The 144,179-nt window shown below is 39.8% G+C and overlaps 1 protein-coding gene across 2 annotated transcripts; it reads right to left on the bottom strand.

Moving 5' to 3' along the window:
- Nucleotides 1-7,764: 7,764 nt before the first annotated feature.
- Nucleotides 7,765-57,187, bottom strand: A1cf (APOBEC1 complementation factor). Of its 2 annotated transcripts, none has more exons than XM_059247364.1 (11): nucleotides 57,089-57,187; nucleotides 42,139-42,273; nucleotides 39,795-39,925; nucleotides 33,463-33,701; nucleotides 27,640-27,804; nucleotides 22,438-22,535; nucleotides 18,074-18,347; nucleotides 15,783-15,964; nucleotides 12,547-12,683; nucleotides 11,698-11,849; nucleotides 7,765-9,165 (listed from the first exon to the last, which is right to left on the bottom strand). In XM_059247364.1, the coding sequence occupies exons 1-11, from the start codon at nucleotides 57,185-57,187 to the stop codon at nucleotides 9,014-9,016; spliced, it is 1,764 nt and encodes a 587-aa protein (XP_059103347.1). In that variant the 3' UTR covers nucleotides 7,765-9,013. The 2 variants fall into 2 exon arrangements, with proteins under 2 accessions (XP_059103347.1, XP_059103340.1); XM_059247357.1 differs by having other exon boundaries at nucleotides 15,783-15,988.
- Between the last annotated feature and the right edge of the window lie 86,992 nt (nucleotides 57,188-144,179).

Raw genomic sequence — 144,179 nt, forward strand, 5'->3', positions numbered from 1 at the left:
TCACTCACTGCCTTTGTAGAAATCTTCACACTGACTCTAGCCACATTGCCTGCTGTAATTTTCTGTCCTATCCATGTAGGAGATGAGCTGTGGCCAGTTAACTCAAACCAGGAGTCTCGGAGCCTGAGTTCTACATGTTCTTAGAGAAAAGAGTCCTACTTGGCGTTATGTATAGAGTGTGGTGGAATATTATTTTAAGGTGTGTTATATTTGTTTATGCTGTGGAACATTTGTTTAATGATGCAAAGATGTGTTACATTCTTTTATGTTGCATTTGTTTAACTCTGTGAAGCTGTATTACTTTGCCTGTCTAAAACACTTGATGATCTAATAAAGAGCTGAATGGCCAATAGCATGGCAGGAGAAAGAATAGTTGGGCCTGGCAGGCAAAGAGAATAAATAGAAGGAGGAGCAAGGATAAGGAGAGGAGGACACAAGGGGCTAGTCAACTAGCCACACAGTCAGTCATGGAGTAAGAGTGAAAATAAGATACACAGAAGTTAAGGAAAGGTAAAAACCAAGAGGCAAAATGTAGACGGGATAATTTAAGTTAAGGAAAACTGGCAAGAAACAAGCCAACTAAGGCCGGGCATTTATAAGTAAGAATATGCCTCTGTGTGTGATTTATTTGAGATCTGGGTGGTGGGCCCCCAAAAGACCAAAGATCAAAGAGGCAAAAATCCAGAAAGAGTAAGAAAGCCAACAACAGTAGAGATTTGTAATAGTTGTGACATTTATTAATTTGGTGCATTTCATATCAGGTAATGTGGTGAGTACACAATCCCAGTCAACCCATGGTAGCTCTATGAGGGAAATATATAATTTATCCTGACTGACAAGGAAACAGAAGTGAGGACCTAAGAAAATGGTGATTGGCAGAACAAATTCAATTCTGACTGGTCCCAATGCTATCTCGTGCACTCAATGGGGCAGCATGAGAAGAAAAGGGCCAACTTGGAGCTCTGCTGAGCCTTGAGTGTTGAAGTGGCAGGTTTCAGTACACAAACCCAAAAGAAAAAAAACAACAACATTTTTTTAATAGTTTTTTTTTTTTTTTTTTGTCTGATCTCCCATCTGTGAGGACGGATGAAAAGAAAAATCTCCAGGAGTTACACTGTCATTCTAGAGAGGATCTAGAATGGTTCCTACTGTGAAGTGCTCAGAAAATTGGATTGTTTTCACTAGTTCCATGTCTTTTCTGTTTCCCTCCATTCTTCCTTCTCTTTCTTTTCTCTCTTTCTACACCCCTGCCCTTCCTTCAATCCACTTGGTCTCTCTCCCCAGCTCCCCTTCTCTCTCCCTTCCTCCCCACCCCTCACCACTTCTCTTCACTCATCTCCTCTGTTCTTGAACATCCGCTTTATCAGGTGGAGATAGTTCCTTGGTTTTCATCTTCTTGGAGGCAGGCTTTGTCCTCCCACGGATATTATCACAGGTCTTTGTTGAAAAACCGAGTTGGTTTCTCTGAGTTTTTAAAATGGCTTCCAGGACGCTCACATGATCGATACGGTACATTTGAGTCAACTGTAATGTTATCACTTTCACTGCTGTATTACTTACCTGTGACTGTGACTCTCAGGGGACAAACACGTTTGAATGCGTTGCCATTTTACAACATGTGTTGGTTGTACCAGTTTATGGGCTCATAACAAAATTTTCAGAAAATGCAGCTTCTAATGACATTTGTAATTTCATTTCCTGTGGGGCAAGAGACAGGCACAGCTTGCTCTGTCCTCAGCTTCAGAGACACTCATCGGTTGTACTCACCACTTTAGCACGGCCTGCGGTCCTTTCAAGGCTCAGCTAAGGGTGCTGTGCCCAAGTTCTGTGACATGGTTGGTGGAGGGACTCAGCTTTCCGGGTTCCTGGCTTCAGACTGCTATTAGTTCCTAGCCATGCAATACTTCCCTCTGTGCAGTATAACATGGCAGCTTTCTTCCATACAGAGAGTAAGCAAGAAGTGCTAGCAAGATGGAAATTATGACCCTCTGTAACCCAAGTTTGGTAGTGATACATGGTTATGTTTGCCACATTTTACTGTTAAAGTTAAGCTCCCAGGTCCAGGCTCTACTCAGTAGGAGATTTTGTGCTTTTATGAATGTCACTGCAACCCTCCCTGCTACAGTCACCTGCTCAGTAGGTGACAATACTTTAAGAAACTCCCAAAGTAGCAAGTTCCCTTTAGCTGATGAAAGCAGGATGAAGGGGAATCAGGAGCCACAAGTTTCTACCCACGTGTCCAGTCCTCTGCCTGAGGGTATCACAGTTACCACTTTGTTTGATTTTCATGAACTTCTTGTGGCATATTTGTGGCAGAAGGCAATTTTCCTTCAATATTCATGTTCTAGTCTTAGTAACATGATTATTTTTGCCACCTTAAGATTGTATTTCCCAATCCCTCTTGTAGCAGCGATTGGGAAATACATGCTAAAGTTCTGACCAATTCAGTCTAGACCTCAGTGTCATGTAGTAGCTTCCAATAACTCTCCCTAACAGGATACTGGGAAGTGGCTTTCCCTCCTCTTTATACCTCCTTCATCCTTCTATTTGGAATATAAATCCTGGACTGTGATGTTGAAACCATGCAAGTTAAATTAGAAGGACTAGATGTTCAAATGTGGTGTGAGCCCAGCATCCTTTTGCCTCTTGTCAATTTGGGGCTTATTTAAATGAGTGCTGTTAGGTATCCAGGTATCAGCAGGCTTGGAAGTCACTGAGGATGGGCCTCTTCATAGTCAACAGCTTATAAAAGCAAAAATGAAAATGTAGGACTCTGTTTACTGGTCAAAAGAATGGACTATAATAGGGCTGGAGAGGTAGCCGTTTAAGCCTTAAGAGTGTGTGGAGTTCTTTCAGAGAACTTAGAGTCAAACTCAGTTCCCAGCACCCACTTGGGGTAGCTTACACAACCACCTATAACTCTAGTTTCAGGGGCTCTGACACTGTTTCCTGGTATCTGAGATCACTCATGTGCATGCTCCCTCCCCCCACATACACACAGTTAAAAATAAATGAATATATATATATATATATATATATATATATATATATATATATATATATATTGAGAATGGAATATGAGAATATGAGTATTTTTCTCTGTCCTTGGATAGAGACATGACATTCTGAATTGCCCAAAAGATCACTGGTAGATAAACATCTAAAACTCTGATTACTATTTAGCAGAAGGCTTTTGGTACAAAACAAGTCATACCTCTGGCCATTGCTCACTTCCACCCCTTGTGAGTATTTAACTTTATTCTGTAATAAATTCTTCCTATATTCTACTCATGCTTTGGGTATCTCACTGAATTCTTTTGGTGTAGGCTGCAGAGCTGGATCATTAAAGAGAGTCCAGAGCAAGCTCCCCATGCTATTGTTAGTTGAACTTACTTTCATTGCCAACCATGCCTAGTGTTTCTTAGTTCAGAATGTAGTGTCTGGAAGTGGGATGCTAGATGTAGAAAAAACCAAGATATGTGTTCTTATCTTAACACAGGGTTGGCAAGCTTGTAGGCCAGATAAATGTAGAGAATGTGAAACAGAAACTGGTCAAGCAGTTTAGAGCAAGGAACCAAGAAGCATGGTTCCATTCTTGTCCTTGGCTAGAAGCTGAAAATGTCCTTGGTTCTGCCCTGGAGTTCCAGAAGGGAGCTCTGGTTTCTTACCTCTCATTTCCTAAGTGAGAAGCCCTGCCTGGGAACTATGTTCACAGGCCCATGACTGTACTCCGGTCCTGATGCTCATTCATTCTGGTGAATAGCTTTGAAACTGGATCTCTGAAGTTTCACGGTTAAAATGAGTTATGTATATTCCCCCAATTTTAGCCAGATTCTTAGGTGATGTTACGGTCTCAGGTCTTGAGGGGGTAGAAAGCCAGACAGGCATTCTGGAGCTTGAAAGCTATTAGGAAAAGACACTTCTTGAGGTCAACTTTGGCTTAGAACTCCTTTTCCCCTGTAACACTAGAAAAGGAAGCCCCTCTTTAGGATTTAAATTACCATATGGATCTGGGTTTGGTAGGGGCCCAATAAGGCAAAACTACTTCAGTCTGGTCAACAGAATTCAGATTCTAGCTCTGGCCCAGGGGAGATTGACATTCTCGGCTACTCAAAGTGTTCCATAGTGTTGTCTCCTCCTTTTAAAGAGATAATCTAGTTGGGGTTGTTAACCACATGACCAGGAGCCCACCCCTAGGAAAACTGGTTCATCTGAAGACATGCTAAGGGGGGTGGGGTGGGGTGGGGACTAATTATCCTCTGTATGAGATAATGCACTTATCCTTCCTGAAGCCTTCTCCTGGTGCAGACACTTGGAGTGCTTCCGTGAGGGTGAACTATGGAGCCTGTCCGGTTTTCTGAGACCTAACTTGGCAAAGTGTAACTTCTCTCTTTCTCTTTTCTCTCAGATACTGCCCCAAATCCTAAGCACACTTTCCCTGGCACTCCGGGTTTTCTCAGTCTTCCTCTGAGGCCCCCTCTCCTGTCATGTGGCGGCACACCGACCTCCAAAGATGACGCGCCCGTGTTCTTGAACCAACTCAGAAGCCGTGACTTTTGCTCTTCTTTCCCTCCATCTTCCTTCTCCCGGCATTCGCTGAGATTTACAGCTTCCCTGTCCTGTTGCTTTCTCTAAAACTCTAACCGTTGTCCCCGAGCCTCCTTCCGAGTAAGTCCACTTCTAGACTCTTTCATTCAGGAGACTAAAAGCTTCAATTTCCTCAGTAACAACAGGAAAACATTTTAGGCTTTGCTGTTCCTGTATGATCATACAGCCACAAATTCTTGCTTTTTATTTTTTTCCCTAAACAGCTTTTTTTTTTCTTCTTTTTAAAAAAAGAAAAAAAAAAAAGAAGAGGAAAAGAAAACATTCTTCACTAAGCCCTTTACAAACGGGAACCATTTTTAGCTCAGGGATCAACAAATAGGATTTGTTCCCAGAGGACAATTTCCTGATGAATTTTTCCTTTTCACTAAGGATTAGCAGATGGCCCCAGGCAAACGTTGACTTCTGTGCACACTAACCTGCCTGAGGTCTCTTTCTCTCTATTTTGGTTTCTGGGTATTTCTTTCACTTTCTTGGTTGACTGAAAAAGGACATAGACTCTCAGAGGTCACACCGTGAGGTAATGACATACACGTGGAGAGCTGAGAGCTAACCAAGAACACATGGTAACTACGAGCCGTTTATATTCGGGTGCGTCCTGAAAAAATGGAAGTTTAGTTTTCAGGAAAGAAAAACATTAGCAAGCCATGTTGATAATTTCTAAAACTTTATTATGGAACTGAAAAACTCAATTAAAGTCATATCACCATCCTGAAACCCCACAAATTGCATCATTTCTCATTTCATTTGATTTATGATTCTAAGGTGACCAGTATATTTGTATTTTCCAAAGCAATGATCATTTTCCCAATAAGAGAATAATACAATTTTACTATATTACTTGGATCATTTAGCTCTATAAAACATTGTACTCAAAGTACAAAAATAAGTGCTATATGCACATTCTTTAATACTGTTTTTTTTTGTTATATTTCTTTTGGTACTCTAGATAAATCCATATAAATAACAAGAAAATGAAAAGAAGCAAGAGATTTTTAACACCTGGAAACTGGAAGTACAGTTTGCTTAAAGCTTCCTTCTCATTAAAAGATAAGAGATAATAATATCTGACTATATTGCAGCCACAAAAATTAGTTTAAAGAAAGAGATTTCTGCATGAGAATGGCACTAAAAATACCAGTGATTAAATATTTAACCCAAGTTAATGATGACCGATTTAAATAGACATGTTTGCAGTTTGAGCTCCCAAATACGTCCTAGGAATTATAGTGGAAAACATATTTTAAAATTGTGTATCAGCAAAAGGTATGAAGACCGCACTACAAATCATTTACTGCCAAAACATGGAGATATGGCTTGTTAAATAAAGTTTTGAATGTTATAAACACAAGCATACTTAGAAAACAGAAATGCTTAATGACCCAAATGTTTTCAAGTAAATAAGCCTGGTGCCGACTGATCAGCACCTTAGATCACTGTGCACGTTTCTTACAGCCAGAGTTAAAAGTTTTCCAGAAACTAAACCTTTGTCTTCTACCTTTGTGTAGTTCTTGATATTTTTCTGGGGAGAAATACTTGAAAACTCACTTAACTAAAAAAAAAAAAAAAAAAAAAAAAAAAAAAAAAAAAAAAAATCATCGCTCATGTTGGGTAGGAGTGCCGGAAACATAAAGGTTCAGGGTAGAATTGGTTTATTTTGGAGATTCTGATTCAAGCGTAAAGCTACCAGCGGACCCAGTCATGTTCAGTTTGGAAAGTGTACAGCGTGCCTGGCCTGGATTCTGTGCCCACTGCAGAGAGGAGGAGAAACACGCGTGTTTGCATTCCTTGTTTCTGGAGAAAGGGTGGGTGCATAGTAACAAAGACACATTCGGTCGTGAATGAAGAGGTGGGCCAATCAGTACAGCCTGTAAAATTCTCACCATTAGTAAAAGCGATGAACGGAGGGCGAGAATTTCATGAAACGGAACATAGCCAGTAGACGCTATTTTCCATTAAAAAGTGATGAAAGCCTTCTATAGAAGAAGGGGGGAGAGTTTGGGTGAGGAAGCTGGAGAGAGACAGGAAGAGTGACGTTAAACGCAAAGGAAATTGTGTTTGGGAACATTCGGGAAACAGAAGGGAAAAGGCAAAATGGAGACATTTACACGAGACATTCTTTCTAGTTTGAGGTGTAACTAGCTTAATTGAAGGAAAGGGAACCAGCAAAAGCTCCGAGACTCTTCTGGTGCTCTGGGAATCTTGGGAGAGTAAGCAAACATTCCCAAGAGCATCTTTTATCTTGTTCCCCGTCCAGTCTGGCCTAGATGGTCCTGGTTCCGTTCCGCCAAAGGAAGGTGGGACTCAGTTCCACAGCCCAGGGAGAGTGAGAGGAAAATGGGGCTCAGACAAGCTGGTGAGAGGGACCCCAGAGGGAGGGTGGCTCTCAGAGGACTTGGCAGAAAGGTGATACATTCCTTCAGTTCACTGTGGTCCTGTACCAATCAGCGGCTGAGCCAGTTAATTCCAGCTGAACCTGAACTCAGAAGAACAGGAAGTCACAGTCTAAAGACTACAAAACCAAACCAAGAGAGCAACCTCAAAGCCTAAGTGGGGGAGGGTGTTGCCCTAGGGAGATATCTGAGATTAAGAGGGAGGCACTGTTGGACTGGAGAGATGGCTCAGTGGCTAAGAGCACTGACTGCTTCTTGAGAAGACCAAGGTTCAATTCCCAGCACCCACATGGCAACTCATAACTGTCTGTAACTCCAAGATCTCACTCCCTCACACAGACATACGAGCCGGCAAAACACACCGATGCACATAAAATAAAAGTGAATTATTTAATTCAGTCTCCAAAACGATTGACATTTCCCTGGATTTGATTGGAATCCGGCCTGATTTTAGATTCTAGAATTCCATGAAGGAGTTGACAATATTTTCTGTACCTTTGTGTTTGTTTGCCCTTGAGTTCTACAGACTTTCACAAGGGCCACTTTTTCTTCTTTTTTAAAAGGGGAATTCTAGTGCTATGTCTCCTAAATCAACAATAAAACGAGAGTAGTGATTGTATTCAGTGCTGGATTTTGACTTTCTGTTTTGAATACACATAATCTGTATCAAAGTGTCACATCCTTATAACCTCCATTTCTGGCTATAGAACTCCCCCTCCCCCCCACTATCAGGTGTTCTGAATACTCAGGAACATTTTGGCAAGTAACACTTTTACTGAACTCTGAAGAGATGGTCTCTAAGCAAGCACGATGGGTATCTTTCCTGGAATAGTTTCACTATAAAAGGATTCAGTCATGGTAAGGGCTCCTACACACACTGAAAGAAGATCAGAAGAAGAGAAGGACAATGATTCTTGGTCGATTTAATATGAACTGGGTAGAGAATTCAAAGCTAACCTAAACTTAATATAACTGTTTGGAGCTGGTTGTGGCATTGTGTATCAACAATCCCAGCACAGGGGTGCCAGAGAAAGGAGAACCACAAGTTTGAGGCCAGCCTGGACTACAGAGTGAGAAAAACAAAACACGTTCACTTTTGTCTTTGAAAGGACTTTTTGGCCAATTTTTGATTATGACAGTATGATAGTATGACTGATTTACTTTACCAGTGTTTGAGTTCAGCAAAATGAGTCTGAGATGAAAGCAAACAGTATGGACAAGTCAGGATTTCCAGACAAGAAAACGTCATTTTTCACTCCAATACTCAGTGCTGGCATGGTTTCTGTGATCCGGGCGGCCTTGGGCAGGGTAGGAATTTTGAAGAAAAACAGTGGCTTAAGGTGTTGAATAAATACAGGGCTTAGATCTGTCTCAAGCGTATTTGAAACACATCGTATTGATGTCTAGGAAGTCCCCAGAGGTTGCAGGAACAGGAAGATGCTCATCTCTGACAGATTGAGGGGAGAGACTTTTCACACCAAAAATGATAATGGAACCTTCAACATTTCAGACAGTTTTCACAAGCTCAGGTCTGGGATTATCCTACATTGTAGACGATGGTGAATACCTCTTATGAAGCCTCCTGCTTTTTTATGGTCTCTTTTGATTTTGTGAGTGGTGAAGCAGCTGTGAGCCAGTAACTGAGACAGGGGGTTTACTGTCTGTGCCTTGCTATTGACTGCCTAGCTCTGCCTGGCCCCAGCTCCTGGTACGAAGAGAGCTTACACCAATTTGTTAGGGTTTTATCACTTTCCCAAGACACTCAGGATCCTTGGAAGAACAACTTTTGCTGTCAGTGGTTCTTCAGATTTCTTTTAAGCTAAAGGCTCCTTAACATTTGCTTTTGTTGAAGAATACTATTCACTTTTCATGAGTAATACAATGAGTAAGTCACATAGTCTCAGGAAAGGCCTTGCCTTGGGGAAGGAATGGCTTACGATCACGAGAGATCTAGTTAGAGGTTTGTATCTTCTACTGAGCATTCTGTGAGTCTTATTCTTAGAAGAAAAGGATTTTCAGAAGGCTCCATATGCATCTCCTCGGGTAGTCACTGCAAAAGTAGGGTAGACCTCATAGGTTGTATATGCCGCTAAATCTTGTCCAAGCGTCACTGCTTGCTTGAGCTGGGCTGCAGACACAGGGGCAGTGGCACTGGGGACAGCATATCCTGGAGGAGGAGGAGGAGGCAGAGAATATTTCATGAAAAGAATTCAGATTTTTCCCCTTTTGGGTACATTGTTTTAGCAATATGAAGAATTAGCATGTTGCTTGAAACAAATGATATGTCTGATGAAAGTGTGCTCTGAGCAGACGCAGTATATGGACCCAGTTGTGTAGAATAGCATTGGTGGTTTTTGTTTGTTTTTTTTGGGGGTTTGGTTTTGCTTTTTTAGGTTTTTGACCTTAAAAGGGGTCTTTTTTTTTGTAGCCCTTGCTAGCTGTCCTGGAACTCTCATGTCGACCAGGCTGGGTCTGGAGCACATAGAGATCCTCCTGCCTCTGCCTCTTGAGTGCTGGGATTAAAGGCAAACACCAGCTGGAATAAAATTGGAAGATTGAAGATGACATTCTCCAGAGGGAATCAACTTCCCTGTGTCAGGCTTACTTCACATCAGCAAATAGAGATGTCGGAGAGAGGATCCAAAAAACAGAAAGGTGCCATATGTTGCTGGCTAGCACTACAGAACTTGCCCAGGGATGTATATACAGGAATGTAGACGTGAGGCAAGCTGTTGAGGTGTTAGCAGGGCATAGTAATGGTGGGGTCTATGGGTCTGGTTCTGCTGAACACTACACTGGCCGAAAAACCTAAAATATTAAAAATGTCAGGGCATGGTGGTTCATGCCTTTAATCCCAATATGCCGGGGAAGTAGGGACAATGGCAGGAGAATCTCGGTGAGTTTGAGGTCAGCCTGGTCTGCCACAGGGACTTCCAGACAGCCAGGGCTACAGAGAGAGACCCTGTTTCAAATAAATAAACCAATAAATAAACTGCTTTCACACAAGATGAATAACTAGAGACAGAGTATTCTAGTAGAGGAGATGCTGTACTGTTTTTAGAGTGGCTTAATTATCACCTTAAAAACAAGTAATTTTTAAAAAAAGATTTTTTTTGTCAAAAAATGCAATCTGGTTTATTTTTATCTATTACAAATGCAAAAAAGATCCCTCATCACATGAACCCTGAGAATTACACTTTCGGTTTTCTCTAGAAAAGTAACACGAATTACACTATAAAAAGTCTTTGAAATTGGCACAAAACGCTGTTGTAACGATATAACACCAGTTTTAAAAGTTCAGTAACTAATAGATTGTATGGATACATGGAGAACTGTAAAGGCTATCTCATTTGACTAATGAAAAAGATACCTTTTCTTTCTGGTTTTTGGATGAAAGCTAAGCATGCTTTCCCTGGCACTCTGGACTTTCTCACTCTTTTTCTGAAGAAGTACCACACAATTCCTTTGCTGTGTGGCTATTTGTGGCTTACTTTCCTTCATCCCCATTTCCCTCCTGAAAGCTGCCGAGATTTACAGCTTGCTTACCTGTTGTCTGTCTATCTATCTGTCTGTCTGTCTATCTATCTATCTATCTATCTATCTATCTATCTATCTATCTATCTATGTATCTAAACCTCTAATGTAACTGTCCTCAAGCTTTCCTTTGAACCCATTTCTAAATTCTTATATTAAACAGACTAAGAACCTTAAAGGGAATCTCAATTTCTTTGGTAACACTAGGTTCAGTGAAAGACTCTGTCTCAAGGGACGAGATAGAGGGGTTGGAGAGATGGCTCCGTGGTTGGATGCATACTGCACGCACGCGGGTCAGACTTTGATTTGCAGCACTCATGTTGGGTGCCCAAGTGCCTGCAACCCCAGCTTCAGTGGCTCTAACACTCTGGCCTCTTCAGGAACCTGAACTCATGGACACACACACACACACACACACACACACACACACACACACACATAAAAGTAAATCTTTATTTAAAAAAAAAAAAAGAAGTGGAATGTGATAGAGGAAAGCAGCTGACCCTGACTTCTGGCCTCCATACACACTTGCATGCAAACAAACATATATATATACACACACACACACATTACATATATAAACAAACACATATATATTATACATACACGCACACATTTGCATGCACATACAGGCATACAGACACAAACAAAACACAAAAAGTAGAAACAAACTCCAAACAGCTACTAAAGGTTTGCTGATAGTGGCCAACTTGCTTAATTTTAGAAGTCCCAGGATTCTATATCTGTAATATAAAGGGATTATGTTCTCACACAACTGCAAAGTGCCATGGGGTGTCACTGGGGGAACATAAAGCTTTCTGAGCACTTTAGTGAGTACCCAGCTCATAGCAAGAGCTCAGTTAAATACCAATTAATACTAGTACCAAAGTCTCTTAATAAGAGGGAAAAAAACAAAGACAAAAACAAAAAACCACTCCAAATTGACCGGGACTCAGGGGTGTTGGCTCATTCAAGGTCACCCAGCTGCTTAAAGCAGAGGCAGGTGGGAACCAGCTTTGGCTGCTCTGGCTCAGTTTCCCTATCTCTTTTCTGTGGACACATGGTGCAAGTCAGAATTAGTGTAGGTGAGGTTCCTACCAAGGAGGGATCCCCACTCATTCCGTAGCCTGCAGTGTCTGCCACAACTGATGCCCCTGCCCAGTACCTGGGAACACAGTGGCGGGTGTGACTGTGCCCGCTGCAGACCCAGTGTCACCTCCTTCTGTGGGGATGCCGAGGGTCTGTAGAGTGTGCTCTGCAGCGTACGTCTTCGCTTCATCCACATAGGCGCTTAGCTTCGGAGGTGTGAAAGGCTGGCTGGAAAACACAGTCAGCCATTGTTATTTTTATTATTACAGGTAATTATTCAGAAACCTGAGTACCTAGTCAAGTGAAAAACCAAGGCAATTTTAACTTTTAAAGATGATTGCATGTTGAGAGTCTATGTTGCTTTCCCCCTCTGTTTGCCATAAAAAGCTTCTACACATACACATACACGGGGATATTTGTGAATTGATCTAGCCCCTTGGTAGCCGATGATATTCCTGGGGAACATATGTAATTTTTACTATACAACTCTTCTAAGGTATGTGTGCTCCCTAAAATATATAAATGCAGCCTGGAGGTGAAATCCACTAACAGATCAGATCTTTGATATAAAATTGAAAAGGTGGCTCAGAAGGTTGTGTAGTAAACGGCCACGTCACGAGGGTCACTTGTGTGGACCCAAATGCGTCAGGAAGGAACTGTTAGAGCTCTTTGTTCCCCTTTGGTCTCTCGCTAGCCCCCGTGTCCCCTCAAGTCAGTTACTCACTCTATGAAACTTTGGGGCTTTTAGATGCCATCTAACAGCTGGCGCATACATCCCAGCTCAGCATTTTGCTATTTCATTTAATTACAAAGGAGCAGGTAGCAGACTTGAGTATGCTATTTGAGTGATGATCGAATACACTTAACACACAGACTAATCTTATTCTAAAATGTCTATTACTAGGAGCTGGAAGAGGGTACGCACATTGCGGGATTCTGGCTGGCCAACGCTGGGATAGTTACTTTGTATAGGAATAACTGTCTTTGGTCCTGTCCAATGGCAGAATGCAGCTGGTACACTGGCTGTCCCCAGTTATTTTTCTGACAGATTTCTTCTAGTATCTGCAAGAGTTAAAAAAAAAATGATTTCTTCCCCAAATGTCACATTTGCATCACTTCCCTAGCTCTTAGGCTCTGAGTTCTGAACTTCAGTTTCAATTAATAGAAGAGAAAAAATGCCACGTGACTTAACGACTCATAAAATTTAAGTTGAACTCAATCTGAACTCCACTTAAACTGCGAATGTCTATTATAGTTTATAAAATTATTTTCACACCATTCACTCCAATAGTTTTAGTTTAGGCCATTACACACACACACACACATACACACACACGTGCACACACACATGTGCACACACACATGTGCACACACACATGTGCACACACACATCACACATAACACACATTCACTATAAGCTTAATAATTCTTCATAATGTTTTGTGTACTTATTCCAGTTTTTAGGAAATTAGTGCTGTAGCACTGTGTAGGTGGATTTGCATATTATCTCCCCCCAACTGCCCCGCCCAGACCTTGTTCACAGTATCTTAGGAAAGTTGACCAGAGGAGATATTTTTACTTTGTGCCATCTGTCATAGGGTTTTTAACCTCATTTTTGGAAAGTTTTGAAAATGTTGTTTTCTTGATTTATTTTATTCATTTTTACTTTATACATATGAGTGTTTTGCTTGCATGTATATGCTTCACATGCATGGTACCCTCAGAGGCCAAAATATCTGGAACTGGAGTTACAAACAGCTGTGAGCCACTATATGGGTGTCAGGAACCAGACTTGTGTCCTCCACAAGAGCAGCAAGTGTTCTTAACCACTGAGTCGTCCTTTCATTCCTTGGGTCAGAATTTATTAATAAACACTAATAGGTATTCACAGTGGTGATTTCTTTAAAAAAATTTACTTGGCAATGTGCTCCTTTAAGCTACTTATGACAATCTGTTTTTATTATCCATCTGCATGTTTATTTACTGCTGTAATCACCCCAAACTGAATCTTTTCTCAAAAGATTCATGTTTTCTTTACCCTAAGGCCAGTTTTGGTGATGCTGAGGTTCTGATCCTCTGTTCACAAGCAGAGTCAGTATCTGTGTCTCACAGGACAAGAATGGTGCAACAGAACACTGCCCCCTGGCTCTCCGGAGCCCCTTAGCCTCTTAACATTGTTCTCATGTTAACCCAGCCGCTCTCTGTCATGACATTTTCCAGTTTATTAATTTGAAGATTGTGTTGATTTTTTTCCCATTATAAAAAAGCACTTGATGGATTTATTATCCATCTTCTATTGTTTATAAGGTGTGAGTGTGTTCTGAGGTTCCTGAGCAATAGTCACTTAGCTTTTGATAATAGACCACCTGTCTACTCATTTATGCCCATTGAGCAAATATATGAGCAGAGTGGCTTCTGCAGCTGCTGGCTGGGCAGGGCAGTTCTTGAACCCTATCTACTGATTGGAGATTCCTACTTCTGGGAGATATGGGGGTTAGTTTCCAGCCACAGTGGCTGGGGTGGTATGGTCTTTGATTTTTCAACTATAGCTGTAAAAATTCAAAGACAAATTAGACAAATTAGTTAAATACCTCTCATTATGGCCAACTTCTTACCTGCATTTAATGTATAAGCAGAGAGTTTTGCTCAGAATGACTATTTTCATCACGATACCTGGTTTCATTGTGATTATCTGTTTATGTGTCAGTATTATCCCACTGGGTTGCCATATGATTTATGATTACAAGGATTTTTATTATATTCATTTCTGCATCCCCAGTGTCTAGCACACATGGCACACCAGAGAAGCCCAATAAATATTATTTTTTATACAAATGGTTCTTGTTTACCACTGCAATGGACATTCTTCTGTTTATTTTTTTCTTAATGCCTGGGTAGAGTCTGAAGAAGCATTACTTAAAGGTACATGAAAGAAAAATATTGTCAATACCCCCTCTTTCATTCTCAGGTTGAGCTCTTAGATGTCATCTTTCCCCCTTGCTCACACTACTGAGACTATTTCTCTTAAGTTGTAGTTCTACCTTCCTCTTGAGGGCAGGGACATTTCCCTCAGGGTCCACAGACTCTAACTCTAGACATTCAGCAAAAGTGGCTTCAGAGGGAGTAGCACATGGTGCATACTAATGGGATAACCTGGGCTTACCAGGGATTGAGTCTGTTTTGCTTTAATATTCAAACATGGCATTTTGCTTTAATTTTCAAAAATTGGAACAACCTTTATAACTTTTGGTTTCCACTACTACTAAATGAAACACAGACGACTAAATGAAAGCAAATAGCAGTTACCATCATGACACTGCCCAATAAAAAGCATTGTAGAAGGTTTTATATAACTCATGGCATTTTATAGTTAAAGGTTTATCTAGATTCCATGGTGGAATGTCCTCTTTCTTTTTAGATTATAATACAATGATAGCATTTCTCCCTTCCCTTTCTTCCCTCCAAAGCCTTCCACATGCCCCTCCCTACTCTCCTTAAAATTCATGGCCTTTTTTTCCCCATTAATTGTTATTACATGTATATATGTACATATACATATATATTCCTAAATAACCTGTTCTGTCTGTATGATGTTACTTGTATGCATGTTTTCAGGGCTGACTGGCACTAGAAAACCAATTAGTGTTTTCTTCCCTGGGAAAGGCTACCTTTCTTGCTCCCAGTTTTACTCAGTTGCCTATAGTTCTTTGTGGAGGTTGTGGTCCAGGGGACTTTTCCCCATCCACTTTGGCATGTCCATTGTTGTTGTGGTTCTTTTAATGCCGTGTTCCCAAGAAAAGACCTAAACAGTCTACATAGTGTTCCCAGCTATGACTCCTCATCTCGTCTCTTTGGTGGCTGACCAACCTGCTTCACTAAGCGTTTGTTCTAAGCTGGGGTCTTCACTTCATTGTACTTTCATTGAAGATTTTAGTTGACCCTCTTTTTCAGTTTTCTCTGTTTGTTTGTTTTGCATTTTGGTGAATTGTGATGAAACAAAACAAAGGTCCTTTTAGTGCCAGAGTGGCATCCAGTCTCAGCAGCCCTCCTGATACATTAGGCTGAGTGTCACAGAACAGTAGCCCAAGTAAGCATCAGTGCAAATCATTTGGACGATGGTCCCTGGCCCAACTTAACCACCTCTGGAGTGATATTACCTACCTGAGGAGCAAGTTTAATTCCTTGTGGTTTTAAAGAGACAGGATTCATCGGGGTGAGTTCCATCCCAGGTAGAAGGTCATAGAGTTTGTCTTCCCGCTTGTCTCCTTTGACCTGGTAGCCGCGACCCAGGCCTGTGTATGCCAAATACCCACGGCCGCCCAGTCCTCTCACTCCCGCAGCCCCTACAGGGACATTCATGTAAATTTCTAGGAATGTAAGAAGGCATTAAACCGAATCAAACCACCAGAAAATCACCCTGAATCTTACTGTAATAGAAAAGTTAGCCCAAGTCACATTGATTATTGCCATGAGGATGGACAGATAACCAAAGATTCTCATGTAATGAAACTCAACATCAGGTAAAGCCCACTGTAGAATCTTAAAGCTCCTTGGGAAGAAAACAGTCCCTTCCAGGAGATTGATAAGTACACAAGCCATTTAAAATTTCACCAGAGAGAAAAGTATTTTAATTACCTTTTTGTCAATATTTTCTGGAGATTCACTAAGGTTCAGTATGAACTTATTAAAACATCCCAACATAATATGACCACCTGAATTATAGTTAGTCTGGTACAGAGACCATTACAGTGAATGTTGCTCCGCCAGTAAGCCAGAAGGAATTTGATTATCACAGCCCCAGAGCATCATCAGAAAAACATGTAGAAGGCATTTTTGTCTTTTTTAAGTTCACCATTCTCTCTGCTATGCGTTATCGATGTGGGGTTTACATTTCCATTGAGTTTCATACATAGATTCCTTTTGATTTTTGTTTTGCCATATTGCTACATTGATTTCCTATTGTTGACATAAAGGAATAAACTATTAAGTTGATCACTCTTTGCCCATAAATATTATTCATTGATTAGTTTTTTGTTAATGCTATGTATTATTTTCCCTTGGAATGGAGTTGGCTTTTTTTCCACATCACAACTGGTTGATAACATGTAAGATATATGGATTAATTAATGATGTATTATACATATGCATAATGTTTCAATGGCATAGCTTGTTATAATACATAGAAAGTATTTTGAATAAAACCTTGATCATTACTTTTACATTGCAAATTTGGTAGGGGTGATTGTATTGTGAATGTAGACTTTTAAGTCCATCAAAGAGGCCTTAAATTTCTCAATTCATTTTTCCCCGAAAAAGAATGCAACGCAGTAAGGTAATTGTTTCCACAGTAATCTGGATGGGCCTCTTCTAAGTTGCCCAAGAGTGGATTTCAGTACATCATTTATTCCTATTTTCCAGATTGCTGTCATATAGGGAAAAACAGGATTAGGATCCAGAGAGTGTTAGCCACAATGAAGAAAAACTGCAGTGGAGAATACCATATGGCAGAGGCAAACTAGCTACATTTATATATACATACATCTGTATGCACATTCATACATATACACGTATATAAATTTACTGAGCGCAGAAACCTACTCAAACAGAGAATCTGTGTAGGATTCAATCATGAAATACTTCCTGTCTGACAGTGAGATTGAGTTTGGTTTCTATTTTGAATTTATTTAGTTTCCTATATACTAAAGAAACATTAATTTCTTTAATAGTTTGGCTTTTTCAATGTTATCACACACACACAGCCAGATGTGGTGCACACCTGCCATTATAGTTCTCAGGAGGCAGAGGCAGACATTGTGAGTTCAAGACCAGCCTGAAACATATGGTAAGCCCTTGTCACCAACATATAGACAAACAAATGGAATAATAAAGGTATAACACACATATCTGGAAGAGTGTTCAGATGAGAGCGTCTCATATATATAACCATACAGATGTTAGTTAGTGATTGGCATACAAAGGTGGTGTCTATCAAGTACATATGTGCCTTCAAGTGATTTTGCTATTTGTGGTAGTTTCCATTGGACCATGCTTCTCTCCCTTAAAAGTTCTGTAATCAGTCTAATCAGGTACATATTAGTGCTAGATGGTAGTTTAATAGAGAGGAAGAAGCAATGGGTATGGTGCTAGGTTGTATTCTCGGTATATTTTATGGGTCCATGCAAGGATCTAATTTGTATACTAGGCTCATTCGCACCAATTTCTGACAAGTATTTTTCAATAACCAGTTGTAATGTGGAAAAAATAGATTCCTAAAAAAAAAGAGAGATAATGATATATTTGATTTTTCACAAAGTTTTCTAGTCTTTTTCTCCCAGTGAATCCATCCAATCTGTCTAAGGCTCCAGAACTATAGTTTATAGTTCATTTGAACCACAGTTTATCATCATTTGAAATTGAAGAGTTAAGGTAAATCTGGCACTAAATAGTGTTACCTCTGATAGAAGGGGCCCGGATGAGGGTCCTGTTGCTGAGATGAGCTTTGGGAGCTGGGAAATGAAGACTTGGAATGGCCGCGTAGGCTTGGGGGGTATAGAAGACAGGAGCTCCAAGGTAGGTTGTGGTGGGGTCATAAACATGGCCCAGAGGGTAGGTGTATTCTCCTTGCAGCATGGTGTTCCTGCCACCTGTGCCCCGGGTGTACCTAACATAACTGTCCTTGTCCACTGGCTTGGCCAAGGTCACTTCAATTGGGGAACCATCCAGCACCTGTTTCAGAGAGCAAGGAACAGGCAAACTGAGAAACAGTTCTGACTACTCAGTATCATGGCACATGCCTGCTAGCCATTTGCTGTATTTTCACTGACTTGCAATTCTTCATGTTTTTGTCTCTTAATTAGGTTCATGCTTCTGTATAAGTTGACTGTTCTCTGAGTGGTTTTGTTGGTAATTGCACAAGATGCCAACAGGTTTAACAATGCTATGTTGACTATTGAATTTATAATATAGAGACACTCAATGAGATATAAAATTATTAAATATTTTCTATTATGTGTGATATATGTGTTTAAAATTACATAGTTACGGAAGTATAAGAAGTTCAAGATCTTTATGGGTGGAAAACAAATTACACAGCACAATAAAATGAAGGTGATGGAAACCATTAAAGGTATCTTATCACTTATCAACACCATAGTGATGAAGTCCTGTCAGGCCTTTCTGAATGGCTCGTTAGAGCAGCTCCATAATAGGTGAGTATTTCCTAGGGAGGGAGAGGAGCCTAGGTAGATCCTAAACTAGGTTGAGACTAAACTGTTGCATTGTCCTTCTAAAGCAAATGTTTGCCTTGTTAATGAACAGGGGTGGCAGGAGTTGGGGTATAGGTGAGAGGAAGACCAAGAACTCTCAGGTCAGGTACAAATTAAAACATGCCCTTAGGAATTACTGCAGTAGCCAGGCAGATGGCATACACTTTTAATCCCAGCACCAGGGAGGCAGACAGGAGGATCTCTGTGAGTTTGAGGCTAGGCTGATCTATAGAGTGAGTTCTTTGACAGCCAGAACTATGTAGAGATGCTCTCTCTGTCTCACAAAACCAAAATAAATAAACAAATAAATAATTAAAAAAGAAATAAAAAAGGAAAGAATTTTTGCAGTGCCTGGGGGAAAAGCCTGGGTATGGAGGTCAGAGAGCAATTCTCTTTGTCCACTGTGTGAGTCTTGGGGATTGAAATCAGACCACCAGATTTGATACAAACACCTTTACCCTCTGAGCCATCTTGCTCGTCACCCTGTGCCATTTCACTGGTTTCCTTGAATTATAAATATGGTTAATACCTTACAATAGACATTCAAAGTCTCACTTTGTCTAATAAACATGAATACTCATAGGTATACTAAGAAGCCTGGGGATTTTTTTATGTTATGCTTAAACAGTAGTTATTAGTATTTACTAGTAATATTTATTAAATGCATAATTAGCTACCTATTTGTAAGCGTTGTTATAGAAATGTCTAGGTACAAATAATAACAAAATTTCCTTGTTGGATAAAATGTGTTATTGGCTTGAGCTATTTTTGAAAGAAAGCAGTACATTCAAGGTTATTGATAAGTACACAAGCGATTTAAAGTTTTGTTATGGGAAAAAGAATTTTAATTACTCATTTGTTAATGTTTTTTCTGTAGATTCACTAAGGTTCAGTATGTGCTTATTAAAACACCAAAACAATATGACTGTTTGAATTACAGTTAGTCTTGGCATAGAGACTGTTACAGCGAATGCTGCTCTTTCTGCCAGTAAGTAAGAAAAGAATTTGACTATCCTATCCCATGCCTTCCCCACCATGATGGTCTGTCTCTTAAACTTTGAAGCCAGAATAAAGCTTCCCTTCCTTAAAAAGAAAAGAGAACAACAACAAAAAATGGTAATAGCTTGAACAGTTTTCCAGTGGAATTATTCTGATATATTACTTAGCATTGAGTTTTGTGGGAGGCCATCTCCCACCTTTTACAGGGTTCGTATGAGGAGGAGAGAGGCATAAGGAATTTGTAGACAGAAAGATAGTGGAGATGAGACAGACAGAAACACAGGATAGCTTTGGGAGGACCTGGGTCAAAATCCACTAGCCACTTCTGTCTCTTCAAAAGGGCTTTTTGTAACAATGACAAGGGGCGGGGCAAAAGACCTCCCCCTTGCTAGATCAAAGCATATTTCACAGCCAAGTGCAGACCCTTCCAAACACCTGGTAACCACATACATAGTCAAGCCATCCCCTTATGCAGCCCTGCTGGGTATCGCAAGCTCAGACCTCACTAGGAAACCTTTGTGAACTCCCACAGGGTTTACTATTGTTGGGCCTTCTTAGTAGACACTATGTACATTTAGGCATGTTTACTAAAAGAAAGCTAGCTTACAAATTGATTTTGAAGTAGTAACATTTTAATGATACCAACACGATAATCAATGAAAAATAATGTTTTGGTCATAGGTACATTTAAATATGAATTGATTTTACTTTATAGTCTTTATAGTCCCCCCCCCCTTTTTTAATACTTCAGAGTTGCCACTTTTTTCCCTAGAAGACTTATGATGATGATGGTACCTGAGGCTGTACACACCCCGGGCTTCCCTGTGTCTCAGTCTATGCTAGGAAGCCTTTTTCTTGTCCTTCTGATCAAATCTCCATCAATGTCCAACCTGCACTCTGCTCTGGAGATTACTCCATATAAGGTCCTCTTCAGGGTTCCTGGGGCCCCTGCATTGTCATTGGATTGGCCGACAAGGAACTCTGGGTATGAGGATAGGGAATGAGACAATAGTAAATTTGGGGTGTGTTTTCCTGGCGACTTCCCTGACAGGTCATCTTGGGCCCACTGTATTCATTGACCAAAGGCATTTCAGATAAAGCCTCAGGATGGTATGATTCCAGATCAATGTCCCTTTCAAAGAGACCTGCTGTCTGCAGCTCTGTCTCACTTCAGTATTTTACTAGACTCTCAACTCTTTGACAAACATCTTTCCTTTGATTAGTTTGCATCCTGGACACTACTAGCAGATCGGTGGCCCATAGACAGTTTTAGTGCTTATTGGATTGATGTAAATACTACATGGGTCTCTATAGACAAATGAACACACAAAGAATGGAGAAGTTGATTTTCCCCTGACCCCACTCTTGATAAGGAGAAGGATTCTAATCCTCCATGTTGGGAAGAACAAATGCTGAGAGCAGAACGATATTTTTTTTTTTGACCAATGGTCATAAATTACTAAATTATAAAGTGGGATAAGTAGAGATAATTGGGACTTGGGGGATATGGTGGTTTGAATGAGAATGCCCCCATAAGCTCATATGCTTTCATGTTTAGTCTCAGTTGATGAACTATTTGGAAAGATTAGGAGGTATAACCTTGTTGGAGGAGGTATGTCACTGGGAGTGGCTTTGGGGTTTTAAAAGCCCACACCAGGCCCAGTGTCTCTCTCTGCCTGATGCCTGCAGATTTGGATGTAAAGCTCTCAGCTACTTCACTAGGACCATACCTGTCTATCTGCTGCATGTTCCCTGCCATGATGATAATGGACACAGTTCTGAAACTATAAACAAGACCCCATGCTGTGGGATATCTTTCTGTACACTGTGAATATGTGTTGCTCTCATTGGTTGATAAATAAAGCTGTTTGGATAATGGTGAGGCAGAATAAAGTTAGGCCATACATTCAAACTGAAGACAGAAATGAAGAAGGGTAGAGTCAGGGGAGTTGCAGTGAGCCGTGGCCAGGAGAAGCAAGATGTGAGAGAACAGGTAATATCACAAAGCCATGTGGCAATGCATAGATTAATAGAAATGGGCTGAATTAAATTATAAGAGCTAGCTAGCAAGAAGCCTGAGCCATAGACCACACAGTTCATAATTAATATAAGTCTCTGTGTGTTTACTTTATAAGCAGCTGCGAGACCGTGGGTGTGAGAGATTTGATTCGTCCAGAGAAACCTCTGTCTACAACTCCAATTAAATGCTTTCTTTTATAAGAGTTGACTTGGTCATGGTGCTTCCTCACAGCAATAAAACACTAACAAGATTGGGGGAAATATCTTGAAAAACTTCAACCCCTTCTTCCTAAGAAAACTGAGGGTTAGTGGCTTGTCCAAGTCAGAAAAAAAATGAGTTAGGATTTACTACATAGCTACCTCTTTGTTCTCTGCATCTTTTTCTGTTATTTCTCTTTTGCGCATCCCCAAAAGACTGCTGTTGGTGATGGGCAAAGCTGGGATAAGACGGACTTCTGAGATTACTCTTTGGTATAACACGTCCATAACATGCTTGGATGGAGCCTGTATATTTTTCTTTTCTCTTATATTACCTTGCCATTTAAAGCTTTCATAGCTTCAACTGCATCTTCTCGGTTACTGAAATGCACAAAAGCATAGTCTCGGATCTTCTTCACCCGCTCCACAGCACCTGTAGATATAGTGCCAGCATCACCATCAGCAAACTTGAAACAGTGATGTGATTAGCTTCCAAGTGTGGAAGCACCTTGTGAGACTCCTTTGTGTGTCAAGGTCTGAAATTCTGTGTAGTCAACATGAGCTTTTGCTTGCCACAAAAATATTTATAATCTTATTCATTAGAAATAGTTATGAATTATGTTTTCCAATTCCTAGATTATCAGACATCAAAGGGTAAGAATAGCAACTTTTTGAAATACAAAAAAGATAATAATATTCTATAAAGGTAAAGTATTATTAAGTTGACTTGAACCCAGTTATTGGTTGTCTTATACACATATATTCAACTTATTTACTTCAAAATACAGTTCAAAGCAAGGTATAGGAGTAAGAAAATGCAAGGGGAGCTAGAGCAAGGTGATGTGCTTCTGAACGGGGAGCTACTTCATGCATGCAGAGGAGGCAGGTGTATCCACTGGCTGCTGAAGTCTTCCCCAGACTCTGCTGTGGAGAAGAAACATTGTTGCTCAATAATTCATGGGAGTGAGAGAAGGTAGAGTTTCCCAGCCTATCCCCATTGGTCAAATTTCACCCCAGGAGTATAACCCCTGCCTCCAAGTCTGGGTTAGTGTGGCTAGGTGAAACGCCTGATTCCAAATCCTGTGGTGGAGCATTCATCCAAGTCTGCTGGGAAGAGAGGGAAACTCTAGACATGTGGATGGGCACCCTTGATTAATAGCTTTAAGTAGAAAGAACGTTGCTTCTGGAAAAACATGTGAATTCAAAATAACTTATGTCTGTAGTATGGAAAGGCTGGAAAAATTATCTACTAATTCTAACTTGTTTTTGCATATGTACAAGGATTTTCTATAAGGACACAAGTTATACCACTGTAGGAATAGCAAAATTAAACAAGATCCATTTTCTCAGAAACGATTAAATATGATACATTTATACTAACTCCATTTAAAGAGAGCAGAGTAGGTTTCATGTACTAACATGGAAGGATCAAAACCCTACTGTCTGTTTCTAAAATCTGTAACAGAATAAAATATGAGTATCTGTTCTAAGTACCTCAACTGACATATAAATACACACAAATTCAAGTACACCTGTATCCAGAGATAGCTAAAAAGGTGGAGATCGGACTGCTAAGAATGGTTATTTCAGGAATGGAGAGAAGTGTTGGGGAGAATGTAAATATCTTAAATATTTATTCTACTTTTAATTACATGCATATGTGTGTCTGTGTCTGTGGTTATGTGCACATGAGTGCAGGTACCTGTGGAGGCCAGCAGAGGGGGTCAGATCCCAGGGAGCTCAAGCTAGAAGTAGTTGTGAGTCAGCTGATGTGGATGCTGGGAACTGAATTGGAGTCTTCTGCAAGAGCAATGCCAGCTTTTACCACTGGATCATCTCTCCAGCACCAAGAATGAAAACATTTTAATTGACATAGTTTTATAAATATTAGCCATTTTAATTTAGTTTATTGTGTAAAAACATCCGGAAAGCAGCATACCCTGTTTTCATGTAGAAGGACTACTGTGTACCTTGATGATAATGTGTGAAAAAAAGTAGTTATACCAAGATTCTTGATGCTATCTTTTAATTGTAGCTGATCAACTTTGTTTTCAAAGCAAAATTTCTTTTTAACTGATGATTAAGTGGAAATTATTTTACTACCACTTGAGCACACTGGTTATCGTTCAGCTTACATTAACCTAGGTGTCTTTTAAGTGTCTAGGTTTTCTTCAGTTACCCAGAGTTCTCAGAGTCAATGTAATGTCATACTGTTCTCAGGAAGAAGAGGAAGAGGAAAAAATCCTCTCCCTATCAAAGTTCAGTTCTCTCAGACTCAAGGCCACTAACACATTTAGTGCCAGTACTCTACCTCATGGTTCAATGACTATGAATTGCCATCCATTGGAACAATGGGTGACATGTCATCTAAGGATAAATTTTAAAACATTGCAATAGTTTGATTCTCTCTTCCCTTAACAGTTATCCATCGGCTTCTTGTGACAGTCATTATACAGAGCAAAATAACATGGCTGGACTGAGAAAATTAAATGAAGGTGCGTGAGCCCACAAAGCACAGGGCATATAACCAACTGAGCTTTTATGTCAGTCTGTTTGTCCCTTAGGCTCCATTCCATGGCTTGTCTTGGTAAATGAGAAGTAAGGAGTTAGCCAGAATGGCCTCCATCCTTCCACTCCACTCTGCTCCTCTGATCTATAGTTTTCCTGAGGAGGGAATAATGTTTGCTTTAGCCACAAAAAGTATTGCCTTTGCTTACTTCTTGCCTAGTGCCAAGGATACAAGAGCTAGTCTATCAGTAAGTACACACAGAACCAAACTATTATCAGTATTTCCATGTGCTCCCAGCACTCACATTAATCATGTAGCATTTATGTTGATAATAGATTTGGGTGTTCTGAAATTCTTGCTAATATTCCAGTCATTATGTCTGTCTTGGAGCAATAATATTCAGACACCTCTGCTTACGGAAAGCTTCATTTGTGAACATCTGAGTACAGAAAGTAAATTAGAAGGCCGGGCGGTGGTGGCGCACGCCTTTAATCCCAGCACTCGGGAGGCAGAGGCAGGCAGATCTCTGTGAGTTCGAGGCCAACCTGGTCTCCAAAGCGAGTTCCAGGAAAGGCGCAAAGCTACACAGAGAAACCCTTTTCGAAAAAAAAACAAAACCAAAAGAAGAAAAAAAAAAGAAAGTAAATAAGAAGGTAAGGGTTTGGATAACACAACATGGATTTCTCCTGTCTATGAACTAACCAGACCTAACCATACTTAGAGACCAAACAAGAACTAGCATATTCAGGGTTAGATGGTCTTAGACTAACTTCTGTATGCTAGCAATGGCCATTTGCCTCACTTTAACATACTTCTTCTTAGACTTCTTGCAATCGTTTCCCATGGGTAGTCCATCAGCAAAGAACTAGATCTGTGATCAGAACACAGGAACTAGAAAGACAGACTCAAGGTATAGTCACCCACCCAGTAGTATTAGCTTCACCAGGGAACTGAAGAAATACAGATGTGTAGACCTAAGCCGATGAGGTAGGCAATCTGTGTTCTCAGCAGCCCTCCAGGTGAGTCTGTTACTGCTGACCAGTGTAAGGAGTCAGATCTCATAGAATGAGTATACTTAGAACTACGACAGACACCCTAGATCACATAAGGACAAAATATTGATGGCCCTGGGTTTTTGCGGCAATTGTCATTTGTTTTCCAGAGTATTGATGCAACATTTTTCCCAGGGAAGTCAGGGTTCAAATTATATACACAGTCACATTTTCAGGCTCCTCCAAAAGATCTAAACTTTAAACAGAAAAATTTAATATTTTTCTCTTTCTGCAAATTTTCTAATATAGCCTCAATATACTATATCCTTGCACTGGAGAAGAAATTTGTGGCTTTAATTTTCTTCTCTCCATAGGACAGATATCTGCTAGTTGTTTATATTCCCTTGCAGAAGGTGAAGCAGGATGATCTATACATCATACACATCATTATAGAGCCTGGGGGCTTGTGCTACTGGCCCAATAAGTACTCTGGAAATGAGGGAATGCTTTAGGTTAAAGATAAAGGAGGATAATATAGTAATGCTGGGGGTGGTAGTGGTTGGAAACCTGGGAGGAGGTAGGGGAGGACAGAGGAAGAAGGAGAGAAGGGACAAGCTGACATTCATCATTTTCTTATAGCTTCTAGGGTACCAGTGTCTAGGTATATCTATCATACATGTGCAGACTGGACCAATAACATTCACTATGAAAAGAAACAGTCTTTTGGCAGTTTCTCATTCTAACCTCTTTAAAAACAAAAGCAATATTTTAATTAGATGGGAAAATAAGTATTATTCACTCTGGGAAAAACAAAACATAACCCAGAATGGATGAAACATACATGTATACATACTAGTTCCTGGGCCTACACAACTCCATCAACTTTTGGCATTCGTCTATACGTGACTTCTCTTAAACACGGTTTTTCTCTGCACTCCAAGAGTAGGATGACTTAGCTATCACTTTTCTGCAAATTCCTTCCACACACAGCTCACATCTGTTAATTCCTCCCACGGTGCATGGCATGTTGGAGCTACTGAAGGAGCAGCAGCTGCATGAATGAATGAGTGAATGGAATGAGAACGGGTGTGGAGGTTCATAAAGTTGTTAAATCTGGGGTCTGCCAGCTGCTAGCTGTGTGACCATTTAGCTACTCTGGGCTCTGTTTTTCATGTATAGAAAATAACAGACAGCATAAAGGAACCTCCACGGTAGGGTCATTATGAAGGATAATTGGCATGTGATGTGAATATGCCCACTCTAATTCCAGGGGATTTTTTTTTTTTGTAATTTCTATATTACTTATGGATTCACAGCTGTTGGTTCGTAGCCACACCATGATACACAATGTCAGGAAAGGCAGTGTTCTTGTGGCTGAAGGAAGATAAATGTTTGAGAAATCTTTAAAAGGAAAAAAATGGTACTCCTGTCAATTATCTGCAGAGGAAATTATAAGTTTATCATCCAATTATACACGTAACATCGTATCCACTTACAGTTGGAAACAGACAATCTGAGAGTTTGAAGACTGTCAGAGGCTTAACATGATAGCACCAGAGTCCATGCTTGTCAGAATCCTATAGAACTTGCCAGAAGCCCAAGAATTCTCAGTTGTGAGAAGATGTTTCTATAATAAACACAGGCTGGTGTGACTGAGTATGTTCCCAGACATACTGATGGAAATGACTAGAGATGCTTTGGGTTGTTATCTAGGGTAGATTGCTATTGCTGGCATGCAGTAGGAATGGACCTTGCATTTTGCTCAATACTCTGAAATCTACCAGACTGATTCTTATCACCAAGGATGATTTGTTCCAAACTGTCAGTAGCAAAGAGGTTGGGAAATCTTGAGTTGGTTAGACCTCCAGTAAGAGGCAGGTGTCACTAACATAGTAAATATTTACTTAGTTCTTAGTCTGAGGGTTGGACAGAGGAGCTAATGAAAGGAAGAAGAACTCACAGAGTAATGGGCAATGGCCTCTGGGATGAGTGTTTTTAAAGTGCGTTTTGAAGAAGTAATTGCACATGTGTCCTACCTGGTTTAATACCGTTGAATTCTTTTTCAATCATCTCTTCTGTGGTAGACAGCATAAGGTTCCTTACATACAGGATTTTCACTGAAGACATCGTGTCTTCATCAACTTCAACTTCTGGCTCTGCCCAGTCTACTGCAATAGGATGTCCCCACAGCTGAATTCTTCCTGTTGACAATGATCAGAAGAATAATTAATTATTTAGAAATCACAACGTCATCTCAGTTCATGCTGATGGTCTTGTAAATTGAACTGACCGTTAAGGTCTTAAATGACTAAGACCACTAAAAAAGATTATTATTGATTTTAAGACATTCAAATAATGTAAGAGTTGGATAGAAAAGACTTCTGTGTGACTAGTGGCTTATCGTAATGATTGAATGTAAAGAGAGGTAGGATGTGGTTTGAAATGGAGAAGACGGGAGGAAGTGGTGGGCACATTGGACTCTCAGGACAGCTTTTATAAGGTAAGGGTAGTTTTTAAGGTGAGATAATAAAAGGGGAGAACAGCTAAGAGAGGATTTAGGGCTCAGACACAGAGTCTGACTCCATGAAGCATTAAGAGGTTTCTTGGACAGCATCAGCTGTAGTTGGATTATATTGTCTATTAGCCAGAGACCAGTACTGAGATATGTGAAAATGAGCAAGGGTGGGTGGGACAAAGCATTCCTTGTTCTCTGTCCCTCATACTTGATCCAGTGCTCAGACCAACTGTGTTCCTTCCCCATCCTCTGTCTGAACATGGGCACTTTGGGATCTCATGGAAAACAAATTTATTTTTAAAAATCGTAATTCAGAGAAGACTAAGGGAAAAGTTGATAAGAAATATGTCTCATATTGAAAGAGTAGTCATTATCCAAGTTAGCACACATTCCTGTACTCCTACAGTGCTAACTTACTGGACGTTTCTCGCTGTACTGTGTGTTTCCCATGAGCCTCTCAGTTCTTTCTTATCATGACCTTGTGGAAGGAGGGGATGATACCCAAATTTTATAACTTCAAAGTGGGTCACTTGACAAAGGAATTTCCCTTCATTATTCCTCTGCCCTTTGAGTTTTGCCACCCAGCAACCATATTCCTGGAGGCTCCATGTTGAAGTGGTGGGGGGAGGATGAGAAATCAACTCAATTTCCACATTCTATGGGAAATCTGGGTTGTGTTTTCATTCATTGATTGGAAGCAAGCTGTATCTTGTAGAGAGCACAGAACTTGACAGAACAAAATCAGGTTTCATTAGTGTTGGGAAGGATTTCTTTGTGTAATTATTATACTGGGGAAGCAAATATCCATCCTTTTATTCCTTAATAACCAATCATGATCTTTGACAGAGGTGCCAAGAGCATACAATACAGAAAGCATTGTCTCTTTAATAAAGAGCACTGTGGAGCATCGAGCACAATGGTACTTGTGAGGCTGAGGCAGGAGGAAATCAAGTTTGAGGTTAGGCTGTGCTAAATAACACAATTTAAAAAGCACAGCAAAATTAGTGGGTAAAGTGCATATCCTAGTCCACCTGTAGAAATTAGGCCTTTATTCGAAACCATATAAAAACAGTAAGCTGGGGCTGGAGAAATGACTTAAGAGTTAAGAGCATTTGCTGCTCTTTTAGATGACCCGCTTTCAATTCTCAAAACCTACGGAGTGGCTCTCAGGTGCCTGTTAACTGTGATTCCAGCGGATCCAGCACCCTCTCTGGCCTCCACAGGCACCAGGCACTCACTTAGTACGTAGACATGCATGTAGGCAAGACACTGCCATTCACGTAAAACAAATAAATAAAAACAAATAGAACTAATAACTCAAATGGATAAAAGACCTACATGTAAGACCTGAAACTATAAAACTACTAGAAGAAAACTCAGGATAAGCATTTCTTCACATTGATCTGGGCAATGTTTTTTCTTTTGGCAATGATTCCAAAAGGTGCTGGTAATAAAGTAAACAGAGGTAAACAGAGTCAGATGAAACTAAAAAGATTTGCCTGGCAAAGGAAACAGGATGTGAAGAGATAACCTAAGGAGACTTTTCAGTAGAGGAAAAAAGTCTGAATAAAATGGCAAAATATTAAGTCCAGGTCACTAAGAGGCTATGGATGCTCCTTGTCTGTGAGCCTTTGATTTGGAAGCTTTGGCTACTGGCTAGTGCACTATGGGAAAGCTTCAACATGGAAAAACATCCAATACTTTAATAGATTCAGCAATTTCTAGATTTTACACAATCTTTCTCAACTCAGAAGCTAGCTTCCAAATGTTGAAATTTTCTAGAGGGCTAACCTCAATACTATTTTGTTTTGTATTTAAGAATGTATGCAGGAATTTAGGACCCAGAAATAAACTGACAAAACCATTGGTACCTAATTATTGACAAAGGTGTCAAAAACATGCAGTGGGGAGGGGGGGAGAAAAGAAAGAAAGAAAGGGAGGGAGGGAGGGAGAGGATGTGGTGATATTTTATTTCTGCTGAAATGTGGTGATATTTTATTTGTATGTTAATAAATAAAGTTTGCCTGGAGATCAGAGGTCATAGCGAGCCATAAACAAAAGTCAGGCGGTGGTAGCACACGCCCTTAATCCGATCACATGGCAGGCAGAGTCTTTGTGTGGTCAAGGACACAGCCAAGCATGGTGACACACGCCTTTAATCCTAGTACCAACCATAGAGACCTGGAGGTCTATATAGACAGGCAGTGAAGAAGAAGTGAGGTGGCTGGGCTAAGAGCCATTGAGAAGGCAGAACAGCAAGGCAATAAAGGCACAGGTTAGACAGAGACAGGAAGAAGCTGGTTCACTTGGGAAGCTACAGTGACGTGGTGAGCTAAGGTCAGCTGGCGGCTCTCACTGTTTCTCTGATCTCTATGGCTTTCAACCCTGTATTTGGCTCTGTGTTTCTTATTTCATAAGACTTTAGAAATTTGTCTACCGAAGGAAGGAAGGAAGGAAGGAAGGAAGGAAGGAAGGAAGGAAGGAAGGAAGGAAGGGAGGAAGGAAACCGTTTCAACAAGTAGTGCTGGAGAAACTGGATATCCAGAAGAATAAAATTTGATTCATACCTTTCTCCCTGTACCTCCCCCCCTCCAAAATCAACAAGAAAAATCAACTCAAAGTGAATCAAAAACTTTATTTTGAAACCTGAAACTGCTAGAGGAAAACATAGGAAGTACACCTCAAAATATGGATGCAGGCAAGAACTTTCAGAACAGAGTCTCAGTGGCTCAGGAACTGGCCCCAAGAATCAACAAATGAGATCATAAAAAAATTAAGAATTTTCTGCATGACAAAAGAAACTATCAGCAGAGCAAGCAGGCAGCCCATGGGATGGTAAAATTCGTTACCATCTGAAATACTTCAGAAAGATGGCTAATATTTGGAATTTGTAAAGAAAACTGCAAAAACTAAACACTCCCCAAACTGCATGTCAGCAAATGTGCTAATGAACAGAGGCAGTTCTCAAAAGACAAGAAACAAAACAAAATAAGACAACAAACAGCAAATGGCCATAAATATTTTTAAAAGCATTCAACATCCCCCATACCAGGAAAACATATACTAAAACTGCTTTGAGGTAGCACCAGACTGGATAATATCAAGACATCTGACAGTAAATGCTGGCAAGCGTGTGGGGAAAGAAGAGTCATTATTCACTGCTGATGGGAATACGAACTAGAATAACCATTATGGAAATCAGTATGGAGGTTTCTCAAAAAGTTAAAAAGAGAACTGCCACGTTATCCTGCTACAACACTCCTAGGAGTATACTGAAAGAATTCCGTATTCTACTGGAGATACTGGCGTGTTTGTTGCTGTTCTATTCATGATATTAAGGAACAAGAAACAGCCTAGATATTCATCAACAGATGAATGGACAATGAAAGTATGGTACGGATATGCAATGGAATTTTATTCAGCTATAAAGAAAAATGAAATTAGGGAATTTGGAGAACAATGGATGGATCTTGTGCTGTTTAGTTTTGGTCAACTTGATGGAAACTAGAGATATTCAGGAAGAGGGTGTCTCAATTAAGAAATTGCCTCTATCACGTTGGCTCGTGGGCATGTCTGGGGAGCATTTTCTTGATTGCTAGTTAATAGAGGAGGGCCTAGACCCCTGTGGGTGGGGATGCCACCCCTGGACACGTGGTCCTAGGTTGTATAAAAAAGGAGGCTGGACATGATCCAGCAAGCAGGCCAGTAAATAGTGTTCCTCTGAGATCCCTGTTTCCATTTCTGCCTCTAGGGTCCTGCTTTTGATGGGCTGTGTGAAACCTTTGAGCCAAATGAACCCTTTCCTCCCCTAGTTGGTTTTGGTCAGGATTTTATCACAGCCATAGAGAAGCAACCTGGAAAATCTGGTATTAAATAGGGGGACCCAAACTCAGAAAGATATAAACTGGGTTTTCTCTCACATGCAGACCCTAACTTGGAATGTGTATGCACGTGTCTGTAAATGAGTGTAAATGTGGGTAAAGTTTGAACATCTAAAAGAGAGAGAGAGAGAGAGAGAGAGAGAGAGAGAGAGAGAGAGAGAGAGAGAGAGAGCAAGCAAAAGAAGGTTAAAAAAGTTCTGAGGATGAGTAGGGCAAAATAACATGTGTGATATGAGAGTGGAGAAAGGCTAGGGAGAGGTTATGTAGGGGAACCAGAGGAGGTAAAGAAAAAGAAGATGAAGGGGGAGGGGGATCTAATAAAACACTCTGAAAATGCCACAGTAATATCTAATGCCTGTGTGCTAATTTAAGAAGGAATCTATGCAGGGCTAGGACATAGCTGGATTCTAGAGAGCTCCCTCTGTTAATCAACACTACCTTAAAAAAAAAAAAAAGCACAACCAAGAAAAACTGTATAAGGGCAAACTAAACCCAGACCTTTGTTGCTCAGCCCCCACCTCCAATCTGGTGACTCTCACAGTGACCATGAGGCCACTCTAGATCAGTGGTTCTCAACCTGTGGGTCACGACCCCTTGAGGGTCCCATATCAGATACATTACAATTCATAACAGTAGCAAAATTACAGTTATGATGTAGCAATGAAATAATTGTATGATTGTTGCTCATCACAGCATGAGGAACTGTATTAAAGGGTCACAGCACTAGGAAGGTTGGGAACTGCTGATCCAGATAGTTTCTGCCATTAATATGAATTCATGTCCGCATCTGACTGTGTAAGTTTTAGTGAATATTTTACAGTCAGCTAAGGACCTTTGAATGTTTGCCTGCATTGGTCTGACCCAGACTGTTGTTGGGTTATTAAACTCTGGAATTGATGTGGGTGCCCACATGTGTGGCTGGAGCACCTAGCAGAGGTGTCTGAGAAGAATGCTTATGTTTCTTCTCTCCAATTAGATGGCAGTGATTTAGAAACTGGGAAGCACATTGATAGCATGCCTGTCAGTTGCCCTTGGGATGGTGTACTACAGGCTGATGTGTGTCTACAATGTGATAGGTTGAGCATAGCCCAATTCTAACTAGCCTGTGAGCTTAATCTACATGCAGCTATATCTATGATGAGTTCGTTTAATCTTTTTTACCCTTTTTTATTTTTATTTTCTTCTTTTCTTTTTTTTATTCAACTGTTTTCAGATTTGTTTAATCGTAAGAAGACTCTTCACTGAGGATGCTCTGTAGGATTGCTATTGATCATTGTTCTCCTGATGAACTGATGTGTAACTTTCCAAAGCACATCTGTGAAAACTTTAGGGAACTGAATCAACTATGAGAAAGATGAGCAAGATGAAGAGCTTAAAGGCAGCCTAGCAAGGAAGCTAAACACTGCAGGCAGAGGCCTGCAGTCTGCATGGAGCGCACAGCACCGCTCAGGAGGGATGCTCACCTGGCAGTAGCCTCCTCCTAGCCATGGCGGCTGCACGGTGACTTTCATATTCCACAAAGGCAAATCCCCGGTTTTTGGTTTTATCTGCCGCGCTTGGGTAGACGATGACATCAACAACTCCTTCCGTGACCTTTTTCATCTCCGATAAGATTTCTTCTCTCTTCTTGGTTTTGGGGATTCCTCCCACAAACAGCCTGCAGTTGTCCACACTGGCACAGACCCCTAGGAGACGCCCATTCCTAAGAGGGGAAAAAAAGCAGTTTTCATAGGTAAGAATCCGTGTGTAAGGAGGATGGTGGCAGAGGATGTTTCGATATAGACTGAGCCCACCCCCTTCACCATCCCCCCTCCCCCAGCTCAGTTTCTCTGGTGGTACCAGGGCGTGAAACCAGGGCCTTGCAGTATGTCATAGATTTGGCCACTGATCTATACATTCAGTCCTGACCCCCAATCTAAACAAAATTGAAAAGAGCCAGCAAGATTGTTCAGTGCGTAGAGGTGCCTGTTAATAAGCCTATTGATCTGAGTTCTACCTCTGGACTCACATGGTGGAAGGCTAGAATGAATTCCCATAAGCTGTCCTCTGACCTACACACTCATGGTACACATGCGTACACACAAAGTAAATAAAATAAAAGAAAATGGAAATGGTCTCTCGTCTGTAATACATTTTCTTATGTTAGCTTAGTTGTCCCAGACAAAAGAGCCTGCAAAATGAGCAAAATAAGTGTTATTTCTGTTCTATAGACAATGAACTTGAGATTCCAAGAAATTAAGTGATTTGGTGAAGGTCTTACTGACTCTGAGGGGTGAAACTGGCCCTGGGCCTCTGTTTATTCTACCTTGTGGCATTAGTAAGGTGAAGGGTGCCTTTGCTGGCACAGATAGCAGACAAGCTTTGAGTGTACATAACTGTTGACTTAACAGTGCTCCTCTGGAATAGACCCTAGCAAACAGAAGTGAGGCCCTGGCCATAGGTATGAAGATGATCACCATCAATTAAAATATCCAAACTGTGAATGATCAGTGTGGTGGTATTGTGTTCCCCAAAATATTGTGCACCCTAATAAATTTATCTGGGGTCAAAGAACAGAACAGCCACTAGATACAGAGGTTAGAAAATGGTGGCACTCGCATCTTTAATCCTAGCATTCCAGAGGCAGAAATCCCTCCGGATCTCTGTGAGTTCAAGGCCACATTGGAAACAGCCAGGCATGGTGACACACGCCTTTAATCCCAGAAAGTGATGGCAGAAAACAGAAAGGTATATAAGGTATGAAGATCAGAAACTAGCAGCATTTGGCTGGTTAAGCATTTAGGCTTTTGAGCAACAGTTCAGGTGAGATTCATTCTGGATAAGGACTCAGAGGCATCCAGTCTGAGAAAACAGGATCAGCTGAGGAATTGGCAAGGTGAGGTGGCTGTGGCTTGTTCTGCTTCTCTGATCTTCCAGCGTTCACCCCAATAACTGGCCTCGGCTTTGATTTTATTAATAAGAACTTTTAAGATTCCTGCTACAGAGCAGTGTCTCACAAGACAGAGATGTCCTAAAGCAGCTTTGTTGAGATGATATTTTCTTGTGTCTGGACATTGCCTTGTTGCATACCATAGTATTAGACCTGGCTCTTTTAAAATACTTTCCTGGTTTTATGTGTATGAGTATTTTGTCCACATATATGTACAGTAGAATGTTTTGGATCTCCTGGGACTGGTGTTTCAGACAGTTGTTAACCACCATGTGGGTGCTGGAAACCAAGTCCAGACAGTCAGCAAGAACAGCCAGTGCTTCTAACTGCTGACCACTCGGTGCCAATGAACAATTGTCAGGTCATCCAAAAATGTCTTCTTCTTTCTAAATGTCTTTTAAGAGTGGACATTGTTGCTTCTGGCTGAGAAGCTCTAGTGATGAGTAGACGGACTTTCATACAGAAGGATGATTTGCAGCCACTAACAATAGTAACATAGAAGCATGTTTGGCAATTAAAAAGCACTCTACATCACACTGCTTAGGTTTTACATCACACTGCTCAGGTTTGTTTTTTTTTTTAAATAAAGAATATAAAAATAAATACATGGTGCCATTCTGTTTTTAAAAATATGTAGAAAATCTGGAAAGACAATCAAATTTCAACATATTATCTTAGGCACCAGGGTTGTGGATGAATTTGCCTTTTGATATTTTCTATGTGTTAAATATTAGGCTGTGGGTTTTATAAATAGCTCGAGTTACTGAAAACAATAAGGCGTCCTTAACAAAAACTCCTTGTTTGTCACGAGAGAAAGGTCTTCTTCAGGTGAGTATGAGACTGGTCTGATTTTCTTGGAACTATTGGCTCTTGATTATCAGGGGTCACTGTCTGATGATTGCTTCTCTTTTGCTGAAGAGCCAAGGACAGGAGTCAGACTTCACAAACCCATCTCACTCTGCCAACGTTTCACAGAGAATGGAGTTTCTTGGGTAGGGGGTTAGTAAAGTGATCTTCCTGTTGTTGTATATTTTATTATTTCATTCTATTTTATTTACACAGGAGTTCAGGCTAGTTCCAAACTCACTATATAGCCAACTATGATCTTGAACTCCCAATTCTTCTGCCTCCCTGTCTCAAGTGCTGGGATTGCAGTTGTATACTGGTTTATGTGGTCCCTGGATTAAAATTCCGGCTTTGTACATGCTAGGCTCTACCAAATGAATTTCATCTCTAGTCTTAGTTGTATGTATTTTATATTTTCCTTAAGAAAGCATAAACACCCCTCTCACTTATTTAGAGATCATATTTTTGATGGTTAGTGGGCTGTTCTGGTATCAATTGCTAGCAGGAGGAGTCTAGAGTTTCTTAATTGTGTGACTGGCCAACATCCTTTCCCAGAATTGCCTGGAGACAAAATACAATTTCTCACAAGCTTAGGGCATGACTTTAATGTCTCCAGAAGCTGGGCACTCAGAGGATGTTCAGTGAATATTTGATGGGGAGGAAGATGATGTGATAACTGTGGGTCTTTTCTGGGTAATAGCCTCATCCATCCCCTGAGAAATAGTGGCTGACAGCAAACGATATTGTTCCTTTCTAGAAGAAAGGTTTTCTCTCTGGCAGATGGACCAAGGTAGAGTGGGATTTCTGACAATAGCTCTTGGCCTCTTCTTCTAACTAGTTCATGTTGAATTTATCCCACCTCCTCCTTGGTAAAGGTTCTCTGTTCCTTTAGCTTGCTTCTGGCTTCTCATTGGAGATTTGCCTGTGATCTTGGCCACTTTTTCTTTCCAAATTCTATATCACATTTTTTTCTCATTCTTTCCTCCCCACTTACCACTACTACAATTACCAGTTAGCTTACATAGCACCTGGTCCTTTGAGGTGCAGAGATTTAAGTACTTTATCTTAGTTTATTTCTATGACATCCTGTGAGTTTTATAGAAAAGACAGTGAGATTCAAGAGGAGACTGTTAATGAACAGCCATCCTGGCAGCCTGAATGTGTTTATTTTCCATACCTTATCTATTTTCAATAGCATTGGCAGGCCCCAGTGGGTAACCATGGGTTGAGTAGATACAGCAAGCTGTCAATCTGCTGCACAACCAAGTCCATGTACATTTCAACTCAAAAGGCACTTTGGGGTAGCTTTTACTGATAATGTGTCCATATTTCACAGAAGACTGAGGGATAGGACTCTTCCCCTCACTGAAACCATATAACTAGGATATCTGAATTCTGTTTGAGTGGCTACCTTAATCTATCTGAACCACTTTTTTAAAAAATGGTATAGTTTTTAATTTGTTTTTTTAATATATTTGTTTATTTAATTTTATGTATGTATGTGTACCATGTTTGTGCCTGGTGCCTATGAGGCCATAGATGAGGTTAGATCCCTCAGAATTGGAGTTACAGACAGTTGTAATTCTCCATGTGGGTGCTGGGAACTGAACTCAGGTCTTCTCCAAGAACATCAGGTGGTCTTTAACCACTGAGCTATCTCTCCAGCCCCTGAATGTTTTTATTTGTGGTTTCACTATAACAATATGCTTTTTAAAAATAACTCTGATATTAAAAAGCAAGGTTAAATTATAGTTTTGCATAGCCCTTTCCACATTTGTCAGTGTATATTATTTTTGTATTATGTTTCAAACATCTCTGTGTGAGGTCATCAAGTACAAGGATAAAAGTGATGTTCTGAGAAGTCAAAGGATTTTACCAAAGGTTTCCTGACTGTGAATACAGTCTTCTACACACCACACAGATTTCTTTTGGGTTCGTAGAAGTATGTGTGGAAGGGAAGGCCTATTTGCTCTTCCTCTCAGATTGTTCTAGAATCCAACCTTAGGATTGATTAAAGGTTGCCACACCCAGTCATTCTTCATGTAGCTAAAGCTGGATGATGGCATTGCAGTCCTTTAATCCAAGCACTCTTGAGGCAGAGGCAAGGAGATCTCTGTGAGTTCAATGCCAGCCTGGGCTACAGAGTGAGTTCTAGGACAGCCAAGGCTAGTTGTTGATTGCTTCACAGAATTATGAGGATGCTTGTAACTTAATGTACTTTCGTATAAGTAGGGAAACCATTAGAGAGAAGAAAGCCACTCTGTCAGTGTTTATCGGATTTAAGATTCTGTCAATTTTAAGTTTCATCTGCGTTATAGAAGGGGGTTAAATGTGGAAAACTGGATCCTGGTCTTGATTACAATGTTCTGAAGTTTTCAAAATTCTTTGAATTGTCTCTGCAATTAAACCCAGGAAATGGATGAAATCTTCACTTTATAGATGAAAGTTGGGGCTGGAGAGCTGCATTAATGGGTGGAGCACGTACTGCTCGTGTAGAGGACCCAATTTGGTTCCCAGCATCCATGTAGGATGGCTCACAACTACCTGTAAGTCTAGCCATGGCAGATCAGATGTCTTTTCTAGAATTTGTAGGCATACACACATACACACACACACACACACACACACACACACACACACACACACACTTAAAATAAAGTAAATCTTAAACAAATGAAAATGGGTTGCAAAGAAGCTCAGCTACTTGCTGGCCCTTAAGTGAAGGTTGTTGATCCAGAGATTTGCTGTTTCACTGGTCCTCCCAGATGGCCCGGGGCTTTCTTTAAAAAAGGATTTATGGCAAGTTTTGTCTCAAATGGAGTTTAGAACTCAGTTTTATAAAAACAGATTATTGGTTCTACAGCACCAGTTATGTTCTGGAGCCCTCCTGTGCCCCATGCTTTTAAATGACATAGAAATGCTGTAACTCTGACCCTTCTCCTGCCTCCACTTTCATAAAGTCACCCTGTATCTTTCCTTGGGTGTCCAATGTGCATCTTTAAGATCAAATGCCTCAAGTAAACGTTTTGCATGTTTCCCCGCTTTCCCTCAGTTTCTCTATCCCAATGGCACACCATTCTCACAGATACTTGGATCTAAATCCCATGTTATAGCCCCCAGTTCTGGATGTGCTCAAACTTGAAATTCCATATCTAGTCATCATGGTCCCCTCTTCCAGCTTTCCCAATATGTCTAGTTCTTAACCCTTTCTGTTCCCTTTGCTCATAATCCCTCATCAAGTCTCTGTCGCTCCTTGTCTAGCTCCAGAGCGTGCCTCACCCTTCTGCACGGTTTCCCTCTTTCAGCCCCTGCTCTATCACAGTTCGCTGTCTGCCCAACAGCCATAACGATGCTTTAAGACACATAAAGCTGATTAAAATTCTTTTCTTATTCCAGGTCTTTCTATCAATAAATTCAGATTCTTCAGCAGGGCTGACATTTTCCAACTGCCTTTAACCATCTTCTCTCTTTCCCCTTCTGGATTTTTCTTCCTGTCTGTCAAATATCAAGTTTGTTCTAATTTGAGGAATTTTGTGTTTGCTATTTGTCGCTTTTCCCCCTTAATAGCCTGGTTTGGGGTCTGACTATCTTGACTGAATTTTTCATCCAAATGTCAGATCAAATTTTACTTTTACAGACAGTATTTTCTTAAAATGGCCAAATTCAAGTAACATTTTCTTCACACAACCTATCCCACCTTGGCTTTATATTTTCAAATTCTTTATTTCATCTTTTGCATTTGGGTTCTATGGCGACAGAGAGTACCTTGATACAGTTCTAATCTCCTGAGCAGTATTGAGTACATATTAATGAAATTAGTTAATTAATAAATTTATCTCTGCAAACTTTAGCACCTCATACAGTCATGAAATCAAATAAATGTTTAGCTAGATCATTTTCACCAAAGAAAGATCTAGCTTTTTATTCCTAATTTGGTACATTCTCTATTAAATAAATGATAGAAAACAGATGCAGGCGAATTTCTGGATTCAGCTTGAGTCTAGAAGATGAGGAGCTTACCGGATTTCGTAGTTATTAAGTTGCTTGATTGCATTCTTGGCTTCCTGCTTATTAGAGAATGTCACAAATGCATAGCCTCTGTTGTTGCCATTAAAATCCATCATCATTCTCATTTCATAAATTTTACCAATCTGTGATGAATAGAAACAGAATATTCCTATTTACATATTTATACTCCCAGATGTTTGTGTACACACACACACACACACACACACACACACACACACATGTGCACACACATGTGCACACACACACACACGTGCACACACAGGCACACACAAGATACTTGCTGAACTGCCTCCTGCCATGTTTGGCATTTGCATCCATGGGGAATGGTTTGCATACTTTTATGGTGGCTTCAGATTAATCATCTAACTCGTGGGAAAAGCCAAGTTAAATAAAGAAAATATAGACAAATGGCATTTCAGCCTCAGCTAACAAAATGTGCTTTTGACTGAGCAAATGACCTTTTGTCATACAACTTGGAGATTTATGTAATGTCCTGGGGAGCCCAAGATGCATTTGTCATCTGAAGTACAGTTTCTTTATAGATTTGCTCATGCCTTCTGATTTGTCTTCTAATGTCTCCATGGATTGACCTTTACTTGGTTATAGTCTGCCACTGACATTTAAAACAGGAAGCAAGGATACTCATTTGGGACCTTGCTAAACTAACTTCCTGGCTGTCATTTCCCACTGCCATGATGCCAGAATGAATATAGTGTATTTCATAGGGAGGTCTCTTACGTTGGCAATTTCTAGGTTGAAAATGAGTGCTAGCCTCAATACAACTGACAGAGGACCAGAACCTCAGCAAAAGAGCGCTTGCTCTCCGTCCCTTCTATTACCCTTCTGCTTACCCTTGCTCTCCTTCTTCTGTGCTCCAGCTATCCTGAACTAATCCAAGCTAAGTGGTTTATTACCCCTAGCTTTTGTAAGCAGGGTGGTTCAAATATGTACAGTAGACATGTGGGAAGAGATGCCAGTAAGCCTGCCCATTACTTCAGTTCTTGGCTGCCCTCTGCTTAGCCTTACTCTACTCAACTCCAAAAAACTCATTCAGGAGCATCTATTTCTTCTTGATGAAAGAATGAACATTTTTTTTCCTGTTTCATGTGTTACCCATTCTCATTTTCATGTTAAGAATTTAAAAAGTGTACAGGATTTTTGGTATGCTATTTGAGATTCTGTGTATAAAACCAGTGGCTCTGAACCAGAGGCTGTACATGGTGACAATTGATTTTTGTCATTTAGGAGAAGAGCCAAATTCTCATGCTAAATGTGCTTGCTGGAAAAATATACCTGGCAAAGTATTAAAAATTAACTTTAAGATTGTACTTTTTTTTCTATAATTTTGAGTTTAGTATCAAAATGCCATTTGGAACTAGGGAAATATTTTCCTTAGTAATCATATAAAGACATTGAGTAATCACGTTCTTAATCTGTTCAGTGCATTATGTAAGGTAATCAATTCTACTTGCAGAAGAAAATTTTATTTGAATCAATATATATAGATACAGAATTAAGCCATGACAAGCATACATAATTCCTTATATAAAATGCTGTACTTTATAAAGTCATATTAAGATGTCAAGTTGGAGCAGTATCTTGATGGATTGCTACACTGTTCTGTATTGTTAGATATATTGAATTTGCAGTGATTCAGCTACCAGGAGAGAGATGGGGGAAGAGATATGAATTTGAGAGTTGTCAGCAATGGTCTTTCAACTTATCAGTTCAACAAGACAAAGAGCTGGGCAAAGGCACTAATAATAAAGGGACAGTCATTAATGGATGGGAAAATTTATCGCTGTCCATGTTTGGTGTGAGAGATGTGGGAGAGAATCATCAAACCGGGCATGTTGAGTGTGAGAGATGTGGGAGAGAATCATCAAACCCGGCATACTGAGTGTGAGAGATGTGGGATAGAATCATCAAACGGGGCACACTAGACGGCCCAGTGGGTGAAGTACTTGCCGCATAAGCATGAGGACCTATGTAAAGCCAGATGCAGTAGCACACATCTGTAATCCCAGGGCTCCTGCAGGAGCTGGGAGGCCAAGACAGGAGAAATCTGCAAGCTCATGAGCCAGCTAGTAATATGCAGCGGTGAACAAGAGAGCTTGGCTCAAACAAAATAAAATGTGAAGACAGACACTGATGCTGTCCTCTGATCACCACATGTATTGTGTTGCCTTCATCCACACTCATATACATGAACATAAATACACACACTGTATACATACATTTTACACAGAGATTTTTAAAAAGTTGAAAAATAGTAAAAGCAAACTAAAGAGGATAATATTTTTCTCCTAAAAGAAGAAATTAAATTTGGACTCACTTTTTCACACAATGGTATGAGTTCATCCTCAAAAAGGTCCCGGGGAAGTTTTCCAATAAAAATCTCACAGCCCCTTTCTGGGGGTGCAGCATCCCAGCCTGGTGGAGGACCACCATACTTTCTTTGTCCGTTCTCCTGTGTGTCCAGGGAGGATGGTATATGAAGGAGGGAAGAAAACATCAAAATCTTTAGTTTGTTTTCCTTATTTCAAAAATTCATTTTAGTTAAGGACTATTTTAGGAAATATTTGTCATTGTCAAGTAATAGTAGATGACCTTCTAGAAGATAAAAATTAAAGACTTGTCTATGTCTGTGTGAATCTTAACACTTGTCTGTTCCAAAGGCTTGCTCAAGATAAACATGATTGACACTTGTAAAGTGCTGAACTATATGAGACGTTATTCAAGGATGTCTTTACACAATTTCTCACCAGTTACAACGTTTTAGAGTGGTACTATGCATCCTAATACAGAGGAGTGATTCAGAACCCCACTACAGGTCTAGGCAAGGAGACAAAGTCTGCGGCTCTGTGTCTTTTGTTTTAAGAAATTATTTTTGTCGTTTCATTTTATTGTAGTAGAATACCTAATTCTGTCTTGGCTTCTCAACAATTAAGGAGATAGGTTGTTCTACTGTTGTATAAATGTCCCCAAGTGATCTGACTGTAATTGGGCTCTGATTGAACTCTATGGTTGTGTGTAGTGGCAGCACACTGGAGTGTTTTGACTCCATTCATTACTCACTAGCTGTGGTACTTTAGGCAAATAACTTCTCAGCACCTCAGTTTTCTCATGTGCAAAGTGGTGGTAACGGCAGCCTTTGCCCCAAGGGCAACCTTCATCAAATAGGCAAGGTTGGCCCTTGGCCCTTAGCCTGTAATCAATACTCAGCTGTTATTAATTCCTTTCTTCCCTCTTTCCTAGACAAGCAATGTAGAGACCGTCTAAATAGAAAAACACAAAGATCAACACTTGGACATGTGAACTGGCTAATTTGGGGGATAGCTGCTGGTGAAGGACTTAAGTCTGTTTCCAAAGATGACAGCATGGTAAGATGTTCCCTAACACTGACTCTTTATGTGGGGAGCAATGATGTTCTCAGTCCAAATAGCACTAACTTCTACGTTTCTCTCAGACCTAATAGATGTTCTTTTTGGAGAGGAATGTGACTGGCATTTTCCTCCAGTGCCAACTATCTGTTTTCCTAGGGGTTAGAGACCAAAATAAGGATACAACCCGGCACTGTTGATCTGCTGTAGTTCATTTGTTGGAGGAAGATAACCAAGACACAATATACTTCAGCACAATTAGAACTCAGATTATCACATTTTATTGTGACTATTAAAGGGCCCAGTTGTTGGCACTCATTAAAAAGTCACCATTAATACATTAGGTAGTTTTGTGCCAGGATGCATAGTGTTGTATAACAAACATAATATACACAGTGGAAAGAAAAACACCCCAGAATATCACTCCCCTCATCCTCAAAAGTAATTACTGGCATCCTCAAAAATAATCTGCCTTCCCAAATGTTTTTTGTGTATACTTTTGGAAGGTATGTTTTAGTTTAAAGACATCATTTTGTGAGGTGGCTGCTTATTGTTTAAAATTAAAATAAAGCAACTTGTGGCATCATTTCTATGCTCTGCCTGTAGCAACTCCAGTTTTAAGTGATTTTTTAATTTATTTTCAAAAATGATTTATTTTTTTATTTCATCAGCAATGGTGTTTTGCTTGCATGAATGTCTCTGTAAGGATGTCAAATACTCTGAAACTGGAGTTACAGACAACTGTGAGCTGCCATGTGGAAGCTGGGAATTGAACTCTTAACCACTGAGCCATCTCTCCAGCCTCAGTTTTCAATTATTTTGTTAGAGTTTGCTCCAATGCTCTTTGCATCACAGTATTTAAAAGATGTCTGTGGTCAGAATCACCTTTTTATTGAGTTAATTTATATGATGCTGCTTTAATTAATAAGACATAAGGATGCATTGCCTTGGTTACTTTTTGCTTCAAGCCATTGGGCCTGTTTTATCTTACTAAATCTTTAGAGCTTTGCTATAGAGTGTTTATAATTTCTTACCCTATATTCTTAAAGGTTATCTAGCAGCAAAACTTTAATATCCAACAAACCTGAGAAATGACATACTTTGTCTTAGTAAAACAACAACAAAAAAAAAAACCACCATCCCCTTAAGAATGTAGTATCTCAATCTCAACCGAGAGTTTCCTAAATATGTCAATTTGATATCTGTGAAATTGGTCAGAGTTTTATTTTCTGGTTTTCTAGCTAATACCTGGATATCAGCTACAGCTTGCCACATAGTATTCTAGCCCCAGAGCGGTGTCATGGTGCAGGAGCTATTGCTGTCCCATTTTACAGGAGATACAAGGTCAGAGAGTAATTGCTGAGGTCATAAGGTTGTTATGTAGAGAAGCCAGGGTTTGAACATAGGAAGTCAGCCTGAGTTCATCAGCTTGATCCCTACATATCACAGCCTTAATGTTAGAAAGCCTAGGGACTTAAACACAGACAGACGTTCAACTCAACGCATGAAAATGTTTGTCCTGCCATTAATCAGAAAAGTGCCCTGCCTCACTTAAAACTCTTTCCAACTTCTAGTCATTCAGTTACACAAAATTTTGGGGAGAACATATCTCACCCTGATTATATACAAAGGGGCATATTATTAGTGCTGATCACCATTCCCTCCCTGGGCCAAATCTCGCCATTTGGATGATGGCTATCTCTCCTACATTCTTTCCTGTGCATTTCAGATATTTATAATACCTAACTAATTGTTAGAATACACAGTATAAATTTGGCCAATATTTTTACCCCTCAGATTAAGGGAATCAAACTCATATTCCACAATGGCCAAATGACTCTTCTGGAATCTTTGATTACATGAGTTTCCTTTAAATTGAAAATAAATAAGCAATGAGCATAGTGACCTTTTTAAGTCTCATTTCTATTGTTTTGATTGCTATAGTTGCTAAAAATAACAATGTGTATGTTATGGGTATGAGAGCTCCATTTGCTTATGTGGTTTGGAAGCTTATTAATTGTGTTTTCATGGTTTCTATAAACACATGAAAAATATGCCCAATAATAGTCTTGGGGATTGCAGAGTCCAACCAGTTTAGAGATGCCCTGAAGTTCATGCAATGGGGAACATTTGCCCTGGGAACCACCCACTACGCTTGGAATGCGCCAGCAGGAGAAGTTCAGAGCAATTTGAGGCAGGCACTGGGCATTAGTCACAGGGTCAGAATAACTGTCCATCACTCTGAAAGGACTGATATTTCAGGCCCTATTTTTATAGTTGAGGAGTTTAAAATAGGTAAAGCCAGACTAAAACTGTGCCTTTCTCTTCTGGCTGGTATCCTCAGGGCCTTATTTTTCTCAGCAACCCAAACATATTAATAGTTCAGAAAAACAGACTGGAAATATTTTGTAGAGATTTTTTTATGTGAGAGGATGTTTATCAAACTCTGGAAACTTTTACCTTTCTTTATAATCAGGTTTTCAAAACTTCCTCTGTTTCTGCACCCATATAAATAGATAGAAAACTTTGGACTGTCTAATTAAAAATTGAAGACTCAGTTCTAGCTATAACTCCTGTTTCTTTTTTAAGTATTGCATGCTGAGGCTGCCTTGTAACTTAGTTTAGGTCAAGCATGTTTAGAATTTCCTCCTCCACAGATATTTTACATTGTTCTTCATGATGAAATTATGGCTACCATCTTTTTGACTTCAGATAAAACTAGATAACTTTGTTTAATAGATCATTCTGAGCAATAAATTTTAGCATTAATGCTTAAAGTAAACTGTTTATTTTGTCCGCCATGCATCAGAACCTATTGTCCATTGAGAAAATCTAACTCCTAGAGGATTTAAAAATGTCAGCTATTTACTTTTCTAGCTTTCCTTGCAGCTTGGATGGCTGTGGTTTTTGGAAGTAATAAAATTGAGTTCTGGTACAAGATTTGTAATAGTTCAAACTTGAGTGTTGGGCATTTGCTGGTTATGGGTACATTTTCTCATCATTATAAATCTGTGATGTGCTTTTGTGTTTCATTCATAAAAGTTTTCCCTTACCTGGCTCTCAAAACCCAAACTTTCATCAGCATCTAGGGGTAGAGCCTTGTGAAATTTAAATACATGTACATATGCGCAATGCATGTTATATATGTAATATATGCACATATATTACATATACATCACATTATACATATATACACTATGTAATATATAACATATTGAGTTCATTTGGCATTGTTCACATGTATGTATGTAACAATAATTAAAAAGAAGAGATCAAGAGTTTGAGAGGGAGTTGGGGGTAGGGACTTGGAAGAATGTGGAGGCAGAGAAGGAAGGGTAGATATGTTAATGCAGTACTCATTTATGAAGTTCTCAAAACATTTTAAATAAAAAAAATCAAAAATTTTAAAGATATAATACTTTCTTAACACAAGATTTTCTGTTTGATTAGCTAGAATTTTCTCCTGTTATTTGCACATAAAAGTAATGGCAACAAGACAGCAGTTCATTATGGTTGAGTCAGGCGTTATGTGAGTCTTTGAATGTGTTAACTCACACAATCTTCCCCATGTGTGAACGAGGAACCGCAGACACAGAATGCACCTGAATTTATACACATAGTATTAATGGCAGAGACACAAGTGAATTCTAAGACCACATTTTTAGTCACAACATCGTTTTTCAGGGTTCATACATTATCAGCCCATATTCTCACTTTATGGGAAACAAACAAAGTTCAGAGACATTATATAAATTGTCTACAATTCCAGCATTTTAGCTTATTGCAGGAAACACTATACTGGAGGTCCCATGTTTCTCAGTTGAGTGTGCTTTAGGACATATTTGTTATTTAAAATGTTTTTGTCTGTGTTCTTTTCAGGTTAATCAGCTTTTTGCTCTCTATGCTGCTATGACTGCTTTCTTTCCCAGCTTCAACAAACAGGGAGACCAGATGGGTTCTCCTTGTATGTGAGCCCATTTGTAAACAGGGAGATCATTTTTGCATGACCCCTTACCTAGTCACTATTAACTTCAATTCTTTTAATGACTCTGGATTTTTATATTAAGTCTGTAATATTTTTTCTGGTTCTCTTTGGCTCTTTGTACCTTTTTATCTTCTCTCTAAAAGAAAAGAAATTGCACATCTTTTCTACCCAAACTGCTTTTGGAACCTGTGCTTTTTTCCACCTGGCTGTTTGCATTTATCCTCACTCCTGTTACTGCAGATGCTGGCCTATTCATCTGTTTGTGGTGGTGTTTCTAGCTCCTATAAGCCTGCCTTATCCGGAACAATGATTTTGAGGGTCAACACCTCTGCATGGTTCTTAGCATCAGCACCAATGCATTGAGAACATTTGTCTAGATTGTACCTGCTAAGGGTCATGAGTCTACAGTGTATATTCCCAGCTATCAATTTACAAGACCCCTGAAAGATTTTATTTAGACAGTATTTCCTTTTACAGTCTACCCGTAATATAGGTCTCTTATTATATGATAGGTGAGTCTTACAGGCCTTAATTAAGATATACTAAAATGTAAATTCATTGCCTTCAGTCAACAGACTGTAATGCTATAGTGGATATTTGTCTTGTTAATTCTATATAAAAATAATTCTATATAAAGTTAATTCTATACAGGATCATTATTTGCCTGGTTTAGTTTTTTATTTCTCTTGTGAGACAGTGTCTCACATACTACTATGTAGTCCAGGTAGCCTGTAACTGTTATCCTTTTGCCCCAGCCTCCTGAATACTGGGATCAGAAGCATATACCACCATCTCTGACTAGATTGGGAAGGTTTTTTGTATGTATATGTATAATTAACCTATATACTATCTATGTGGGTATTGTTATCCTTATTAGTTAATTTTTATAATCCATACAAGATATATGCAAGATAATGTGAAATATTATTTGCCTGAAAGCTGTTGAAGGTCCATCACCTTGGTAAATAGTCCCATCTTCATTTTAAGTTATTAATAATATCATAAGGAAGAAGACAATCTTAAAAAATCTAATTGATCCTTTTAATAAAATCTCTTGATACTTCTTTTCCTTTGAGGAGCATGTGTTGTTAAATATTTGAAGCATTCAAAAATCAAACTTTCTGTAAAAAATAACTTGTACCTTATAAAGGTTTTGGCCATCCACAAGGATACTAAATTCAAGAATAGACAAAATCAGAAATCAGAAAACATATTCTGAGCACCTCTATTTGTTTCTATATAAGAGAACATGTAAAGTGTCAGCTGGCTTCAGCGGCCTGCTGGCATCCTGTAGAGCAGTTTCCATAATGATGGGCTGTGAATCATGTGTTTCCTTTTGGAGGCCTGGGATTGCTGTGCTCTGCCCACCCATGGGGGTTCTGGACATGCATCTTGATGTATTGCTGCAATATCCAGGTGCCTCTAATATTTTAGAAATGAATTGGTGCAAGTCTTGGCAGACACAGTTCTGTGTTTTGGGCTCTCACGACCTGTAATTTAACCAGTAGCCCCCACTTGTCAGACTATAGTGACTTCCATGTGTGCTTGTGTCAATAAACATGGAGTGCTGAAAAATTTGGCATCAACAACAACAAAAAAATCTCAACACTGAACGACCAAAAATGAATTTAAAATCAAATGCATGATGAATCCTAGGTGTTTCGTGGAGGGCTTACCTCTCTGTTGCATCCTGAAACTCTGCTGCAGCCTGGTTGTAAACACACAGCATGTGCACTGCCCATTGTGAATACCATCATGCCACAAAGTGCCACTGAGAGCCACCCAATATACCTGGGCTCAGATTCAATACTTCATATGCTACAAATTATAGTGCTTTTATACTTATGTATGAAAATTTCTCATTTGACAGAAACATAATGGTTTAATTATGGGAAATGACAATATTTTCTTACCCTCATTCCTCAGCATGTAAGCATTACATTAGTATATCTTTGGATTTTATTATGTCAGAATATTTGATTTTAAACATTTCTGTTTGAATGACTGACTCAAGTTTCATAAAATCATCATTAGATGAATTTTGGCTTGCTGTTGGGACACAATTTCCAACAATTTCTGAAATGGCCTGACCTCTGCCATTTTGTATTATGTGCGTTTATGATGATGCATTCTCAGCATTGGTGATCACAAAATCAAAATATCCATCAACTCAGAAAACCATTAACAATGCTCTATGCCTTTCAGTACCAAATTTTCAGCCAAGATTTAATTCTTTGTGCAAAGCAAGCACATCAACTCCGGGATCAAGTTTGCTTTCATTTTTGATCAATGATAAAGTTATGTGTATATCAAAGAATACTTTTTGAAATAAATAGCACTTAGGAAACTCTTGAAATTGTCTGAAAGCAAAGTCCAAAGTTAAAATCCCCTATCTGTGTCTCTGAACATTTGGGTCAAGAAGTTCACACTAATTTTTAAGTTGATGAACTAGAACCCCTCTTTGCTTCTAGTCTGAGAGACAGCACCACAGTGCGTAGCTTGTGATGATGCTGATTCTCTGTTGAAGATCTCTAGTGCTAAGTTTCCATTAGGGTACTTAAGGGGCAATTCATTGCTAACTGAAAACAGCCACAGGAACACATTCATTTCCTGTGATGATGGGGTTCTCACAGATGTTGGACCCACTCACAAAGGGGTTCACAGAACTGTTCCTTTATTTGGAGGCTTTCACACCACACCAACATTTCTATCTAGAAGAAGCAAGGCTCCTCTGAGCTCTAAAATAAACTTGGCCTGTGAGTGGCTGGAGAGACACGTGTGCAGAAACTCATGTCTCCAAGAATTTGACTGGCCCCACTATGTGTTCACAGAACTAACATACATGGTCTAAGTCCTTGGATAGCCCAGGAAGGAGGAGATGGTGAGTACAGACCACAGAAGAGAAAGGACTAAGAAGCTATGTTTTACCATGAAGTCCAGTTTCTATCTTTGTCTTTAGGGTTTATGTGCAGTGATGGAAAAGACTAACCCAATGCTACTCTGATTTTTCTACCTGTCCCTTTCTGAGCCAGTGTAGGTGAAGGTAACTCGTCACCTCCGTGGTCCCCACGCTGACCACTTCTTTTATTGCACTCTTTGCAGCCTTTTGTTGAATTGAACTCTTTATCATTATTTGATGACCTTTGCCTTCGTTTAGAGTTTCTGATTTCATGTGTGTGTGTGTTATCAGGTATATGTGCAACTTCTTACATCTTCTTCCTGCTCTATGTGCATGGACATCTTCCTACTCTTTTACTTCCAGTTCATATACACCCTTCAGGTGACATGGATCCCTGCAGTCAGTATAGTGTTGGGTCTTGTGTTTTTTCATCTAGACTGTCTTTTAGCTGAAAACTCAGTCCATTTATATCCAAGTTAATTATTGATTTTTAAAGACTTACTACCTCCATTTAGTTGCTTTGTATATTACTTATTCATTCCTTTTTTTTTACTGTTTCCCGTTTGGTTAAGTGATTTTTTCCCTGGTAGTCTATTTTCATTTCTTTGTTTTTAAATACATGAGGTTGTTCTTTTGTTTCATTTTGTGTTGTTTTTTTTTGTGTTTGTTTGTTTTGTTTTTGTCCTTTGAGACAGGGATTCTCTATGCATTCCTGGCTGTCCTGGTACTCACTCTGTAGACCAGGCTGGCCTCCAACTCAGAGATCTACCTGCCTCTGTCTCTTGAGTACTGTGTAGTGAGTGCTGCATAAAAAAGGCTAATTTTAATTTTATGTGTGATTCTCAAATATTCTATGCATATGGGTCTTTTACTGCATGAATTTCTGTGTAACATGCGTATGCCTGGTACACACAGAGGCCAGAAATGGGCGTTGGATGCTTTGGTACTGGAGTTACAAATGCTTGTTAGCCACCATTTGGGTGCTGGGAATCAAACCCTAGTGCTCTTAACCACTGAGCCATCATCACCTCTCTCTAGATTCCTGTAACGAATTTTTACTTTGTGATTAGCAACAGGCTTATAAAAATAATTCTATAGATTTAACGTATTGTTTTCAACCAGTAACTATGATCGTGTTTTTAAAAGATAATTGTTGATGTCGCAATCTATACCTTTGGGTTACATATTTCTCATTGCTAATGTTATTGTTGTTGCTGTCAGTAGGACTGTTACTGTTTTGCAGAACTGGACGTGGACTGATCTTCTAGCATATTCTGAGTTGGCCTGGATGTTTACCAGTGAGTTTGTACGCTGTCAGCAGTTTTCATGTCACTCTTAAGTATCGTTTTTGTCCTGATGATCTCTCTTTAACATTTCTTGTAAGAGAAGCCTGATGTTGACGACTTCTGTCTGCTTCTGTCTGGGACACTCTTGACACCTCTGTCTGAAGGGTGGTTTACTGGACGCAGTATTCTTGGCTAGCAGTTTGTTCCTTCAGAACATTGGCTATATAGTTTTACTCTCTTCCAGCTTGTTAGGTTTGTGCTGCTAAGCACAACTAACTCTCTCATATCTCAATTACTAGTATTCTGCTGGTATTTTATTCTGTGTTTTGGGCTCTCATGACCTGTAATTTAACCAGTAGCCCCCGCTTGTCAGACTACAGACAGTGACTTCCATGTGTGGTTGTATCAATAAACATGGAGTACTGAAAAATTTGGCATCAGCAAAAAATATCTCAACACTGAACGACCAAAAATGAATTTAAAATCAAATGAATCCTAGGTGTTTTATGGAGGGCTTATCTCTCTATTGCATCCTGAAACTCTGCTGCAGCCTTGGTTGTAAACACACAGCATGTGCTCTTTCAGGATCCTCTTTTTGCCTGACCTCTGACAGTTTGATACATCTAACTGAAAGGAGGGAAGTTAACTTAGGCTGGGTTGCCTTTCAAAGGGCATTGGTAATCAAATTAGTTTTATGTTGACATAATGCCATTCTTTTTACTTTATGGCATATATATATAATATTTATATATTTGCTTAGTATCATTTACAAATTAAAATAAAAACATATAATTCCATTAAAACCCTCTTAATCAGAGAGCCTACCTGTAGTTTAAGGGTAAGAATTAAGGATGGGGAATTGTCACAGTAACCAGGCTCATGCCTAGTCAAAGGGAAGTGAGAGCCAACTTCATTTTAAATGTGGCCATCTTTGAAGCAAATGTCTTCACTTCCCAAAGGAATTATACATTTGACAAATATTTTGGTTAAGGTGTGGTTCCCTCTGCCAGGGATGTTGGTATCTTTGTGGCTTTTTGAGAGGTTTGCTTGCTTCCATCTCCTAACAGTGACATCTTATCTGGAGGTCGTCATCTGCTTCTGTCATGCAACCTGGTTTATGATTCAAATCCAAGGCACTGACAGTCCTTGATTGTCGCTGATTTTCTTCCTTGTTTTCTGTTTTCCAATGAGAATAATCTTCACAAAGGAAGAAACTACATTTCTCTGTGGAGTCAATCACTATATCAATAAATAGAGGGATAAAGGCTAGGTTCTCGAGTTAGCATGGATGGGGGAAATAAAGAAGGTTGCATCTACTTCCCAGGACAAATGGCTAAGTGGGGTGTCTATTGAACATATCAAAGCAGACCTGGCTGCCAGGTTCTCCCAGCATCCCTCAGTCCCTACCATTTACAGGATATGGCTGCCACACTGGCCCCCTACCCTAACCTTCTCTAGCCCAGGGAGTGACTTGTCTCTGTGTAATCCAACCATGTTGGCTATGCCAGTCTTTTTATCCTTTTACCCTCTTGGCCTCTTGATCCAGGCAACCCCTCCTGGCTGGTCAGTGATTCCTCTCTTGCTCTCCCTCTCCCTCTCTCCATTCATGGTCCAGTTTAGTCTGACAGCCATGTTCCTTGTGGACTCTTCCCTCTGCCTGCTTTTTCCCTTATCTCTACAATAAAAATCTTCTCCACACTTTTGGAGTAGTCCTGTTCTCCTCCTTTTTATTTCTTCTTCTTCTTCCTTCCTTCTTCTTCTTCTTCTTCTTCTTCTTCTTCTTCTTCTTCTTCTTCTTCTTCTTCTTCTTCTTCTTCTTCTCCTTCTCCTCCTCCTCCTCCTCCTCCTCCTCCTCCTCCTCCTCCTCCTCCTCCTCCTCCTCCTCCTCCTTCCACTATGATCTTTGGAAACTTTTTTTTTTTAATGTTGGAAACTTTCCTTAAGAATTGTGGATTAGCTTATGGGACAGACTTCCAGGGTTCTAATGTTGACATTTGAGATCAGCAAATATGTTTCTGCTAAAGATCAGATAGTTGACATTTTAACAAAATATTAACCCTTTGAAATGTAAAACCTGTTCGTTTGTATGCAACATTGAGTTTAGATACAGACTAGCCACTCTTGAATTGGTCATTGTTTGCCAGTCTGTGGTGCCTAATTCTAGGGCAGTTGTCTACCTACAAAGAGAAGGTTTGGACTCTACTAATATGACACAAACATTAAACAAAGATTTTCTCAATGACTCCAGATACCCGCAATCCAGATGAGATAGTGAAATTCTTTCTATGAAAATTGTCCAGTTTTCCTAACTGAGTAATTATTTTAGTTTTTTCTCTATTTTAGGATACTTCCCCCCTCTCAAATAATCTACAGTAACTGTAGAAAGATTAGAAAATAAAGAAAATATCAGACATGAAAAAGTGTACTTAATCAGAGAGAATATTTTATTTTCCAATTTTAAATTCATGTGTAGATAATTTTTAAAATGGTATTTAAATGTTCAGGTTTTAAAACTAAATGTTGAGGTGTACATACTTTTTCAAGTCATATGATTTTTTTCCTTTGACTCTCAAAACAGTATTTGCCAGCTTTAGAAATCTAGGAAACATAATTAGGAGTGGGAAAATAGAAAGGAAAAAAACCCTCAAATAACCTCACCACCCAGAAGCAAAAGCTGATTACCTTGTAACACTGTAGTACAATTTCCAAATATTTCTACATCATGTAGTGCTGCTATGGAGCTTAAAGTTTAACTTGTTAGCTTTATATAATTTTTAGAAGTAACAATTATTTAAATCTTTCTGTTTAAAGGATGTGGCATTGAGTTTTTCAGTCTCTAAAGAACTTTGATAAAATGTTCAGGCACAAATATTCAAGGATATGCAGTTGTATAAAAAGAGATGTTACAGCTTATGCTTTTAATCCTCATAAGCACACCACGTTGTTGCATCAGTTGCCACATTAAGGGCTAGCTTATGTTATTAAGTAACTTGTAAAATTCTATTTTTGATAACTGTGTTTGTCCTGCTGGTGATAAGAGCACACAGACCCGTCACCTCTGTGTTTTGAATTTGAATTTGATATCACACTGGAAAGACACAGAAGGGCAAGTCCTTTGAATCAGAAGTTAACTAACATCTTCATTGTGTCCAGAGATTTAAAACAAACAAACAAACAACAACAAACCCGATACTGTCTTCTGTCTTCTTTGGTATCAGTCATTCATTTATTCCAGCACAGGAATGCTGAAGTATTAGGAAGACGAAGGAGATTTACCTGAATCAGAGAGCCTGAGGTTTTGTCTTGATACACAGGTCTACTCTTTGACCTAAATCGTCCAGTTAGCTGTCCATGAGTACACTGAAATGATACTGATTACAAAATCAAGGCTAATAGTGTAGGGCTGGACTTTACTGACCTTAGGGTAAATTAAGGTCTCCAGCAATTAGGAAACTTGTTCATGATTGTACACTTAGCATGTGATAAGGAGCAGGTGGGAGTATAGGCCTTCTGATTGTGTCATTTCCCACATTTTACAGCCCAAATCAGGAGAGATTTCTAATTTAAAACTATGTATTGTGTACATATTTTAAAACATTGAAATGTACATATATACACATATATGTATACACATATTTTTTTATCCCTTTGATTGGAACACCTAGGTCTAAGCAACTAGTTTTTGGAATGCTAGGCTTCCATGTTATCAGAGAACTTCAGACCCAATAATCATTCTGCTAACAAATATTGCTTAAGTTGTGCTGCAAAGTTTAGATTCCAACAAGGTACTTTTTGAATGCCTAGAGATATCCCCACAGCTTCAGTTCCTCAGATCCCTGTGTCAGAATTGGTCAAACAACCCCCTCTTCCCACTCTCTTTTGCTTCATACATCCTGCTGCTTCAAAGCCAAGTGAGAAATTGCAGTTAACAGAGCAAGGAATAGACCAGGAAATAGAAAAGAAATTCCTTTCCAATCTGATATATATAGGAAGGGGCCAGAATGTTGACTCTAAATAATTACACTTGACCTAAATCTCAGCATTTCCAGGAGGAATCCTTTATTACCTGAGTATTACTAAAATATCATGAGGATTACCCTACCCTATATTCTATCTTGGGGGGTGTGCCTGCATGGAGAGGAGCGTTAAATGGACAGTTTAGGCTGTAGGGGTTTTCCCTTGAATTTTGCTTGTTGAAGAAAGTGCCTAGGCAGCCATAGTTTACTTAACCATGTCCTTACTTTCATCTATTTATGTTTGTGATATCAGAAAGGTAGACTACTCTTATGTACTTAAAGATTGACTAATAGGATTTAAAAAGGTTGGATGCTTTTCCTCTGCTGCATCCCCTGAATAAAAGTTTAAGGCTTGAGGAGAGCTAAAATTAAAAAAAAAAAACCAAAAACCTAATATAAAATCACTTTTGATTATATAATATTTATGGAAGTATTTATTGATAAAAAGAAAGAAAAAAACATCTTTTTTAAAAAGAAAGACCATCTTTAACAGTTAACTGTGTCTGAAGACATGTGCAAAACAAGTTACATTAAATATATTTGTTTTATAGACTAAATTCTTTAGAATTATCTGTGACTATTTTAGTGTAGTGGAAAGATACATAAATATTTAAATTATCCATTAATTTTAGAGATAAGAACATTTATAGTTAATTGATTCTAAAATAACTCAAATTTATTGATTCTAAAAAATTGATTCTAAAAAAACTCTAAAAGTACTGTAGCAAATACCTCAGTGTCTCCCTTTACTTAATGAAACTTGAAAAGTCCACTATGGAATAATAAAAACTTATGAAATATTTAAAAGGCCTGACTAACACTCTTTATTGGGATGAAAAATATAAATACTTGAGGCATTATATCATGTATAACAATGCATTTATGATTTATAGAATTAGTATCAGTAAACCTAGGACATTTCCAATAAGCTAACAACAGTACAGCTAGTAAAAGGAGGATATGGCATATTTTATCACTGCTCACACGTAACATTTGTATTCATAATGATAGGTAGATCTGAGTTCATTGGGAAAGTATGTGGGTGAAAAACCAATAGTAGGTGGATCCAAATACATTCATTGTCTTGCTACAAAAGGGGCATTATGTATTCTAATGGGATAATTTTTATGTATCTGACACTAAGAAAAGTTATCACAATGACAATCATCATATGCAAATAATTCCTAACAATCAGGCCTTTCTTGTGGCCCTTGTTTTGTTTTGTTTTTTCAAAAGGGCCAACATGAACAGAAGTTATTGTTATATGCCTTAGACTGGACAAGATGAAATAGCTAAGCTGACAAAATATTACCTTCTTGGAAGCCACATCTTGGAGTCTTCCTTCAACTGCTGGGACCTTTGTTTTCTACCAATTCCTCTAGCTTTAGCTAAGTTCATCTTCACTAAGAGCTGGGGATTCAAGCTGCTTTTTTCATATTGTAAAATGTTCTTTCAAAACTGCAATAGTCTCTATGGCTGTGGATAATGGTTCCCTTTTCAAGCAACAAGTTAAGGTTGAAAGGATAGTCCAGGGGAGAACACTTCATCTACAACGTCACCTTCAGAGCTAAAATACGTTATTTTCTTCTCTTCTGTGAAAGACAGCTCTGTGAGAGTTGTACAGGAGCTGCTGGCATTCTGCATCAAGGGACATTAGTGTTTCCAAGACTTTGGATTCAATGTTGAGTCTCTGTAGACATCACAAGAAGTGCCTACCTGGACCAAGCTATATCCTGTGCGCTGGACCAGTGCGCGGAGGGCCGCTTCCTTCTGGGTGCCGCTCAGTCCATCCCCGGATTTGTGATTTGATTCCATTGAGAGTGATTATCAGCAAAAAATCAGGTTAATTAGGGTTGCTCACTGAAACCAAATTTAAGATAAATTAAGTAAATTACTACAGCCAAGGCCACATTTGCCCTTCATGTGAGGGCATCTTTAGGATAGGTCTATAAATGAATTATTCATGTTATTACTGCTAGCAGCTGCATTCAAATAAGCTTGCCAAATTTTTTTAAATCACACTTTTATAATTATATATAATTTTAAAATAGTCAATCTTTAGAAACAAAAATTGAAGAGTATGCATTCTCTAATTAGAACATAGTCCACTCCTTCTCAGTTCAGTTCCTTTAAGATGTTGATAAATATACAAATAAATTAGTTCATCAATTAAAAGGATGCGAAGGGAGATAGCTTAGCAGGTAAGAGTGCTTGGTGCTCAAGCATGAAAATCTCAGTTAAGTTCCCTGAACCATGTACAGTTTGTAACCCTAGCACTGTGGTGGCATTACCAGAGCTTGCTTGCCACCAACCTAGCTCTGGGTTCAGCAAAAGACCCTGTTTTGAGAAAAATAAGGTGGAGAGTGATAGAGCAGAGTGCCTGATGTCTTCTTCTGGCCTCAGGTGTACACTTGCACATCATATACATGTGCATACAACACACACACACACACACACACACACACACACACACACACACGGAGGGAGGGAGGGAGGGAGGGACAGAGATTATGAATAATCTGTATAGATCTGGGAAGAAGAAGAAGCTGTAACTAAATCAGTTATACTAAGGTAGGAAGTCGAAATTCTGAGGTTGAGCTTCATCCATCTATTGTATGTGCTTCCAGAGACATTTGCCTATTTATTCTACAAACAAGACTGGTTAAAGGATTTTAAAAGTCATAGGTTTTTCTTTTCTAAACTTCATCATTTCCATCAAAATGGTAATACTTCATGGTTACATGATGAATTCCCTTTTTTTTGTGAAAAACCTACCTTGAGTTTGGGTTAGTAATTATTAAAGGTTAGTAAAGGAATTTTGACATCACAAAAGCCTCTCAGCTCCACTGGAGTTCATAGTGAAGTTCTGAGAAGTCTTTTACAATGTCTGAATCTCAAATCACTGGCACTCAGTACATCAGAATGAAAAATGTCAAGGGTCTTCACTAGCATTGCCCAGCTACCATTTAATAGTCTCTGATCAGTGTCTCCACATTCCCTAGGGCTATATTTTTCTTAGCAATAAACTCTTAGTTCAAATGTGTATTGACTACTGAACTCAACTATATAAAAATAGGCTCCTTGATCTAATTGTGGTAGTCATATCTGTAATCCAAGTCTACTTGGTGGGAGGGGTGCAGCAATGAGAATGATGAGTTCAAGGCTAGCTTGGGCTACATAAGGAGACCCTGTGTTAAAAGAAAAAGAAAGTATCCCCTTTTATTCTTCTGCTTCCATCCCAGGAGGAGCTCTTTGAGCCTCAATGTCTTTATATATAAAATTAGATAATAGTATTTCTTATTTCATAGTTCTTCTGAGGATTAAACATTAAAATAAATATCAACTACTCAAAATGGTCTCTGGTATTTAACACCTGTAAAGTGTTGGCTATTATGTCTCTAAGCAACTCTATGTGGTAGATAAAGTCCCATGTTATCAGCATGACACATTCTCTTCAGTACCACAGTCTGGGTTTCCTTTCCCCATCCTTCATGTGTCCTTCCTTTTAGCACCAGCATTTTCTCTTAGCCTTCCAGGCTCACTGCTTACAACTTTCCTTTCCTACGTCTTCCGACTTTACTGGCCTTATCAATTACATCTAGATTTGGTTGGAGGGTTGTTTGCTCTGTGGTGTCTTCTCTGACAACTTCCCTGAGTAACAATAGGTGCCCTCTCCTTAGTGCTCAGGAAAGCCCATACAGCCGATATTGTCGCACATGGTGCTATAAGGTTCCCCTGACTATTGTTCTCACTGAACTGCAAGCTTGCTAAACGAAAGGACTGTCTTGTACATGTAGCTTGCCCCAAAGACTTGACATTATGCCAAGTGTTCAACAGACATTTGTGGAATAAACAGAAGACTTGGGATCAACAATTTTATAGATTATAGTGACTTGCATTCAATCAGAAGTAAAATGAGCATATAAATTAAATGTCCTAGGACTCATTATTTCTTATGATCTCGAGAAACTTTTTGTAGTTCTACCCTAGAATAAACTAGTTTTATGTGAGAAATTGATTTTTGATGCTTTCTGCACATGTCATTGCTGTGGGATGTTCTGTATGGCAAATGTGTTGCTCTGATTGGTTAGTAAATAAAACACTGATTGGCCAGTAGCCAGGCAGGAGGAAGTATAGGCGGGACAAGGAGGAGAGAATTCTGGGAAGTGGAAGGCTGAGTTAGAGAGACTGCCAGCCGCCACCATGACAAGCAGCATGTGAAGATGCTGGTAAGCCACGAGCCACGTGGCAAGGTATAGATTTATAGAAATGGGTTAATTTAAGATATAAGAACAGTTAGCAAGAAGCCTGCCACGGCCATACAGTTTGTAAGCAATATAAGTCTCTGTGTTTACTTGGTTGGGTCTGAGCGGCTGTGGGACTGATGGATGAGAGAGATTTGTCCTGACTGTGGGCCAGGCAGGAAAATTCTAGCTACATGTCATATTTATGACAGAGACAAGAGTAAATATTTCTCAAGGGCAAAGTAATTAAAACTAGACATGTTTTCTCCTCTATGAATTTATGGTTTTACATTTGCCATATTCATTTCCATTGGATCCAGCAGGACCTAGAAACTGCAGTTCAAGATTTCTGCTTCCCTCAAAGTTGAGGGAGGTTTGTAATAGGCCTTCAATCACCTAGCTAGACTGCTTAATACAGTTTAGTCAGGGTTTACTGGTGGGAGGGGTCAGGGCTACTTGATGGCCATGAGGTCTCTGGTGTCAGTGAGACTTGGGTCAGGGACAGCGGAAAGAGGGAGGAGGAAGAAAAGAAATGTATTGTGGAGAAAATGATGACTTTTCCAAATCCGTACCTCTCAGATAGAGATTCATGCTGTTATGCAGTTATAACTCTAGTCCATTACAGGGAGAGGAAAATTATTTGATAAAATTTGGTGCTGCAAAGAATAGCAAGTTACAAGGGAAAATCAGGATAGGCTTGAAAATGGGGATTGTTCCTTGGATTTTATTGTCCTGGAGGACCCTGCAGTGGAGACCAGGGAGACAGAAGGAATAGGGGAGCAAACTTCACTTTTGTTTCTAAAGTCTCTCAAAACGGAAAACAGTCAAGACATGAGACAAAAGCTGGAAAAGTGTGAGAGGGAAGCAAGAACTTGGAACATAAAAGCAGAAATTACAGGCAGAGGACAAAAGGGGGATGCAGTGAGTGGAGGGCAGTGGGCATCTTTATTAAAAGTTCAATGAAACAATTATCCTCAACTTTTATGAAAAGATCAACAAGTATTGACTTCCTCTATATATTCCTGTCTTTGGCAATTTAGAATTTGGAAAGAGTAGTTCTGTTGCTATAGTTACTGTGTCATCCACTTATTTGATGCTTTGGAAGAGGTTGCATGAGGAAGCTGAATGGGGAGAAAGACTACTTGTAACCTGGTCAGTAGTAGAGAGTCGTCCTTCCCACTGAGTAGGAACCTCAGGGCTGTGGTGACACTAGATCCCATGTGCATTTGTAATTAGTGAAGGCTTCACTTGCTGTTTGGATGTCTCTAAGCCATATTTATCTTTTTCTAATGTTCTATTGTGACCTGGTCTTAAATGATATAGCTGAGACATACATAACCCTTATGAAACATGTTCGAGTGCTTTAACAAGAAATCCAGCCCTTTAAAGTACCTTCTGGGAATTTCCCAGAGTTCCATATTGTGCAGAAATGAAGGGTTTGTAATAAAATTCCATGGACTCTCTGGATGATGCTAAGTAAATAGAACAAGATAGCATTGTTGTAAAATCACAAAGATTACTGAACATTAGGGATTTTATGAATTTGATTCTCTTCACTAATTAAAACACATATGATTTTCATAGCAAATGAACAAGTGATACTGAGGAAACTGATATCTACATTAGTTTAAAAATAATGAAGCTTTTCTTGAGTTGTGAGTAGAACCCAATTTCCTTGCATCGGTAAAGACACAGCAAATGCGTCACATTAGAGAGGTGCAGTATTCCTTCTTTTTCAGAATAAGTAAATCAGTTCTATAAAACTAGATTACAGCTAATCAAAGCACACTGTAAGGAAAAGTGTACACGTTCTCTAAGAGCACAAACAAGAGGCAAGGAGAAAAACTGACCAATAACAGGAAATAATAAGAATAAACAAGGAGAAATGCCTGAAGCCTATGGAAAAAAGAGATAAAATCCAACAGAGAGCCCTAAAGACCTGTTTAAGTAAAAAGTTTATTGTGCAATGAAATCTGTTCTTCCCCTACTTTAATGCATTGTCAGTCCAATTTAGATTACACTATTTTAAAATTTGAGTAATCAATTCCATAATTCTTCTGGCAGTAAGAAACATGCAATGAATGCCACAAGAGGTACTGAATACATGGAATGATTTGGAACCAGCCTAACCAACAGTAAGAACTCAAACAATCCCAAGAATAGCAAATCACTGGCACAGAATCAAAAGGCTTGAGCCATAGTTTTGTTTAAATTGGTATTTGCCAATAGGTGTTATTTCAGATCATAGGGAGGTCGTGGACAATTTGAAAAAGAGATAGAGTTGCACTATCACCTCATAACCTATGTTCAAGTTCTAAGAGGACTAAGGAGATAACCTTTAAAGATGTTACATAACTACTAGAACACTGGAGAACATTCTACTCTTGCAGCACAGAAGAACTTTCACAGTAAGTGTAAAAATCCACAACAAAAAGACTGGCAGATTTAACTACATAAAAATCACAAGCATGTGTAACTGCAGTGGAACCTTAGCAGAGACTAAAATAAAATGATTGACATATCAATAGTAGACACAAATGATATCTGTAAAATGCAAAGAGTACTTTTAAATCATTAACACAGAGAGACTCACAAATCTGTGGACAGATGACCAAAGGGCACAATGGGTCAAAAGAAATAAAGATAACTTCAAAACCTGTACTGTACACATGATAACCTTTTTTTGTTTGTTTGTTTTTCAAGACAGAGTTTCACTGGGTAGCTCTGGCTGTCTGAGAACCTACTCTGTAGCCCAGGCTGGCCTGGAACTCAAGAGATCCACCTGCCTCTAATTCCTGAGTGCTGGGATTAAAGACGTGTGCCACCACCCCCGAGTTTACACACAATAATCTTTAGTGAGCAAGTTAAAGAACTAAATAACTTCTTTTTGGCTGTTATATGGTGAAAATTTAAATGATAAGTAAGAATAATAAACAAGGCCGACATACACTAAACATGTATTACGTGCCATGTTCACATTAAAACATGGTTTACTTTATCCCCAAAAGAACTCTATGAAGTAGGTGTTAACATTTTTATGATTAGGGTAGAAAGGAGTAAACCCAGGAAGAGAGAAGCTAGTTGATATGCCTAAGATGCCCTGGGTGACAAGCAGCAGACAAATAATCTGAATCTAAATGTCTGGAGGCTCAGAGTCTGTGTTTTTAATTACTGAATTTTTCCCCAATTGTCTTTTTGTTTTTCCACATAAAAGAAGTGGGTGAGGGTTGAAGAGAGCAAAAAGTCTACCTTGCTTCCTTCAGAGTAATTCTATGAAGAGCACAGGATATGAAGAAAAGTCAGAAAGCTCCGTGAGTCTGCCATCTTCTCCACAGGGGCACGTGGGCTTGTTCAGCTAGAGCATTACATAATTTGGTCTGGACTGAATTAATTGTATTAAATCCTTTGACTAGGTCATAGTAGATTGTGTGATGATGCCCATGGTCCAGGGCCTTACTTCCTTTACATATGGTCCAATGTGAACACATGGTCATTATCAGCCCTCTGTTATACACTGACTATTTCTCATCCAAATTCTAGTAGAGTGTAGTGATTTCATGGTTTACCCTGGGGTATATCATTTGGCAGTATTTATTTTTATTCTTCAATTTGAATTAAAGCTCTAGTTTCTTTCCATGGCTCCTGAGCTCCTTTGGACTATAGAAAGTAGACAGAAGGAAGTCAGCTATGGACCAAATCCCTGATGTGGTAGTGCAATGTTGAGTCACTACAACCACAGGACCTTTGCACGACACCAGACATGACTGCTTTGAGAGTGGGTTTTTCCCTCTACTATCAGTTGTGCTTGCAATTCCTCCTCCTCACCCTGCCTGTTGCTCTTATTCTTGCTCCAGCTCCTTTGCTGAGCCTCATGGCTAAGAATTTGCTGATTCCATCTAATTTTTTTGAAGTGCTGATAGACACAAGTTTCTAAGGAAATTTATTATTATTATTTATTTTACAGAGATGTTTTGGGCCATTTATACTCTGATCCATACACCATCCGATTTGGAGTCTTACCTGGAGTAATTTGAGCTAAATAAACCAACATACTGAGGAATTAGCACAGTAATAAAATATGTACAGAGAAAGATACATGGGGGTAACCACTGGCACTATTGACCTAGAGTTTACTGGAAGAAAATAATGAGCAGATATCTCATAGACATGATATTTGTATGTATTTTATATATGTACAAATGTGTGAATGAACATAGGTGTTCATTTGTTCTAAATCAAGGCTTTAAAGCATGTGTAGTGAAGAGAGAATATGTTTTCTAATTCTTATTTAAATTTTTTGCTGTGTCAAGATCAGGAATAAGAAACAATCTAGTTCCAAAAAAGTTTACCAGAACTCTTGAGAAAAATTAGACATAACCATCTGGTCAGTTGACCACCATTTTTGCAAAACAATCCTGATATGTACCTTTTTGTTTGTTTGTTTGAGGATGAATAAACCTTAGGTAACAAGATTAATCTATTTTTATTTTAAAAATCTGTTTAAAATTGTGTAATCTGTGGTCCAGTAGAAAGACTTGTGCTTAAATCATAGTCTAATTAAACAGGTATTGGAGAGTCAGGCTTTATCTGCTTCAAAGACACCTCACTGCTTATCTGTTTGAAACTTCCGTTAGATATCAAAGAGAAGCCCTTTAAATCCCTGGGATTTAACTTGAAGGTAAATTACACAAGGAAAGACAAGAAGAGGAAGCATTAACTTCTTTAGTTCTCAAAGCGGGACTTTGAGATGTAACTGTGTTCTTAAAGGTTAGCAAGTGCCATTCACAAGGCTGAACCTCAGCCTCCTCTGTGTTTATCTCCCTCTCGGAAACAACATCACCCTAGTCATCTGTTCAGAGACCATGTCTAGCCTGATTGAATTCCTTAACTGTGACTTCCATTACTTGCTTTAAGACCTTGTCCTCGTACCCTTAACTACACATTACCCATACTGGTCCATTCTATTCCCTGGAGCGTAACCACATCAGAGCCAGCTGATAACACGAATGAGATAGTGGGGACCGTCAAAGAAAGAGTAGACTCCTCTTTGAAGTTAGCTACTGTCAGGTGTTATCCTGACTCACAGTGTGTGTGTGTGTGTGTGTGTGTGTGTGTGTGTGTGTGTGTGTGTTCCTGTGCCTAACAGTGTACTAGGTGTTAGTACTAGGTGTCAGAACTGAAAAAGAATGGAATCGTTTTCCTGTCTTTAGAAAGCTAGTAGTCTACTATAGTTAATAGCTTTTAGAAAAATGAGAGACTTCAGGAAAAGGGGTGTTTATTTAATCTCACTTTGCAAACTCTGGAAACAGTTCCATATATTGTTGATTTTAGGGATAAAATCATCCTTGCATCCAACACTGCACTTAGAAAAAAAATGAAATTATATGAGGCGGTGGCATGTGTCATTAAATCAATGCTTAGTGTGTGAGTTGTTATAGCAACCCCAACTTCTTCAAGGGTGAGCCCAGCATTCAGATCTAACAGAGAAGTTGGCACCCACATACCATTTACAACAGGGGGATCAGCCTTTTGTTTACAGGTGTGGTCAGCTGCTCATTAATGTAGAGGTGGGGATGGAATGAAGATTGCTCAAGTCGGTGTTTAGGACTATTGGAACAAGACAAACTGCTAGAATTCTCACTAGCAGAATGGCACCACTGCCCCATATAGAAGGAAGCATTTTCTTGGTGTCCCTTAGTGGATACTGATGTGGAATTCTTTCCATGCAGTCCTGACACTCCGTTTAGCCCTGCTTCCAGCCCATCTTCCACACTTTGTCTTCTCTTCTGGGGTGTGCACTTCATAAAGTCTCTATGCTTGTGCTAGGGACTGATTTGGGGGCAGGATAATGTATTTAATGCCTGCATTTTTGTCAGACTTATGACTAATAGCCATCTGCTTCAACAATCACCTGAAGTTCTATAAGTGGCTTTAACTGCTGAATGTGATTTCTCTGGTTGTAACTATGTAGATAGCAAAGCCTGAGAGATTTGCACTCTGATTTACCTTCTTTTGGCCTGTGCAAATATACATGCAGGCAAAATACCCATAAACATTAAATTTTTAAAAACCTATAATGTCTACAAACTTATTCTATTTGCCATTTTGAAATAATACATAAAATTAAATATGTTGTATAATAATAATCATTCATTATCTCAAAATTTTAATTCATCTTTCTATTTTGCCTGCTTTAATCATTACCCAAGATTCTTCAAGTCATTGTATGCCAAAAAATCAGGAGGTCCTGTCAGTGATAAAGAGAATTTATCCCTTGGAAAAACAGCCACAGAACTGGGAGGAGATGGCTACAGACTCACATTTTCAAACTGGGGATGAGGATTCTGTAAGTTTCTCAGCCCCCTTATTCTATCCTAAAAACTATTCTCAGTGTTTCATCTCATGGCTTTCATCTCTCTTCGTCCATTAAAGCATTGTGTTCTTGGCATAAAATGTGATAAGAATTATGGCTTTAATATCTAAGGTTGGCTCACACTTGGTTGATATTGTCTTACACAGTTCATATATAATTTTTGTTCTCCTTTGCAAAACAATCTTGATTTTGGTAGAAGTTAAGTAATTGGTCCAAAATCAGATGATTGGGCCAGGATTTGAGTCTAGGCATTCTCAGGCTAGAACTTTCTGTTTTAACAAAATATTTCCCTCTAAAGTGTCAACATTATGTATTACTGGACTTTAACTAATCCTTTAAAATTTTGAGATAATGAATGATTATTATTATTATACAACATATTTAATTTTATGTATTATTTCAAAATGGCAAATAGAATAAGTTTGTAGACATTATAGGTTTTTAAAAATTTAATGTTTATGGGTATTTTGCCTGCATGTATATTTGCACAGGCCAAAAGAAGGTATTGGAACACTTAGAACCAATGACACAGACGCTTGTGAGCTGCTAGAAACTGAACCTGGGTTCTTGGGAAGAACAGCCAGTGCTCCTAACTGAGCCGCTTCTCTAGCCCCATTATAGGTTTTTGAATTTTAATTTATTTAGTGTGTGTGTATGTGTGTGTGTGTGTGTGTGTGTGTGTGTGTGTATGAGTATGTGTATACAAGGAACACATTTTTTATGGCATGCATGTGGAATCAGAGGACAATTATCAGGAGTCTGTTCTGTCCTGCCACCTTGTAGGATATGGACAGCAAATTCAGGAGATGAGTCCAGCCCACAAGTGCTCTTGCCAGCTCCGTTATAAGTTTTCCCCACTAGGGTTTCTTAAAGGACTACATAATAGCATTCTCAGGGTGACTCCAGTTCAGGTCACCGTATACGCAATGTATGTTTGTTACAGCGAGAGAGTGAAGGACATGCTGGGCTCCATGTCTGGCATATGTGATACACCCTTGTGGAGTAAGAATTATTTACTGTTAACTCTTCACACAGACACCTGCTTCAAGTCCATCATTCTGCTCTCTCCTCCATGTCCTCTCTCCTCCACTATCCAACTTTCCTTTTCCTAACTACACATAGCTTTGTCAGGTTTGTTTCTGTTTAGGCTTTGTGTGATAGCACCCACACTCTACCTCCCAACTAATTTGTATCTCCAGAAAACATCTGGCAGAAAATTCACTTTTTTTTTGCTAAATTAATCATACTCCATTCAGGTCAATGGAGTTCATACTTGGGAGCATTTGAATCTCAATGTAAAGTCCCAAAATGAGTGCAGTCTCATCCAGGACTCCCTGTGCAGACATGGGGCCAGTTACTCTTCCTACTGGGGAAAGGGTGTGTTCTCCTGGGAGATGCTATGTCATCTTCTTGCCAGACACTACCGAAATTTGGATGTAAGGTAGCCAAGCCCTTTATGACAATGGCTTCATGTTTTCAGTGATAGCTCTGTGGCTGGTCCTGCACACGCACACAAACTTCTACTGTGAGCAGAACCTCTTAGTTCCTAAGTCACAACTGTGTCTCCTTTAACTGAGTCTCTGTTTGTCTATGACTCTCATCATAGAGAAGGTGAGATTTAATGATGAGATGGGTCCTATTGATATTGGATGTTCTATTAGCCTGTCTCCTAGAATTTGCAGAGAAACAGGCGGAATTAGAAATGTGTACAATGGGTGTTAATACAAAGCAACAGCTCATTTGAAGGCTGGAGTTTTGTAATTTGAGTCTTACTGTTTTTAAAAAGCATTTTCTATTATTGGGGCATTCACTTAATTTTTCTCTATCAAAAGATGCCAAGTTTCTTCCCATTCTAAGATGCAATAATTTTCAGAATCACCCATCTTCCCTTGGTTTGTGAACTGATGCATGTGGTGTGGCTTCTTCATCTTTCTCCATGTTCCTAAGCCTTAGTTTCTTTATTGGAAAATGATATGGCAATAATATCTATTTTGCAGAAGGATTAAACTGGTTCACCAAAGTGCCAGCGTGTGGGAAGAGCCACGGGAGAATGTTAAAGTTAAGTTATTGTTAATGCTACTATTCTCATAATTACAGCTTGACAGTTCTAATTGGTTAGGAGTAAATGTCTGCATCCTGTTGGGAGTGTGTGGGTGGGTGGGGCAGCTTCAGAAAAGAGGATTAAGAGATTCTTCTGCCAACACAGTACATCCCTCCATGGTATTGGATTTAGATTTCTGACTTGCAGAACAAATAATCAGAAGCAATAGGGTTTGGATGCATCTAATAAGCCTGTTTGCTTCATGCTAACGGCCCCTGCTGAGTAGATAAGTGCTATGCAGGAGCCCAATAAAACAGCTAAAGGGACGATTACTAACACTACTAGAAACAGAAAACAATTACATCTGTCTGCAATGCTTTGCAGTCTCCCAACAGTCTGCTAGGAGATTTTATGATTGTCTGCTCCTGCATTTCTCCCACTTTATTATTCCATAGACTCAGAACGGTTAAGTTTGTTGTAGGGCTGCTTTCTTCTGGGGCCTCTTCGGAACTGACTTTTCATTCATATTGATGTGCCCTTCCTTTATTATTTCATTTAGCCTCCGAACTGACTGGTAAGTCAGTAGATGTCTACTAGAACAACCGAACACTTAGAGATCAGTACTATTCTGCACAAACAGGTGAAAATATCTTTAACTATCTCGAACCCATGGAATGATAAACTACGACTCAGTTACCTTAAACCAGAACATAATAAAGTGAGCATGAAGAAATTTGATGTCAAACTCATTTAAATTCTTATGTATGAAATATTTTTAAAAATGTTTATTTGTTACTGCTGCTTGTAGAAGCAGTAGGATGCTAAACAACAGTGCCATACTGTGTGGGATATTTTTTTTTTAAGGAATTGCTGTTTAGGGAGGCCCTAGAAGTCCGCACAAACAGTACAGTTTCCTTTCTTTCATCTTGGTTGCCCATCAGAACTAGATGATAAGACTCTGTTGCTGATGACACCACATACCTTGGTCGTAAGATATAGAAAAATCAAGCTGGAACTGAACTAGACACTTCCACTCTGCGGGATGGCTTGAAGGTGCCAGGAACTGCTGCTCAGACTACTCAAAGAGAAAATGCACTGGTGGTCTTACTCCACTGTCTACTTAATTAACTACTATTCCAACCTATCAAGAAAAAGAAGCTCACATATGCACCGGTGACATGACTGTTATGGAGCACTCCCAGGCTAGAATTTGAGGCTTGCTCCACAAGAGAGAACTCGTGCTTGGTACTGTAAACTTGGTTTAAAAAAAAACAAAAACAAAAACTAAACAAATAAAAAACACTACCATATCTAGAGAGGTCATAGACCCTAGGGGCCAACATACTAGTGACCTTTAGCTAAATAGACACAGTGTTAAACTGCCTTCTGTACATGTGCATTTATACACACAGATAAATGCTAGTCATGATCCTAATGAAGTGGCTGAATGTCCTTTTCACAGGGGTTGTATACCAGAGATGCTGTATATTAGATATTTATATTATAATTCATAATAGGAGCAAAGTTACAGTTACAAAGTAGTAATGAAAATAATTTTATGGTTGGGGTCACCACAACATGAGGAACTGTATTAAAGGGTCACAGTGTTGGGAAGGTTGAGAACCACTGTCCTCATGAGAAAAGCCTGTCTTTTCCATGAACAGGAGTGAATGAAGAGATGCGGGAGTGCCCAAGATTCTGAGAATGTGATGGCTGAAGGCTCATCCCTAAACAATACATTCATATTACTCCAGTTATGGCTCAGGGATCACTGGAGAAGAGGGCATCAGAAGAATGGAGGATCCAGAAGATAGAGAGAACAACTGCAGAATACCATTCTCTAGAGATGGTATGGCCGTTGTAATCATGAATTCACAGCAGCTCCAGTCACTTGCACTAACTAGGCTGTCATAAGACAGGCACTGTCAGTAATCAGTAACAGATGGGGAAGAGGCTCATAGGGCCTACTCCTTACTTTGAACTGATGGATTGTGGGAGAGTGGGAACCATTGTTCTCAGTTTTATGCCCACTGCTGAGCCCACTAGGCTCCAACTGTTATTTCCAAACTCCCCATCATAAAAACAGCCCAGGTCAAATGCAGTGGGTCATGAACAAAACAAAGGGACTTGATTGTGACAAAAGGATTATCAGGACAGGGGCTGGAGAGACAAGAGAGGGGAGTGGGAACAAGGAGGGGTTTGGGGGAAGGATAGATAACATTAGAGATGTTTACAAAAGAGATATAGGAACCTGTTTTGTAAGCTTCACACACACACACACACACACACACACACACACACACACATAAAATATTCAAATTGGAGTTTCTCTACACAGAGGACGATGTTCTTCCCAGAAGCCACAGGCCACCAAAAAAAAAAAAAAAAAAAAAAAAGTCTCGTGATAGGTGGTGTACATTCCCTTGAGCTGTTGGTCAGAAGTATTGTATTGTACCTACAAACAATGAAAGCTATTGCCTTTGCTCTTGGTTGCCCACCAGAAATGGATAGGAAGACTCTCCTGCTGAAGACATCACACACGTTGTTCTCAGGACATGGAGAAAACAAGCCAAGCCAGTACTGACCAGGAAGCGTCCTCCCTGCTGAAATGCTTTCATAGGACTGGAAGATGCTATGCAACTGTGGAGAAAAAGTTATCTTACCCAAGCTTGAAACCCTATGACCTGCACTAATGGTGGGCATGGGAAGACATGGTACAACAGTTGCACAAATGTTATGGGTATAATTAGCTACTTTCTAATTGAAGTTAAGGGCCTGCTCCACAGAATAAAAATCACACTCAGCATTGCAAAGCTGTCCATGATTAGGGGACTTATAGACCTCAGGGTTGAATCTGCTACTATTATTTTGCTCAGCTGACATAGTATCAAACTTCCCTCTAAATTCATGTCTCTTTATCCACAGATTAGTGCAGCTCTCAGATCTCAGCTGAAAAGTTTTGTTATGTAGTGAGTGAACAGTAGTTAACATCGAAACTCACATCTGGTCAGAGTACAGAGAATAGTGACTATAGGGTGGCAGCTACAATTGGGGCATTTATATCACCGCTCATCACTCAGGGACCATTCTAGAACAAGGGACAGAAAATTCATTAGAGTAGGAAGTTGGGGTGGACTGGAATGAAACCATGACATGATTGACTACTACACATATGAACTATTAGCAACTGTGGTTGCCTGGCCTGCATAAAACCTACAGAAGACCTGTACAAGATCAAGCCAGTCAACATTCAAGTTTATGGAGTGGGAAGGGCCCCCCACCACAACAGAGAAATTATGAATAGTTGATAGCTTCTTGGAGAGTCAGTTTTTTTTTTTTTTTTTTTTTTTTTTTTAAAGAATGTGGCTCCTCAGAGAACCATGATGTCTCTGTGGGGGGCCCAAATTACTCAGGGTCAGAGAATCTGAGCTTGCTTTACCCAACAGGACTGCACAAGGAGATGATTTGGCCACTGACATGTTTGTCAGGTATTTGGAAGGGTCTACACTTGGCTGTACAGTGTGCTTTGATCTTGCAAGGGGGAGGTCTTTTGCCTCTCCCCTTGGCATATTATAAAAAGTCCTTTTGAATAAATGACTGTGTGGCTGGGTATGGACCCAGGATCCTCCTGAAGCTGTCCTGTGTCTCTGTCTTTCTCCTCATTGTCTAGGTCTATCTTTCTACCTAATATTTCCTCATTCCTCTCTCCTCCACCCAAGAACCCTTTAAAAGGTGGGAGCAAGTCGGAGTGGACTCCAGCAGACTCCCACATGTCTCCTGAAAGATGCAGTCTTCTATGTATGGGAGGGAAGCTGTACCCATGAAATCTCAACAACATGGGTGTCTAAATAAGATCAGAAAAATAGCAACACCAATGGACATACCTATGTGGATTTGAGGAAATCTCACAAGGTCTCATCCCTAGATGAAGAGCTACAAGCAATTAATGGCTAATGAGAGAGGTGAAATCAGTCTTTCCAAGGATAAATGCCCTGATAGATCATTCAACTCAAAATGGTCAACCCTAAGCATATATTCATATGAGCAATACTTAAAGGGACTCAGCAGCTTGTATTCATAAATTTCTGTGGGTGTGTGTGCAACCATAATGATTAAAGAATAGGAAGTCATGACTTTGAGATCAAGTTGGGGGGAATTGGGAGGAGTTGGAGGGAGGGTAAGGAGGAAAAATGATGGAAATATAGCACTCAAAATTCTCAAAGATATATGAATAACTACATAAATAAAATATAAAAAGAGGTGTGACTTCTGATAGGTCAACCATACTCCCACGGGCAGCCTCTTGCCCAGAAGTGTATGGTCAGCACAAATTGGATTTGATGGGTTATTGGTTATTAAACTAAGGAAAAGGACATGAAGATCATAGGAACGTGGGAGTGGATCTTGGAGGAGTTGGGGGTGAATATGATCAAAATGAAGTGTATAAAAATTTCAAAGAATTAACAAAAATATTTTTAAAAAGAGGAGGTGTGGTAAAAACAATCATATATATATACATATACATGAAATTGACAAAGAACAAATTTAATCAATGAAATTATTATTACTATTATTGTTTATTATGTGTGCATGCATGTGTGCAATGTATGGGTATGAGTATCGACATGTACATGCCAGAGGAGAAATTTTTGGGACTTAGTTCTTGCTTTTCATTATGGGTTCTGGGGATTGAATTTGGGGTTCAGGCTTACACAGTGAATGCTTTCACCTGCTGAGCCATCTTGTTGGCCCTTAAATACATTTATAAACTAGAATATGCTGTGGTAATAAGGTACTAGAGTATATAATTCCCATACTCAGACCTAGTATTCTTTAAATCAATTGAGCATCCTAACCAATAATTATTTCCTAATTGTTGGAGGAAGTAAAGCCATTACTACCTAATTGGAAGTGGGATTTTATAGAATTATAATTAAATTTTCTTATTTAGACATTCAGTCTGGTTAAACTATCATGTGTTAATTCTCATTAGACATATTATGTACTGGTGCAGAACACTCTGCAAGTACAGGGAGTTTTCATATCTTTATGACTCTTTCCTCTCAATATCCTTAGAAAACATTCCTCACTGGAAGAAGCAAGCCTGGGACATGTTCACTTTATTAATATTGATACACACAAAATTTCCACCATAAATCCATGGAGGAAAAGCTTAGCTTAGATGGCTTTCAAAATATCAAATTAGAGAGCTGAGGATGTCAGCACAGTTTAGTGAAGACAATTTTACAAAAGGAAACATACCTGGACCTCTGAATTTGTGGGTTCCCTATCCATAGATTCAGCTAACTACAGATTGAAAATATTTGGAAGAAATGCATCTGTGCTGAACATTAACAGACATTTATCTTGAGTAATACATAAACAATGCAGCATGAAACTCTTTAATAGTGTTTACAATGTGCAAGGGACAGGAAGTAGCTGAGAGATAGCTTAGAGTATGTGAAAGGATGTGCATAAATTATATGCAAACACTGCACTATTTTTATATAGAGAACTAGAGTATATGAGGATTTGGGTACCACAGAAGTCCTGAGCCCAAGGCCCTGGAACCAATTGCCAAGGTATGAGTATATTTTAGCCTTTTATTTGAATCCACCAAAAATATTCAACACAAAACTTTGGTGTATTAAAATAAAATGGTCAATCCTGAATTTATACAAGTAACATTATGTGGTCTGTCTGAGTGGGTTGTATTTATATATTTAGGAATATCTATCTATCTATCTATCTATCTATCTATCTATCTATCTATCTATCTGTTTATCTATCTATCTTCTGTCTATCTGTCTGTCTCTACAGTTATCTATCTATATCTATCATCTCCCTTCTCTTTTTTATACATATATACATATATACACTCACATAGATAAGTACACACACACACACACACACACATATATATATATTAAAATTAAAGAATTATAGGCCATCAATTTGACAGAGATCAATGAGAGGTACTTAGGAAGAGTTGGAAGGAGGAGATGGAAAAGGAAAGTTGATGTAATTTTAAAAATTCTAAATAATGTTAAAAATCTTACAACCTGGCTGGAGTAGCGTTGATGACTTAAAATGATAAACCAACTTTCCTGATTCGTATGGCAGTCAATATTTGTTAATGACAATGTAGTTTTAAGCTAAGGAGCAGATGGGATTTAGGTATTGAATATGGAGTGTCACTGCAGGGGTGAGGCATCTTTCCTAACTGCCTTCCCTGGGGGAGTTTGGACTGTTAGAATTGCACTTGAGAGAAGCCTGGTTACTGTGTCTATGGATAAGATAAAATGCAGCTTATCTTCTGTCGATCGATACTGTCTTGTTTGAGCTTACTGAGTCATGGAGAGACACATGAGGTAATGAAAGCCATTGAGCAATAGTACCCAAAGTATTACCCAGCGTCCTAAGGGGTGCCGTTGTTTTCAGATAGTTACTGAAATAGGTGTTAGACCAGCTGTCTGTGTGATGATGTTAGCATAAAAGTTTGAGCCTGAAACTATGGGTGTCAGTAAAAACCTGTTGAGCTTTTAGTAGGAGCTCTGAGAAGTAGTCTCTAAACTACAAGTTCTGCTGTTTGTAGTTGCGTGTGCGTGTGCGTGCGTGTGCGTGTGTGTGTGCGTGTATGTGTGTGCGTGCGTGCGCGTGTGTGTGCGTGCGTGCGTGCGTGCGTGTGTGTGTGTGTTTTGAAGCAGTGCAGTGGCTTTTGTAATTAGTGGGTTTCTTTATTTATATAATTTTCTATGTTAATGGAATTGTTCTGAGAAAGCTAGTGGGTGGTAAGTTTGGACAGTCTAAGTTTTTCTGGAAAACTTGTTATAAATAGGAAAATAGAAGAAAGGGGTCAACTTGTTCTTAAACACCAGCGCTCTGCTTAACATTCTTTAAATAGGTAGACCACGTATCCTTTTCACATCTAAAGAATCTGAGCTCTTAGGAAGTCAAATAACGCACAGCTTTATAAGGCAGGGAGGTCTGGAGTGAGTATTGCAGCCTGACTGTGTCTGCAGAAGAGTCTGGCATTCTTGCTGTAATTAATTTTAAAGACTCTAATTTGGGCATGGCTTTGTTTGGTGGAGGACGATGAAAGTATATGAGCTCTTGGAAGTTCTGACTGAGATCACTCTAAACTCTGTGATTTCACTTGATACTGGTCATCTCAAATATTAGACATGGGCTATAAAAGTGATCTATTCTTGGCCTGCAGCCTAAGGAGTATGATTTTGGAGAGATTTGATAGATAATTGCTCCTGGAAGGAGAGGTTCTCTTATAAAATAAGGTTAGGAAACTGCATGACCTGTTCTTTTGGCTAATGGCAATGATAAACACCCATGCACACATATTGAATCCCAGTGACTGAGTACAGTGCGCACATGTGCTCTGGAATTAGACTACCTGGCTGGGTCACCTGCTTGTGCCACTTGCTTTTTTTTTTTTTTTTTTTGGTTTTTCGAGACAGGGTTTCTCTGTGTAGCTTTGCGCCTCTCCTGGAACTCACTTGGTAGCCCAGGCTGGCCTCGAACTCACAGAGATCTGCCTGACTCTGCCTCCCGAGTGCTGGGATTAAAGGCGTGCACCACCACTGCCCGGCTGCCACTTGCTTTTAACATTGAGCCTGTTAAGTAATTTGTCTGCACCTCAAGAACAGTATGATATACAGTAATAGTATAATAATAGTGGTGGCCCCATATGGGTGATCTAAGAATAACAGGAGATTGAATTTACAGAGAGTGCTTAGAAATGCACTTGATAATCTAATACTTAATAATATTATTGCTGTTATATTGAAGAGCACCTGAATAGAAAGAAAAGCTGCTTTCAACTGTCTAATATCACTGACTCAGGGTATTTGGTTGACTATAGAGACACATGTTTACGGCCCCTGTTGTTCCTTATGTGCAGCGCAGGTAATGTTGATACTTAAAACATCACAGATTAACTTGTCATTAGCCTACTTTAAAATTAGCCTGCTCACAACTTTGTATCAGTATGTCGTTTGTGGATGTCACTTAAAACAACTTATTTCTTCCCAACTGTGTTTTCTCTTTCACTTATACTTAACACACATAAATCGGAACAGCAAGATGTACACTTTTTTTTTTTTTTTTTTTTTTGGTTTTTCGAGACAGGGTTTCTCTGTGTAGCTTTGCGCCTTTCCTGGAACTCACTTTGGAGACCAGGCTGGCCTCGAACTCACAGAGATCCGCCTGGCTCTGCCTCCCGAGTGCTGGGATTAAAGGCATGCGGCACCACCGCCCAGCAATGTACACATATTTCAAACAGAGGTACCAATATTATTCTAGAAATAGCATGAAAGATAAACCAGAAGTATCAACTTCTCTGTATTGACAGGGGAATCCCTAATTGCTTGGACAAGTAAGTGATTTCCCTTTTATTCTAGATTCATCCTCTCGCTGTATGCCACTCAGCACGTTAGTGTTTCAAGTTAGACTAAATCATTTGATGCTCCTTATCTTGGAAGTTTGACAATATTTGGTCTATAAAACATTAATCTCTTGGGTTGCACAAATAATTTCCCATTTTTTCCTCTCCTTGGAGAGTCAGTCACATCTGTAACTTTTTCACTAGGACGGACACATGTTTAATGGGGCCTCTCTGTGGTACCTACTCTGATCATGGTGCAGCCACAGCGCTTTGGTCAGAGAATTGAGATTTCTGTTAGAACAGAAAATGCCCCGATCTACCTCCCTCCTTAAAACCATCCTATTTGGATGTTTAGCTATCTTTCAGGGGTGAGAGAAATAGTAATGTAATAATATGTGTGCTGTGCTGTTTGCTCAGTCTGTGAAAGCGATCTGATAAATAGCCACCTCGAGGTTGAGAATTAACACACTCAAAAACAGTCATTTATCTATAATAGTCTTTGTCTTCTTTTCTTGCTAGAATTAAAAGCAAACAGCTTAGGATGTTATTTTGGTTAGCAGGTTAATGGCAGGAGAAATAGCAAGAATTCACCCCAATTCTTTTCTTAGGGTGGCAGCATATAGAAGTTAATCGAATAGGTAGAGTCTAAAGTATTATAGAAATTAGGACTGATACACAGAACTAAAAAAAGTTTCTAGAGATGTTAAACTATGTCTTTGGTTAGTTACATTTCTGTTCTGAGGTCTTAGGGACAAGGACAGACAGTGAAACACAGCTCTCCCCGATATCTGACCGGAGGTAAGGGTTGTAGCAACGAGCCCCACTTGTAAACCCACAGTGATTACTCCACTTTCCACCAGCTTTGGAAATGTACTAAGTCAAGAAGTAAATCATGGCATTCATCTCATCTTGAGATTATAGGATCATTCCAATACATTGTTTTGTTTTTCAGTTAGTTTCATTAGTATAGAAGCAAACGGCAGTTCTCTGGCTCAGACTCACGGGTAGTGAAGAGCACAAGTTGTTTTCATACATTCTCAGATATCATCACACAGAATTGAAACAGAAAACACAAAAAGCATGGGCCATACCTGAGTAATTTCGGAGGTTCCCCACCCGGAAAAAGGTTCCTTGATTATGGCGAATTCAGCCTGCCCCTTTGGTTATATTCTAATCATCGTATCAAACTCCAAAGGTTCAGTGGCTTTAGGTTTGGTTTACAATTCCTGGGAGTTAAACTTTAACTCTCCCTGTCTCTTGCATCCATGCAGCCCTTTGACCAGGTAATTGGGTCACTAGGGCCTAAACAGAAGCTACAAAACTGTCTTCCTCTCTTGTTTACAAAATGAAAATGTGTTTTGCATTACAGTCATTGGGGTCAATACTCTTTTGAACCTAGTTTATGGACATAAATTTAAATATAGAATTCATTCCACTTTAGGAAACTAAGATTTTCTTTTTGTTGTTACTTTATTTATCTGCCGTGTCAAAGTGATATAACAGGCAAGGTAATTTAGGAGACTATTCCATTGTGTCACACTTTTTCTATTACTGTTTTACATGGAGTAAAGTATAGAGTTTTAGGTCAAGTATGTAGATAAACGCTGGCTTACAAACACAAAATCCACAAAGCATTTTTTATAAACAAGTAGCTGAATTTAGGTCAGATAAATGGTGTAGAAGCTGCTCATTCAGATTTGAAGAGGGAGCTGGCTCTCAAGTAAGAGCCTGTGCTGCTGTTCACTGCTGGAAATTTCAGTACTAACCCTGTTTCTTAAAGAATAGATAATTTGTATTTTTTAAAAATGTAAACTCTATAGTTAATTACCCAGCATGAGCACCAGTCTATATAAGTAACTTCAAAGGATTTAAAAAAAAAATCTATTTACAAGATGAAAACAACCCCCCTACTTCTGGGTGAATTTTGTTTTAAGGCTTGTAAAACAGGCTGTGAAACTGGAATTAAAGGATACTTTCCTTTGGCTTCAGGTCAAGTAAGAGAATCAACTTAGGACATTTTTTTGTCTATAGAAAAACACCAAACAAGCAAGGGATGGTACTACAGAAGTATGCCTGTGACTAGAGAGGGGAGGAGATTGAAGATGTAATGCACTGTTCTTTCTGCCTACAGCTTTACTTAAGTCTATCACGAACCTTGATTGACTTGCATTTTTCCCCCCAGTGAGTACACACCTGCCCTAACTAAAACACCTCTGGAATTATTGATTTGCCCTGGAATTGTACTCGTAGACATAGCATTCACTGCTTCTCACGTATTGACATCCACAGCTGGACATCTCTACTTACTTCTTCTAGGGAATGGATCTGCTCACCAAGAACCTTCTTGGTTTTCCCAGAAGAAGCTCCGTCTGGGGCTTGTCTGGCTCCCCAGTGAGTGAGGGATTCTTACGTTGAGTCTGATCCCACACAGGATTGTTGATATTGTGAGAGGGAAGGTCCTGACAGCAGGGGGTTCCTGATTGTGTGGTAGGTGCCTGGGCAGTGCTAAGTGAGGCTTAAAAGCTTTAAAAATGGAAAGCAGGACCCCTAAGACAGTTGGTGGAGACAGCAAGACATAACAAGAAGAAACAGGAGAGATGATAGATAGATGGATAGATAGATAGATAGATAGACAGACAGACAGACAGACAAGACGCCAACTGACTTGGGGTTATTTCTTATCAAACCCTTTCTTAGTTGAAAGTATCCTGCGTTAAAATCGGATTCCCTCCTGACTGTCCACTGATGGGGAGCTGTGGCCTGCTGCCACTGCCCAGCCTCTCTGGAGAGTACCCTATGACACAGCACTAGGAAAAGATCCAAATTTGAAACTCCAAGTATGATTTCTCCTGGAATTCATGTCACGTTTACAGCAGCAAATGGTTCGATGTATCCAAGTGGAGCCAGTGTGAGTGAGGGAGGACCGGCTTTAACTAACAGCCCAGTTCAGGTTGCCGTAACAGAATACGACACAGTGGGTGGTTTCCACCGTCCTCACTTTCTCAGGGGTCTAGAGGCTGGAATTCAAAATCAGGTGCCATAGGGTCTCCTTTCCTTGCATGACTTTCCTTGTTATGTAACCATGGAGAGAGAAATTTTGTTTATTTTGTTTTGTTTTTTGAGTTAATAGTCCTAGCTGTCCTCAAACTCACTTTGTAGAACAAGCTGGCCTCAGACTCAAAGAGATCTGCTTGCCTCTGCCTCCCGTGTGCTGGGATTAAAGGCATGTGCTACCATGCCTGGCTGATAGAGAGATTTTCAAAAAATATTTTAAATTATTTTTTTCCATTTCTGTATGTGGGGGTGTATGCATGCCATAGCATGAATGTGGAGGTCAGAAGACAAGTTGTAGAAGTTGATTCTCTCTTTTTGCCATGTGAGACATTGGGATTGAACACAGGTAATCAGGTGTGTTGAAAGGCACATTTACCAGCTAACTGTCTTCTTGGCCAGAGATATTTCTAATAAGGACATTTATATTATCCAAGGCCCTGCCCTCATGACCCACTTTAGTCTAGTTATCTTCAAAAGAACCTATTTTCAAATGTCATCATGGTCAGGGTTTTAACATGAGTTTTAGAAAGAAAGTAAGCATTCAGTTTATAATTATCTCACATAAAAAAAAGTTCAGCCAGGCGTCGGTGGCATACACCTTTAATCCCAGCACTTGGGAGGCAGAGGAAGGCGGATCTCTGTGAGTTCGAGGCCAGCCTGGTCTACAGCGCGAGATCCAGGACAGGCACCAAAACTTCACAGGGAAACCCTGTCTCAGAAAACAAAAACAAAAACAAAAACAAAAAAAAAAAAAAGTTCAGTGTCTTCTTTGATAGGTTCTGACATTTTATAGAGTAGAATATGCTCATGTCAAACCATAATCCACGTTGCTCATGAGGGCTGGTGACACTAATGAATTTGATGGCATTGTTAGGCTATGATTTTTCTTTTCTAAACCATTTTATTACAACAGCAGGGGTTTATTGACCAGAAGCAGAGTGACAAACAGCCAAGCAGACTTTTATGAGGGCTACTCACACCTGGTGCATCCGTAGTTATGGGACAAAAGATCCACTAGATCAGAATGGGATCAACTGAGGATCTTGATTCCATCAATCTAACCATGGAAGTCCACTATCTTCACAATGGCAACACTTACCTTTATTTCATTAAAAACAGCCCAAGTTTAAATAGTGCCTAGAAAATTTCCCACTAGTTTATCCTACAAACTATGAGAGACTTTTTTTTTTTTTTTGGTTTTTTCAAGACAGGGTTTCTCTGTGTAGCTTTGCACCTTTCCTGGAACTCGCTTTGGAGACCAGGCTGGCCTTGAACTCACAGAGATCCGCCTGCCTCTGCCTCCTGAGTGCTGGGATTAAAGGTGTGTGCCACCACCGCCCGGCGAGACCTACTTTTTCTTAGGAGCTTTGGTAATATGGTTTCATGTCAGAGATGGTGGGCTGGGGAGATGGCTCAAACAGTGAGGTACCTGTTGTGCAATCATGAAGATCTGAGTTTGGATTCCCAGGACCTTTGTAGAAACCTGGGCATGTGTCTGCAATTCTAGTAGTTGGGGAGAGGAGACAGATCCCCAGACTTCGCTGGCCAGCTTCTCTAGCCGATCAGTGAATTCTGTGTTCAGGGAGAGACTGTCTCAAAATATAAGGTAGAAAGTCATAGAGAAAGACACTTTGATGTTGACCTCTGGCCTCCAAACATGGTTGTACACACATGTATGCACATCCAAACACAAATGTGCACACACACACACACACACACACACACACACACACACAGAGACGGCGACAGAGACAAGACAGACACAGAGACAGATGCAGAGAGAAGGGAGTCTATTAGCAGATTGTGAAACTACTATTGCACCAAATATTCTAACGAATAGGATAAGTAATGCCTATGGGAACTTTCTTTTTCATCTTAGCTGGGTGATAACTATTTAAAATGAGGGGTGATGGGCTAGGGAGATTTCTCAGGCAGGAATGTGTCTTCCATGTAAGGAATGCGCATGGATTATGATTTAATTTTTTCATCGACTACAAGGTTTTTAAATTTACAAACCATTGTTCTAAGTTTTAGGAGGTTCATGGTTAACAGACCAGATTGAGGTTGCATGCATAAAGAGTACCCCAATGGTAAACATATTACATCTATATTAAATGTTAGAAAAGAGAAACACCACATGCTAAACAGAACATAAAACATAAGAACTAAATGCAGGTAGGGATGGGTAACTAAGTAACTCAGGAGAACTCTAGAATACAAGGTATGAAGGTGTGAAGGAACTTTCTAGTTGGTGGAAACAACGCAGGTGAAGTCTGAGTTGGAGTTAGTTGAGCACATTCAAATGACGAGTGGAGCCAATTGTGAGCAGCAAAGGGAAAAGGAGTAAGAGAAAGAAAGGAGAAGGTGACAGAGACAAAGCCACTCGTGTATGAGTGTTACAAATTTCCAGTGTTAGTCTGTTACAATGGAAGTTCCTGAAGGATTGGAAGGAGGGTAGCCACCTACACAGTTCATACTGTGAGCACAAAGTAAAGAAAAAATTATTGTGGAAAAACATTACCACCCCCAGTGCCCCCCACCCCATTGTTTAAATTGTTAACTTGGCACAACCTAGAATCTGCCGGATTGTCTAGACCAGGCTGGCCCGTGGTCATGCCTCTGTGGGATTGTCTTGACTGCTTTAACTGATGTGTAAGACCCACCCTGATAGCAGGTGGTGACATTCCTTGGTTTGAAGCTGTGGACTGTGTAAAAGTAGAGAAAGCTAGCTGAGCACCAAGCACACAAGCACTCATTTCTCTCTGCTCTTGCGGGTGAGTGTGATATGACTATCCAGTGACTAGCTGTCAAAACTACCCTCTGTCTTGACTTTCCTCCTCTGATCAACAGTAACCTGGAATTGTGAGCTAAACAAAAACCTCTTCTCCCCTACTCTAAGTGGCTTCTTGCCTGGTAGATTATTACAGCAACAGAAATCAAACTTGGATAACTCACTTTCAGCTGTCTTAGAATTATTTTATTCACACATTTATTCAAATACTTCACATTCTGGATTTCAGAGACAAAAGTGCCAAAGACGGGCTGGAGAAATGGCTCAGAGGTTAAGAGCACTGGCTGTTCTTCCAAAGGTCCTGAGTTCAGTTCCCAGCAACCACATGGTGGCTCACAACCATCTGTAATGAGATCTGGTGCCCTCTTCTGGCGGGCAGGGGTGCATGCAGATAAAACACTATACATAATAAATAAATCTTTAAAAATAATAATAATAATTTGCCGGGCGGTGGTGACGCACGCCTTTAATCCCAGCACTCAGGAGGCAGAGCCAGGCGGATCTCTGTGAGTTCGAGGCCAGCCTGGGCTACCAAGTGAGTTCCAGGAGAGGCGCAAAGCTACACAGAGAAACCCTGTCTCAAAAAAAACCAAAAAAAAAAAAAAAAAAAGTGCCAAAGACCATTCAGAGAGGGGGTGAGAAGTGATGATAGCTGAGGCAAAAGTTTTGGCATTGGGGATGAAATACATGTGGTTCAGTCAAATGTGGAGGTGTTGAGGCATAAAAAGGATATGGGAACCAAGAGAGGGATACTTGGGACCTCTGAGAAGAACTCCCAATTCTGGTTGGTGATGCTGTGTGCTGAGATGGCAGTATTCGCAGAGGTAGACTGAACAGGATAACTTCCTTATGCTGTGGCTGTCCCCAGTCACTCATGGGGCAATTATTTGGCTCATGTTTTTTAATTCTGCTCTCACTATCTTATTACATTTAGACTAAAAATCATTGATTGCTTTTTCACTGGCAAAAATAAAGCATAAAGCTTTGGAAAACCTAAAATATTAATATAAGAAGTTTCTTTCCCCACCAGCATCCTTTTTCTCCCTCTCCCATCTCAATGACATCTTCCTTCATTGATTTCAGCTTTCTAGGAGTTTTTGCATGTTTGGGAGGTGGGTGCGGGTATATAATTAACTAGAAGCAAACATTCTAAATGGGAGTGCTGTGTCAGATGACACTATGTGGTGAAGGAGCTTAGTTCATGTCCTTGCATTTACATAGAAAGGACACAGATTACAGAGTCAGGACTTGGGTGCTAGTCCAGACCATATCACTTAGGGGCTGTGTAATGCTTCTGCCGCTTCTCAGAGTCTCAGTGTCTTGGCTTTAGTGAGGAAAATCCATCTTCATCACAGATTATTGATAATAATTTGTCAAATGAATTGGGATATGTGCCAGTAGATCAAGAGGAACACAATACTGTACAAGTAGAGAGTAGAACAAGGATGCAGCAGGTTATGTGTGATCCCTGCCAGCATTTGTCAATGTAACATCTATGACTTTGAGGATGTATGCTTGCTCTTTGGAAACATAACATTTCACATGAAAAGTCTCCATGCTTTTCTTAATGTCTGCAAGGCTTTGGGAAATAACAGTTTAGTTGAATGGGTTAGAATCCGTCTGTTTTCAGAGTAGTTTTGAACAGAATTTTAGAATTTTGAAAAAGTATTGGTTTTGTAGCTACAGCCATCTAGTGTTCAGTTGACTAAAAACACACTTATTCCTCTCTCCATACACGCCTCCAGTTGCATTTGCTTTGCCCAGAACACTGGAATCACATTTTATTGTCGCAAAATTGATGAGTAAATGAGAATTGATATGAAATCTAGATTACACGTAGAAACCAGGGCAACAGACGGGGGCTCTGAGGATGCTTTCTTTTAAAGCTGAGTTGAAAATCTTGTCCCTGCCCATCATTGTTCTTACTATAGTCACTCACTCCTCTGGCTAATGAATGTTCTCAAATTTAGAGGTTGTAATATCACCCATGTTAAAGAATATTTATTGCCTTTAGGCAATCTTTACAGTTAAAAAAGATTATTTTTATTATTATTATTATTATTGTGTGTGTGTGTGTGTGTGTGTGTGTGTGTGTGTGTGTGTGTGTGCAGGCTCTCTCACAGTAGTATGCACGTGGAGGTCAGAGAACAGGCTTTGGGAGTTGCTTCTCTCCTTCCATGTGGGATCCAGGGACTGAGAGAGGTACTCAGGCTTGCTCAGCAAGCACTTTCACCTGCTGAGCCATCTAGCATGCCCTTGTGTCACTTTTAAAAAATGCGGTAATTTCAGAGCTCAATAAGCTCAAAAATAGATACTGATTTTTGTAATACAAACAACTTTAGAAAAGAAAATCTAGTTAACAAATCTATTATTTTTCTTCTAGTACTGTTAGAAAATACAGATCCCTGGGCCTATAGTTTAGGAATTGCTTTAATCTCCCTTTCCCTCCCCCAACATCTCACTGAGATGTTTGCATTTGATTTTATTAATTTTTTATGTACCAAATACTGTGTTGCATTATGATATTTTTATACATATGAATCATTGCCTGCTTTCTTTACTGTAAATAAGATAAGTCCATAGGAAAGCCATCCATGGATTTTAGGGAACTTCTTTAGGAGAAGTTTTCACACAATGTTCCTCTTACTCATGCTCTTACCTCTTTCTTTGAATGAATTTTAGTGAACTTTGGCAAAAAGAGATGTACTGTTTCGAAATGGTAGGGAACAGAGGGGGAAAGGCACATCAAAGCACAGTCATATGACATTGATTGGTCAGCAGCACACTAAACATTCAATAGTGGGCAGCACAGTCACATGACACTGATTGGTCAGCAGCACACTAAACATCCAATGGTGGGCCTGGAAAGATCAAAAGGGAACTGTAACAATTCCCATTGGCAAATGACTTCTTAGCCATTGTGATATTATAACTTGATGCTTCATGGACTTGAGGAGACACTGGTAAAAAAAAAAAAAAAAGAGCTGGACACACTAATCCTTTAAAGCAGAGCACCATGATTCTACACCACACATACTTGCACATACTTGATTATGATAAAAACAACAGGACTATTGCTTTGACGGCCCTTTGCCATTACTTTAGTGACTATTATTTTCTATGTTTTGAACAGAAGTTATTTGGACAATAGCCTCAGGTTGGCCTTCCTGGAAGTTTTCTGGAGGAGATGACAGCTCCAGGTGTATTAGTCAGCCTTTTGTCACTGTGACCAAATACCCCCACATAGTCAACTTCATCAAGGAAAAAGTTTATTTTGGCTCATGGTTCCAAAAGATTCCATTCCCAGTCACATGTCCCTGTCACTTTGGTCTCATGATAGCACAAAATATCCCATTGGCAGGGTATGGCAGAGGGAACAACTGAGGCCATGGGAGAGAGGAAGGCCCCAGATCCCCTCTGAGGGTACACCCAAGTGATGTAACTTCCTCTGGATGGATCCTACTTCCATAGAATCCACATTATCTTGTCTCTTCCTTCACATAAATATACCAGTAGTCCCATAGGCTGGGGACCAAGCTTTCAGCATCATAGGCTGTAAGGTACCAGTAAGCAACAAGCCATGTGGCAACTTATAGACTAATAGAAATGGGTTGATTTAAGATATAAGAACAGTTAGCAAGAAGCCTGCCATGGCCATATAGTTTATAAGTAATATAAATCTCTGTGTGTTTACTTGGTTGGGACTGAGTGGCTGCAAGACTGACAGGTGAGAGAGATTTGTCCTGACTGTGGGGCCAGGCAGGACCAGGAAAACTTCAGCTACAAATGGCACCCAATGGGTTGACAAGAGTTTCCACCTAAAACCTGAGAAAAAAGATTCTAAAATGGAGCTAAAAACAGCTTCCTAGTTGTCTCTCTCAAGCTAGCAACAGCCTGCAGGTTTGAGCTACTATGACGGGTTCCTGGCATGCACATTTGACTGACAGTATGGTGGGAATGAGGTGCTTACAAGCAGCACGTTATGCTGCTGCGTGGTGGATTTAGTCTTTGCTAGTACAAAAAAAAAAAAAAAGAGGTTTCTGGGCTACATGCTGCTTTGATAGACGCATAGAACCACTGTTTCTAAGAGTTGATGACTCTAGAGCTGGCAGTAAACTTACCACCGCTATGTTGGGAAGCTGAGGTGGGCGGAACCAGCAGCCACAGTCTTAGAATGCTACAGTTTAAAGCAATAGGTTTACAATAAAACAGATTCAGATGGAATAGTTTACGATGTGTGTAAAATATATGAATATACGTAGGCTTGAAAGAGACAAAAAAAGTGATATATACAGTTATATAAAGAAATACACAGTTTTAAAAAATAAAGTCTTTATAGAGACAGTAAAATTAATATAAAAATAAGTCATGTAAAGATGCATATCACACAGAGGATCTGGATTATGTTGTCTTTGATGTTCTTAACTGCAGAAAGACATTTGATTGTAAAAGCTGTTGAGTTAAGCCAATATGTATGTTTTTTGTTGTTGTTGTTTTTGTTTTTTTTTGTTTTTCAAGACAGGGTTTCTCTGTGTAGCTTTGCACCTGTCCTGGATTTCACTCTGTAGACCAGGCTGGCCTCGAACTCACAGAGATCCGCCTGCCTCTGCCTCCCGTGTGCTGGGATTAAAGGTGTGCACCACCACCGCCCGGCAGTCAATATGTATGTTTTAAAGGTACCTTGATTTCAAAATTTGGATCTAAGGATATGTTGCTTTGGAAAGGAGGCTCTGCTTTTGTTTCCACAGAAAGCCAGAAGCTATGGATTTGTTCCAGATTAAGATACATCAGGTTTGACCAGCCAAGACCCCTGAAAGGTCTCCGATGATACCATGGCCTAGATGATCCAACTCCAGAATGGTTTCAAGGCAACTGGCTCAGACAATTCAGCCTCATGGACTACCCCATAAGCCTAAAAATTTCTTTGTGTCCCCATAAGATACAGCGCCCCCATCCAGCAGGGAGCAGTAAGAGAAGCTATGCCCAAATTTCCAAATATACCAAGCTGGCTTTGGAGATGGAATTGGCTCACTCCGTCTCTAAACCCAAGCATATTCCTAAAATAAAAGGTTAAGAGATTCTTTTGTCCTATATCAGAAGAGCCCTCTGGTGTGGGACAGAGAAAAACCAATATTTTTATTTAAAACAGGTTAATTACAAATGTGATCTCTTTCTAAAGAAGAAAAGAGGATATGATATAAATATGATAGGATGAAAGGGTAGATTATTGAATCTACTTTTAAAGAGCAACTTGTTTAAAATGTTTTACATTGCTATGGATTTTAGTTTATTGATACAAGTTTAAACTTAATTTTGTTATACTGTATATATATTTCTACTCTCATTTGAGGTATTATGTTTATGTAACTCATTTAGATTGCAATGGATAATTAAGAAATACAGATTAATAATTAGTCTTCTATGATAGTCAAACTTGTAGCCATGTTAGTTAAGTATTCTAGGTATACATAGATATATTTCAGATAGACAGGTAATCTTCAAACACTTCAAAGACCTACAGAATATTGGCATTTAAAATATTTATAAAAATTTAGATTTTCTGGACAGTGAGATATATCTGCTCCTGGCAGCACCAATTTACTTCAGAGAGGAAGATGGGCATCGAAGACACTCCATATGGAGTTTATCTTTGCCTTGGCAAAAATAGCCATTTGGACAAGAAACTGTTCTTGCCTGGACTGCTTGATAGACTTATACGGGACCCATAGGAAGATGACCCCTGAACCTTGCTTTGCAAAATGGTCCTTCACGTTCCTCCTTTGCAGAGGAAACTGCCAGACATTCTACAGGACACAGAGAAAAGTGACTGAGAGACTCTAGACCTGTAGGCTGAAGACAGATGCCCCAACTTTACAAAGGAACATTAGGTGACTGTCCAGGCTGCCAACTGTCTCTGTCTACCTTGCAAGACTCCCAAAAGTTGCATGCATCCTTCTCCCATTTCTTAGGTAATATTATATCCTTCTGTGGTCTTTGATGTAGTTGAAAACTAGATAGTTATAATTTCCTTAGTTATGTTAAGAGATAAGTTAGATATGAAACCTTAGACTCACAAATATAGAATAGATAGGATATCTTCTTTAATTTTGCCAAATACAAATAGCCTAGATATTATAAATAGACTAGATATTGTAACTGTAATTCTTGCTTGGTAATTGTTTTGTTATATGTAATTTTACTATGTGAAAGTTAAAACCTTCCTTTTTGAAAAAAAAGAGAAGGGGAAGTGTTGTGGATATTGCTCTGTATAAATAAAATGCTGATTGGCCAGCAGCCGGGCAGGAAGTATAGGTGGGACAAGCAGAGAAGAGAATTCTGAGAAGTGGAAAGCTGAGGCAGGGAGACGCTGCCAGCTGCTGCCATGAGTACCAACATGTAAGATACTGGTAAGCCACAAGCCATGTGGCAAGATATAGATTTACAGAAATGGGTTAATTTAAGATGTAAGAACTAGATAGCTAGAAGCCTGAGCCATTAGGCCAAACAGTTTAAATAATATAAGTCTCTGTGTGTTTACTTGGTTGGGTCTAAGTGGCTGCAGGACTGGTGGGTGAGAGAGATTTGTCCTGACTGTGGACCAGGCAGGAACAGGAAAACTTCAGCTACAATAGACCTTTGGACATTTTCAGATATGAACTACAGCACCCTGATGGCCTTCTCATGGGACAAGATATGAAGGTAGAAGAGGTGGAAATGATGATCCTGATACTATGGAGGCCTGTGTGTGTGTACGGGTGTGTGTGTCTGCATATGTATATGTGTATATATATTATATATTCATGTTTGTTTTTTAACAAATAGTTTAAAGATAATTTTTCCAATAGAAGAATGCCTATAAAAGGTTAATATAAAGACAGTATGTTTGTACAGCTATACAGTGCACTGTGTTTAAAGCTGTGAGCTAAATAGATTGGTTGGTAGTGAGACTCGTAGTGAAACCAAACTTCATTTCCTGGCACAGACTTAGACCCAGAAAGATAGCTGTGGAGGGCTCCTCACGTGTCTTTGCTTATCCAGTATGGAATGGAGAATGTAGTGAGAGTCACTGGCTGCAGAATGCACCTGCTGTGTAGTGAGCTAGAGGAGAAGGTTTTGAGGTAAATGGACTCTGCTCCTCCCTCCTACCCCACTCCAGGAGAGACATGGTTAAGTACACTGTCTTCTTACTTCATCTTATTATTTTCCTGGCTCTTATTTTGCATTCATCAATCTCCTCCTTACATGATTTTCTACTGAACTAAGCATCAGAAGAACACAGCTTGGCTCTTTATGTACAGCTAAGTGCTGTCTGGCTTTCAGGGAAAATGGCATCAGGAACAGTTGGCCTCTGTTTTCCCATTGTCTGTTACCACCTGGACCACCATACCCATCAATCATTAACTTCCCTCCCAGCGGTGAAAGCCTGTGGCTCTTTTTTTCTAAGATCTTGATTCCACCAGTCCTTTGTAGTACAGCACTAGAAGGCCTCACATACCAGGAAGAGTTAAAGTTCTGGGCAAGTAGGAAGCTCAAAGGGTGCTTTCATGTAGATCATCCAAACAGGAGCTCCAGTCCACAGGAGGAGAAAAGAAATTTGGAAACATCATCAGTTTGAGAAAATTGGGTCATAGAAAGAAGCTAAATAATCAGAGCTAACAGAAGGGTCAGTTTGGAGAAGGACACGAAAAACATGAATAAGCAACCTTAAAACTTGGCTTCAGTTCTTAGGCCCTGTACTCAAAAGTAGATCACACTGGGATGCTGTGGGCAGTAACAATGCTAAGAGCCTAGGGAGGAGTATTTGGCCTCTCAGGCTAGATTTCTTGTTTATTTAAATTCTACCTCTTCTACTTCTTGGTGAAATCTTAATGAAAATATTTAAATTATATATCTATATCTATTTGAATATATATATATTTTCTTCTTGCAGTGCTAGGGAATAAACCCAGGGCCTGGCCCATGCCAGTTAAGTTCCCTACTGCTGAACTCTACACCATTGAGATTTTCAAAGTTTTAATATATAATGTCTATTGTTCTAAAAATAGGGTATTTCAGGTATTTCATTAGCATATAAGTGTACTATGGATGTTAGCTAGATTATTGAAGAAAAATATGACTAACAATGATAGAATTTTATTATCCAAATAAATAAATATCAATAAGGAGGTCGTCTGGGTAGTTTTATGTCAACTCGACACAGGCTGGGGTCATCTGAGAGAAGAGAACCCTAATTAAAAAAATGCCTTCATAAGATCTACTGTAAGGTATTTTCTTAATTAGTGATTGATGGGAAAGGTCCAGCCCATTGTGGGGTGGTGCCATCCCTGGACTGGTTCTGGGTTCTATAAGAAAGCAGACTGAGTAAGCCATGGGGACCAAGACAGTAAATAGCACCCCTTCATGGCCTCTGCATCAGCTCCTGCCTCCAGCTTCCTTCCATGCTTGAGTTCCTGTCCTGACTTCCTTCAATGATGAAGAGTGATATGCAAGTGTAAGCCAAATAAACTTTTTCCTCCTCAACTTGTTTTTTGGTCATGGTGTTTCATGACAGCCATAGAAACCCTAACTAAGACAGGAGGGAAGGGAAAAATCACTCTATCCTGCTATTTGACAGAACGTACTGCAGACATGAGGGTTCACATATCACAAGCAGGTTGTGACTCGCCACACAAATGAAGATGTGCTTATCACAAACGGTAGCACTAGTCTGCCTCATCCCGAGGTGAGACAGTCGGGGAGGAAGTCAGCTTAAGATTGGAGATGTCTCCCAGATTGAGTTGGACTTAGCCAACTACAAAACTTCTGGAGCTTTGTTGCTGAAAACCTGTGGAGTGAGCTGGAGGAGAGGGTTTTGAGACAAAAGGACTCTGCTCCTCCCTCCCTGTGACTCTAGGAGAGACATGGTTAAGTACACTGTCTTCTTACTCCGTCTTATTTTCTTTCTTACAGTGCTAGGCTTTTGGCCTGGCTGCATAAATTACTCCTGATCCTTTAACTTCCCATGGGACAGCAATGTGGGTGGATGGAGCCAGCTGACTTTACAGCCTCCTAGCCCAGCGCAATCACTAGCTTGGAGACTGAGCTCCATCTTAATGGTAGGTACTATGGATTGGTTCGCTGCAAGGGGACAGTCCAAGAAAGCATAGGTTAAAGGCACACATAGTTCAGCAAGGCCTACTTTGCGAAGTTCCTCCGAGTTCAAACATCTGACTAAGGACTTCATGGCACAGCTTTTTATTTTATTTTATTTTTTTTTATTTTAAGAAAAAAATGTTCAGTAAGGAATTAGATTGCAATTTCCCCCATTCTTTGAACTTGAAAAATTCTTATGTATCTGTGGCTAGAAAAGGACTTCATGAATGATTTTATCTTATTTAAGGCTGTGCTCAGTATCAGACAAAATGAGAAATAATTCTAGGTAATGCAAAAAAAGAAGAAGCCTCTGTCTACATTCTGGCAAGACTGGTCTTGTAATTTCTAAAACTTCTCTCATTTGTTAAATTGGGGGGCTTCTTACCTATATTCAGGGTACTGTGAGGACAGCTTGGGGGATACCGTCTGCAGGGCTTTGTTGCTGTGCTACGCACAGGAGCATTCTGCCCATGTTGTTTTCCTTCATGCCCTATTGGTGGCATCTTGAAGGAAACTCAGCATTAGAGATCTTCTCTCACTTCCCAGCCAGTAGCCTTGTCCAGTCTACTTCAGTGAACAATGAATTTCCCTACCAGAAATGCTTAGGAATAGTAATAATCCAAATAGCGTCCACCTTCTTATTCTCTTATTTACTTCTTTAATAACTTATCTTAATGTGTTAGTTACTTTTCAATTGTTGTGGAAAAAAAAACACCATGACAAAGGCAACTTATAAAGGAAATAATTTAATTTGGGGCCTGGCATTCCAAAGGGTCAGAGTCCATGCCTATGACGGGGAGCACAGCAGCAGGCAGGCAGGCCACTAGAGCAGTAGCTGAGAGCTCACTCACATCTTGATCCACAAGCAAGACACAGAGGGAACTAACGAGGGATGGCTTGGGCTTTTGAAATCTCAAAGCCTGCACCCAATAACAACATAGCTCCTTCAACCAGGCCAGACCTCCTTATCATTCCTAAACAGTTTCAACTGGGGACCGGACCAAGTATGCAAACAGATGAGCCAATGGAGGTTGTTTTCATCCAAGCCACCAAGCTCAGTTGTTTTTTCTGCATTGATTTTTGTTGTTGTTGTTGTCATCTGTTTTACTGAAGATGACATAAATTAGATGGTGTTACTTTTGTTTGGCTCATTCCTCTCACATGTTTCAGGCATAGTAAAGGAAGAGGAACAAAGGGAGGTGACTGGGGGTGGTGGCAGCAGCGGCGGTGTGTTTGAACAGACAAGAAGAGAGAGAATCAAGGAGACAAACACTTGAGATGGAAAGAAGAGAGCAGAGCTCAGCCTGGCTCCAGCCTGAAAGTCACGTGAGTCTCCTGGGGTGGCTGCTGGATGTGCAGATTCGGTGAGGCTGGATTGAGTTTGCACTTTTCTAACAAGCTCCCAGGTGATGTCAAGGCTATGCCAGAGAAAGTGCTGATCACCACTGTAAGAATAAGACAAAGGGATCTGTTAGAGCAAGTTTCGTAGGTGACTAGGACGCATATCAAAGTCAAAGAACTACTGAGAATAAAATAGAGAGGCTAGAAGCCTGGAAGGGACCAGCAAAACTGGAATTCAATGAATACCAACAGAGAGTCAAGGAGACCAAGATTAATGTATGGCATTGCTGACTTGGAGTGCCGAGTTTCTCCAGGGAAAATATTAGGAACTTTTATCCAGATCAAGGAAAAATGACACCTTTGGCACTGATTCCAACATTATTAGACTTCACATTTCAAATGAGAAATTATGTATCCCACTCAACTTAAAACCTACATGCCCTGGCATCTTCTGAGGGCTTCCGAATTTTTTGGCAAGCAATACACACCAACTGAAGAGTGTCCTAGTAGTAGGTGCTGCTTTTTGTAAAAACCAGTTATGCCTGTCAAGTGAAATACGCTTCTCTGATAAAGTAACAGACCCTTCATTATAGGTAAACACACACACACACATACACACACACACACACACACACACACACACACACACACAGGTAATAAGACAGTAGTAGACAGCATGTGTTTAGGATTCAGTAAGAATTTACATTTCATATTTGTGGATTCCATGTCATTGCAAGGTTGTGTTTGGGCTGCAACATCGGTGTCTTAATATTACCCGGTAAAGACGAGAAGAGAATAAATTAGGATTTCAGCCTTAGGCCACTGCTATATACTGTTCTTGCTGATTTTAACAACAGAAGAACAGACATTAAACTTGCAAAGCTGTCCGAAATTGCATCTTGTAGACAGATTCCAAATTCAGGTCATTCTTAAGGGGATGCTGAAGTGCCTGGTTTATTCACCTAGTAAGTGTTATATTAGTTGATTATCCATCATATGAAAGTGAATCAAATGGATTCAATGCCTACTTGGTGTCTGTTACAGAAAATGTTCCTTTTTAGGTACTGGGTAGAACATGGAGACAGAACATCTGGGTGCCATCTTTAGGGTGCTTACAGTGTTGTGCAGATGCTTAAGACAGGTGCCTGAATAATTTATGTAAGCGATGCAAGTATACAACTTACTAGAGAGCCAATTGGGGGGCAGGAATTTCTCAGTAAGTGGGCTTTTCAGCAGCCTAGATCATGGATCTGATTTTGGACACCAATAATTTTATCAAAATGTAAAATACACACAACTTTGATGCTGCTATCACACAAAATTTGTACTGCATCCAGATGTTGATCAAAGTTCTATGGATCTTGAAACACCTACATCTTTACAGTTCCTTTTCTATGGCAAAATGAACAATTAGCATCATTTTAAATCTTTTTTTTCTTTCTGAATGGAGTTAAAACACAAACCATTTCAGTAGCAAAGACTACCAAAACTTTATTAATAAAATGCTGGTAGAGTTATTTTACAATGGAATATTATAAAGCTTCTAAGAATAACAGGAAATATCTATTCATGTATGCCTCTGACATGTTAGGTGTCAAAGGTTAAGTGCAGAGAGCTATAAAGTGTTTATTTTGAATAGACAGAGTAAATCTCTCTGGAGCTGGTAGTACTGTTTTTTTTTTATTTTTATTTTTTTCTGGATGGGTGGAGGTGCATTTTATACTGCATAAATATTTACCATGGGAACGTATAGCATGAAATAAAAAAGTTAAAATGTAGGAACATAAGCCAAAGCAAAGAAGATGAAATTGTCTTTCGAAGAAGACTGTGTGGACATCTGTCTGGCTGTTACATCACACAGATGTGGGTCCAAACACTGAAGAAGCTCCTTCCCAGAGGCCTCTGGGCATTGTGGGAACAGAGGAGCCCTGACAGTGTCTGCACTTAGCAAATGGTAACCAGAGGGCTGCTTCTGCACCGGAGATGGTGACACCTTAGGGGATACATAACTGGGATGGCAGTGTAGTACACACCATCAAACCAGGCAGAAAAGATGTCACATGACAGAGGGTGCAGCTGGTCTCCTGGAAGCCACAACCACACTAGCCATGGAGGGAGGCTAGACAGAAAAGAGCCACAAGAGGCTTTATAGAAACATGGTATATTTAACCAGGGAAAGCAGTGCCCAGCTGTGTGTTTTGTTACTGGTAACATGTGTAAACTGTCTTGTAAAAGTCCACTTATATTTAGAAGGCTCCTGTCATATAAAGGAACCCTATGTTTTTCCATTAAAAAAATAATTTTATTGAGGTATAATTGACAAACAGCTCTTATATACATTTAAGGCACATAGCTTGATATTTCAATATATGTGAGTATTGTAAAATGCTGTAATAGAGCAAATTGATGTAACTATTACTCCACATTTTCCATTTTCTCTTATATTTTGTTATTAGAACTCTTAAGATCTCGGTCTTAGTTGGTTTCAAGTATGCAATACAGTGTCACAGTGGCCCTGCTCCTGTGTAACACCATCTGGGTTTCAAATAAATTGTTGGTTGCTTTTGCTCTTTTAGGGGGCCCACCATCCAGCTTCCAAATAAATCACACATGGAGGAGGCTTATTCTTAATTATAAATACTTGGCCTTAGCTTGGCTTATTTCTAGCCAGTTACTTCTGTAATCTTTCTTTCTTACTCCATGGCTTGCGGTGTAGCTGTGTGACTGGCCCCTTGCATCCTCATCCTTCTCTCATTCCTTTTTTTCTCCTCCCAGATTTCTCCTCCTATTTATTCTCTTTGCCTTCCAGTCCTGCTTATTCTTTTTCTGCCTTGCTACTGGCCATTCAGCTCTTTATTAGACCATCAGGTGTTATAGACAGGCACAGTAACACAGCTTCACAGAGTTAAACAGATGCATCATAAAGGAATGCAACACATCTTTGCATCATTAAAACAAAAGTTTCACTGCCTAAACAAATGTAACATACCTTAAAATAATATTCTACAACAAAATAGTGTTTAGTACTAAATACATAGCACTTAGGTAATTCTCAGTGCAGGACTGAAAACATTTTAATAAATTGAGTTTTACTTTAATTTTTTTCTTTTGCCATGTTTTTATTGATATATTTTTAAATTTGCATATAGTGATTGTACCTATTTATGGGATTAAGGTGACACTTTGGTACATGTATACAAAGTGTGATGATGAGATCAGAGTTAACTGGCACTTCTGGCACCTCAGATGTGCATCGTTCCTCTGTGTTGAGAATATCTGAATTCCTCATAGGTATATCCTTTAACTCTTTTGAACTTCTATTAAGGTACAGTCTTATACTCTTTAACTCTTCTCTCTCCATTTCCTGCTTCCAGACCTTTCTAGGCTATTGTCTACTAACCAATGGTTTGAGATCAACTTGGTTTTCACATGTAAGTGACAGTATGCAGTGCCTATCTTTCTGTATCTGGCTTATTTCTCTTAGCACAGTGTCTTCCAGTGGCATCCATGTAACTCGTGTAAATCTCATGGCCCTGCAAACCTTCCCCTTCTTGATGTGTCTGAGCAGAAGAGTACATCTCATATGCTCAAGGGGCACAAGGAATATCATATGTTTTATTAAATCTTATTTCTTAAAAATATGAGGCAAATAAGATAATCACTGGGCCACAAGAAATGACCTTGGACATTGTGCCTTTCCTTCTCCCATCCCTCCCTGACTCCCTCTCAGACCTTGAACCCAGCTAGTCTGGGTTGGCTACCCTTTGGCTCCTAAAGCATGGAGACTAATCTCTATCATAGTATCCATTGATCTGTCTTACAAATATGTTCATTTGTTTCTTTTCTACCAATTAAGTTGAGGCCAAGAACTATGTGTTGAATGAGATTAGGTCCATTCAATATGTTCTAGTTGTTCTCATCCTATTGTTTCCCTAGCAAGAATCTGGAGCAGCCATCAGTGAAAAACAATGACATCACGAAATTTGCAGGCAAATGGATGGAACTAGAAAATATCATCCTGAGTGAGGTAACCCAGACTCAGAAGGACAAACATGAGCCTTTCTCCAGTGACTGATGGAAACAGATGCAGAGATCCACAGCCAAACACCAGGCCAAGCTCCAGGAGTCTAGTCGGGGAGAGAGAAGAGGGATTCTATGAGAAAGAGCATCAGGATCATGATGGGGAATCCTGCAGAGACAACTAAATCAAACTAGTGGAAACTCATGAAATTTAGATCAACAGCTGTGGAGCTTGCATGGGACTGGACTAGGCCCTCTGCATAGCAAGATAGTTGTGTAGCTTGATTTGCTTTGGGGACCCCCTGGCAGTAGGATCAGAATCCATCCCTGGTGCATGAGCAGGCTTTTTGGAGCCTACTACCAATGATGGGACACCTCATACCACCTTGAGGGAGGGGGAAGGGCTTGGACTTTCCTCTACTAAAATGTCTACTGCTGTGGGATGTTCTATATGGCAAATGTGTTGCTCTGATTGGTTGGTAAATAAAACACTGATTGGCCAGTAGTCAGGCAGGAGGAAGTATAGGCGGGACAAGGAGGAGAATAAAGCTGGGAAGTGGAAGGCTGAGTCAGAGTCACTGCCAGCTGCCACCAGGACAAGCAGCATGTGAAGATGCCGGTAAGTCACAAGCCATGTGGCAAGGTATAGATTTATGGAAATGGATTAATTTAAGCTATAAGAACAGTTAGCAAGAAGCCTGCCACGGCCATACAGTTTGTAAGCAATGTAAGTCTCTGTGTTTACTTGGTTGGGTCTGAGCAGCTTGGGACTGGCAGGTGACAGAGATTTGTCCTGACTGTGGGCCAGGCAGGAAAACTCTAGCTACAGTCTACCTTACCATGGGAGGCCTTACCTTCTTGTAGGAGGGAATGGGGGCAGGGGTTGGTATAGATGAATTTCTAAATTGTCTTATTAAAAAACACAGAGCCAAATATAAGGGTGAAAGCCTTAGAGAGATCAGAGAAATAGGGAAAGCCCAACCTTACCTCACCAACGCTGCAGCTTCCAAAGAGTTACTTCCTGTCTACCCACACACATATGTCTTGCTGTTCTGCCATCTGATTTGTTCTCTGTCCAGCTACATCACTTCCTCTTCCTACACAGCTTTGTCACCTTCTGTCTTTCTGTACAGACCTCCAGACCTCCATGGTTAACTAGTGTTGAAATTAAGGTGTGTGCCACCACATCTGTCTCTGTTTCTAGTGTGGCCTTGAACACACAGAGATCCTGCCAGGCGTGTGCTACCACTGCCTGACTTCTTTGTTTACTTATAATGGCTGCCCTTTTCCCTCTTATCTCTAGGCAAGCTTTATTTATTAAAGCACAAATAAAATATGACCACATTTCCACACAAATAAAGTGTCACCACAGGTTGGGAGCGGAAGACTGGAGGGGTGGGAGGAGGAAAGAGGGGGATCTTTGATTGGTATGTAAAATGAATTAAAAAAAAGTCTTAGTAATTAAAAAAAAAAAGAATCTGGAGTGGCATGGTTCCGAAGACATTCATAGAAGAGGATCTTGTTTTCTTTGCTTGACTCTCTCAAAATCTTCCTCTGTGTTCACATTATAGGCCCTTACCATCTCTGAAAGTAATTGTAAGAACAGGCCACCATTCACAAAGTTTAGATGTGAAAAACAGAATAAGCTGAGCTTGTATCACACACACACACACACACACACACACACACACACACACACACACAGAGAGAGAGAGAGAGAGAGAGAGAGAGAGAGAGAGAGAGAGTTAGACTTACAGTTGCTGACCACACCAGTGATATGAAAAGAGGTCAGTGACAAATTTAGGTTCTGATTAAATCAGGTAGCCTGGGAGGCAGCCAGCATATCATGACAGCAGGACAAGGGGACAGAAGGGCAGGGAGGAAATGTGTCTTTCTCCCTCTCTCTGCAAGAAGCATCTCTTCATCATTCCCGAATACAAGGATAAGTACTTGAATATCTTTAAGCACTTTAAAATTTATTCTAGCTAGGCTGTAGGTAGTAATGTTGAACCCACATCAGATAGACCAAGACTCATTTCTAGGATTTATTTTCCTCATCTTAGTGCCTTCACAAAGTCACTGGTTTTTTCCACAGCTAGAAGTGGTCTGGGCCAAAAACCCAAATCTTGAGTAAGTAAGCTTTTGAAGTGTTTGTAGCATTTGGAAGTTCTCTTAGGAGTAAGTGGGTCATTATTTAAGACGACATCTGGAGTGAAGTCACAGAGTCTATAGAAAAAGGGTGCCTGGCACTGTAGCTCATGTGATTGGAACAAGGTCAGCCACCGAGTCCCTTTGGCTTAAATGAAGTAATTGTTCTTCTTTTAGCCTCTGGGATTTGGGCCCCATCTCCTCCCATAGCTGCCTTACTGTTTACTTAAAGCTCATATAATCCCCGTGGAGAAGATGGAGGTTAGGCTCAGTAAGCATCCTTACCATGATATGGGCAAAGCTCTGACCATCCTTCACATTAGACTCTCACCTCACATGTCACATGGATTCAACAGGTGGCTAGCATGTGTTTAGTGGCTCTGCTGGCTTTGACCACATGTTCCTCAGCAAGTGTGATGATTTGAACGAGAAACGTCGTCCCCCATCAGCTCAGGTGTCTGAATACTTTGGTCTCCACTTGGTGGCACTGTTTGGGGGAGGCCATGGACCTCTTAGGATGTGTGGCCTGCTGGGAGGGAGGAAGTCACTGGGGTGGGCTTTGCAAGTTCGCAGCTTCATACAATTTCCAGCTTGCTTTTTCTGCTTATGTTTGTGTGCAGTCCCTCAGCTTCCTGCTTCAGCTGTCTGCCACCAGGCCTTCCCCACCATGATGGACTCTCTGGAACTGTAAGCCAAAATAAACACCCTCCTCCATAAGTCACTCTTGGCCATGGCATTCAACTACAGCACCAGAAAAGTAACTGATAGAGCCAAGTGTGAGCCGCTCACAGCTCCCACCTCAGAGTGACCTCTCTCCTCAGGATCACTAGGGAAAAGTCCTTTCCTGTGAACGGTTTAAAAGTCCTCCATGTTTTTCTCTTTCCCTCCGGCCTCTGCTTCTTCTCAGGTGTCAACTGTCAATTACTTAGTTTCACTTCTCCCACCCAAGGTGGACCGTGCTTTGTAGAAGCACAAATGCAGAGACAGTAGAATAAATAAAAGAACGTATACTTAGATTAAAAAAATTTAAATAAATGTTTGGGTCAGTATATCTGTGGATTCAGACTATAGATTTTGCCTCGGCCTTCAGGCTGATGGTTCTGGCTCTAATTCCTTCAAGTCTGCATGAGTAACGGGCTGCCTCACTCATTCTTTCTTAATGATTTACTCAAGCAGGACAATACATTTTCATTTCAGTAATGATATTAATGTTTTCACATAAATTTTGAAGGTGAGATAACAGAATTAAATGACAGTTTGATGAAGACTTAATCAATTCATAAATTTTGTCCGAAATTTGATTCATCATAGCTTTGTTACTGTTAATCCCAGTGATGGGAGGAGGAAGACCACTGACCCAAATCACCATGGCCAAATTAAGGAAAGCAAGCCATTAATTAAAGCAAGATTTTTTTTTTTAATTTGTGTATAGGGGCTGTCTCCCCCTAAGGCAGGGCTTGAGAGGTCAGCATTGGATGTGAGGAAGACAGGGCTTTTATAGCTCAGGGTTAGAGATTTCCAAACGGGGGATTTGGTGGGCAAAATAGGTGGTGGTTACAGGAGCAGAGCATCATAACAAGTTAATCCTCACTAACCACCTCCTGAATCAAAGACATGGTTTCAAGGTGGCGTAACAAGAGGTACTCACAACCCTTTTGAAAGAAAAATAGGGTTGCAAGATGGTGATAAACAACTTTTGAAAGAAAGGCACGATTGCCATTCCTGGAACAGGCAGTACAGAACCGTTTGTAGTTAATGTTACAGGCGGGGCATAGCCCAGTCATTGAGAAACAGAGGTTTAATCATAAATAGGAATGAACCTGGTTTGTCTTTACTACAAGGTGGCTTTTAAGCCTAAGATGGAGGCAGACTGCTTTTTCCTTACCTCTAGCATTCCATGTAACCAAGAGCACTTTCTAAAGTCATGAATGGCTGTTTGTTCTAAAGTCTTTAGGCAACCTGTGCGCATATAAGGGGCAGCCAAGATACTTGATCTTGCACCATGGAGGTTGGAGTTGGTTCCTTCAGCACCTCCAAAGACAGATCTTCTTCCTTGGATGGTACCAGGGGCATTGGAAATGTTCATATATTCTTAGTGAACACTAGCCATCATTTGAATTTATTTTCACAAATCTGCATGACATCTGAATTCTTGACACATTTCTTCAGAATCAGTATTTTACGTCTGCAGAAGTCTGGTTTCTTGGTTGTGATAATAGGCTCCAATGATCCAAAACTAGGAGAAAAATCATTTGAAATGTATTGGGGATAGACCCCCAGAAACTATTGGAAAGTTGGAGAAGTAGGCTCTAAACACAAGGAGGACCATGGGAGATGAGGCACTGAGGAATTTGTCCGGGTTCCCACAGCAGAGATGGTCTAGGTAGAAAGCCAAAACTGCCATAGCAGCTTTTCCACCAGTAACTTTAGAACCTTCTTTCTCAACACTGAGATCCAAAGGTCTGTGTCTGAACAACCTGTTACCCAGTTATTAACCACGTTCTTCTACTTTCATTTCCCAGAATGGAAAAATAGTGAGAGCAAATTATTAAAAAGGGGGGTGTATTCAAATGACAGACAACTGCTGCATGTATGCACTGTGGATGTTGCTTCTTCCAGCTGAGGTGTAAAGGCAAGAGGTGCTTAGCATCTATCCCTATGCCTTTCTTGCCACACTGTACCAGACCCTCCCTGTTCTGTTTTAAAGTCTGACTTCTTGAGGTTCCCTTTATACAATATCCTTTCTGTGATTCTAAAAATAGATTTCATCTCAAAGGACTAGCTCTGACTGTGTCTTCTAAAACTGGAACAAGTCTTACAGGTAGTGAGGTTCATTCAATAAGGATAAATATCTTTTCCTACAAATACTGGAATTTCACAATCAATATAGTTTTATAAAATGACTTCTGGGCTTGTAGTTTAGTAGTTAAAAATATCAGGATTCTGGGGACTTAGGAGATTGCTCAATTAGTAAAGTATTTGCTCTGCAATCACAAGGACCTTGAGTTCGGATTCCTAATACTCAAACAAAAAAGCAACTGCTGTGTCATGTGTGTATACTTCTAGTTCTGGGTGGGTAGACACTGGAGGATCCTGAGTGTCTGCTGGCCAGCCAGCTCAACCAAATTGGTGAGCTGCAGGGAGAAACTGTCTCAAAAAATAAGGGGAAGAGTAAGATAAGAAGATACCCAAGGTCAACCTCTGGCTTCCATGCATGCACACTTAAACATACACACAAATATCAGGTCTGGCCTAGAGTCTATATAATTCATAATTCTCTCTCTCTCTCTCTCTCTCTCTCTCTCTCTCTCTCTCTCTCTCTCTCTCTCTCTGTGTGTGTGTGTGTGTGTGAGAGAGAGAGAGAGACAGAGACAGAGACAGAGAGAGACACAGAGAGAGACACAGAGACACATACACACACACACAGAGAGAGAGAGAGAGAGAGAGAGAGAGAGAGAGAGAGAGAGAGAGAGAGAGAGAGAGAGAGAGATTTAAAGGGAATGCAACCATAGAAAAGAAACAATTGTTTTGTGAGGCAAGGCTGGTCCAGTCTTGTAGTTGGAGAGGGGACAATCTAGAGCCCTTGGCTCCTCTCTGGGTGTATTGTGAACAGCAATTGTAAGTACTCATCCTTTTTGCCTACTTGTCTCTATGATACTCAATGTTCCAGGCACAAAATACTAGGCAGATGGGCATCTTATGAGCACCTCTTATCATGATTGCTATCTAAGTGGGCAGTTGTGGTCCCAAGCAGATCTGTGTGAATTTCATTTTGTTTCAGTAGCTATTCAGTTTTGACAGCTGGGGTTCCAAACAGAAGGTGAATAAAAGACATGTGGGAGGCAAGTAAGTGAGTGACAAACATGGATTTGAACTGAGAAACATAATAATGGAAGAGGAAGGAGAGAAAAAGCCAGCCATGCTTTATAAAGATGTTTTATGATATGGACACAGGCTGGGTTGGCTAAAGATGTTTCATTCACATGTGGGATTTAAAGAAGCTGGTCTCATAGTTGTAGGGAGTAGATGAGCAGTTCCTGGGGGCATTGGAGAGGGGTACCCAAAGAGGTTGGTTAAGTAGTATGAAGCACAGTTAGCTTAGAAATGTCAATTTTGAATAACTATGGTTAATAATATTCAGAATAGCTTAATGCTTTCTCTATTAAGAAGTGGTAAATATATGAAGAGATACATATCTTACACATTCTGATATGATGATTACCCACTTCTCTCTCTCTCTATGTATATATATATATATATATATATATATATATATAATTTATATATGTATATATGTAAAGTATAACTATGTGACAAGAAAAGATACTTTATTTCCTTTCCTGTATGTACAGAAAATTTAAAGTTACTCTTCTCTCCAGAACCATGTAGATATCCCTGTACACTTGAGTGCCTTGGTGTTCTCTGGGCTCTGATGGTTGAACCAGGTAAAGGGCCTTGACTATAACATACCTATGTATTGGTCAGCTAGAAAACACTGTGTCCTGGCTTAAAGGGATCAGCCAAACAAATCAAATTCTCATGTACAACCACTCCCATTTTCCTTCCTTGTTCATATTTGGACTGAGGAACCAAGTTGGCACCAGTTAGTGAAGGGCTGGGGGTTAAAATTTTGTGATAATGAGTTTAGATGTTGGCTACAGTGAGCCATGTACAAGGTGAATTAGAAGAGCCATTGGTGGAGAAAAGAAAATCAACTAAACTCAGAAGTAGAAATTAAAAACCTAGGGAAGAGAATGGGAGAAATGAACAACTGCTTTTGATTAACTTTATTTCTAATGAAAATAGCACTGATACAGGCTGGGGAAATGGCTTAACAGGTCACACACTTGCTTTCCAAGCATGAAGGTCTGAATTTGGCTTTCCAGAGTCCACATGTAGAGCATGTGCACCTGCAGTACTAGCACTGGAGAGGCAGACGCAGAAGGATCCTGGGAGTTTGCTGGCCAGCCTAGCCAAACTGGTGAGCTCCATGTTCAGTGAGAGACCTTGCCTCAAAGCTAAGGTGGAAAAAAATGGAGGCAATACCTGATGTTGATCTCTGGTCTCCACATGCACACAAACATGTACAACAATCTGTAGCCACATGCAGGTACACACACCACATACGTACACATCTGCCACTGATGCTCATTTACTCTTTTCTGGTCACTGGTCCAGGAAATACTTATATTCCTGTCACAAACCCTAGATTTTAGTCATGTTAATTTGTTTCTGTTCCTTGTAACCTTAAGAGACAGTTCACTAGGGGGCCAGATGCCTGATCACTTGAAGTTTATTGTTGGAGACCTCCTGTCCTCTGCTAAATTTTATCCTTTTCCAGGGTTCTTTTGAGAGTGAGGTTCATTGAAAAGTGATCGTCCTGACTTTCAGATATACTCTGCAAGAGCAGATTCTAAGTCTGTGGAGGTAGGTGAACTATGTGTGAAGGAAGACAGGGAACAGGGAAGTCAGTCCTGTCTTCATTCATATAGATGTTACTTCTTTTAAAAAAAAGATTTACTTATTTTTGTGTTAGGTATATGGGTGTCTTGCATACATGCATGTCTTATCTATCAACCATATGTGCAAAGGCTAGAAGAGGACGCAAGATTCCTTGGAACTCAAGTTATAGACAATTCTTAGCTGCCACGTGGGTCCTGAGAACCCAATCTAAGTCCTCTGTAAGAGTACCCAGCACTCTTAATCACCAAGTCACCTCTTAAGCCTTAGATGTTGCTTATTTTTAAGCTAAATTATAGAAAAAAAGGCTTTGGGGAGAATAAAGTACAGAAAGAGGAAATTGGGTTGATGGATTCCAGAAGCCAATGATGATGATGTCTTCATTCTGGGCAAAAAGGAACTAAGCCTATAAACTGTTGTCTTGAAAGTAGGAGAAGAGTCAAAGAACCTAACACAGTGACCAGTGACTTGCCTCCAGCAAATACTCAGTAATTTTCCAATAATTAATTGAAAGTAGAGAAAATAATGAATAGGGCCTCCTTGCCTTTGATCCATCACAGGAAGTCCTCAAGGACCTTTATATAAACACAGACCCAAAAGCTGTCTCATGCTTTCTGTCACTTTTCTATTGAGGAAACACTATGACCAAGGTCACCTTTAAAATAAAGCATTTAATTGGGGACTTGCTTACAGTTTCAGGGTGAGTTTATGGTCATCATGGTGGGGAGCATGGCAGCAGGCAGGCAGGCATGACTTTGGGGCAGTAGCTGAGAGTTTACATCCTGATACACAGGCAGGCGGCTGAGAGTGAGCTAGATTGGCCTGATATGGGCTTTGAGGTTTCACCCCTAGTGACACACCTCCTCCAACAAGGCCATACCTTGTAATTCTGCTCAAACCGTTCGACTAACTGACCAAGCATTCAAATATATGAGCCTATGTGGGGCCTTTCTCACTCAAATCACCAAACATGTCTTTTCCTCTTCATGTGGAATTTGAACAGCAAGGAAGAAATTTATAAAATGTTAAACTGCAGGCCAAGGACTTTCCACTTAAACAGCCCTTTCCTAGTCATTAAATAAGCAAAAAAGGCTTGAGTATGATTTGCATTTCTGCAACCTTTAGTGTATAGAGAAGGCAAAGTGGTCCTCAAGACAGGATTAGTTCAAATTGTTCTGGGTGTGGCATAGTAATGTGTAATTTTTTTAAAAAGCTGTTGTGTTCTCTGCTTATAAAACCTTTAATCTAGGATGAGAACAGATAGCAACAAGTTTTAGTAGTATTATTAGCTGCTCGGTGCAATTATATGTTCTAAAATTATGATTCTAAAATTACTAGTACAGAATTTAGGACACTATTTAGATTCCAGGTCAGTGCTCCCTCCCTCCCTCCCTACCTGATTTAGAAAATTTCTCTAAGAAATATCAGCAGCCCAGATCTTCTATAAGAAGAAGATAATTTTGAATGGAATTCAAGCATCAGTGTGTGAAAAACGAATTCTGTTTCTTAAAAAAGATACATTTTAGTCTATTCAAAGGTTATTCTTATAGGTTTGCTGGGTGCTGGTCCTTTCAGGAATGTGTATTCAAAATACCATGAGGGAACATATGAAGGAAGAAACAGAAGCTGTCAAACCGTAGCAAGCCAAGCAGGTAACTGACAAGCTTCTGTGTGGCTGCATAGACTTCAATGTGATATACTATGTAAGTATGTTTTGGCATCTGAAAAAAATATATCTTATGAATTGATAGAGTTTAATTTATTTCCACAAGGACTTTCAACTTCAAAAGCCTCTTGGGGCTGGAAATGTTGAATGAAGGTATGGAGGAAGCAAGCCTACCATCAAGAAAGATTAAAATGTATAACAAGGTGGTCTTTGGAAATCCCAAGTATTGTAAGACCACAAACTATTAGGTTTCTGGGGAAATTTCCCTGCTTTTTCCCCCTCAATCATAGAGATCTGACATTTTTTATGTTATAGAATCTGTGGTATCATCAGAGACAGAGTTAGAAAGTATTTCAGGGTGACAAAGAGATGTGAGATGGAAGGTACCAACATCAGTGTTGTGGAATATTACATTAACTGTGTAAAGATGTGTTACATTTGTTTTTATTGCAGAATATTACTTTAACCATGTTAAGACGTGTTACATTTTTTATGCTGCATTTGTATAATGATGTAAAGATGTGTTGCTTTGCCTGCCTAAGGCACCTGATTGGTCTAATAAAAAGCTGAACAGCCAATAGCTAGGCAGGAGAGGGATAGGCAGAGCTGATGGGCAGAGAGAACAAATAGGAGGAGAAATATAGGCTTGAGAGCAAAGAGAGATGAGAATGTGGGAGAAAGAATGGGAGAGGTCTGGGGCCAGCCAGGCAGCTGCCAGCCAGTCAGACATGGAGTAGGACATACAGAAAGAAAGGGAGGTAAAAAGCCCTGAGGCAAAAATGTAGATGAAGAGAAACAGGTTAGTTTAAGTTATAAGCGCTAGTGGGACAAGCATAAGGTGCGGTTGAACATTCATAATTAATTTTAAGTCTCTGTGTCATGATTTGGGAGTGGTTGGTGGCCCAAGAGAAAATCACCACATCAGGGGTTTGGATGGCTTCATCTAAATATACTCATTCATGGGTCTGATGAAATGATTCCCACATTGTTTCTCATTAAGCCACTTGGGAGTTTCCCAGTATGAGTACCCATTGATTAGGTAGCAACAAGGCTGACCTTGACGTATGTCTTTCCTGCTCAAGTTAGGCCTTTCATCTCTGATGACTGAGCCACGACTTCTATCTCAGGATGTTATTTTAAAATACATAAACTCTTCATTTGCCTATGAAACTGCTCATGGACAGCTTACTTTCTGCTTCCTGTGCCCTCTACAGGGTCTCTCATGGCAGAAAAACTAATTTTAAATGTGAATTTACTCAAATGAAGATAACTATTTTCTGCATGAAATGTTTTAATTTTAAAGACTTACACAGGGGTAGGGAAGCTATTGAAGGGTGACAGAATCCCTGCACTTGGGTGAATGTAAGCACTCACGGCTCAACAGCTATCCTAGTGACTTCTGAGGCTCTGTGGTTCACTATCACTCATGACACAACAGCTATCCTGATCTTGAATTCCCCAAATGGAGAAGAACTGACTGAGGAGGAGGGTATGTTGAATACCCACTGTGTAGGCAACTCTCTTAGGGGAAATTCCACAAGCTAATCTTGTTATTTCTCAAGAGACTTTTGAAGGAACAGTGATGCTTACTTTAGAGATGACGACAATTTGAGCCTCAGGGAATTAAACAACTTATTGAAAATCATGTAACTTAGCAGTGGAAGAGCAGTCATTTGAGCCCAGATAGTCTTCATGTCTTTCTCCATTCATTGGTTCTCTTATTCCTTAGACTTACTGTGTCGCAGGAGCCAAGGGTCACAGCAGTGTATAAGAACACAAATTTTAGCCCCACGAACCTGACATTAGTGAGGGAGACAGATAATGACAACAGGTAATAAAATTATACAGAGGTTTATAAGATACACTGCAGAGTCAGGGTTTGGTTTCAAGTACAATGGGAAATTGGTGTTTTAAACCAAGGATGACACAATCTCCTTTCCACTTTAAAAAAGAAATGGGGTTGGTTGTTTGTATTGGTGATGGCATAGTAAAATACGTGAGAACGAACAGGGGGCAGTGAGGAGGCAATTGCTCTAAACATGAGAGATGACTCTTGGGGACTAGGCTGGGAACATTAAGGGAAGTGGTGAGATTTGAGATTGGCTATTACAAATTGCGTTGCTTTCATTATATTTTTAGTCAGGGGACAGCTCTCTTATCCAGGCTGGTTCTTCTCTGTCTTTATGATGTAGGCTTGTCTACCTTCAAATCCAGTGAGGAAGATGAAGGTGGATGACTACCAAACAGTTCCAAGGAGGAGACTGGGGGCAGGAAAGCTTTGTTGTGTGACACAGTTCAAAACTCACATGTTCCCTGATGATTTTTCCCATTGTCTTTCTTATTAACCTGCAAGAGATTGTTAGTTGCCATACTTTTGACATAAGACTTTGGGAATAACGATTTTTAAATTTGCCCTTTGTGTAATTTCAATTGCCAAATTCATTTTAAGGCCTGGAAATATAAGCCTCTGTCTGTGCTATGACTTCAAAACAGACCAAGATAGCACTTAATCAGAACTTTCCCAGCACCAGGGAATCTGAGCTACTCATTGTTGGCCTGAGAATGAAATGTGCTCATTAACCAAGAAAATTGGAAACTAGGCAGCACTTTCCATTAGTGTGCTGCTTTCTGAAGCATAAATAGACCTTGCCACTGCTCCAGAAACTATTAATAATTCTTCCCTTGGTGCCCAATACAATACTAGTGACCCACCATGAGTAGGGCATGTAATTAAATTTTTGAAAATTATTCAGAAAAATATTGATATGTATATATAATACTAATCAAAGTTATTTTAGTTTTGAATATTAGAAACTAACATGCATATATTTAATAGAAACAAATACTCAAGTTGTAACACAAGTGGCATTTGTATTTTGTTACTTATTAACTTACATGCCCAGTTTTACAGTGCTAGGGCTAGAACCCAGGGTCTCACGCATGTTTATCATGTGCTCTACTTCTGAGCTACACTAGTGGTTCATCCAACAGAGTGGTGTTTTATATAACTGAGAGGATAAAAGTGCATCTGGTTCTTGGGGATCACCGGACTCAGAAACCAGAAAACTATCAGGAATCCAGGCATGCTTCTCCTGTCTTCATCCAAGCTTTGCCCCTGTTCTCTACTACGGAAGCAAGCTAAAGGATCAGGCTACTAGACAAACACAGCTCTGTCTGTGGTCACGTTGCTATTTGCTTTTCCCTCAATGAGCAGTGAAGGGCCAACATGATCAATTGTTCCAGATGTCTGAGATTGTCTTGGTTTGGGTATTGCAAAGTCTGGTCACCCTAAACGCTGCACTGTTGTATGTAATGTGGATTTTTGGGGTACAGATTCAAGTTCAGAAGAACTGGGACCCAAAAAGATCCAAACTAAGTGTAAATAGATACTTCATATTGGTTCTTGCAGTCTTGTCTAGTTTGATATAGCTGTTTTTGTCAGGAATATGTAGACAATAAGTTACATCTTCTAGGAGGTCATTTGCCATTATTATTATGCCACCTCTACTGCAACAGTTAGAGTGAAGACTGAGCATGACAATAGTCTCCCTTGCTTCCTTCAGTTCTTGAGAAAGGGTTTTACTATGTAGTCCAAGCTGGTATTGAACTTGTGTTTCTTCTGTCTTAGCCTCACAGGTGATGCGATTGCACTGGTATCTGCCACCATGCCCAGCTGCTTTCCACTCTAGTGAAGAGATGGCAGTTTAAATCCAGAGCTACTTGGTATCGCCTCCATTTCCCTTAGACTTGGGTGTCATTGAAGAGAAAACTCTGAGCTGTGATCAGTCATTCCTCATTCTACTCTCAGCTTCATGATCTCAGACAAACAAAATTATCGTCAGTCTTGGGCGTTGCCTGGCTGTCGCCTCCCTCACCATCATGGCACAAAGATTTCTCTCTATTATTCTGAGGGTAGAAGATGAGACTAGTGGCCCTGTCTCAGATCTCCATAGAATACATCACCCAAATTAAGGTCTTAGGGCTCGTTATCCTTTTACTATTAGCCTTTTTACTAGACCCAGAGACCACTAAATTAAAAAAAAAATTGTATACTTACAGCTTGAATACTACATTTCTTTTTTCCTTCTTTTTATTTATTATTGTTACATATATACATATACCCCCATATATATATAAAACCTGCTGAGCCCATTATGTGTGGCTCATATGCATATGTTTTTAGGGCTGACCACTTGGTGGTGGGAAACCAATTAGTGGATTATCCTGGGGAAGACTGATTCTCTCTCTCTCTCAAGGGTCATTAGTTGCCTGCAGCTCTTCATCTCTTCACCCCATATTGTTAGTTCACAAGTTGACTGGTGTTGTCAAAGTTAACTTAATGTGTAGTTTAGGCTACCATATTAATGAGATTTCATTAGTGTAACTTCCTTGCCCTATATAGAAGACACAATCTAACTGCAGATATCTTGGGTCTGTGGCTTTCAGGTCTTTCTGTCCCTTCATCCATGTCGTTCTCTGAGCTTTAGGTGTAGGGTCTGTGTTGTAGAGGTAACAGCTGGAGTTGAGCATCCCATAGACAGTTCTCTTCATTTTGGCTAGTTGTGGCTTTCTGTAATAGTATCCTTCTGCTGCAAACAAAGACGTTTCTTTGATGAGGTGTAAGAGATAGGTTAAGTATTTATATAATTTAGGAATTACACTGACTTAGGAAAGTGGCAGTAGTAAGTTCTGATTTAGGTTTCAGTCTTACCAGTCATGGAAAGTTGGCTAAGTTTATAGTATCAGCCATGAATTCCCTCCTATTGAGTGGGTCTTAAGTCCATTTAGGGAACTCTCGGCTACTCCCAAGATATCAATGTCACTATTGCACCTTTGTGGATACCTGGCCATGCTGGCCTTTGCTGTGGTTCACACACAGACTATACAGCTCAGTAGGACAGGTGATTGCTTTTCTCCTTCGGCAACTTGCATATCATCTTCTGGTATTATGAGAACTAGTCCTCAGGAAGGAGGCTTCTAGGCAAGTTCCAGCTCAATTCCTCTAAGTCCTGTGCCCTAAGTATATGGTATGTTCAGTAATAAGGTCTTACCTTCAAATTCTGATAGGTAATCAAGGACAAAAGCAATAGCCTATAATGTTTATGGGCATCTCTTGGACTCCCATGATCAACAACTTGAAATTCTCATGCCTAATACTGAGGTTTTTGTGAGATAGTCTATGGCTTTTTGAGGGAGCATTACCACCAAGTTTATTTAAACTAAATATATATTTATTACATCCATAAATACATATATAATATAAGCATGTATATGTATAAACATATATGTATATACATACACTTAAATTTTACATATAATTTTGGTAACCTTAAAATAGTATTTCCGATGGCTTTTTCAAACATCCTTTGTGTTATTTATCCACCTCTCCTTTTCCTTCTGTATTGCCTTCCTTCTCTCCTCCTCAACTAAAGCCCCTCCTGTAATTTTCCCAATCCTCCTTTCATAGTACCTATGTCCCACTGTTCCTCTCTGGAGCTTCCCTCCTTTCTGCCCACATGGTCTCCTTGTACTTTCCTGAGTTTTGCAGTTATTCCAGGTTATATATTCACATCTGATGACTGAGAGCTAGGATTCCCAACTAAGAGAGAATGTGTGGTGTTTGTCTTTCTGGGTCTGGGTCACCATACGTGATGCAATATGTTCTAGTTCTATTCATTTACCTGCAAATTGCATAATTTCTTCTTCTTTGTGGATGCATAGAGTTCCTCCATGTGTGTGTGTGTGTGTGTGTGTGTGTGTGTGTGTGTGTGTGTGTGTGTGTATGTGTGTGTGCATGCATATTTTTGTTATCATTCATTAGGTGAAGAACATTTAATTTGTTTCCATTTCCTAGCTAGGAGATCACTTAATTTTATGTGACTCTGTAACTGTGAGGACTGGGATGGTTTTAGTTTTCTTTCTTGTTTTCCACATTTACTTTTATACTGTCAGGAATTATAACGAAAGGAAAAGCTGGTTTTGTTCATGACCTTCTTTGGGAGTTACATTATCCTTTTAAACACACAGACACAGTGTGCCACACACCCTCCGTGTGACCACAGCATAGCCATGGTGAGATCCGTGCCATTGCAAATGCCCCTGGGCTCACATTCCAGGCATTCTCACTAGGCTGAGTAAATGATGCATCAGGATCCAGGAGTACAGCACTGGCACTTTTTTTTTTTCATAAAGATACCATTTATTAAAACTTTTTGGACAGAAATCTTAGAAACTCCTAATTCAGTAGTTCTCAGCCTTCCTAATGCTGCAACCCTTTAACACAGTTCCTCATGTTGTGGTGACCCCAAACTATAGAATTATTTTCATTGATACTTCATAACTGTAGTTTTGCCACTGCTGTGAATTGTAATGTAAATATCTGATATGCAGGATATCTGATATGTGGCCCCTGTGAAAGGGTCATTAGATTTCCAAAGGCTCCACATGATGCAGTTGAGAACCATTGCTCAACTGATAATAGACTTACATAGCCAAATACAGACCTTACACAATTTTGATAATGTTTTATTCAAGCCCAACACCTCTATTTGTTTATATTTTATCTGTGACTGCTCTTATCCCATGATTCACTGTGTTATATCAGTCTAGAAAACCTGAAATTTTAATCTGGTCCTTTATAGGAAAAGTTTACCTATCGGTGATATATAGGATAAAATAGAATTAATCAATGGTAGTTGAAGGTTACTTTATGTAAGGCACAGTGTTAGGCAACTTTACATTCATTTTCATATTAATTTGATTACCATTTTACAGTCTTGAACCTATCTGTCATAAACGACCCCTTTCCTATTCTAGAATACCATGCAGTTTCCCTGGGGTCAGACCTTTGCATGTGTTACCTTTATTTTATGGAGTGCTGTGGTAGTTTGAAAGAAAATGGCCCTCAAAAGGAGTGGCACTATTAGGAGGTGTAGTTTTGTTGGTGTAGGTATGGCTTTGTTGGAAGAAGCATGTCACTGTGGAGGTGGACTTTGCATTCTATGCTCAAGCTACTCCCAGTGACACAGTTCACTTCCTGTTGCCTTCTGATCAAGGTGTAGCCAGCACCACGTCTGCCTGCACATTGCCATGCTCTGCACCATGATGATAATGGGCTGAACCCTTGAACCACAAGCCACCACCTCAATTAAATGTTTTCCTTTATAAGAGTTGCCATGGTCATGGTGTCTCTTTACAGAAATAGAAACTCTAAGACAGAAGTTGGTACCAGGAATGGGCTATTGTTATGATAGCTCAGACCATGTTTTTTTTTTTTTTTTGAAATAATATTGACTTTGATACTTTAGGTTAGGAAAGCAGTGGAATGTTTTAAGAATTGCTAATGGTCCATACTAGTAAGAACATGCAAGACAATAGTGCTGAGTGTGATTTGATGAACTGTGGGGGGCTACCTCAAGAGGTTTCAGAGAAGAATTTTAGTATGTTGCCTATAGATCTTCTTGTGATATTTTGGTGAAGAATGTAGCTGCCTTTTGCCCTTGTTCAAAGAGTCTGCCTGAGGCTAAAGTGAAGAGTTTTGGTTTAATTCTGTTGGCAGAGGAAGTCTCAAAACAGCCTAGGATAGACTCTGTTGTGTGGTTATTAGTGGTAACTCTAATGAAGATTTATAATGAAAGGAAACAAGCTGAGCAAATAAAAATACTAAATTTACAAATTGAGAAAAGAAGCACCAGGAAGTGGAACAGAGCTAAGTCCTGTGTTGAAGGAGATAAACAGATTAAGAAATGGAATAAAGGGAATGGTGACATCAGGGCAAGATCTCACCCAGCTAAGTTTCCAACTTGTGAAAAGGAACTAAAGAAAAGCTAGAGCTGGGTGTGGTGGTTAATGTCTTTAATACCAGTGCATGGAAGGCAGAGGCAGGTAGATCTCTGACTAGGCCAGCCTTGTCTAGAGATCCAGTTTCAGAACAGCCAAGTTTAAGCAGTGAAGGACAGAAAGATGGTGAAGATGTAATTGAAGAGTGGTTCATGGCCCAGCCCCAGTAAGCAGCAGAACTTGGCAGCTTTAGCCACATGGTTCTGGGGTTAAGGATAGAAGGGCTGTGGAATTTGCCCCTGAGACTAAGGAAAGCTGCTGAGGCCAGGAATGTGTCAGGGATGTCCTTGAATGGAGGCCTTGTAAAGAGGCCATTGCATGAAGCTGTGAAGTTGAAGCCTGGATTACCTTAGAGAACTTAAGATGCTAGAGATGGCAGATTCGTGGGATACCTGCCAAGGAGAGCTATTAACAGGGAGTGGAATCAGCCCAAGAGAAAGAAGTGTGTTTCAGTCAACAAAGCTGAACAAAGTCGGAGATCTGAAGAGTGTTTTTACATCAGGCGTGGAGATGCAGAGTTTGAAGTTTGCCCAGCTGGTTTTTGATCTTGCTTTGGTCCAGTATTTCCTCACTATGCTCCCTTCCCTATGTTTTGGAATGGTAATGTATATCCTATGCCATAATATGTTGGAAGTATGTGATTTGCTTTTCGATTTTGATTTTTTACAGGTGATTACAGTTGAAAGATTATGTGAATCTCTGAAGAGATTTTGAACTTTAGACTTTTAAATTAGTTTAGGACTATGGTAGACTATGGGGACTTTTGAAGTTGGATTGTGATATTGTTATAAATTTATGGGGGTCAGAGAGCGGAATGTGGTAGTTTGAAAGAAAATGGCCCTCAAAGGGAGTGTCACTATTAAGAGGTTTGGCTTTGTTGGAGGAAATGTGGTACTCTGGAGCCAGGCTTTGAGTTCTCCTATGCTCAAGCTACTCCCAGTGACACAATTCACTTCCAGTTGCCTTCTGATCAAGATGTAACCAGCACCATGTCTAACTGCACTCTGTCATGCTCCCTGCCAAGATGATAACGAATTGAACCTCTGAGCTGCAAGCTGCCACCTCAATGAAATGTTTTCCCTTGTAAGAGTTGTCGTGGTCATGATGTCTCTTCACAGCAATAGGAACCCCAACTAAGACAAACTCCCCATTTTTCAATATATACCTCTCCTGATAGTTTCTTTCACTCATGCCAAAGACAAAATTGTTTCCTCATCTTGACTTCTAGAAGAAGCAATGCACTGACAACCTGAGTTGTCAAAGAGTCATGTGGATGTATCTGTTAGATTCTCCTCTTCACAGGTGATGGAATACACAGGAGGGCCTGGAAATCTAGACTAGTGATGTCTCTAGAGCATTTGTTCCTTGCCACAGTACTGTGGCCTTTCTAGAGGCCTTGTCCTCAGACAAGAAGAGTTGGGTTTAGAAAGGCTGCTGAGAGCTGATCCCAGGAAGTACAAACAAACAAGTAAGAAAATGAGTTGAAGAAGGTGCATTGACTACTGGATTTCTGGGGTTGATTCCAGAGGCTCTGCTCAGCTGAGGAGTCTTTGGAAGCATGCTGGTCCCAAATGTCTTGGAGTTTTTCTGGTGGCTGACTGGAAGACTCAGACATTTATTCACGCAAAGACATTGACTGAATGTTGTCCCAGGAGTCTGGAATTATTTCCCTCCCTTTGCTTCCTTATTGAAGTGCTTGCTCCTATGGTACCAGAGAAAAGCCTTTGGCATATGCTGTGGGATGGTCTGTATGTCAAGTGTGTTGCTGATTGGTCAGTAAATAAATCACTGATTGGCCAGTGGCTAGGCAGGAAGGATAGGCGGGACAAGGAGGAGAATAAAGCTGGGAAGTGGAAGACTGAGTCAGAGAGACACTGCCAGCCGCCATGATGAGAAACAGCATGTGAAGATGCCGGTAAGCCACAAGCCATGTGGCAAGGTATAGATTAATGGAAATGGATTAATTTAAGCTGTAAGAACAGTTAGCAAGAAGCCTGCCACGGCCATAGAGTTTGTAACCAATATAAGTCTCTGTTTACTTGGTTGGGTTTGAGCAGCTATGGGACTGGCAGGTGAGAGAGATTTGTCCTGACTGTGGACCAAGCAGGAAAATTCTAGCTACAGGCATATGTATACACACACACACACACACACACACACACACACACACACACACACGTGTGTATGAAAATTTAAAAAGCCCATACTTCTGTTTCATAGATAAACTTGGGATTTAAAATAAAAAAAAAATTATTGCCAGTAGTCTAAGCAGGGGTCACCCCTGTGGATTCCTGGAAACTTCCCTAGTACCCAGTTTCTATCCCCATAATGTCTTCCTATATCATGGTATCTCTTTCATTGCTCTCCCACTCCATCCCTGTTCCAGTTCAACCATTCTGTTTCCTTATGTCCTCATTCTCCATCTTCTACCCTCCATTGTCCCTGCCCCTCATCCCCAGTTTACTCAGGAGATCTTACCTATTTTCCCTTCCCAGGGCATTCCATTCATCCCTCTTAGGCTCTTTTTTTTGTTACCTAGCTTCTCTGGAGCTGTGGGTTGTAGTCTGATTATCTTTTGCTTTACATCTAGTATCCATTTATGAGTGACAACATACCACGCTTGTCTTTCTGAGTCTGTGTTAACTGACTCAGGATGATATTTTCTAGTTCTATCCATTTGCCTGCAAATTTCATGATGTCATTTTTTTTTCTCCTGACTAGTACTCCATTGTGTTTATGTGCCACATTTTCTTTATCTATTCTTCATTTGAGGAGCATCTAGGTTGTTTCTAAGTTCTGGCTATTATGAATAATGCTGCTATGAACATACCCCAGTAATCAGATTGGTAAATAAGCTAACTGTCATCATAGAGCCTTCATTCAGTAACTGATGGAAGCAGATGCAGAGATACACAGCCAAACACTAGGCCGAGCTCCAGGAGTCCAGTTGAAAAGAGAGAAGAGGGATTCTATGAGCAAGGAGCATCAAGATTATGATGGGGAAACCTACAGAGACAACTGAACCAAGCTAGTGGGAACTCATAAACTTTAGAAAAGCTGTGGAGCCTGTATGGGACTGGACTAGGCCCTCTGCATAATTGAGACAGTTGTGTAGCTTGGTCTGTTTAAGGGACTCCCTGGCAGGAGAATCAGGATCTATTTCTGGTGCATGAACTGGCTTTTTGGAGCCTATTACCTATGATAGGACACCTCGCACAGCCTTGATGCAGGAGGAGGGGCTTGGCCCTGCCTCAACTGAATGTACCAGACTTTGCTGATTCCTCATGAGAGGCCTCACCTTTTCAGAGGAGGGAGTGGGGGGTGAGTTGGGGAGGGAAGGCTGGGGGTGGAGCGGGAGGAGGGATGAGAGGGGGATCTGTGGTTGGTATGTAAAATGAATAAAAAATTTCTTAATAAAAAAATTAAAAAATTATACCTATAAATAATCCAAAATAGGTGAATTTTGTGCTCTAACTTCTAGCCTACTTTCTCTTTGTCTAGAGGCAAGCACTACAAAAAAATTATTAACTATCCACTCAGAACAAGCATCTAAACAGTATGTTGTTGGTATGTTCTTTCTATGACTCAATGAGATCCAGCTTTACACATGTCACACCCCAGGGCTGTTCTTTCCTTTCTGACAGGTCGGTTGATCTGCCAGAACTATGCAGTCCACACTTTCACCACCTTGAGATCTCTGTTGGAGTGTCACCTCCTCAGAGACACCAGCCCTGTCTTCTTGCTAGTCCTTTACCCTCCATAGTTTCCTGCTACTTACTTTCCAAGTTATGTTTATTTGTTCCAATGTGTGTGTGTATGAAATTGTGTATCTATTTGTATCTCCTGTTAGGAGCCTAGTTCTAAGAGGGACACAAATATATCTGTTTGTGTCTCCTATCAGAATCCTAGCTCTCAGATAATTTGTTAGTCAGGGCCCATGTCCCCAGCACATACGATGGTGCTTGATGACTAGTAGGCACTGGATAAGCATTTGCTCAGTAAAAGGCAGAAATAATGAGTAGTTATTCATTTGTAGTAGCTTTTAAGTTGAATTAGAGGCTAAGTCATTGCTTACTGGTGGAATTTAAAAGACATTACCTTTCTTTTAAGTGACTCTTGATGCAGAGTCTATAGAACTCTCAGGAGTAGATTTCAAAGCCTTGATGTAGTTTTATACGGTTGCTCATCCCATTGGAAAGGAAAGCAGAGGATTTCAGAGCAGAAGTAAAGACTTCTGGGATGAATGCAGAGGAGGATTAGGGGACTGTACTTGTCCCAACAGGCTATATGTCTGGGTCCACTTCTCAACAGGTAGCAGGGGAGCAGACCACAATGTCAGTTGTCACTATGATGTTCTCACCTATAAATGGAATGCATTATTTTTCTGAGAGAGAGAGAGAGAGAGAGAGAGAGAGAGAGAGAGAGAGAGAGAGAGAGCGAGCGCCTGGAGCTCTTTTATGGAGGCAATTATAGGTCAGAGGAGCCTCTTCTCCAGCAACCCAGAATGCAGGTGCTAAGCTTTCTATGACCAACCAGCAGAACTCTGTGAGAGAGCACTTCCAACATCACATTTACATGGGTATTTAAAATGACTGCATTACAACTGAATTTCAAATACCTTTCCTTCACAGATTTAACTAATTATTGTGGTAACCTTTGGATTAAAATAGATGGCCTTAATATAAAGTAGGTGTTTGCTTGAGGTAGCTTAAGCTCTACACAGAGATAATTTTCCTCTCTGAATCCCCCACCCTCACATGTTCAGCAGTGCACTGTGCAGCTAGACCTTAATTCTTAGAACAAACTCATCTATCTATCTATCTCTCTCTCTCTCTCTCTCTCTCTCTCTCTCTCTCTCTCTCTCTATCTATCTATCCATCCATCCATCCATCCATCTACATCTATTTTAGTTGGGACCTCAATATGTGGCCCAAGGTAGCCTAAAACTAATGGCAGTCCTTCTATCTCAGCCTTCAGAATTACATGCTTGTGACTACATGCCTATATTACTATACCAGCTCCTAGTTCTGCTAAACAACTTTTGGGTTGGATCTAGATTTTCCCAGCACACACAGTGCTTCAGTGAATATTCTTTCTCCCTCCTTTTGTCCATATAGCTTTACTTACAAGTGTTCATTGTAAAGAGTCATTGGTCTGGTCCGAGGCATCGCGTTTTTTCTACACCATCAATACTGGGCCCTCACTGGGGCTCCTTTCAGATATTGTTGTTACCCTGTGTTGTGGAGATCCTGAAGGTTTGGATTCTGCAGGGCTGCCCCTTTTACATGCTCCAGCAGATCCTAGATGGAGTGGTTGTTGGGAGTGGGCCAACTCATAACTCTGGTTCTGGGCCTGGGTAGTTGCAGGATTGGTCAGCCCACCAGCTCTCCCCATCCTCACCACCATGGTAAATAGAGTTGTGCTTCCTCCCTAGTGCCTGGGGTGGCCTGCCCTGGGCATGCATGTGAGTCTCCTTGTCCTACTCAGTCCGTAATGGCTCTGCACAGGGCCATGTTTCCTTCTCCCTGCCAGGGAGACTGCTGGGCATGCATGTGGATTCCCTTGTACCTCTCAGTCTGTAATCCAGTGAATATTCTTATACACATATATCTTGGGGGTAATTCTGTAAGTATCTTCAAAAAGAAATCTCAGATAATGGAATGATTAGATGAAAGATTTGTCCTACAAGAGTTTGTGCTCCATGACATTTTTGTGTTCTCACTACCAGGGCATGGAAGTTCTCCATATCTTGGATGTTAGATGTTTGTCTATCCCGTACATAGAATTGCTTAGGGATTTGTGTTTCTAATCATGACTGAGGCTAAAATTAATTCATGTGCTGATTATATTTCTTTTGTGTGTGTGAATTCCTACTCAGACATTTTTATTTTTCTATTTGTTTCTTTTTGGTGGGTGTAATTTGTCACTGGATGACTTTTATTATTTCCTCTAAAAGCACACTGAAGAAAGATTTTAAAGAAATCCCCACTCTTAGATGATGATGATGATGATGATGATGATGATGATGATGACGACGATAACAGTAATAACTAGCAACAGAAAGCACTTTATGCTTTGATCCATTTATTTCTGGACATTTCTAAATTGTTCTTCAGTTTTCTATTAGCAATTTCATATTTAGGTTGAAAAGCTAAAAATACCTTTGTGGGCAGAGTCATAAGTATCCATAAATATTTGATCATTCTCAGGAGTAAGAAACAAAACAGAATGTGCAGTTTTGTGTGTAGGGCAGCCTCCTAACATGGTGTGTTGACAAAGTCACTGTTAATTGTCAGACTCGTTCAGGAGCGCCTGTTCTTTCTCACTTGTCAAGCTGTGTTTCAAAGTATGAAAACATCTCTGTTGTCATCATGCCGAACAGCAGAGCCCTCTTCTTACTGGAAAATTGTGTCTTCTTCAGAGAACTTTGGGAGACTGTAGTCAACCATGTGGGTCTTCTTCATGGATGCTTCAACTCTTTCACAAGTGATGCCAATGACTGTGGAAATGCTTTAAACTGAAACCTGACTTACAGCATCATTTTTAAATATTTTGGATTTTTTTACAAGAAACTCTACAGCAATGAGAGTTGAATCCTTATTTTTATCTCTGCAGCTTTCACAATTTACCTCTGATGGAAATGAGCAAGTATCACAACTTCTGTGATTAACTTTCCTAAATGGGATTTATTTCTTCTTGAAGAGAGCATTATGAACCAACTAGCAACATACACTTCAAGTTTAGCATGGCTTCACATGAGACTTAAAGTGCTTCTCTATAGGGTAGCTGAATAAGGATTAACATTTAACCCTTAATCCTATATTATTATGGTTATGAAACTAGTGTTAGAAGGAATTAAAATAATTTTTATCGTAAAATTTCAAAACTATGAAAATTTGTTTAATACATAACCCACTTTTAGGTTATCAAGCTTAAAAAAATAACAGTGATATCACATTCCTATATTTTTCACCTCCTGTTTCAATTCATATTCTTTTTTCACCTGTCATTAAATGCCCAAGGAGCCCTCTTGGTCTTAAAGAACCATAACATGCCCCTTTCCCAACATGCTACTACTCTAGCAGACTTGAGTTGGATACCTAATAGTTTCCAAATTCAGGTTATTTTCCTATATAGAGATGTACATGAGGTCATTAGTATTAAATTATGTATTACAGACTCTTCAGCTCCCATCAATTACCTACTTCTAAAATAGGAAATTTGTTTTTCTTCTGGCATAGGTAAGAGATCATTATAGGGGTGATGGCTTTTCTAATAAAAGAATGTTTATATTCCTGAAATATTGTGGTTTAACGGTGTAACAGAGAGAAAGCCAGCTGCATGGGCTGCGTCAAACTCAAATGTATTTCAGGCATGGAAGTAAAAGAAAAGTGTCTGCAGATTTAATATTTCAGTAGGTTGTATATTAATTTATAGAAGAACCATGTATTTTTGATGATAAAAAATTTTGCCTTGAAATACTGAATTTTTAATTGCATAATCATAATTCTACACCATCTTCCTCAAAGCACTGGATTTCAAGTGTTTTAAGAATTCTGCATTAAATTCTAATCCCTTTTGATATCACTCATGCCACTTGATAAACTAAGATATGGTGCCTACCATTAAAACTTGTCATTTATGGTGGTAGGCATTTTAGACATATATAACATGGCTACAAATATTAATTATATATTATATGATTACTCACCTATCAATCCACACACATCTCATTTTAGTCTTCAAAACAATCCTGTATGAGAGGTGGCTAGTAGACATTTTTCCCATGGAATCTGAAGCCCAGAAATCTATCTAAGGGGTACTGCAGCCTAGGTAACTTATGCAAGAGGATGGTGGGGCTGGCTGGGTAACCTGAGAATCCACACTGTTCACAATACCCATCAGGACCCATCACAGGTAGGTGTTTTTTTTTAACCACCTTCAATGTGTCATCTGCTGCTATTCTTTCCACAAGAGCTTACCTTTTTTTAAATTTTTTTATTTTATAATTTAATTTAACTTTACATATCAGCCATGGATTCCCCCTCCTGCCCCCGCACCGAGTGAGGTAACCCAGACTCAGAAAGACAAACATGGTATGTACTCACTCATAGGAGGATACTAGATGTAAAACAGGGATGACTGGACTGCTACTCACAACTCCAGGGAGGCTACCTAGAGAGCAGGACCCTGGGAAAGACACAGGGATCACCCAGTGATAGAGAAATGGATGAGATCTACATGAATAGCCTGGACGTGAGTGGGGGGTAATGAAGGGCAAGGGTCGAGGGAAAGAGAGCTTAGGGGAGCAGGAGATCCCAGCTGGATCAAGAACAGAGGGGGAGAACAAGGAATAAGAGACCATGGTAAATGGAGACTACATGGGAATAGGAAGAAGCAAAGTGCTAGAGAGATCCCCAGAAATCCACAAAGATACCTCCACAATAGACTACTGGCATTGGTCGAGAGAAAACCCAAAATGACCTACTTTGGTGATAGGATGGCCAAACACCCTAATTGTGCTAGAAACCTCATCCAATGACTAAGGGAACCGGATGCAGAGATCCACGGCCAGGCCCCAGGTGGAGCTCCGGGAGTCCAATTGGCGAGAAAGAGCTTACCTTTTAAAATTACCCCCAACACACACTCACGAGTATGCACATACACACACATACACGCACATGCACACAGACACACACAGAGAGACACACCCTAAGCAAGCAAAAAAAAGAAAATGTAAAATCCCAAACTAACCACATGGAAAGAATGATAAAAATTTGGAGATCAGTAGCCAACATGCTTTGCTGTGCCATCTTCATGTTTAAAGTCCTTCATGCATTTTGAAATATCACCCATCTTCTAAAGAGAAATGGCATTTTCATTCCATCCAATAAATTTCCCCATTTTTCATTACATCTGGAAAAGTCACCGCTTTCTGAACTTTAACTTTCAGATTCTTTAACAGAGAGAAAATAGTCTTTGTCTCTTGCCAAACAAAAGCCATAAGAAAGGAACCAACCACTAAGACAAAATTGAAAATCAAAGAAAATTGTTTTGCCTTCCATTCAAGCCTCAAACCCTGAGTTCTTGTTTGAGATACATAATGAGCTCACTCTACAGGAAGAAATGAAATGTTATTTTACCAAACTCAATGTGTTGTCTCCATAGAACACATTTCATGTTCTGAAAGAGTTCTATTGAGCCTGGTGGCATGGACATCTTTAAAAATGGACAGGTGGTGATTATTGATGTCAGGATGACTTCTATAGCAAAGTTTAATTATTTTCTTCTGAGCTGAATACTTTTGCTACCCTATTTTTGGTATTCCCAACCAAAATGAAACATTAGAAAATAAGGTAGAAATAAACAGAAAGAGGAGCACTGATCTCTTTTTTTTTTAAAACCATACAAAAAGACTTAGCTGGCGTTAAAATGAAAACAAGCTTAATCATACAAGCTACAAAGCACATTTTACCAAGTGACATAAGATGGTAAAGATTTTGTTCTTTGTTATTAGAACCCATTTTGCTAAATTAAAGGCTGTGTCTAGAGAAAGGAGCTGGAATACTTGACTGATGTCAACATCATCTCAAATTTGTCTTTGTGTATGAAGCATTAGTTTGTTGGTCTTATGGCTGAAAATTCTCTTGCATTCTATGTGGAGGAAACAGGAGCAGTTGCAGTCATAAATCCATCCTGTTGCTGACTAGTTCACTTTTTTGGGTTTGTGTGAAGACTTACATGGCTATGCAAACTCAACTTTTTGTAAGGACCAGTGGCTTGCTGATCACAATAGATCCTTGAGAGTTTTCCTAATAGTCTGCTGACTAAAGCATAAGTAAACAGTAGACCATGTAAAATGTACAAGTTCATGGCTGGAATAAACCATAGTGTTCATTTAACTAACCTATTCATTTTACAAAGATCACACAAAATGTGATGCTTTTTAAAAAAATGTGTCCTTTTCTTTAGTTTAAATTTTTTTTTTTGTTTTGTTTTGTTTTGTTTTTTCGAGACAGGGTTTCTCTGTGTAGCTTTGCGCCTTTCCTGGAACTCACTTGGTAGCCCAGGCTGGCCTCGAACTCACAGAGATCCGCCTGGCTCTGCCTCCCGAGTGCTGGGATTAAAGGCGTGCGCCACCACCGCCCGGCTTAGTTTAAAATTTTTTATTCTTTGACAGTTTCATACATGTACATAATGAATATTATTCATTTTTATCTCCTACCACCATCTTTTATCCTTCTCCCACTGAAACACTTTTTCTTCCCAAGAAGTCCTCCCCCTGATTCCACGTGTTTTGCTCGTGTGATCCACTGAGTTTAATTTGAGTTGCTTGCAGGAGCATGGCTGGATGGTTGTTTGCATGGGCACGGGCAACTTATCAGTGGCAATCCCACTGAAGAAACTGACACCCTCTACCCCAGTCCGCATTAACTGTCAACAGGCCCTCAGGGAGAGATTGGCCCCATAAGTCCTTTCCCTTCTCCTGACAAAATGTTGATAGTCCTGTCTCATTCAAGTGTTTAGGTGACTCCACAGCTGCAATCAGTGCATGGCCATGGCATGCCCAGAAGACAATCTTTGCAATAGACTTCTCTATCCTCTGGCTCTTCCATAAGTGGGGCGGGGGGAAGATGATAGAGGCAGAGATTTTGGAGTGAATCTCTGATTTTTGGACAAAGACTACACTCATAATCTGGTCCCATGTGTCCAGCATCCCCACCCTTGGCCCCTAGTCCTGTCATCAGAGTCCATTTCTCAGTGTTCTTTCTGGCTTTTCCAAACTGGGATGCATTGGCTCTTTTCTGTTTCAAATCATTATGGCCGCTGACTGCACTACTTTCCCACAGTCTTTTCTCAGTCAACAATTACCCCGTCTTGCACATTTACTAATGAAATTGAGCTTTCCCAGCAAGTTCTCTGGTCCCCAGCTTTCACACCACTCTCATTTGCTCTCTTGATGCTGATGTTTTATTTGTATATTGATTCCTATCACTTTCTCCTTGGTGTTCTGTAAGCCCACTGAGGGCTTTAACTTCGAGCAATATTTCTTCTCTTTTCTACCCTTCAATAGCTCCTACACAGATCATATTCAGTCTGTATTGGTAAATTAACGTGGATGATGCAGATGGATATGTTATCTTCATTAAGTTGGGTCAGGTGAAGCTGTGGTTTATGGGTAAGGGAACTGCAAGAAGAGATCGAAAGATTTTCTGCTGGGAAGACAAACTTCAAGGTTTTCCATTTAGCTCTGCTTCCTGGCTGACTGCCAGTTTGGGGTCTGGAGAGCCAATTTCCACTACAAATGGGACTATTCCATAGTTCTTTGGCAAGGAGATGTATAATTCTAATCAATACAGGCAGAGAAGGGCCAATGCAAGATGATTAGGGCTGAGAAGAGTCATTATAAGACTTGACAAACTGCCCCTTTTATAAAAGAGGAAACAAGACTTGCTTGGTCAGTCAATGCATTAAAACGCTTAAAAATCTGGAGTTGAAGGTTTGAGCAAGTCATACCACCTGGATACTGAGGTAGATGACAGATGGGGCATTGTCATATTTTACAAACTTGCCTACTTATGCCTCATTCTGAGTAACGCCGGTTTGATGTGCTATAGTTATGCTCAGGGTCTACCAACTTCCACTCTAGAGACTAGAAGAGAGCCTAGTTTTCTATGCAGGGACTTTGATGAATCATTTTATAGAACGACACAGTGTTCTATTGCATAGGCATTTCTTTACTTCTTAACCAAGTTTAACATTTAGTCATTTAGGTGGTTTCTAATTTGTCTGTTATATATATATATATATATATATATATATATATATATATATGAGAATGTTATAATACTTCTTTAGGACAAACTTCTAGAAATCAAATGTTTAGTCATGGGGTAGAAAAATATGAAAGTAATTAATGCATGGTTTCAAATTGAGCAAGTCTCTCAATCTTCTGGACAGATGAGTTATCATTAAAGACTGTTCTTTCTAACAGCTTGGATGGTTATTTTAAAGATACCTTAAAAAGTCAAGCATAGAACTACTGGTCATACAATATATATATATTTGCTTGATTCGTGTCTGACTTTGCTTTAGTTACACTGGCTAAGCTCTTTCCAGTTGATCCTGGAGCTAAACTGTAAACTGAACGTCAACTTTCCTTGAATAAGATTTGTGTGGGTGATACAAATATGAAGAAGTCTGCCACTTATTGCTGTTGCCTTTTGAAGGCTTTGGGTGGACCTTATGATGGAACTTCTGTTTCTGTAACATTTTGAAGAAATTGGTTGGTTCTTGACACGTGTAAATGCTGGTGGCAATGACAGTAATGTAGAAGTGTGCACATGTGTATGTGTTAAGGAGGTAGCTAGAGAGTCACAACGTCTCCTTATCTGTGGTTTATATATTTAACCACTGGGCTCTTTGATACATTTCCATGATCATTTCAACTTCCTACTACTGAACTGAAAGTAATTGAGCTATAAGGTCTGTTAGCATTTGTAACTTGACCTTTAACCAAGATTTGCACTCCTAAGAATTCTCATTCTCTTTTAAAAGAAGTATTTGTTTTGTTCAAATTGCCTCTAGAATTGTGATTTGGAATACTTGAGATCTTTTTAAAGACATCTCACATTCTTAACACTAGATGGCGTGTTAGAGTTATCATACTAACTAAAGTAGAAGGATAAAGCTCGGAACAGATGCAAGAATAACTTACCACTGTGATTTAAAAACTACTACGTTCGTTTTCACAACCTTTCCAATTCTATCATAAGAGAAGTTTTGCTTGTAAAAAGATAGTGTAGAAAAGAACGGAGGTGGAAATCACTCAGTCTCCTTGCACAAAAGTAGCTGTTGCTGAGGGGGTGGGGAGATTTTCTCGAGATCTGTTAGCAGTGCACGTTCATAAACATTTACTGGTCGGTAGATACAGATCGAAAAATACCAAATAAATAGCAAGGTATATATTTTATTCAATAAGTCATACACATTTTTTATGATACTAAAGGTACAATTTTACACAAAATAGATTTACCTAATGACTTATTTAGTTTATTGTTGCAACTTCAGTCTTAGAATTGTGCTGTTACAAACATTATTAAAATTATCATAATTAATATCAATACTTTTTATACTTTTTCAATTATTTAATTTTTTAAAAGTCAAATGTACAAGTATTTGAAATGTAGACACTTTCACTTCTAGATTAGCTCAAGAATTATTGAACTAGGTTTTTTTTTTTCTGTCATTCCATAGATTACACAGGTGGCCAATTTCCCTAACACTTAAACCAACATCCAATGTTCTCATTCATTTGAGTGCTTTTTAGCATGAGAAATTAAAAATTGATATTGCATTGTTTTATTTTACAGAGCTTTTGTATTCTAATTATTGAGGTTACTCATTTTTCTTTTAGCATTTATTCTCTATTTCTGAGTCTTATGTTGACCACTCCCTTGTGATAGTCATCAGAGGTCCTGTAGCATTCAAGACATTCACCCTTTGTTTCTTTTGTGTTACAAAACAGTTTTGTTGTTAATTGCTGATTACTATGTGCTATTTTGCTTGTATGTGCACTATGTCTTAGACTTCCTAGCCTCTAGAACCTGGAGAAGTGGATGTTTATTAACTACTTAATCTATATTCTGTTCTAATAGCTCAAATGGACCATGACATTACTCAGTGGGAAATTGTATCATTTCTGCAGTCCTACGTCTAAGTATAGGGCCAGTGGTGATTTCTTAAACATGTAGCCATCTACCCATCCATCCATCCATGTGCCCCTCCATCCAAAACATATTCTTCAATACTTTGCAGGCACCAGGCTCTAGATACATAATAATAAGTGGACAGACATGACCCTAGCCAATATAAATAAATATTCAAGTCTGAAGAGGAAGTATATGCAAACATAAGCCCATAATAATTATTATTATTTTTTTTTAAATTTTATTTATTTTTTTATTATGTATACAGCATATATGACAGCAGGCCAGGAGAGGGCGCCAGATCTCATTACAGATGGTTGTGAGCCACCATGTGGGTGCTGGGAATTGAACTCAGGACCTCTGGAAGAGCAGTCAGTGCTCTTAACCTCTGAGCCATCTCTCCAGCCCGCCCATAATAATTATATATTTCATGTAGCCTTTCAAAAAACACTACTGTGAGCCTCTGAAAATGTATAGCAAAGGATCCTTGTAGAGACAGAAATTGGGAAAAGCTAAATCCTGACCATTGGGTAGAAACTCTCAGGAAGGAGATATGGTGGAGAGCTTTTCACGCCAGTGATGGGAGTTGACTGAAAGGAGCTGTAGCAAGAAGGATCTTGTATACTCAAGACTTTGAAAGGAGGCCAATGTAGCTAGAACAAAGGAACATTATGCAACATGAAGGTGAGGTGGACAGTGCTGGATGCAGCACATGAGGCCACATGAAAGGTGCTTCCTGGGGTCTAAGAGGATTAGAGAACCTGGGTTGTTTTAAGTGATAGGGATTATAAGAGCAGACTTTTGTAAATCTCACTGCTATTGTAGTGTTGGGAATAGATTGAAAAGAAGCCAAATTAGACAAAGGGTCGTGTGTGGACTGTTGCAGTGAACTGGAAGAGCAATAACTGTAGTGTGAAGTAGGGTTGTAGCTGCAAGAATAGAAAAAAATATGGCTTTCAGATATGCTGAGAAAGATTGACACAGTAAGAAGGTAGTCTGAAAATGAGATTTGAATAGAAAGATGTGTCTATGGCTTTTGCAACTGAATAGACATGAAATGTCATTCACCAAGAAAACATGTTCTAGAAAACAGGCATGTGTGTGGTAGAAGGATATTTTAACTATAGAACATCTGCATTTGAGATGTTTCTGAGACATAAATGTGGACATGCCAAGTTGGCCATGAGAATCAGACCTGGAATTCAAAGGGAGGTCTGTGCAGAGTTGGCCCATGCCTGCAAAAACCATACCCTGCAAAAACCACACCCAGGAACTGCAGCAATGGACATAGTAGAGATTATAAGGAGAAAGAACATTTGGGAAAAAGCACAAGGCCTGGACCACAGCCTCAAGGAAACTCTGGATTTAATGCTCGGTCAGAGGGACATGAACTTAAAAGGAACACAAGGAGCAGCCACAGAGATGGTAGGACGTTAGGAAGCTGTCATATCCCAGTTCCACGGGTAGCCACATCCTACTTGCTGTGACCCCATAACCCCATCATAGCTACTGCTCAAGGACTAGGCATTTGATCTAAGTACAGCTGTTCTGCAGGCTAATGAGAAGCACATGAGGCTTGCTGACACAAGTATTCTTCCCAGCACAAGCTCTCCAGTGGATGGAGGGTGAAGGGATAAATTGGATCTTCTGCCTTGGAGATGTTGAATACCAGACCTACAGAAGAAAGTGCTTAGAAAGGAGAGCAGATGCCAGAGACAGCCCCTCCCCCAGGCAGAGAAGAGAAGGGAAGGCACCTCCAAATCCCTGCTGCTCAGGGTTGGGGAGGAGGGGACAACCTGGAGTGCGGAGTTATTTTGCATTCTAAACAAGCTTTCATTCTCTGAAGGACATTTCCCTCCTGTGTAAGGCCAAACTGCATGGCTGTTTCTAAGTTTGTATAAACATAGGCCCCTGATAGTCGGTCTCACCCTTTGTATTTGGGCATTCCTTCTCCCAGGAAATTGGCTGCATCAGCAGCCCAAGCATCTTGCAACTTAAGCTGCTGGCTTGCTCTCTGTGTTTGGGTCCTCCCAAGAGCTTTTGTTTCCCCAAGCTTGTTTCACATGGGTTTCATCCTCTCAGTCTCTACCAGCCTCATTCTGATTATGTCCACATGTATTGTGTTGATTCTTTTATGTACGAACTCCAGTAAAACTCAGAAACCGTGACCCACTAGCTCTAGAGTCATTTTACATTTAAAGGAACACGGGCCATTGCAATCTTATCTCTTTAAAATAGGACCCAGACACTTTGTACACATCCACTCTTATCAGACCCCCACCCTCTTGAATTCTCTAGCAAGTCCAAGCTCCAGGACAGATCCCACCTAATCTCAACAGGCAGTGGTAACACCAGAGTATAACCAGAAGGGCTAGTAATCCAATGGCAAACCCTTGTACCAGTTGCCTCATGCTAGTCATTAATTGTCTTTTTCCACTCAAAGATGCCTAAGTTTGGACTATAAATTTTGTGGTCATCTAGTTTCATCTTTCTTCCTGATCCCAGGATTTTCCATCAACTTTTCCCCAATGTCAGTTTCTAGTTTAAAAGTTCTGTTCTACTTTTATATGCTCATAGCTCCCATGTTATGTTATCTGTGTAGCATTCAAGTCCTATGGAGAGGACAAGTCTCTGATAGTGTGTCTTTCAGGAATTCACTCCATTGCTTTTGCTCTCCTCTGAGATCAGAGGAAAGCTACGAGCCCCCACATGGTAATAACTTTATCTCCGCATATGCCTGTATCCTCCAAATCATTATCTTTGTTTCTGGGGCAAAAACCAGTAGGTTATCGCTCTTCTTAGAGAGGAGACCCTTTGCTCAGTTCCTAGAGCATGGGCTCTCATTATTTCCTGAATTTACTGCAGAAGCACCCATATGGCTGTGTATGGGAGTGAAGGCTGTAGGGTCAGATTGTCCAGTGTGAAAGCTGCTTTCACCATTTGCACGCTTTGTGTACTTGGCCCAAATCATAGCCTCAGGGGGTGTTCATGATCAGTAACACAGCATCAGAAGAGAATTATGCCACAAATTTGTGAATCTGGAATGTGTAGTGTGTATAGCATGATCTTTGTAAGTATTTTCTGGTTCTCATGTATAAAGTCTTTTTCCCAGACCATCTTCAGGGGCTGGAGAGATGGCTCAGTGGATACGAGCACTGGCTACTCTTGCAGAGGACCCTGGTTCAATTCCCAGCACCCATATGGCAGCCTCTAACCTTCTATGACTTCAGACCCAGGGGACGCAACACCCTTTTCTGGCCTCCATATGGAACATGGACATACATGTAGGCAAAACACATAAAATACTGTAATTTTTAAAATCTTCAAACATCACTGCTGGTACTGTCCTTGTTTAGTACCTCCCTTGTTGCTTTCCTGTAAAACCTGAAGGCAGCTTCCCAGGCCTCATACCATGGTGTGGCACTGCTACTTTTTAAAAAAAATTTTTTTTATAATTTTTTAAATTTTTTAATTTGTATTTTGCAATACAATTCAGTTCTACATATCAGCCATGGATTCCCTTGTTCTCCCCCCTCCCGCCCCCCTCACCTTCCCCCCAGCCCACCTCCCATTCCCACCTCCTCCAGGGCAAAGCCTCCCCCGAGGACTGAGATCAACCATACTAGCTTGCCCATTTTCGGTACTGACAAGTGGCCATTTGACTCACTTTTGGCCCATGAAAAGTAATGCAGAGTCATTTTGTGGCCTCTTCGTGGGGGCAGGGTTCTTCTTTAATGATGCTGGAAGCAAACACTTTATCCTTGTTCCCTTTTCTTCTTCTCTGTCATGTGAGAAGCAGATGCTGGGAGTGTGGCAGCTAGTGTACTGCTGTGGGAAAAAATTCTTAGGATAAAAGCCAACATGGTGTGATGGTGTACCAATATCAGGGCATGAAGTGGAGACAACGAGCACATGGAGAACTCCAGAAGGCTGCTGGAAAGACAAGAGCACCCAGATAAAAGAGAAAAAATGTCAAAAGGTCTGTGATGTTCCATCAGCTTGCCTCTAAACAGCTACATTTATCTGAATAGATTAGTGCTACAGCCAGCTCTGGTCAGAGAAACTCCTTTTTGCAGTGGATTGCAGTAATTGCAGATACTCATAACTGGTGAAAGTGCTGAGAATAATTTCCTGTTTAATCCCCAGCTGCAAGTGAGACATCTGTGCCAACCCCTCCAAAACTCATAAAACATTGTGGAAAGTGGGCAGAAAGGATGTAAGAGCTGGAAGGTAGTGTGGTGGAGTTCTGTGGAATGCTATCTTCCAGCGATGACATGACCATTGTATTCTCATGCTCACAGAAATTGCCATTTTCTTTTCAAGACCTGCATAAGATTGTGCCCATCAATATCCTGTCATGGAGGGAGCAGGGAGTCTTATGGACCCCCTTCTCACTGAGTATCTGCAGGCAGTTAATGGTTTCTGGGGGAGGGAGAGATATTTTAATTGGTAAGTCACCCATGCTCATGTAAACCTCCTGTCACCCACGCTCCTGTGCTGTGGGATGGTCTGTATGGCAAATGTGTTGCTCTGATTGGTCAATAAATAAAACACTGATTGGCCATTGGCTAGGCAGGAAGTATAGGCGGGACAAGGAGGAGAATAAAGCTGGGAAGTGGAAGGCTGAGAGAGACACTGTCAGCTGCCACGATGAGAAACAGCATGTGAAGATGCCGGTAAGCCACGAGCCATGTGGCAAGGTATAGATTAATGGAAATGGATTAATTTAAGCTGTAAGAACAGTTAGCAAGAAGCCTGCCACGGCCATACAGTTTGTAACCAATATAAGTCTCTGTGTTTACTTGGTCGGGTCTGAGCGGCTGTGGGACTGACAGGTGAGAGAGATTTGCCCTGACTGTGGGCCAGGCAGGAAAACTCTAGCTACACTCCTGTAAGCAACTCTGATAAAAATTCATTGGATTCTCAAGAAAAAAAAATGATCTTGAAGTAGAAGGAGGAGGATTTGGGGAGAAAAGGAGGGTCACTGGAAGAGGGAAGGAAATGAGAAATGGTAATGGGGAATGTTTCTCCTTTTAAACTTAGCTAGTTTTTTTTTCAATATATCCAAGTGGAAATCTTTCCTTGACTTTAAATCTCAAGAGGGAGGACCCAAAGAAAACCATGAAAAAGGATCAGGATCTATATGGTTCGAACCGAAATGCACTGAGGTTGTGACCAGGGTGATAATGTGATTTGTTAATTAGGAGATGAACTTCAAAGCAGCCTTTGAGAGACTCATCAAGTTGTGGGCCACACTGAGTTGGGAGGATTAAAACTTTGGGTCAGCTGAGCCTTTTACCTATTATTGTCAAGCAACCAGTGTGGATAATGTTGGCTAAAATCAGCATCTCTCAGCCCTACTGGATGCCATTGACAGAAGCAACAGACACAGTTAATGCTGTGAGCATGACATACAGTTTCAAGATTCAGGAAAGCAGGCTGAATTGTATCAATTTATGTTGATGGTGTGTACCACCCTTTTTATGCACTTGGACCTCAGTCACCTGTCTGACGTCACCAATATATGTCTTTCAGGGTAGGACCCCAACTTTTGGACATAGGAAGCAAGACCTGCTTATCTTTCATTCCCAGCTCATGACTCATTGTAACATCAAGCTGTAGAAACTATGAACTACTTGAGTCTCTTACTATCCATTGCCTAGTCCTAGTTGCCTGAAATGCCCTCTCCATGCTTTCAAGTCTCTATGTGCCTAACTTCTACTTAACTATACATTCTCTCTCTCTCTCTCTCTCTCTCTCTCTCTCTCTCTCTCTCTCTCTCTCTCTCTCTCTCTTTTGGCCACAAAATGCAAAATGTCTCTGTTCATGTTGCATGACTCATTAAGTTATTCAAGAATTTGTTTCATGATGTACTTACTAAACAGCTACTGTGACTGTCCATTCTCCTAGGAATCAACCAGGTCCTGGCTAGGGAACAAGTATCACCCCAGTCTTTGTAGTGCACCTCGTCTCCCTCCCCATAAGCCTATATGTATGTGATATTGATCTCTCTAGGCCTCATGTTCTTCTCCTAGTCCCCTACAAAGAACAGACAATACTTATAAAGGGACAAGATCAAGAAAACCACCAGTTCCTTACAATTGGGTCCACTCAGAGTCTCTGGCTCGAGTGGTTCTCAGAGACATTCTGGAAACACTTGCCATAGGAATTTAACCCGCTTCTAACATTTATTTATGCATTTGATTTTTGGAGACAGGATCTGTCTAGGTAGCCTTGGCTGGCCTGGAACTCAGAGATCCACCTGCCTCTAACCTACTAACCTTTCTAACAGGAAGCCCTATTCTTTGATAACCAGCAGGAAAGTAAAGAGACTAGACATAGAGGAAATGGTTGGTGTGTGGGTTGCGGTGAGAGGCACATTATGATAGAAGCAGATGGTGCAGAGATGACAGATGCTTAAATATTTGCTCAGGTCAAGCAGAGATGGGAAACTTTTAACATTCATTATCATGCAGCACAATCAATGGGGACTGTCTGAATTTTGAATAGAAATCCACTATCGTGTCAAGGACAGGGAAGAAAACAGAAATAGCAGGGGTACGCTTCTTAAAGAATGTGTGCTTTTGAAAGCTAGACCTATACATACAAAGTAATCAAAAGAATTCCAAGTACCCCAAGAATAAGTATTGTCCGAGGCCTTGAGAGCCCCCCTTTCCTGACTTGTCTCTGCCTTGCTGTGAGAGATGGAAAAGAAATAATATAACTCTGCAGGTCAGGCTTGATATCATCTCTTCCAGTACTAATGAGAACAAAGTCCCAACCATTCATTTTAAGTGTTAATAACCATAAATATGATTAAGCCTATTAAGAAATACTACATGACAAGAGGCAGATTTTTTCTTCCTCTTCACCCTTGAGCTGTAAAATGAAGACTACGGTAGCTCTGTCATTAAAGAAAGGCTTTCAAGGACTTCAGAGAGCATCTGTCCTATTCTGCTTTTTAATTCCCCCTAAGCTGAGGAGGCTGCTCTCAGTGGATTTGCTAACCGGCATGAGCTAAAGAGAGATCTAAGCTACTCTGGGGAGCTAAGTAATTACCCTTGTTATTCTGACTCCAGTCATCGGTTTTGCACCTTTGTGCAGACAACAAATTAATGTGCAAAGGCTCCAGGTCCCAACCTGGAAACGTTTCCAGGAGGAATAGTTTGAATGGAGAAGACAGACTTTGCATTTTTAATGACCCACTTTGGATTCCTAGAAATGCCAGTCATAAAATTACTGCGTGTGATGTCACTTTAGCAGGAGGACTTGGGCAGAACACAGTATTGCAGTTTAGCCATTCTGCTGTATAAATGTCTGCCCACACATAGTCACAGTGCAAACCTTACTGCACTCCATGCCGAGCTACTGCTCACTAAGATCTTCTTGGATCCAGTTTTTACCATATGGATGTGAACAGCAGTACACACTCAAGTAAAAGATGTGAGTAGTGTTTATTATTTTCTCATTTTTAGAAAAAAATTGAATACCATGTTTCTCAAAAACATCTACTTCTCTCCATCTTCACGGGCATGACCCTCATTAAGATTAGTGGTGGAGCAAAAGGCTCCACCAAGGTGCAGTTTGATGACTCCCATCCATTCTTTATAGCAGAGGTTTCTTAAACACAACTTGGATTAATAGCCTTTTAATGGATATTCCAGAAGTATGCATACATTAAAATACACTTACTATTGGTTGAAGACCTCTGTGAAGCCATCTCCATGGCCAGGAGAGAGAACTACTAATCTCATCTTCCAGTCTTCCCTCACACAACTGCTTTGCCAGCCCCGATGCTGGGGTACCACTTAGTTTTGCTTCACTTGGGGAGTTTTGCATTTATGTCAAGTTCATACAAATGGAATAAGGCAGTAGTGGCATTTTTACTCATACATCACTCAATAATAATAACATATGAGATTCATTCATACTGCTGAGTGAGTCAGTGTGGCCCATTCCTTTTTATTTCTTGGGTAATTTTCTACTTTATATATCTATCCATTGACCTACTGATGAACATTTGAGCTGTTCCAGGCATGGCTAACAAGGAAGACTACCATACTATAAAAGCTCATATGAAAACTTGTATTTGCTAATGTATATTCTTATTAATGTAGGATAAATATCTAAGAGTGGGACTGGTGGATCATATGGTAAGTATATGCAATTGCCAAACTCTTTTTAAGTACCGTTTTCCATTCCATCACCAATGTAAGCATGCATTCCATTTGATCCTCACCTTAACCATCATTCAGTGTTGTTTGGTTAGTTTTTAGTTGTGGAACATTCACTTCTCATGATATTCTGTAATTTAAGCAAAGCAATGTTCAACTAATTATCAGAACATCTCATGTTAGATAATAAGATAATAAGAATGATAGAAGACAAAAGTATTTATACATGTATAGACATGACATATGTATACCCATCAACATATTCATAGGAAAATAAAGGTGACATATGTATGACACTAACAGTTCTTATCACTGCAGATGGTCCCACAGTCATAGCTGTTGTCTACATAGTAACTACATTCTCCTATTATACATTCCATATTCCATTTGCTTGTAGCATGCGCTTTAGTTGATCATAATTCCAGTCCAAACAAAAGCACTTGTGCGGGGCCTGAGCTGTGCCTATTTCTCATTGACTTTAGTCAAGGGATACACTGCAAGGAAGAAACACCCTATAGATGCTCCTATATTCCATATAGAATCTTCCTTGCCTATGTTGTGTAATAGCAGCCTAATTTCCCCTTGGTGATTAGGAATTACCCCAGTCAGCACAGTAGCTTTCTCTTGTTTCTATTGATCTAGAAGCATGAAGAATCCACGGTGACTAGTAAATCACGATGAATGATTTACCTTCCTTCCCTCCTCCTTTTCCTCCTCCTCCTTTTCTTCTTCTCTCCCTCCACAACCCCTCTGTCTTATGTTATTAATCTGCCTAGGCTGGCCCCAAACTCCCTATGTATCCCAGGCTGGCCTCAATCTCATAATTCCTCTGCACCAGCCTCTTGAGTGCTGGTATTGTTAGTGTATACCATCACATTGGGCCCAAATTCTCAACTTAATTTCAGTATGACTGGTGTTTTCAAGTGAAATCATTGCACATGTTGGAATTAAGACCTCTAGACCAGCAGAGAATATGATTGCAAGGTCAGGAAGAAAAGCACTTGACACTAAGGGTCATAAGAAGTGGTACCATTGTTATTGACTAGTCCTTAGATCTTTATATATTGGATGTCAACTTGAATTGTGTAAAGCCTTCTGGTGATCTTTGCCTCAGCCCTGGAAATTCCCCTCTAACTGACATTTCAATGAGTCTTCAAAAATCTACTCTAAGGCCTACGAGATGGCTCAGTGGGGAAAGGCTTTTGCTGCCTGATCACACCAGCTTGATGATCCAGGTCCAGTCACTGCCATTTACATAAAGGTGGAAGGAGAGAACAAACTCCACAAAACTGTCTCCTGACCTCCATGTGTGTGAGTGTGAGCATATGCATACACTTTAGAGCTACTGCACTGATCCGACACACTAATTAGCTTTATATGATGGTGACCTAGTCACAGCAATGAATTACACAAGCATGAGCCACATATTGGCAAGATACATGTCACTTGCTCAGAAAGAACACTTGCATCTAAAGAGGTATGTGCAAGATGCTATGACGATGGAAAGGTATTATTTAAAGTTATAGATGGTTGCTTTGGAAGGATCACTGTATGTGGAGAAAGCAAATCCAAACTAGGGTATGTGTTGAAGCAAATCAAAGCACCATGCTTCCCATAATAGCCATGGCTCTCATATCATCACTTTGTTATTAGTTAGCTGTCCCATCAACCCAGGGAAAAGTGCCATATAGAAGGCTTTGTGGGGGTTTCACTGCTGATACTTTGGCCAGTCAGCAGTAAGGTTAGCAGATCAGCTCTGGTAAGTGCAAGTAGCTGAGACTTTGCTCAAACTGAGTGAATGATGTGCGCCCAGGACAGCATGGACCCAGAAAATGAGAATGTAAATCTAGCTCAGAAGCCAGACCTCAGGACTCTCATCCTTCTTAGGACCTGCTTCTTTCTGTGTACTGGCTCCATCTGGCTTCTCTTCCTGATTATCTTCTTTTTGATGGATTCACCCCACAATGTGGAATGTGAACACAATCTTTTCTGGGGTTTTCCCTCACTTCCACAGAAAACATGTACCAAGATGCAATCTTTTTTTTTTTTTTTTTTTTTTTTTTTTTTTAAGTATTTTCAAGACAGGGTCTCACTGTGTAGTTCTGGCTGTCCTGGAATTTACTATGTAGACCAGGCTGACCTTAAACTTACAGAGACCCACATGCTTCCACCTCACGAGTGCTAGGATTAAAGACTTATGCCACCATCGCCAGACTTGAAGATGAAATCTTTAACCACAGTCATAAGTCTGGGGTTAAAACTTTGGGTCAACTTCGGCTTAACTGCCACACATCCTCACTTGAACAATCAAACCTCAACAGCAAAACAGGTCCATTTTTACCAACGCAGTGAGAGTGGGGACACGAAGCTACCGTAGTAGCCGAGAGAATGTGATGGGTACAGGCACTGGTCATCTATAGAGGAAGAGGCTAAAGCTACTGTAGAAAGACCTTGCCTTGAAGGACGAGGGGATGGAGAAGTGGGTTGGGGGGAAGGCTGGGGGGCGGGAGGAGGGAGGACAGGGGAATCTATGATTGGTATGTAAAATGAATAGAAAATCTCTTAATAATAAAAATAAATAAATTTTAAAAAGTTTTTAAAAAGCTACTCTAGTAGCAGAGAGAATGTGATAAATATAGGCACTGGTCATCTATAGAGGAAGAGGCCAGTGCAGACAGAATGACAGCTTTCTAAGACAGAAACCAATCAGTTGATGTTTGAAAACGTTGAGTGTAAGACTCGGGTTTTAATCATCAAAACATTACGTACATGGGAAAATGTACTCAGAATACCTTCACAGCTGCCTGAGGTATTATTACAGCCTATCCTGCCCCTGCTGTTCCCAGAGTATGACCTTTCTAAAACACTGGTTGATGTCCTACCTCATCTGGTGGTTGGGTGTGTTTGATGGCTAAATAAAAGCAGCTCCAGATTGATGTAAGCCTAGGACAGCACATGCTTAGTTGCGGGTCCACCCCTTGACCTCCCCTCTGTGCTTCACCCTTGTGCATCTAAACACCCATTGGGTGGATCCTTGAGGATGCCTCAAGGACATTTTCAAAGCAATGTATATAAAACTGATCCTGTTTCCCAGTCTTCCCCTTGGGGCAGCTCATCCACACCATTAACCCAGTGTAATCCAGGGAGCTAGCCTAATGTCCCTCTGTATCTTCCTCCTCATAACCAAATTATTACCAGTTCCTGTTAACTCATTCTCCGACTTGCATCTCCAGTTGGTGTAACCATGGTGTATTTTCTGGAGTACTGCCATTGTTCCTTATGTATCTTTCTGTTTCAATTGTCTTTTATATTGTCATTCTGTTTCCTTCTCCCTCTTTGACCCATCATCAAAAGAGTAGTCAGAGCAATCACTGACAAACTCCTAGATTTCTTTTTCAGGTAGCAAGATTTCTGAGAAGTGCATCTGTAGGCATGCCAATAAACAAATGCTTTGCTACTTTGCCCAACAGATTAGAATCACCCTGGATTATCACCAATCTTGATTTTCTTTCTGTAGTCAATTAGATTGGGTGCATTACTTTCTGTAGGATAAGGTATGCCAGTAGGCATTTTGTCAAAATAAATATTTTTTGGAGAACAAAAACAGACATTGCCTTACATTGAACCATAATCTGTTGCCATCTGAATTGTTCTGATAACTAGGGGTTTAGTCTCAAAAGCAATTAGGATGCTTATAAAAGTAGAAATTGTTTTATCTTTCATCAGGCAGCTATTAACCTATAACCATGAGACAATATTTGCATTTTTAGATAGAATAGATATATAGTAATTGAATATTATTTTAAACACACAAGCTTACCAAATATAATGGGTATTTTTAGTCTTGGAAAAAAATCAGGGTTGGCTAGCTTGTACTATACTAATGAGAACAAAAACAGGCAAAGCATTTCTTGCATTTAAAACTAACATTTTAAAATGTCACTATATCTCCACCAAGATCTATATTCATTACAGAAAGAAAATGGTCACTCTATAGTAGAGAAACCTTGCAATCTTTTGCTTTATTACATGGTCAAAATAGTATCATCATTAATAAAACTAATTGACATCAGAGGTTTCCTAATATGATGGACTGAGACAAACAACATCTTGATTCCTGCCTGAAGTTTAAACTTGATCTCAATCCCAAAGAAACATCAGATAGGACCAAATTGTCTAGCCTGTGCCCTTTAAAAATACCAGTGTCATGAACCACAACAATGACTAAGGAACTGCTTAAGATTAAAGAAAATTTAACTAGATATAACTCATGGCCTAGAACCTTTTATTCACTTAAAGGACTTAATTGACAGTTGGAGAGCACAGAATGAAGTTTATAGCTTAGATAATGGTATTGCTTCAATATTAATTTCCTGGTGTGATATGTATTATGACTATCTCAAACAACGTAGGTATCTTTAGGGAATCCAAACTAATCTATTCAGAGTCTTTATACATACTTAAACTTCATTTCAAATCATGGGGGATAAAATGCATCAATGTATGTAATATACATTGTTATATACACACATTGAGACAATACACAAAAGCAAATATAACACAATACTAAAATTTAGCTAATCTGTGTAGAAGATACATGGAAATCTTTGTATCTACTACTATAATTTTATTTTAAGTGTACATTTATGTCACAAATTTAAAGAAAAAAATAGACTGTCTTTGTTACAATATTATAGACTTTCAGAAACATCATCTCTTTAAATAAATATTTCATCAGCTGCCTGAGAAATATTCTTTCTTGAAAACAATCAGTCTTTCTCTCCTGCTCTTTTGTAATCAAACATAGTCTCTCTTTAGAGTCTAATGAGATGCTTCTCTTTACCCAAGCCTGAAGGAAAGGAAGGGGTCTCGGTTTTGCTATTTATGTTGTTTAGCATTATACACACATGGTGTGATATGTGTGTGATGTGTGTGTGTGTGTGTGTGTGTGTGTGTGAGAGAGAGAGAGAGAGAGAGAGAGAGAGAGAGAGAGAGAGAGAGAGAGAAAGAAAGAGAGAGGTGGAGATCAGAATGTTAGAATAAGTCAGCAGAAAGATAACTATTGTTCACTGCTGTGACATGCTCTCTCTTTCTCTTTTGCTCTCGCTCCCTCTCTCCCTTCCTCACTCCCTGTCTACCTGTCTTTCTCTCTCTTCCTCTCTCTTCTTGACTCCCTCCCTCCCTCCCTCCCTCTTCTCCATAGAAAGATAATTACCTAAGATGAGGAGGAGGACTAATGCGAGGGACCAAACAAAGGAGGTCAGTGGGCAAATAAAACAAAGCGCCATGACATGTATGTATGGAAATATCATGATGAAGCCTATTAATTTTGTATGCCAAGTTAAAAAAATTCATTAATTTTTAAAAATTCCTTGCAAGATTCACAGTTTAGGTTCATTCATAATTGTGCACATCACATCTTTGATTTGTTGAAAATACAGCCTCTCAGGAGGAAGCTCGTGTATTACCTACAAATATTTTAAAACTACTTTGTTGGTATTTACAAAAGCCCACTGGTTATAATTTTTTTCTTCCTGGTATGAGACTGTCCCAGCCTGGATCTGATTTTTTTTTTGGCTTCTGTAGGAACGTAATGGCACTGAGCATGAACTATGTATGTTGAGACACTAAAGGGCAAAGGGATGTTTTTATAGACACTCCTTCTCACGTGTTTTCTCTGCCTTCCCTCCCACTTAGAGAGCGACCTTTAGTTATCAGGCTCAATGCTCTTAGTTTTAGTCGGCTTTTGAACCTAGTTATGATGAGTGAAAGGCTCTGAGACTTATCACAGATGAGGTGGTGAGCTTTTTTCAGAAATGTTGCCTTCAAATAGACATTTGTGGTTTACTATATCTGTGGCACCTAACAGCTGTGTGCTGCTCTTAGAAAACTTAGTCCCCCATGGAGATTACTTGTCACAGAAAATAAGGTGTGTGTGGGTGTGGGTGTGGGTGTGTGGGTGGGAACTTTTAAGGTTTAAATCACATACATAAATATTTATGTAGAAATGAAATACTATGGTCAAGTACAGAGATGTGGTATTATTCACATTTTGTATAATAAAAGCCAATTTTTTTGACAATATTATTTCCAAGGTTAAGTTTCTTTTCACACACAAGTTTGACTGGTTTCAATATATTGTCTTAATCCAATTGCAATGATGTTTATGTTTATTCTTCACTTCCTGAGTACACATTAAACTGCTTAAAAAATGACATCAAACACTGGAAAAAATGTAGCTTCTTAAAAAAAAATGTAGCTTCTTCCTTCATAGAAAAGCTTACGTTTTTTAAAAGAGATATTATTATTTTTATATATGTGTATCCGTGTGTGTATGTACTGTACAGTGAGTATCCACCAAGACCAGAAGAGGGAGTCAGATTCCATGGAATTGGAATTCCAGGTGGCTATGAGCTTCCCAACGTGGATGCTGGGAACCAAACTCAGGTCCTCTTCAAGACCAGTGAGGACTCTTAATGGCTGAGCCATATCTCTAGTACAAGTTTACAGTCTTTAATTTCACGTGGAATTAAAACATTCCATGTGAAAACCTGATAATGAGAGGTGTTTGAAGACATGTTTCCTCGCCATGGATTACAGATGTCAGACTTCAAATGTTGAAGATCTTGAATGCAAGAATGGAGGGGGCTTTCATAGAGGAAGATGAGTATTGAAGAATATAAAGAAAAATATTTATATAAGTAATGAGTAGACAGTGGATAAATACTCTGTTTGTAAACTTTGTGTAAGCCGTATGCTGAACATTCATTGTGATTTCTTAAATTATTAAACTGTTTTAGAGCAACTTCAGGTTTACAGAAAATGAGGCAGGAGATGAAATACACCTCACTGAGAGTTTCCATGTATCCTTGTTTGTACACATGTATTTTCTCCCTTGCTAAGAGACATTCTCACTGTAGTAGGACATTTAATATACTTGATGGACCTACATGGATACATTTTGATCTATCATCAAAGCCCATAGTTTATGTTGGGATTCTTTATATGTTCATTCAGTTAGTTCTGACAAATGCATGTGGTATACATTTACCCTTTTAATCTCGTATAGAAGAGATTCATGGCTCCCAGAATTTATCTGTGCATCATTTCTCACCTCCCTCCTGTTTAACTTCTAGCCACTTTGGTCTTTTTTTTCCTGCATTTTCAGAATGTAAGGGAGTTGGAATCATACAGTGTATAACATGTTTAAATTGAATTGTTTTATTTCACAAGGTGTGTTTCAGCCCCCTACACACACACACACACACACACACACACACACACACACACACACACACAGTTTTTGTGACTCAGTTGTTCATCTCTTTTAGTCTTGAATAATATTTTATTGTCTGGCTGCTCCATGTCTTACTTCTGCTGAAAATACATTGGTTGTTTCCAAGTTTAGGGCAATTATGAAAAATCTATAAGCATCTGTGTACACATTTTTTAGTATGTTTTATTGTTCAATACATTTGTGTAACCATGGAGATGTGTAGTTATTGGAATGTATGTAAGTGTGTTTGGCTGACTGTGCTAAATCCAGCTTGTTCCAGGATAGCTAAATAATTTCGTATTGCCATCAACAATGAACATGAGTTTCTCTTGCTTTGAAGCTCTGCTGCTATTTGAAGTTGTCAGTGTTTGGGACTTTGGTCATCTTGGTAGATGTGTAGCTGTAAATCACATGGCTGTTATTTGATGGTGCTGGGAATTGAAGGCTTTGCATATGCGAGGCAAATGTTTTCCCACTGAGTCACACCGCCCAGAATGCATTGTTTTATTCTGAAATTCCCTAATAGTCTATGGTGTTGAAAGGCTTTTATCATGGGTGTTTGCTGTTCTTGTGTCCTTTTTAGTTAGATGTCTGTTCAGACTGTTGTTCAGTTTCCCATCAGGCTGCTCATTATCTTATTGTTGAATTCTAAGAGGTTTGTATAAGTTTCAACTAGATGTGGTGGCACACATCTTTAATCCCAGCCCTAGGGAGGCAGGGGCAGGAAGATCTCTGTGAGTCCAAGGATAACCTGGTCTATCTAGTGAGTTATAGGCCACCGGGGGCCACATAATAGAACCCTGACTCCAAAAGAACAATTTGGCATATTTGTATATTATTGATAATAGTCATTTGCCATATGTGTTTTGAATTGTTCTAGTCTGTGGCTGTCTTCTTATCCTCTTTATCAGAACATATGTTTTTGGTTTTAGATGGAATTTAGCTCATCATTTGCTTCATCTGTTGTACTCTTGGTGTATCCAAAAGGCCATTGCATACTCAGACCATCTAGATTTTTTCTGATTTTGATCATCTAGGCACTCAGTAGTTTTACATTTTACATCATTATGTAATTGTAGCTTGTGTTTTCCTGCCTGGCCCACAGTCAGGACAAATCTCTCTCACCTGCCAGTCCCACAGC

The sequence above is a fragment of the Peromyscus eremicus genome, chromosome 1, assembly GCF_949786415.1.
Source record: "Peromyscus eremicus chromosome 1, PerEre_H2_v1, whole genome shotgun sequence".
NCBI lineage: Eukaryota > Metazoa > Chordata > Mammalia > Rodentia > Cricetidae > Peromyscus > Peromyscus eremicus.

Coding starts and splice junctions, on each gene's coding strand:
- A1cf (XM_059247357.1), bottom strand. CDS start 57,187: ATGGAATCAAATCACAAATCCGGGGATGGACTGAGCGGCACCCAGAAG. Junction 42,274..57,088: donor CAGGATATAGCTTGGTCCAG/GTAGGCACTTCT, acceptor CTGGACACACAG/GAGAACGGACAAAGAAAGTA. Junction 22,536..27,639: donor ATTCAACGGTATTAAACCAG/GTAGGACACATG, acceptor CTATATCTACAG/GTGCTGTGGAGCGGGTGAAG.